The following is a 143,902-nucleotide window of genomic DNA, read 5'->3' on the forward strand; positions in this document are numbered from 1 at the left end:
ACTAAATGCTATCTTGCTAATACAATGCACAAGAGTAGCTAAAGTGCTCAAAATGTGCTGTATTTCTGACACTACTCCACTTTCTTTTATTGAAAACTATGGCATTTATTACAACTTTGCTGCCTAAATTACTGAGCAGTTCTTCTGTGTTTGGGCTTAAATAAGACTGAGATCCACACACAAATTATTCTGCCTGGTTATTTGTCATTTTGACACAATCATTTGAAGATTACTGCATAAAGCTGGTAAATGAAATATTTATGTGCTTGTGACTTGTTTGCTGCTCCGGAAGTGCAATTATATGTGCTGGTTGACATTTTCGTAGCGTCTGGGAATTTCAGGTCAGAAAGTAGAATAACTATAATTATCATTTTAAAGACAATGCAGAAATAATAGCGTTTAATAAATATTAATTCAGTTCAGTTGAAAATTTTATTGATCAGTTTAAGCAGATGCAAGCATAGTAAATTATATGCTCATTTTATGGCGCTCCAAAAAGTGACAGGCACACTGACTGAAGGTTAAAATAATTGCACACGACAATAGACTTACCAGGACAAAAATCCTGCCCATCTATAAGCATTAATTCTGCTGATCATAAGTCCTCCTGTTTTTTGCTTCTTTTTTTTTTTGAGAAGCTATTGGCAAAACCATAGAAAGATCTTGAATTTTAAGTAAAGGTCCACAGATTATGACAAGGTTAAGAAAGCTTTCTACTGCAGAGGTTTTTCCTATGTTGTATTTGAGAGATACTAAAGATTCTGGTGACCCTCATTCTGCTGTGAGGGGGGCTCAAAGAAATTCATCAAACTATTCACATAACTACAATTTTAACCCTTACAAACACCTGACCAAATATTCAAAAAACAGCAACTGAAAAACAAACCAAAATAAAAAATCTTCTACATTAATCCCATAATCAGAATACTTCATGAAACCTTTACCTTCTCTATTTTATCAAATACTACAAACTGTAAATCGTTAAGCAATTTTTTATCTTTTATCAACCTGCTATAAGTGAGCCTTTAAAGTATAAAACCTATCATTAACAGAGGCAGTGCACAAAAATCCAGCCAGCAATAGCTTATTATCATGCAATTATTTAAACCCTTCTCCTTTTCACACCAATTATATCTGTGATATACATAGAATGATGTACTTGGCTCATCTAAAATCTAATTCCACCTTTGCTAAAGCTGTGTAACAAAAATAGAAAAATATGCCCCTGACTTTAGCTGGATGCACCGTGGGCTATGCATTGCAATTCATGCTCAAAAGGGTAAGTCTTCCTGCCATATTTAATTGTTCTGCTGTGACCCTCAGTGTGAAGAGTTTTGATGTCAAGGTAGTGTGCAAATAGAGCAGACACCTTTCTAAATCGAGCAGACACAACCATCTGTGTAATTTCTGAAACCGATTATAGATCTCTTATCTCATGTGAATTGTCCATTAACATCACAGATGTTCTGTGATCGAAATTGCTTCGCACTCGTTCTTCTGACAGCCCAATCTGTTCACAGAAGCTTGAGATCATTTCAAAGAGCAGTGCCAGAGTTATGTGTTTATGTTGATGTCTGCTCATGTTGCGTCACCCTTATTGAGATAGGTTGGGCCGTCAAGCCTTGAAGCCATTAATGTTCTTGAAGACAGCGATGAGTGCAGCATATATGTTTGATGTTCAAATAATTAGAATAGGACTTAACTTAAAGTTTATGATGCTTTTCAGAATTGGCCTGTTGAGAACACTGGATGTAGCGTCCCTTGCATTTCATGAAGGCTGATACTTGGCATTTTGTCAGAGTGGCGTCTTCCAATCTGGAGAGAGTGCAGGTGTTGCATAAAAGTCCCTGGGATGGCAGCCTCAACCCTGTCAACTGATGCAGGAAGCCTGGTGATCTAAATGAGCTTCAGGCTTTGGTTTCTTGGCTGATGTGTTACTGAGAAGAGGAACAAGCTGATGTAAAAAGAACCTTATTCAGAATATCCAAATTTATGTCCTCTGCTTGGATGAAATACAGTCACCATTCTTGTGGGAAATGGAAAAAAAGATTTTGCCTGTAGAAAAGTGGCCAAGTATTGATAAGGCATCCTTAAGAGATCATTTACTGCCAGTTACTGTTTAGAAATGCAATATGAATGTCCAGATGGTAAATACCACTTCAGCTGCAGATTCTAAAAGACTCTCCCTATGATAGCTTAAAGATTAAAGGAAATAAGAAATGTCTTGTTATTATTAATATATGGGTGTGTTTGCTGCATTCTATCATTAAACAGTGAGAAACATAGACATGGTTGAGTAGTTTTCTTAAGCAATAGTTTTTTGTTGTTCCCAATAATACATTTCATCAGATTTTTTGTTGAAGTCTCCTTATCAAAGGTTTATATTATTGTAAACATTTGTTTATTTAATTTCATACACATAAATCATTTCTCCTTTTTAAAATGAAAACTTGCTATATATTCTCAACAATGAATTAAAAAACACTCAAAGCTTCTTCAAGACTGAATGAAAATTGCTAGAAAAATGAATCATGTCAGTGTGCACAAAGTTGAAATGACAAGCTGTAATTACATTAAGCTGTTCTTACATCTGGTAGAATTTACAATTAAATGTTGCATCAGGTTGTTTTGTATTTTACAGAGTGATTTAGAAAATGCACACTTTATATGCTGTTGGTGTTTTCAATCAGTTCTGCTTTCTTCAGTGCATCTGCTACTCTACTTGTTTAGACACAACTTAGTTTGAATTATTTGTGTTCTGAGAAAATACAGAATGGAAGCATTGTTTCCTGATTTATTGTTAACCTTTCACATGTTTAGATATCGAGAACATTAAGAATTTTTTTCTTTCTATATGTATATATCCAAAGAAATATACAGCTGTGGAAAATAAATTAAGACACTATGGCACTGAACCCCATTGAAAACCTCATGGTTATTCCACCAAATATTAATTTCAGAGCTCTTCCTGAGTTAAAACATTTCAAAATGAATACTTACTTGTTTCCTTTGCATTATTTGCGGTCCAAAAGCACTGCATCTTTTTCTTTATTTTGACCGTTTTTAATTTTTTGCTAATAAATACAACATTGTTTCTTGAAATTTCAGAGACATATTATCAATAGTTATTGAATAAAGGTTCTATAAGTTTTAGAAATAATTATAGATGAAGTATTAGTCCTACAGCTACACTTGTATATGGAATAAATACAGACAACCTCTCTCAAATATACAAGAGCTAATAATTTTATTAACAGTTGAATTCAACTTCGGAGTTAAAACATTTTATTCGCTGGTGCTTTTCTGATGTAGCATATAAGCTATTATGGCATCACAGTTTCCTTCTGAATCTCCTCCGCTTCCTGTTTATGGAACCATAGTTAAAGCAGCAAGTATGGTGCTTTAATATACTTGCTACGTTAAAGCAAGGTCATACCAGCGTTAAGTCTGTTTCAGCTCTTCATGGTTTGATGTCCAACAAACCTGACCCTGTTTTCTAATTTGACAAAGCAACAGCTACTCTGAACATTTATGGCTGATAATGTAATTCACAACAACACATCAATAAGTCACAAAAGAAGAGAAGAGCATAGATTTCCAGACATTTAGAACTTTTAACTTCAAAGCTTGTCTTACTGATTTATTTATGAGTGTTTTGAGACCTTGCTGAATGCAACCTTAAAAGAAATCAATCCAAAATTCTTCAGAATTTATAAGGCAAAATATTTTTTACCCTTACATTTGCAAATTGTTTGCTCAACTTTGTGTTCACACCATAAACATTGCATTCTTAGTTTAGTAATCATGTCTATGGGTTGTTAAACAAGCTTAATTATTTTCAAATGGGAAATTTAGGGGTCCAAAGGTCCAAAGTACACATTCAGTCCAAATTATTTATCTGGAAAATGAGCTCCAGTCCTAAAGGCTACCTACCATAGGTGTAGAAAGTCGAATCGACAGCTCTGAACAAATTATTGCGTGCTAGTTCTTTAAAGATTGTTGACTGTTTCTATCTTGACATTGATTAATACATTATCTTTCAGAACAAAATTTCTGCTTTATTTTCATGAGATAGAGGAGGTTCACTTTGTTATTAATGCAAATGAAACAACAACACAATAATGGTGAATGTCTCAATATCACCTTTAAACATATTCCCTTTGGAAGCCTGTGTTGTCTCTCTTTCAGTCCAATAAGAAAGCTTGACAGCACCAGAGCTGACAACAAGAGTAAGTACTGCCACTAAAGCTGTCATTTCAATGTGAAAAATTACTCCAGTGTGACAGGTAGTTAAAACTGCTCTGCAACCACATTTAAACTTAATTCAATTCTAAATGTGCCACACTCATAGACACAAGATTTTAAATTATGGCCAGGTGGTGTGCTCAATTCTCTTAGAGTATCAGGTCTTATGACTCTTAAATGTTTCTTTTTTTTTTATTATTATTACTCCCACCACTCTATTTTAGCTTTTCACACAACAGGAATTGCTGACTTGCTTGTTGCTGTTTTTTTTCTTTAAACAATGCTTTCCAAAACATTTTTATGCATTTATTACTGTAAAATGTTTATGGCAAATATTTAAACTTCAAAATACAATAATATTGCAATTTGCGTTTCTTTTTGTAAAGCTTCGATATGGTTTTTGTTTTGAATTGGTGGTATTTAAATAAACTAGATTGAATTATTTTAACCCATCTTTGCCTTTCACTGTAGCTCTTTGTGGCTGGCCTGTATCACTATACTAACTGTGTTCAGAGAAACTGTCCTTTCTTTATTTATTTGGCAAAATGTTGTAAGCCTAATTTGTCTTTGCATGGTGACGGTTATGTTGAGTCCTGACCTTGCATGCATTCTCAGCAAATCATGTACCTTTTATTTCTTTATTATTTACAAGTTTATCCTAATAGTAGCACACTGCTTCTTTAAAAAAATGATAACCTTAACCAAGGTAAGTGTGCAGAATTTATGTGTGACAATATTAGGGATGGTTGAGAAGTGGAGGTTAGGAAAGCACAGCTATTCATGGCTGAATGGCTATTCTGCTGAGATCATCAGTGAGTCTGATTCTGAGCAATTTTTAGAAATCCTTCTGAAGGCGTTTTGCTGAATGAAGCCATATCTATCTAAAGTTTGAAATTTGGATTTTAAAGACTGACACTAACCTTAGAGTACTTAAAATGTAGACATCCTTTTCAAATGGACATTGGTAGTAAACATCTACAAGCATAATGTTGATTTTAAATAAGTATAATGTGAGCAATAGACATTTTCTCCAGCAATTCTGATACATGTAAGGCATATAATTTGATCCACCTCTGTGATGTTTCTGTAGGCCAGATCCACAGATGTTGGTGCCTTTGCACTGCTTTGCTTTGCATAGCAATAAAACACAATAGGTGAGGCAGACTGAGCCTGTGTGAGATTGGCTCTTCTGCTTGAATCAGAAAATTCTGCTCACATTGTGTGTTGTCTATTTTTTTTCTTTGTAAACATGAGAGGAGCTATTATGCATCTCGTAAAGAAAGTTAAACTTCAATCTCTGTTGATGAGGCACTTTCTCTAGTACTGTTTTCGGTTATACTGATGTTCAAAAGGTTAAAGAGAGCTTGTATACTATCCAAAGCTTTTAAAAACGACCACAACAGCAGCACAAAAGAAAATGAAGAGGACACACTAAATCTGAATATGAAGGGGAAAAAAAAAACATGAGTTGTGCTTTGAATGTACAATTGTACCAGGAGGATAAGAAGAAGGACATTTTTCCTCCCTTCTCTGCTTGTGTGTCTGATGATGTATCAGCACATTTATCTTTTCCATCTACCCCTAAACATAAACATATAAGGTTACAGAGAATGGTCGTTTCTCTTGTCTCTTAGGAGAGCATGGGCAGAGAGGGAAAAGAACTGCTCTACCTTATCATAAATCTGAGCAGGTATTTTTCTTCAACCAATTCCTGCTCACTGCTCATCCACTACTGCCCCCATATATACAGCTATTCCCATCCTGAGCATTTATTGTGGTGGGTGTTAGATTATGGTTTGAGAACACAGGGGAGATGTGGGAAGTTGCCACAAAACACAAGTGAGGAACAAATTCAATAGAACAAGAAAGAGTTATCCTCATTCTACACTGGACTATATTAGAAAAGAGGAAAATAGTACATCAGATTCACAATGCATATTTAAGCTTCAGTGTTTTCCCAACAGAAGTAATATTTTAATATATAATACACAACTTAATTTGATTTTTCAAACTTATTTAGTAAGTCAATCCAATACCATTTCTAGATAGAAGTTCAATTGTTTGACTAAAATGTATTTGTCAAAAAATATACTAAAATAGCAATTTTATTACATCTAAAGTAACTCCACATAACTAAATTGTGACTACAACTAATTACATACTTGTCTAAATAATATGACTGAAACTGTTCTATAATAAAACTTTGTGTTAAAATGACAACTGCTCTGTAGGCTTAAACCTCAGATATTAAATTATATCTGACAATATCTTTATCCTGAAAGAAAAGTGTAAAAGTCAGTACTCTACTTTCAGTGATGCATAGAGGGATAAATCTGCAGTGTCGTATAAAGTACTGAAGTCTCAGAGTCAAGTAAAAGTATGGGTACCTCTCCAAAATATGACTTTGGTAAAAGTCCAAGTCACTGACTGAAAAGTTACTTGAGTTAAAGTCTTAAAGTAAATTAAGTGTCTTGTACTTAAGAACGGAAATTACTGTAAAAATGGATGTACTCAAGTAATGTAATGAAAAGTATAAGTAAAAAGTAAAACAAGGCAAATGCAGTTTGAATTACATTTTTTATATTTTGGTAAACTTGTCAAATACATAATGTACACAACCAAGTGCAGGCAAAATAAAACCTAATAGATAAACCTAATAGATATACCTGCAGGCATCATTTAGGTCAGAAAATTAGGTGCTTTAACTACACCACAAGGTTAACTTAACCTGCTTTACAACTGAACCAGCTTTTTAGTAAACCCTACAGGACAGAAAATACAAAGTTTTTGTAAGCCTTAAGTTTTCCCTTTCAGGAAGGTCAGTGCTGAAAATGCGAAAAATAGTCAGTACAGAAAATGTGGCCAACATGAAGAAAAAACAGTCGTTACAATTACTCTACTTCACAAACTATAGGTGCACACAACTGATCATAATGCAAAAGAAAAAAAAAATTGGGAGAGAAATGCAGCTCATTTGACATCTGAAGAGGGAGACCTTTTTGTTAACTTGGTGTTAACTGAAGCGGGAACACCGTGTGTGCACTCACGATGAACCGCGCCAGTCCAGGCTGCAACAAAACGTAAGTTAGCGATCGTGTATGTTTGTGTGTGTTAACGCAGACTCTTTAATTAGGTCCTAACCCGTGAAGGCTCCTCCATCACAGTAACGAGTAACTATACCACACATTGAAAATGTATCGGTGTAAAAGTATGCAATTAAGTTCGGAAATAGAGTGAAGAAAAAGTGAAAGTTATCAAAAAATTTTCATACTCGAGGAAAGTATGAAGTACTCCAAAATATACTTAAGTAAAGTAGAGGAATATTTTTACTTTGTTACTATACAACACTGTAAATCTGGCTTTTTTATTTAAGTAAATATCTGTTTATTTCTTATGGCAACCACATTTCAAGAATTTGTAAGAGTCGGAAGGTCATTCCAGGACATTGTAACACAGTCCAACTGCAGCTGTTTATTTTGGGGAGGCTGCAGCGATATAGTAAAATGTGAATTTGTGGTGCTGCATAAGGGCTGCAAAGCTGAGTCAAAGCTTCTCAGTAACTGATAGGATGGCCTACGCAATTAATTAGTATTCAATTGGTTTCCATCGTACCGTGTTGTGGACAGTTGACATAAATACAGCTTCACTTTGCTTTGGTGTTGTTAATTAGCACAAATAATTTGATTAGGGTTGTGCTTAAAAATGTCCCTTGTTTTATTGAGGTTGCAGAACATTGTGTGTGGTGCATCTTGTTAAAATGCAGCACTGTGTTTGATCTATAACTCTTCCTAATTGTTTTAGACTTTAGATGTTACTGCTTCTGGGAGAACAGGGTGTCTAGCATTGATTATTCCAAGTGATTACAGTTAAACAAAAATGTGTAAAGTTCTAAATATAACTTTGAACTGTAACTAAAGTCTAATAAAACACAGTTGAGGTTTTGGCCGTGGTCAGGTTGCTGAGTCGAACAACTTGTGTGTTCAAATTCCTTTCCATTCTTTGTAAGATTATACCACAAATGTTTAGATGCTGCTCTTGCTTAAAAAACAACAACAAAAAACCAGAAATATTAATAATTATTAGTAATTTCAATGCACCATTATACTGTTTGTGTGTGCTTGTCTTGAATTTTGGTGCCAGTTTAGAGAAACTTACTATTGTTTGGATCATTTAATAAAGATTAATATGCTCATTTCATCTCAACTCAACTCAACTTAGCATTATTACTGTTTAAAGTACTTAACTAAAAAAGTGTTGTACTATTGTTTCTTATCTTTCCATACAACACAATATCACCTACGGAATAAAAACAGACACAAATCTAAGTTAAACAGTAAATATTGAAATTGTTGTTAATAAGAATGTGAAAGAAAGGTTGGCTTGTAGAATACTATTTCTGTATCTATTAGGTCTAATTTGGTGACCTGATAGCTGGGTTTTAACCAGTGTTATCACACTGTGAGCACAACCAGGGGCAGCAGAATGCAGTATTCACCCAGCTTTGTCTGGCACAGACAAGATTCTAAGCAAAGATGACAAGGTTGTTAAGTATATTCACCGCCAAAAAAAAGATGGATGGGAATCATTTAATATTCTGGGGGGTATCTGCCTTTCCCCAAGAGCTGGAAAAAAATGTGGCTTCAGACCAGTAAAAAGCACAGAGTGGGGTATCGCCCATCAGTCAGCAAAATGTCTATATGAAAGCACTTTGTTTCTCTGTGCAGAAAAGTGTGCCCAGTTGTCATTAGGATGTATCTCCTGTAGATCCAAAAACAATGTGATCATTTTCATCAAGGGTGTAAATTTAGTTTAAATATGCACTGCACCGTTAAACAACATTTGAGTGTGAGATTATGGGATACAGACCAAAATTCTGCTTGTTAGTAATAGTTTCATGACACAGCAAAAATTTTCTCAGCTGGTTTGTTTCATTGTACTGGTTTATACTTGAGAGTCTTTGTTTAAATAGTTAAAGCATAGAGTAACTTCTATCTGGCTTTTACTGCAGCACTGAACTTTATTTTTTGTTAGAAATGAAGTCATATTTTTTCTTCAGCTTGTTTTTATAGCCTGGAACTCTAATTCAGTTGAGCTTTAACGTTAAGTTGGGATATATGAATTGGAAGAATCATTCTGATCTGTACTAATTATATTTGATTAATTCTACTGTAGTCAACATTACATATTTTTAAATTCATGAATCACTATCATCAGGGATGTTTCTATGATATGATTTGCAATTTATAGTCAAAGACAATACATTTACAAAAGCATTATTTCAGAGCTGTTACTACATATGTTTTATACAAATCTAGCTGTTTACATTGATATTCTGAATAATACTGCTAGATTTGTACGTACCTGTCATTATATTATTTGTTAAAAGTTAAGATTAACAGATGAGACCAAACAGCACATAAGAAATGACTAAACATGATTATCATCAGCAGAATGATCATGATTTTCTTTAAAAAACATAGGGGATAGTTTGTTAAGCAACCTTTAATACATTATACATTTTTGCTTCTTTTTTGAACAAATGAAGTCACACTTCTTTAATTGTCCAAGCATAAATTATTTATATCATCATAAAAAAAACTGTCAGAAATTCCTTGTGAGAATCTTCATTATCTAAACCTTTTGAGATTAAAACAAGTGTCTAAGCAAAAAAATCCAAATGTGCCCATTAGATTATGAGAACTCCTGAAAGGATATTCAACAAATTAAAAAAAGTCATTGGTTTTTACGACAGGTATTGATTTTGTATGACAGGCCCGAGTGAAAATCATTGGATTCTCAAAATAAATGAATCTCCAAGCAGGAGAAATATCCCAAGAAACTTTAAAGAAAGAAGAAAAACAATACCCAGAGAGCTAAATAATGTTTGAATCAAGCTTTTTTCTTACATGGACAAAAATCAAATCAATATTAGTAAAGTCAAACAGTACATGTTGTCTGCACATGTTTACATGGTAAGTGGTTCAGAGGACCATAAAGCGCTTCACACCGCATTCAGTCATTCAACCATTCAACCATTCACACACTTACATGTTTATGTGTAGTACTGACAGACCCCTGATGAAAATATCCCACACCAGATGGATGCCTGACCCTCTCAGAAGGAGGGCATGGAGCACATCTATATGAAGAAGCCATCAGGAAAAGAAAGGAGTGATCCTCTTTTCATTTCTTCATTATTCTGATTACATTCCACAGTTTAATTGGAAAACAATCAGGGCAGACAGGTCAGCAAGGAGCAGGTGGACTTTAATAGTCTTAATCATACCCTGTACAGTTGTCAAAATGAGTTTTTGTCTTGCTAAAAAATATGTTCTCTCATAATTACTGTTGATAATTACATTATTAATGACATGATTTAAGAATCTAAATATGCTTGCATGGCAGATCAATCTGGTGCTGCTCTGAAACTCACACTGGTTGATTCTCTTCGATCTCATTAGAAGGCTTTGCTTTCAGGCAACTTTGTTTGATATTTTGAATCATCTGGAAAATCTCTAGCTTAGTGCATTTGTAGTTTAAAGATAACTTTCACAAAAGGTATATTTTGCTAAATAAAGGTAGAAGACAATATGGGTCAAATATCTCCATATTTGAATGCCCAGTTAAGTGTTTTTTTTATATAATTTGAAAATAATTCATGTCAAAAATCTTAATTCGAAAATATAAACAATAGAAGCAAAACTTTGATAACTGAATCTGTCCAGGTGAAAAATGTAGCTTAGTTCAATTGCATCATGGGTAGTGAAGTCCTGGGGGTGTCCTTTGTTACACCAGCTTAGTTGATCCTAAGGGACTTGGGAATTTGGTTATGTTTGATTGAGTCTATGGTAATGGAGTAACATTTTATTGGTGTATGCTTGTCCTGTTCCTTGAAACGGTCCTGGCCAGTTTTTTACAATGTGACAAAGTTCATGGCGCTGCCACTGCTGTTGCCATGGGCAAGAGGAGTTCTGTACCTTTTGTGAAAAGATTCTGTACGTGACAGAACCTTTTCTGTCACGTACAGAAAAGGTTCAAGTACATGGCACATTTCTCTGAAACATTTGTAGAGACTGCAGGCTTCCTAGTACCTTGTGACAAGATGGCCTGTGTTATTTAGTTGAAGTCTCAATGGTTTCTTTCGTCTCATTGTGTTCCTTAACACCACACCAAATATTACCTATAGTTCTCTAAGTCAAACAGGGCCAAAGAGAGGTGAGTTTTGCGTAGGAATAACGTCACAAATAAAACTACCAGTTTTAACAATGAAACTACTTTGAGGTCTTTACAACCATCTGGGCCATAGCAAGAGCCTCAATACAGCTTGGTCTTGTCGTCATGGATTATTCATACCGAACTCCTTTGTTTTTACAGAAGCTTTTTCAGTCCAGCCATAAACACTTACACTGACACAGAATTGCTGAATATCTAAATGTCCGTGTATGACTCATGGATCTTTTTGTAGGCTTGCTTTAACCTACACAATTCCAACTTTGACAATATAGCTGTCAAAGCTGGACTGCAATTTTCATAAATCAATATTTTGAAGTTAATGAAGAATGCATACCTGGCTTTTTTTTCTCAATTTCTTGAAACAAATCCCATTGTCTTCTATTTTATTTTCAACAGTAGCTATTTTTTGACAGTATTATTTAGTTAATTTGCCGTGCTTCCTATGATAATGAACAATTTATTTCACCAAAAAAAAAACATAATAATGAAGAATTCCATATATCTAAGTGAAGAATCAATGCATTGCTACCAAATATGCATACTGAAATACATGTAAATACATTTGTTCAGTGACTGTGAGTCTGAAAAAGAGTATAATGAAGTTTAACTTATATAATCATACCCGTAGTCTCTTTCAAAATGTTTTGTGTTTTTCAAAATAGGTTACTCTTGAAAATTAGATATTTTCAAGAGAAAAGGTGCTTTATCTGTATAAATAAAAATGAAATTAAAGCTAAAATTAAAACAGAACTTTTTTTGAGAAGGATTTTAAAATTATATTCTAATAACCTTCGACAATCAAGGTGGAAACTGTCATTTGCAGTCTTTCAGGTAGTTCTCACCCTCTCTCCAACCCTTTTTCTGTTAACAGCTGCAGTGGCCTATAAGTGTTTGTTGGGAGCTGAGATTTACTGCTGCAGAAGTTGCCAGATCATTATAGAGGTAATACAAAGAGGCACACAAGCATTCTCACACTCACATCTATGCCTACTGGCAATGGGAAGATTCTTTCACCTGAGCTGCATCTCTTTAAACTGTGTGAGGAAACCAAAACATTCTTTGAACATTCTTTGAACACATAAAGCCCAACTATTGGTTAGACTGATTGTACTTCTATAAATCCTCCTTTTGTAATTGCATGTATGTTTTCCCTTATTTGTATATTTTTTAATGTCAGTATTAAATTTGATGTCCCATTTTATATGAAGCATAAAGAGAATTAATGGATCACTGACAACACTTAATGCAAGACAATGATTTTGTTCATAGTCACCTACATGAGCAGTTTCCTTGTAGTTCCAATAGCTGTGCATGCCAAGAAAGTACACTAAGAAACAACTTTTGATTTCACACAAGACCAATATTAATAGTCTCTCCTGGTATGATGCATGTCATTCTTTATTCACAAGAACTGCTGTTTTTAAGAGGAATACTAAAATGGCTGAGTTTAAATTACTACTCTAGGTTTAAAGCTTTTGCGTAGATTAGAATGTAATAAAAAATGTGAAATAATAATCTTTTCAATTTAAAATCATTGTCTATGTGAGTGTCTTATTTTATGGTGATATTTATGGCTATATGTCTTATTTTATGGTAATATTTTGATGTACAAGTTTCGGCTAGATATATATTAAAAGAGCCGTGACTGGATGGATTAAGGAGGTTTGAGGCAGACATAAGGTGCAGACCAACCAGGTGTTTATTCACCAACACTGAACAGGGAGACAAAGAAAAGCCCCTGTTCAGCTGCTCACTTCAAGTCTCAACAGAAGCTCGAGAAAATCTTGACAGGCAGGGAAGCGTTTTATCACCGACTGGTCGCACAGTTTAACAAACCTACCATGAAACAGGCAGAACAAGAATAAACTGTATCTGCACAAAAAAGCATCTACAACACCAGATTAAAATATACATATATTTATGCCAACAAGCATATGTTATCTAGTATTAGAAAATATTTAAAATGCCACTTAAATTCAGAATTTGAATCTACACATTTAAATTTAATCCTCAAGGTACAAAGTTGACCTAAATCTACAAAATTTAAATGCTGCTATGACCCCGGGAAAATATTTCTGACTCATGTCAGAGATTATTAGCTAAAGCATTGGTAGCTTTGCACTATAATACAGTAAATTGTTATATTCATTGAAAAATTAACAGGTGAAATTCAATATATCCCACCAGTCTTCTGTGTTAAATTGTTACAATCTTTGACAACTGTTTGCGCTCCGAAAGCACATCAGCAGAGCATTTAAATCAGTAAATTCATACTTAAATGTTTTTAATGTTGATTTAGTGCACAAATAGTGCATTCTCAAACATAAGAGGATACAACCAAATGAGTATAATTTAATCAGAATCAATCCACATATTTGATGCAAGTGGAAAACAGCCCACAAAACATCTGTGTGCAGATGTTCAATTCAAGTTCATCAGCTATTTTTTAAATTCTGCTTTTATTATCACAATGCAGACACATTACTACGTGGACTGATCTGTTGGTGAAATGAATACGAAAAGAAGTATTATGTTTGTGCAGAATATGTAGCATTTCCTATTGAAAAACAGGACACCTGCTTTGTCTGATTTTTTTTAACTCTTATTATTATGAAAAATCATGCTTTTTGTTGATAATTTGTTCTGGGTTTAGCCAGGATTTGCTTACGACTTATTATTTGGGATATTGTAAGTTAATATAAGTAACTGTATGAGTTGTAATTGTTATTTCATACGTTTAGTTAGTATTTGTCGTATATCATATATGATTTGTTCATTCTTTTTATTCACTAAAGTTCGCCTGAATAATCCATCCGACTCCTTTTCGTCTTTGAATAAGTAGAATATACATCTTTCTAAAATATAATATGAACCACATTCTAAAAATAAAAATGTATTAAAGTATTACTGGCAGTGGGCCATTGAATGCTGTGGATTTTACATCTCAACAGAGGGACCACAATACACTGAAGAAGCACAGTATACTGCTAAAAAGGAACTCAAGGCAACTTAAATGCTAATGCAGCATTATTACAAGCTAAGAAAAAATTTGGCACCTTACAAATTGATTGCACCATTTAAAAACATGTTTGAACCTATAAATGTTTTGTTCACAGGCATTTTGCAGGGCATATGTAAAAATATACAATATGTTTTGGTTTGTGGATTTTAATTTTCTGGCACATTAATAATTGTGAGTTATCCAAATACTGTGAAAAAAGACGAGACAGACGTTATATGCTTTTGCATGTGAATCCTTTTCACTGTATATGAAAATAACCTTCTATTCGGATTCTTACATGGCTGCATAATGAATTTATTATTTGTTTCAAGCTTCTGCTTCTTTCAAGCTTCTGCTTCTCCATTATGAAGTTGACAGATAATACATGCAAAGTGCTTTTTTAAAAACACCCACACATAATCTAAGAGATAATATCTATAATATGAACTCCTGATTTTACATTTTTGCAGATGATTATTCCCAAACAAGGGCCAACTTGTTTTGTATACGTCAGTGCATCAAAATATTTTATTGTTAATTCAAATCTAAAATCAGGAAACATTTTCATTGAGCATGACTAAAATAATCAAATACCTGTGAACTAAATCACTGAAGTTGTTTGAAATAACTTTAGTTAACATGAACACTGTTTGGAGCAGAAGACTAATTTTCAGCTTCTTTTAGGAGGAGGGGCGCATAAAAAGGGTGATTATTGCTTTTCAAACCAGGTTTTTCTTTGCTTTGCTTCTTTTGGCTTCTGAATCACATTGTTGCAAAGTGTACAAACAAGATTAAGATTCTTTCTGCTTACCTTGCACGTAAACTGGATTCTCATTAGGTTGGCAAGATTGGATCAACCTTGACAGGATCAACAATGCCCATTTACAACCAAAATACAAACCTAGCAGAACAATTGTTGTGTGACAGGGCTCATTGTCTTTTTCAAGGGAAGTAATAAAGAGCGCCATTGCCATGGGCAGAGGTACTTGGTCAGCAACACTGAAAGTAATGTCAGAGTAACATCCTCCCTCTAGAAACTTGGATTACAATGGAACAAAGCAATGGAAGTAAAATATATTTTATTATAACACTGATGAAGACTAAATTATTAAAATAAAATGTGTCTTTTCTTCTCGAGCTATGCCTACTATGACACATACTTCACCTTGACCTAATACGTTTCATACTTACTGTACCCAAATTACCAACAAGCACAGTGTAAAAATTAAAGTGCACAAAAATTTATATTAACCATAAATATTTTCCTGCAACTCACAGGTTTGTGTTGTTGTAAATTCATTGCCCAAGATCTTCTAAACCTACTTAATCCAAATCCAGAGTTTTCACTATCTAAGCTGTTAGACATCCTTGCATTATCTTCCTAGTTAGTTGCTGTAAGCCCTTTCTATCCAATTGTCTTGGCTAGTTACTTTAGGCTCAATCTTTTCTTAGCTTGGCTTACCTATTCTTAATCTGTCTTTTCTTGAAATTTTCTGTGTCCCTGGGGGGTGTTAGAGGTTATAAGATCTCAGGAGGTCACGCATCAAGGTACCTTCACAGAATGGCTTCGAGCATTGTCCAGTTATTTACGAATGGCTTCAAAAGCAGCACTGGTGTTTATAAGACTGACTGTTGCAAGTTGCAAAGTGTTAAACGAGAAGATTAAGCCATACTTACCTACAATTTCAGACAATAATTATAAATCACTATATATCATATTTGGAACTTGGCAAAAGTAAAGTCAAAGAATAATTCCCCTATGTTGCACAAATTTAACTCCTGAAATCCTGTTAAAATCAATCAAACCAATATGATATTGAAAACTTCCAAATGCTGATGCAGGAAGGATGAAAAGATTGAGTCCAAAACAAAAAGGACAGAAAATAGTGCCCAATGAATCAACAATTCAGTGAATAATCCTCTCATTGTTTGATCTTTTCACTGGACAACCACATCTCTGTGGGTTGGCAGTTATGCCAGGCACTTTCATTTCAAATGATAGACGCATGGTAACTGGCCTGCACATGTATAGTGCTTTATCAATTCCAGAAGATCCCAAAGTGATTTACACAACATTCAGTTATTCACACATTCACGCACACACTAACACGCTGATGGTGGTAAACTACATTGTATTCACAGTTACCCTGAAATAAAGTAGAGTTCTGTGAATTTTCTGAAGTTTAGAATATTGTTTTATAACTTATTTCCACCTTAAACTTCTCCACAACTTCATACCTCACTTGCCGGGTTGGTACATACAGTCACAGAGTTTGTTTTTCTACTGGAGATTTCAAGTGTCCACGAGCTGAAATGTTTTGGTTTTATATATATATATATTCTTGGAGGAGCAGCTTTACAATAAGCTGTATCTTTTTAACCTGCAAAGGGGGAGCTTGACCTTCAACCAATGTTTATGCTCTGTGCTGGTCTAAGAGGCTTCATCTCCAGAGCTGAAGAAGGTAAGCTCATGTGTGACCTTTGAATCTGTTTAAAAAGTTTATCTATGCCTTCTATAAATGTTTGACTTTAAATTAACAGTGCAGAACTTTCTAGAGCTCTGCTGGTTCTAAAGTGATTTACATTCACTCATTCAGTACTGCACTGAAGGGTTGTTACACTATGTGGTGTTTTATTGATTTCAATCAATGAGCTTATTAAACATAATCATATATAAATAATAATGTCTGATTTAATGAGTACCAAATGTAAAGTGTCGATGACAAAGCATGTCAAAAGTTCCTAACCTCAAAATTTTGAAGATGGTAGAGTGCAGTTATCTAGTCTATTTCATGTTCAAGAGCTTTCTTGCCTTTGAAATGAGCAATAACCAAATTTTACAGTGTCAAGGAGGAACTACTTAAAGCCTAAGAGCTTTTTATCTGTCACATGAATGAAAAGGAATATATATATATATATATATATATATATATATATATATATATATATATATATATATATATATATATATATATATATATATATATATATATATATTTTTTTTTTTTTATTTTTATTTTTTATTTTTTTATTTCAGTCTATTCTAGCATAATCACGAGTCTCTGTTTGGCAGAGTAAGGGAAGGAGAAAAGAACAGAAGACACGGGGAAGAGACAGGTTGTCTCATTAATTGCCAGAAGCAAGAGTTTTATGAACAAAAGTCATGTGACCTGTGTGGGCACATGGCTTCTGTATTTCCTGCTGTATGCAGGCTCTTTGATTTGCACTCAGTCTCGAATAATAACGAGCTGTTCAATCTCTCTGGTTTTACATGTAGTGTGTTCAGCAGTTCCCCATTCCCTTCACTGGCAGCATTGTTGACATGTGGTCTCTGTGACTTGCCTCTGCACATCGGTCATTTGAAGGATCATTCCCTTGGTCTGCTTGGAGATCACCTGGGCTTTACTCTGAATTAATGAGTGGGTTCTGTGTTCCTCCTGGCTCCTGAGTAATCTATCAGCATAAATCTCCTATAACAAGATTGAAGAGTTACAGCCCATCAATGTAGAGGTGCTCATAAATAACAGGCTTCAAACCCTTTGGTAAAAACAAGAAGAAAGCACATGCAATACTCTTCCTTGTGCAATGCCTAATTGCATCAAACAAACTTAATTGCTCGTTTTCTGTAACTACATTTGAATATACATGTGGAAAATAGCTGTGAATGAAATTCACATAAAGCAGATAAATAAAAAATACTCTTGATATTGGTTGTAGTAATTAAACTGTACCACATGCATTAATTGGTCCCGGAAAACTGGTTTAATCGAAAAGTAGGAGAGCAATGAGAGTATTTAGCTCCTCAGAGGGGTAAAAATGTGGAAAGTTGTGGAGCTGCCACAAATAAACTTCTATATATTGTTATTCCTGGGGAGTTGAATGCTGCTGGTTAATCAAAGCCCTGGAGTCTTTTAAATCTGTACAGTTTGCCCCAGGCTTTCAGTTACAGATGTCCTTAAGGTATTAATGTTAGACCTTGAGAACAAAATCTCAGGTTGTCACAGCGGAGTGCTTCAAAGCACATTAGTAATATAGCTTTTTACAATGTTGTTGATGGTAGTAAGTCTGAAAGTGTAGGTCTCATAACAATCATCATAAACATTGTGTTAAAGACTGATTTGGAAGATTTTTTACAAATAACTTAGACTAAATCAGTTTGAAACCTGAAATCAGTAAAATAATTACCTTGAAGTTCCATATATTTTAGGTAACGTGTGACAGACATGATGCATTTGAAAGCTGAAAATTGAAAATAACAAACCCATGTCTTCTTGATTTGAGAATTAATCAGTTATGAAATACAATATTGTTTAGCCCGTAGCAATTTATTTTATGGACAAATGATTTAATGCCCAGAGCAGCATGGTCTGGGGCACGATATGAGCATCCATTTTCATCTATCCATCCATCCTTTACTCTTGTCCATGCAGGGTTGCGGGCGAGCTGATGCCAAACTCTGGGTAACAGGCAGAGTACACTGTGGACAAGGTGGCAGTACATTACAAGGCACTTTATGAACAATTAAGGGAAACATAAAAGACATATGCCAGTTGTACTTAAGATAAGCGTTCATTGATGATTTATGTGTCCCTCCAGTAGGTGCTAATTTCCCTCTGTCATTGTGTCCTGGGGTAAGACGCTTCACCCACCTTGCCTGCTGGTGGTGGTCAGAACAGCCTTGCTTTGCTCAGACTGCCCTGGGCAGCAGTAGCTACGGTCCAGTAGCTTGCCATCATCAGCTTGTGACTGATTTCAAATTAGGGTCATAAAAAGTGTGATGCAAGTCTGATGTAATTTCATTCATTTAATCATTTTCTGTTGCTAGGTAGTTCCAGAGATGTACAGATATATCTCAGTGCCTCCCTGTAAAACAATTCCTAAGTTGAATCTGTCAAATGTTTTAACCTGTAGTTTATTAGCTTGTTCTATCAACTCCAAAGCAGCTTCATTTGAGCTCAGTCTGTTAATTATACTAGTTATTTGAGCTTTGATCTTTAGAGCTGATCTCATTTTAGAGCCAACTGTAGATACGCTGTTCTTCTAAGTCGATCGCCCATATCCAATTAGGCACTAAATTTGACAAGAGCTGAGGAACTTTGGTGTTTGCTGTCTTGGAGTACTTTAAGCTTAGGTTTGCAAGCACTCCAAACATCTGACTTTTTGATCTTCTTTACTGAACTTTGCTGAAAAGATGGCAGGAAAAGTTCTTGCAGGAAAACAGCAATTGATCTTGTACATATTTTACATGCTATTACAAAGGCTGGAGGAAAGATCATTAAAATCCTCAGGGATTAATCATAATTTACTTCTTTCATAAATTATGACTAAGAATTCAGTAAGAAAGTAAATTATTAGTAAATTACTATTATTAAGCTCCTTTTCTGTGTTTAAAAACAAATAAACAAACACAAAAAAGCAATGGTCACAGTAAACATGTGTAGGCATGTATATGATTAAAAATATTGGTTTTACATGTCTTCGTTGCCACTAATTGTTTCCTCTCTTTTTATTTTGTAATATATTTGGCGCTATTTATATATATATATTTTTATTTCTCATAGAAATTCAATTAAACTCATATTAAATGTAATTCATATTAATTCAGGGAGCTTTTGTAGGTGGTGAAAAGATCTTCTGTAGCAGTCTGTATTACAGCAAATTTAAAGAAGCCCCTGACTAAAGAAACTGTTATCCCAAGACAATCTAGAACTGTAAGCTCAATTGGAGTTCAGTATATTAAACTTTCTCTCCTGGATGGAGCCACTGACATCAATGCTCCTTCAATAAATGTTGTGCTCTTTCCTGATTTGTATTTCCCATATACAGTGCTCTTGGTCTGGTGCTTCTTTGCTTAATTGTGTTTTCATAAACAAAGTCAAAAGCAGAACTTTCTAAGCTCTTTATGTTTTTCTGCTCCATACAAAACAATTCTACATTGTTTTTGTATGGGATGCAACACTGATTACTGTTGCATCCTTGTATTTATTTAATTATTTCTTTATCAAATTATACAGTGCTGAGTGATGCTGTTTGTAGCCATGTTTCTTTTTCCTAAATAGATCACTACTACTATGAAGCTTTTGTCATAAGTGACTCAAATGAAGCTGTATTGGCAGTACTTCTGTTTTTTAAAGACTAACTGAAGAATTTTGGTTTGGTGATCCCATCTGTTGTTCAAAAGTCTTCATCAAAGCAACAATCCACTGCATTCAGTTCCTTCCCTTCATTTCCCTACAGACAAGTCATTTGCAAAAGAAAAGAAGCAAGCGTGTCACCGTAAAAAGCATACCAACTGTGATAAGTTCCCAAAAAGTACAAATATATGTGTAAAATGAGTTTGGTGGATTTTACAGAAAAAGTAGTTATGACAGCTTGACAGATGGTGTTCACTATGAAGAGGACACATTTTAGGACCTTTTTTCCATTTACAATAATTCTCAGCAGTTCGTCAACTGCAGAATCTGGCCCCCTAAAAGTCTTTGGATGTAGTCCAGTGCACCTGTTCACTTATCTGTATTTAGCAACTGCTGATTGGACTTCTATTCTTTTACTTTTACAAAGCTTCAAAAAGTAATAAAATATTTAATTTTTTGTGATGTTTCTGCATTTTATGGGTGGAAGTCTAGCTATTTGTGATTAGTTATAGTTGTTACTGGGCATCACATTAATTTAACGTATGCACTGGTTTAAGTAAGATAATTTAATTTCTCCAAAAATGCAATAAAAACCTAGAGACGACACTGAGAAAGTTAATGTCGCTGTTTACTGTGCCTCAGACAAATGCAGAGGGGAAAATTATTATGGAACATTACAATTTTTTCTTAGTCTGAATATTTCTTATGGAGCCATTCGCATAAAATTTCAAAGTGCTGCCAACAATCCAAGTAATCCCCATACGCAAAGTACTAATAATAAAAAGTAGTCTGCAAACGAAGTACTTAGTAAAAAATTGAATTGATGCAGTACACACTTACAGAAATGTATTACGCACTTCATGAAAAAAAAAAATAAATACAAATAAGAAGTTTGACATATCTTGAGAAAAGAAAACCTAGTCTTATGTTTTGGTCAGATGTGAAATGTTTTGAGAACAGGGACAAGAAATTGATTAGTTGGGTGGGGATGCGCTGACAGCTAGAATTAAGTGAACCGGTTGATGAATTAGGAGGAAACTTTGAAAGAACAAAAGGATCAGAAAAATTAATAAAGCACTGACCAATGAAAAATAATGAAAATTGATAAGGGGAAAATTAAAAAAAAAGACAAATGAGGCTTAATGAATGAAATAAGCACTATACGTTTGCCAGGTTATTATAGGATTTAACTTAATTAGTTTGCCAAAACTGGCTGGACGGGGTTTCAGGGATTTGCAGCTTTGCCTCGCAACTAAACAAATCTCCATTCAAATGTTGTCTGGGAGGTCTTGCTGCATAGTTTCTGTTTTTTTCTGGAGTACTGTGGGTTTCTCTCAATAAAAATTATGCATTCACTTGACAACTGTACATTGCTCTTTAGTGTGCATGTATTTATGTGCTGGGGAACTGGAATCTCTAAATGAGAGGTTAGAGACCTGTACATGGTGCATCGCATTCATCTGCTTTTTACTGCTCTTAAATATTGTTCTCCGGGGAAAAAAAACTACTCTAAGGAGAAAGCATCATTATTTTAAGTTTTAAATGAGATCAGTTAATCACTCAGACATTGCTGTCTTTCTGCCTTCACTATATTAAAATTTGTGACCAGGTGTCCATGACGACACATCTGCTGGATGAAGAATTGATATCCAAATTAGTCTGACAGGTGTGACCATCACTAAAGGAGAGGCGGACTAATGGTGAAGCTTCCATTAGTCCACCTTTAACAGCTGTCAGCCTGATGTATATTAAACGACATAACACAATACCTAAAAGACATTATTGTCAATATGATCATATGTATAAGGCATAAAGGGAGCAGTGGTAAATAGGGGGAAAAAAAGACTTGATTCTTGAAATAAATACATCAAACGAGAGATTCAGCTCCCAAGGAAACTATAAATTAGTATTTGATCTGCAGTGTAATTTTCTAATTAGATCTAATTATGTTAAAGCATGAATTTATCCATTAATGATTTAGAAAAGCATGACATGTCTTGGCATATGTTGCAGAACATTTTCAGGTGTGTATTTATTTGTAAATATGGGAATGATGGACACAAAAATTATCTCCTACTCTCTCTGCCATCAGTCTGGCATCGCTACAGCATATTTCAGCTGTAATTTGGCTCTATGATGGATCCACCATGGTGTCAGTTTGTTGGAAAGGCTTCAAAAATGAAGTTTTTAAGTATCCCAAGTAAAGAGCATGTGTTTGAGATGAATTTAAATGTGCAACACAAAGCCTTGAAACATTTTTACCTTTCTCAGTCACACCAAAACATTTTTGCCTACTTATACAAACTGACAGTTGCGGGGCCCATGGACACTTTGAGGGAGGTGCTCAAATCCATAGCACATACAAGCAATCTGTTGCCATAGCAATTAGACATGCACTCAAATTTCTGAGTTCTGGAAAGTATCTGTTTCTTTAGACTTAACAAAGTTCACACAAAACTAGTTATTTTAAATGTTGCTTAAAATATATCCAGAGATATGTGAATTCTGTTGTGAATCAGAACTATGGTAGCAATGATATCGTCATCTTTTGTGCTTTCCTAAATTGTTTAATTGTACAGTAGCCTTAGTATATGGGAATTTTCAATTTGAATGAAAAAAGAAAAATATTTCAACTGAGGACAAGGTCTGATTGGTTGGCCAAACAATGGCCAAAGCTGAAGGCCGTACATTAGACCTATAGTAATTTGCTTTTTATATCTACATTTTTGCAAATCATTCAATGTACACTCAATTTATAATTTCCCACATTCTTGAAACTAAGCTATTATCATAGTAAAAATAATTTTAAAAAGTGTTAATATTATAATAAAGATACTGACTTTGCTGTATGTGCACCCTTAACTTTATTTCACAGTACTTTGTCTGAAAGCAGATAACATAGTTTTAAGAATTAAAAATAATAATAAAAAAACACATCTTTGTGCTCTTGTTTGTTTTGATGCACTCAAATAATTGTTGCACTCTCTATATGTTTTCCTCATCACTTAGAACTCTTATTAGACACAGAAGTGCTACAATATGCAATATAAAAAACATGGTTCTAAGTAGCTAAATAAACTAGAACCCTCACAGCTCTTGGAACATACTGAAATGCTTTTTATAAAAATAATAAATGAAGATTTAACAACAATATAAACATTAGAAATAATACAACGATTTACATTTTTACTTAAATCTCAAAAAATTTAAGGCGGTTGAAATATTAAGTCAGACAACCCATTTAACAGAAAACAAGGTGCTTAAATAAGACATTCACATCAGGCTCATGAATGTTTCATCACAGAGTAAAATAATAATATCATGACACATTTAAATGAGATGGACAGAGTCATGTAAGAGAAAATGTACAAATGAGATTGGAATGATTAACTCTATGGCCAAATAGCAGAGAATGAGCTTAAATTGGATTTTAAACAATAACATTTACATTATGTTTTATTTTAAATGCGAGTTAATAGGTTGCTTTTCAATGTATTTTAATATGCTGAAGCAATGATGAGAAAGACATTTAGCTCCTTTTTATACATGTTGACATTGCAACAATTCATTATGTGACGGAAAATATATTTCTTCCATTTTATTAACTATGTGACGAATCATCATGAGCCTTGTTGGAATAAAATATATAAGCATCTTACAAATAAAAAGATTGAAATAATATATTTACTAAAAAAAAAAATAACATGATTTATAAATTCACAGCCATTAAGTCAGAGGATTCAGTTTCATTTTTGAAAACTATACTTTAGCATGTTGATGTATGCCTGGTACTTTGCTTTCATAATATACAAAATGATTTAACAGCCTAAGCAGATAAAATTCACGTTAAACTTCTCAGCAAGCAACAAGGCCAATCTGAAAAACAAACTATCTTCGTTCATGTATACAATCACATATTACGCAATATAGCAGGCTGGAAGAAATATTGAAGAAAAATAAAAATAAAAGTGAAATCCACAAGAGATAATAGCATGATTTAAAAATCTTTTTGAAAATACATGGAAAAAGCTGCCATAGACAGATCAGAAAATGTATCTGTTACATTCATCTATTGGGCTCCCCTGCAGGGTAGCTTTCTGTCTACCTAAATAATGACAATGTACAGCTGCCTTTCCATTGGAGTCTTAGTGTTTAACAGCAGGCTTTTAAGTAAAATGTTGTTTCTGAATATAACAGTTTCCCAATTTGTAATTTTAAAGAAGGAGCTTATAAAAATAAACAACTAAAATTATATTGCTCTACTACTGTATGCTAATTTGATCCCCAGACTAGGCAGGAAAGCTGTAAACATTTTTAGCTTTTTCTACTTTGGTACAAAAGATACAAATGGCGGTTCATGGAACAGAAACATAGACGTTAAGATCAGCATGGTCTGTACTGCATTTTTGCCAGTTGTGTGTCTTTCATTATCCAACCAGTAAATACTGCACTTTGTGATTCAGGGAACTTAAAAACTGAATCCATCTGAATCATGAAAAAAGCTCAAAACTGAATGAAAGAAAAATAACTAGAATATAACTGGTGGGATTCTTTGAATTTACTTTAACACTAGAACCGCAAAGAGGTCATTTTTACTCCTTATACATTACCAGCTCTTAGTAAGACTTGAATCCACAGTGTCTACTACTTTATGGCTTTTACTTTAATGTCCGTCATTAGCATTGCATCAGTTATGGGTTATGTACGATATGGGAGAATAAAAATTTGACCTTTTAACCAAGGACTGCAAAGTAAGTAATTTCTACTCTACATAAATGGTATCAAATACACAGTGCTCATTATATTTGCCTATGAGACAATAAAACACTCTTACCATATTACCCATGTGTGAGTAATGTCCAGGTCAAATCCCCATTAGCCATATACTACTGGCTCTAGTTTGATACTATTTAAAGGCCTGAAAAAAGAACAAGAATCAGAGGTCCAAAAAAGTGCATCAAGTCATCTTATTGCTCTCCAAATTTTTTATTTAAAATTGGTAACATTTTTGTTAATGGGCAGCTCTCAAATATATATATTTGAGAATTGTAGCAGACCCAGTGGATCTTCTTCTGAGGCTGCTTGCATGCTTGCTATTCCTAATTTTATTTTTGAACTCTGCAGATTACTTGACTGCATTGTGTACATCCTTGGACCATCACAAATTGGCTTCTGTAATTTGCAAATGCAAGAACAAGAACTGTGCAATAACCCAGAAAGTGGGTAGAAAACCAAACCACAAGTCCAGTCGATATAAATGCATTTCTATTTTGGCTTTGTCTTTGTTTCATAAATTATTAAACACTGCAGTTTTGGCATTTAAGATAATATTCGGACAAATATACAACCTTGTAACGACTGGATCGGATATGAAAACTTACATTAGAGTTTAGAGGGTGTATTTTATTTCCTGTTTTTTTCCTTTGACTGCATCTTTAACACAGCATGGGGATGGATATCTGGTGGGATTTTGAATGTTAGAGTCAGTCTTTGTGAACGTGTGAAGATAACATTAATCTGGAAATATTTTTAATCAAAAATATTACTTCTTTCGCGTAGCATTTTTATTCCTGTTTATTTATTTATTCATTTATTTTTGTTTGATTAATTTCTTCATTCCTTTGCTAAATTAACAAAAACACAAAAGAGATGTTAGACGTGATATTAGAAAATTTTTTTGGATGATGTATAAAATGCCTGATAAATTTTACTACTTATCAAGCATGATTGAAAATGTGTGCCTGATGCAATTTTATAGAACAAACTGGTGAAATAGTTTTTCTCTATAGAGTTAATAAAACTATTGAAATGATCACAATACAATCTGTTGAAATTGTATCTTTGTCATTTTTAAGGCTTCTAGAAATGGGGATAAAACCTATGGCAGTTCTGAGGAGTACTGGGATGATTGCGGTTCTAGGGCTAAAGTTAGACGTTAACAAATATTTTCAACAAAGACAGCAGTCAGTTTGATAAACCTGATTCATCTACTAATACTTCACCATTTACACAGCAAACATTTCAAATATAGAAACCCATATCTGTACACATTTTTCAATTAAATATATGCAAGGAGGAAGAAAAAAAGTGTTCTGCTTGTGTGGGTCCCAATAGTTCCTCAAAAAATTTAAAAGTTTCATTTTCTTCATATAGTAGATTCATATTACACAACAGCAAATCCACTGTCACAGGACTTGGCCATGCGATACCCAAAAAACCTAATATCCATTGTAACATATATATAATTAATTTGCAATATGTTTTTTCCAAGCTGAATGCTTTAGATAATAAGAGAAGTTTTAGAATCCTTGTCTCATCTTCTTCACAGTCAAAAGATAGTGTGATATACATGAAAGATTAGTAAATTATGGTAGAGAAGTATCCATTGATTCAAATGTCAAATGATGTTCTTGTGTCATTTTAGCAACAGAAAGTCCATTTTTAAAACACCTAGATGAATTATGATTTATGTTGGGCTGAAACGCCTTTCCAGTAGTCTAATATGTCATGCAGGTCCTCATCCTTAGCAAACTGAACTTTCTTACGCAGCGCATGGCCGGCAGCCATGTATTCCTCATCTTTATGTCGCTTGCGGTGGAGTCTGAATCGCTCCCAGATGCTGTGTGAAGGTTTGCAATAGTATTCAGGGCTGGATGAGTAGCTTAGATTGTGATACTGAGAAGACATCTGGGAGTAGGCTAAGTCTCTGGACCGGGAGTGGGTAAGGGGTTCCAACAGCTTGTGGCTGTCAGGTCCCTCCAGCTCCTCTATCTGAGCATCGGGATATGAATGCCGGTGGTCACTGTACTGGCGAATCTTGTCTGCCTCCGCCCTCAAGATGGCTGCGGCAGGTGTTACTGTAATGATGCTCTCTCCTGTTGGGGAGGTTTTCTCTATGTACTTGGAGTCAGAGCGATAAGGCCTTGGGCTTCGCATGGGCCCGCCTGTGGCAGTGCTGGGCCTCTTTGGCGAGACATCAGAGCTTCTATGCCTCTGAAGAGAGTGATGGTAGCTGTCCTTATACACTGGGGAAAGAAGGCCAGGGTTACTTTGGGGGTGCTCTGATATTAGCACCAGTTGGGGCTCTGCTGTCGACACTGCTCCAGATTTAACTCCTTGAAAAGAAGTTGATTCCGATTTTAGGGCATCTATACAGTTGTTGATTATCTGATTGACTTTATCAACTTCTTTTGCAATTGTGGAAATCTCTGCCACTGATCCTTGACTGTTCCCAGCCATTCCCATATCGCACTCTCTGCGCTCATGATGATCCATGCTCCGGACATCCATGTAGTTCCCCTTCATCATTTTTGGAGTCTCACTTATCTCTTGAAACTTGTACTGCTCCATTTCACTTGCAGATGGGAGGTAGGGCATACGGGCCATGCTCTCTCCAGCCAGCAGCTGCTTCTGTGACATTCGTGAAATAGTCCCTCCTTCTAGTTCTTGTCCGTACTTGAGTTCCATTATATTTTTCTTAAGACTTCCTGATTTTCTTTGCTTTTCATCTTGTTGACGCTTCCTTCGCAAACAATAATACACAATTCCCAGAAAAATCACCATGCTGAAAAGGCAGCCCAAAATAGTCATAATATAATGAGTAGCAGTTGCATTGTTTACAACTCTGTCTTTTCCATTCCAAGGACCAGTGGAGAATGTCAGACATGTGTGATTTTGTTTCAGAGAATTGCGCTCTGAAGTGACACAAACTGTGTAGTTGGAGTGGGGTTGAAGGTTTTTAATCTCAACATCTTCCTGTACTTTATAGAGCCTGTCCAGGTTTGTGAAGAAGTTGTTGTTGTAAAGAACCAGAAAGTACAGCTTTTTGAAGGGATCAGGAAACTGAACTGTAACAGTAGCAACTGTGTTTGTTACTGCCTTTAGATTCATCACAGGGGTTCCCTGCACCTCGTTTTCAGTTGTACCAATGGTTGTGTCTTCTGGTTCTGTGCCTGAGGAACAGTCTTCCGGCCCACAAAGTGTTGAGTCAGGTGGTAGTGTTGTGGACTCCATAGAGACAGTAATAAATGGGGTCACATAGTCATCGGTACACACAGTAGTTAGCATGTGAAGTGCATTTCGATATGTAGGGTTGTTAGGATTCTGGCTCAGTAAGCTGTAACCTGCAACACCACGAGGAGAGTCACAGACCATCCGCTCATTTGTCCGGTTTGGGAAAGTTGAAAGCCATTTCACAAACCCCAGCAACTCACACGAGCAATTGAAAGGATTTGTATACAGCTCGCAAGTGGTGAGCTTACTTAGGCTTGTAAACGTAGACCCATCTAACTGTTGGATTCGGTTCATGGAGAGATCAATATTTTCTATGTTGGGGCATTCCCAAAAGGCATTATGTATCACAGTTTCAATCAGGTTCGCCTGGAGGTAGAGGTACTGCAGCTTTCCTAAACCCCGGAGGATCCCCTCTGTCAGGTTTCGTAACTTGTTGAAGCCCATTTGGAGAACTTGCAAGTTAAACTGAGCAGAAAAGGCTCCGTCTTCTATGTATGAGATCTCATTCTTGGTCAGGTTCAGGTAGGTCAAGTTGGCAAAGCGACTGAGAGAAGAAAAATGGATACTTTTGATTTTGTTTTCATTTAGACGAAGGTCAACAATGGTGTTATTGATATGCTGTGGGATGGCTTCGTAGGGTGGTTGATTTTGGCTGCAAATTGCAAGCCATACAAAGCCCTTTTCTCCCTCAATCAACCAGCAGTCACCACTTACTCTGCCAATGTGAGTCAAACATATAAGAGTTATAGACCAAAACAAGGCACTCATCACCCCGTCTGATCTACTGGCCATTTGTGCTTTTCTTAAAGTCATGTATGGATCCAAAAAACAACAAAGGGGTTTAGTAGTACAGTTGTTTCAGTACCTTGATTTGATTCTGTTGGGGATGCAGCAGGAAGTTCAGCTGTTTTCAGAGCCACAATAATTACAATTTCTTGTTTTGTGTTTATCGATGGGTGTGTGATGATGCATATTGTCCCCATGTACCAATAAAAAAAAAATATATATATATATAGGCTATCCTTTTTCAGTTTCTTTTCAATGAGATATGCTTGTGCCAATTTTGAGGCGATGTTCAAAGGGAGACTCCACTGCCTCGGCTTGTCTTGAGTTTTTGTCCTCAGAGGCTACCATCATTAAACCGTCTCATCTTGGTGATTTTGACAAGTCTCTCCTTTCTTTGTCTCTCTCATGTGCACAGATGAATAACCTGCAATATAAAAACAAGAGCACAAAGTGGATCATAAGCCAAGATTATAAGATATTAAACATTTATGTTGACAGTAAAATGTTACATATAAAGAGATGATTCGTGTTTACTCAAGCCCTTCTTATTTGCTCTTCGCCAATTATTTCGTACACAGTTTAAGAAGTGTTTGCAGTCTCTGTGGCACACTCCTATTAAGGGAAACTGTAGGCCAATTACCACTTGACAGGTTGAGTAAAGCTGGGTCCCTGTTTTCACACCATTAACCTGAAGACTGTCAGGCGGGAGGTTCATGTTAAGAAGCCGTGTTAAATCATATACACAGCACCATGTGAACTGACTGCTTGGATCAAACGTATTTAGCATTTTTACCTTATGCATGAATTAAAATCTCTCAATGTATTGTAAGTAGATAAATCTTGTACATAGATCAAATATTCAATCAAAATTTTATGAAAAGAATACATATAATATTCTCATAAATTTCACCTGTGCAAGAAGAGTTGACAACAAAAATAAGCAGTGAGAAGTAACTGCCCCTAGTTATTTTGTTCTACTTGTACTCATTTGTTATATCGAAATGTTACAAGATGTTACAAAATGACTGAAATACATTTTTCTTTGGAACTGTCTGATGGACACCAGTTTTAGAGGCTCCTGGGAAGGTTTACTCTTCCATGGTTTCTCCAATTGTGGATAATGGCTCAGATTGTGGTTTGCTGCAGAACCAAAGCCCAAGAAATAGGTTTCTTACTGATTCCAGACCAATAAATGAATGAACTTCTTCAGATTATGACATTATGATGGTTTTTTTTTGTTTGTTTTTTTCACCTACTCATGTCAGACAGTTTCTATTGAAGTGTACATTTGATCCTACCAGTTGTTCTACCTGACATTGGTTAGCAGTAAAATGTCTGACTATACTGGAAAGCATGTTTTGTGACTAATATTTGACTGTCAATGCTCAAAAGTATAATTCTGACCTCAACTTTTCTCTGTTACATCACGTCGTTGTTATAATTGCAGACTTCATAACAGCATTTACCAACCCAAAGGTCATTGTGGTGTTTTTTACAGGGGGAAAAAAAACAACAACTTCTTGTTGCACAGATATCTATGAATACAACACTACAATCAACAATAATAACATATAATTCAAAGCAATCCGCTGAAATGATTTTATTATGCAGGAATGAATGTTTGTACTTAACAGAAAACAACATTATCCATGAAAAACCAATGTATCTATTTGCTGCAATGTTAGAAGAATATTTCTTTATTAGATAATGGCAGCAAATGTATTTCTACTGATAAAAACTTAGTGAATTAATAAGATAAAGCAAATGTGTAATAAATACAGTTTTGGGAGAAGTAACATGAATAAATTAAAAAAAGAAGACCCATACTGAGTTTTGTATCCATCATCTCATTTGCTATGTTTCCAGTCAATCATATGCTGAAAATGAAAACATAGCAGTTACTCAGTATGAGGGCAAAATATATATGCTAAACCCTGATATTTTGCTTAGTCCCAGCGTTCACTTGTGTTTAATTTTTTTTCAGCAAACAATTCTTGGTTCACACCTAGTGACGTTGTAAGCAAGGCTTTCTTTTCAACTGTCAATAAGTGGATGCTCCAATTGTTATTCTAAAAGCTTAAAAAGACAAGCAGTCCAATTCTATTGAGTTCACATAGTGCAACAAAATTATCAGTAATGATGCTTAGGTCATCAAGTAAAAGCACCGGTCAGCTATTCAACTACAGTTAAAATGCAGGAATAAATGGTGTCGTGAATACTGCTGTAGACTGCCAACGGCTGCCATTATAAAACCACCTTCATGATGACAAAAGAGCAGTGGCACAGGAGCACTGGAGAAAAAAATACTCTGAAAACCCCTGAGAGGAAAGAGGTTCCAAATCAAATGTTCCATGAAATGAATATGAAAAATACAGCTCTGCAGAATATCTAGCCAAGCAGAAGATATTTTAAGGAAAAAAGGGTGCCTTGTTACAGTTTCTCAGTCTACGACCTTTATTGCTAATACTGCATGGCAGAGATTGAACTCATCTGACCTGGCCTCCTCTTGCTCACAGCATGACAACATGCTTTTAGCCATTAAATGGAAGTTTAAGTTAAACCTGAGAAGTTTCCCACCTCCCCCTCATTTAGAATGCATTGGCTGTGTTTTGTTTGTTGACAGTGACTCACTCTTAAGTGACTCACTGTATTACCACTGAAGCTGCTGCACAAATTAGACATAGGATAGTTCCCCTATGTAAGGGTCAGAGTGAAACACACTGCCATGCTTCCACTGATGGCTTTTGGGTGGCAAAACACAGGATGTGCTGTTAAATATGATAAAATATTTAACTCGCCCAACTCGGGACCAAATGAATAAACAACAAAATGGCAATAAAAACAATGCCTACAGTCCTAAGTTGTTATGGGATATACAAAAGAACTAGCTACATTAAAATTAATTTTCAGAGCTTCAGTTTCATGTAAATTACACCAAAGTCTGCAGTCAGATCACAAAATGAGCCTGAGGCACCTAGTGTGCATGTTGCCTTGTGAAAGCTTAGGTCTATTTGCCACCACAGACCCACTTTCCATAATGGCAGCAATCTGTATGGTCCAGTGTGAGGCCTTAGTGCAGCAGGCCAGAACACCCAAGGCATCAGAGCTGAGTGTATGCCTCTATCACATACAGGCAGCCATTCCACTGACTCTTTTCTATTTAAGTTTTATGTGGTTGGTAATGAAGCCTTTTCTTTTCTTTCCCCCTTCAGTGGATAATCTATTGAAGCCTCTATTGAAGGTTTCTGTTTTACCCATTCAAAGGGCCTTTGTATTGAGCCATACAGTAAATTATTTACTCACGTTGTATGAGAAAAGGTACATGAAATTACAAAATTTTAAGAGTCAAAATTTCACAAACACACTTGCATTGCAGAATTAAAGATTAAAGAAGTGATGTGACTTATTTTGTTTGTGCGGTAGAGAAGTTGATGTCACTGTTGTCTTGTAACAAGAATGTTTTGGAGTTTGAATCCAGGTCACCTTCTTGCATGGAGTTTGGATATTTTCCTGTTCTCACAGGATTCTTTCCACTGTCCTAAAAATGCATGTTAAATGGTGTACAAACAGTTTAAAATGTCTCATCATGAGTAGGAGAGTTCAAAAAAACACATTTGTCGATTTGAAATGTGTGTTTTTTCTCACTGACATCCTGAGCATTGATGATCTAACCAAGTCTTCAAGGTAATTTTGACAGAAAATCAAAAACACCACATTTAGAAAACAGATTGAAAACTTTGCCCACCCTCCCAACAAAGAGCTTTGTGTATGCAAATGAACAACACTTCTCTCCGTAGCTATCTCTGCCTGTCAGTCCCCTCCTATTTTTGTCCAGAAAAGAAACATTCTGCTGCATACCAAGCCACCATTCTTCTTTTCAGCCTCCAAGTGTCTACAAAAACATTATATCAAAGAATCTGTTTTCGCTGTTAAAGGCTCTTCTTTTTCTTGTTTCTCCCTTGGCTTCCTATCTTGCACTTTTGTGTCGGTGAAGGTGCCTCAATCTCCTAGGATCCTCCTCATCCATACCAATGACTGCCCTTTATTTGATGTCATTGACAATGCATGCACTTCTTGCTTGAAATGAAAAAAAAAGTTAGAGATTGGAAACGGGAATAGAGGAATCAATTGAGTTGAAATGGAAGAATTTCTCTTGGGGCAGGAAAACATTGTGCTCATAGAGGTGTTGAATTGCATTGGAGAGCAGAGGAACAGGGTCACATATGTGCAAAGAGATGCCAGACAACTTTTATCTTATGCATTAATTATTCTGGAAATGTATTTAGAAAATGTGTTATTAATTCTCTCTTTGCTGCATAAAATTAGCTGAATGTGATGCTCATGTGATGCTCATGCTCATGGCTTAGGTATTTTTTTGAGGTCATGTATTCCATGCATTTTTTTTACTCTGACTTTGCCATTTTTTTCCCTTATTTTGAAATTGAAACCTATGCCACATTCAGACACAACTTTTGTGTTTTCCTTCTAAAAGCCTTAATTTCTATACAGAAAGATTTGATTACTTTCTTACATGCCTGTGTGGGAATCAAAACAATGTTTGAGAAAAAATTAATCTTTTATAATTTCCTCAGGTTCGCATGAGGGTATTGAGTCCAAATTATGATGCACTTCTTGTTAATATTTGGTGAAGATTTTAAACAATATAGCAAAGAACTGCATGTGAAAGTTGGTTAGGTTATTTAAAAAACATGTATAGACTTCCAACCCTGTGTACCCCTTGAGTACAGAAAAGTTATTCTTTTTGTCCTGCAAATTTCTAGCAGGACATTTGCAGGACAAATGTGCGGCCCAAAGGGTCAGGCACTATCCAAAGGTAAAACATTATCTTTGGATAGTGTAACCATGCAAACAAAAAACTGTTTGCCAAACATAGTTCTTCTCCACACCCTAGTGTGTGGAGAAGTGTGGAGAACTAAAACTAGGTAAACCTTCAAGGATGAAGCATTGCGCTATAAGGATGCTTGTCTTCAGTATGGACAGGAAGTTGGTCAAAATTGATAGGACAATGGACATTGCTAAGTACAATGCAGTCCAATTAAGTTGTTTAGATTGAAATATATCCATATGCATTAATAGCCCAGTCAACAACCCATGTTCACAGAAGCCCTCCTGCAATCAGTTACAGAATGTTGATTCAGGCAGAGCAACTGCCGTTGTTTGACAGGTGTCAGATTTGTATAGTGGTGTTTTGTGTTTTTCACCTAAAACTATAATAAAGCTATTACAAATCAAAACTAAGAAAAGTATGTGTTTAGTTTAAGCAGTCAGAATGTGACACTTCATTGTGAATTGAAGGAAAAAAACAGGAACAGAATAACTGTGCACCACAACACAAAGTAAGACTTGATCTCTGTTGCATACTGTGACTGATGGTCAGTTTTTAATCCTAGCCTTTATTTAGTGTAGCCTTTATTTAGTGTCTTGGTCATGTTGTTTTGCACACCAGAAATGAAGAGAAATCAGCTTGTCAGACATTGTTACTTTTTCTGATGTCTACACTAATGCTCCTCTTGTAAGTCTGCTAGCATGGAGTTATACCTGTGGGTAGTTCAGGGCATCTCACTCTCCCACTCACCAACCTTTGCTTATCCCCCTCTATCAAATTCAAGTCACTATTGTTTGCCATCAGAGTGACATCTGGTCTTGTACCTTGCAATCTAAACTCAATTACACAGGGCTATGCCTCTTTTCAGCTACTCAGATCTTCAAAGTATCATCTGGCTTTGCAACCTCTGTTAGCAACTTAGTTTCAGTTTAAATTCTTTGGGTTCCTGCCTGAAGTGATGAGCCACCAAATGCTGTCAGAAAAAAAGTCTTACTTTTCTACAGTAAGCTTTCTAATTACTTTTGATTTTTTTTTACATCACTTCTAAGATTAAATGTAACCTCTTAGAACTTCTTTGCGTGGTTCAATTGTACTGTCATCCATACTTTTTCCAGCTTGACTTACATCCTCTTTTTTGCCTTTATTTTATGTGTCCTGTTCTACAGATTTACAGATTTCCTTTGACAAGTGGAGCATTAAGGCTTTTGCTATATTGCTCCACTTGATATAAAAGAAATATATAAAAAAAACATAATTATAAATTGCTTTGAGTTTAGCTTAAATGTATTGGACATGGAGATGGAAAAGAAAGGAGAAAAGAAAGGGAGAAAGATGGGAAAAAAGATTTAAGAGGAAAATGGGGGATAATAGGGGAGAAAAACAAGGATTGAGTGAATACAAGTCAATACCCTAGAGGTTTACTTCTTCACCAACCAAATAAGAAATAAACAAAGCCAAGAAGCCACAGCAAAAACAATACATGCATATATATATAAAATATTAACATTTGTAAAGTCACCTTAAGTGTATAGTGCCAAGATGGTGCATCTGAAAAACACCTGAATATAAAAATCTGTGTGCGTGTGTATGTAAGAATATTAAAACAAACAAATAAATAAATCCCTTTTTAAATGCAAGACTAACTTGATTGAAAGTGACATGATAAAGTGCTTGTTTTGCACACTTGCCGATTTCTTATTATATAATCCTTATAGAATTTCTGAGACTTTTATATAGCACAATATGCTCAAAAATAAAATGTCACCTCTTTAATTTTTGTGGTATTTTTGGAAACCATTAAATTAATGTGGGTCATAAAATACTTCTGCTGCCAATTAGTGTCAGTTCCATAGCAATAAGCGTCAAATCAGGATCTAGATAATAAGTACTGCTGAAGAGTTGCTCCATCTCAATTAATGCTGATGATACATTAGTGTTAAATGTCAGATAACCATCTTTTTTTGGATAATTGAGACCTTGAGAGCTTAGGTTTGGCTGATACAAATATATCCTGAGGCAATCTGAATTTGAAATTGTCTCTGGGTCTATTTCAGCTTACTTGGTATTCCATGCAGGTGTCATACTTTGCGAAACTTTAAATGACTTACTGCCCTGCCATCTCTTGTAAAACCCCTATATCTCCCTTTATTGTTCTTCATTGTATCAAGGGTCCTTCAGCAGCCTCACAACCTAGCATGACTTAAGCTTAGACAAGAGCTAGAAAATCTCATTACAAACTAAAGGCTCGACTTTAGGTGGCAGCTTTTATGAAAATGATAAGCTATGGAGAATGGTACTGAATCATGGTGCACTGATTGAAAAAGATGCATAAGTGAAATCCTGGAGGAGAATTAAAGCAGCTGACTGCAATCGTTACTAACCAGAAAGAAGATAAGTCCATCCTGCATGGCCCTCTGCACCACCTTCTTAGCATTTCTGTGGCAATCTCTTTGCTGTTGACTTAAGGAATGACAATCTATAATAAAACCACAACAGTTCAGCTTTACAGGATGCATACTGAACAGGGGAAGCAACTGGAATATAGAGAACATTTATCAAAGGGACAGGAGCAAAGTAGAGTTTAATTTAATTCAGTATATTTGAGAATAAGCTACAACTTAGAATAACACCTGAAGGTTTAAATGCAATTTTCCAGGCCATCAACTGACTATCAAAATGCCACGTTATTTTGCCCTCCAAGCCAAAGCGTCTGCCAGCCATGTCTGCGGCTGCTGACTCATGACATATTGAACAAAAGTGGGAGCTCCTGTGCAGGCCTGACCACGCAGGGAAGTTGTGGAAACATCAATCTGTGAGGATTTAAACCGAACAATGTAAAAGGAGTTCTTCCTCTACAGTTTCAATGACTAATTGTTAGTGAAGTGATAAAGTTCATGCATGCTGACAAAAATTTCAGATAAGACAGCCCTCCTTATCTTTGTCAATTACCTTGCCACATTCAGGCAAAGATTCAACACCAATTAACCTTCAGAGAGAGACTGGAGCTAATTCAATTACACCGGACTGCAGGGCCATGCGTCTGACTGACAGCTCAGCATCCCTCCATGTTCTGATTGAGAGGCTGTGAAGAGGAGCATTAATGTGCAGATTTGTCTGACCCTGCAGGGCTACCTGACACATTTAAGAAGTGCACATTATCCATTATCACTTTGAGATTAGTGTCTCCCCTAAAAAACTGACATAAAGCAAGGTTCATGTTAAATGAATTAGATTTGAAAGAGAAAGTTCAACTTACTGTCTGTTTAGTGGTTTTAACTTTACTCAAATATGGGTTAATCATCTAAACAGATTTGCTTCTTTGTATTGGACTTGTTTAGTAATCCCTCAGTGAATGCAACATTGAGCAGATGGTGGTTCCTGAAAGCAAATAGGAACTTCAGTGACATATTAATTAAACAGATGTCTCTCTCTTAAGCAGGTGTACAGATTTTCTGGAAAATCAGCTGCAGATTAGTTTCTTGGTGGGCAATAAGATCATCATATTGCAACCCGAACTTGCTCTTGTTTTAAAGAAAACGCTATCACAGCTGAGTAAGGTGACAGGAAGAAAAATCATTTTGGATCTACCAAAGAATATTAGGAAAGCCTGCCTTGTATTGCAGTTTGATCCATCTGCACTAAGTTCAGAAGTGAAAGGGAACTCCATGGTGGCAAATGGAAACAACCTCCTTGTGTGATAGTTTCACCTCCACAATGAAACTGTCTGTGATTTGAAAATAAAAGGTGTTTTTCCTGACAGGACATATTTGTCAGAGCCTAATATGGAGCAGGGGATGCAACCAGGGTTTAAGGTTGAGAGTGAAGATTAAACAGGCCCATTGTTAAAAGTCAAAGTGCACCTAAAAGAGAGCTCAGCACATTACAAATCCACTAGTGGTATATTTTCAAGTCAGTTCAGAGGATGCAGTTGCTAAATGTAAAACATTCAAGTAGTAGTAATTTTAATCATGTCAATTTGAAAAAAGCATTTACTTTATGTTTTCCTAATATTTTTTTTCTAATAAGTAACCCTTGTTTTCTGCAAATGACTACTATTGACTTAAAAACTCAGAGCCCAGAACTTAGTTGAGCGTTTCTCCTTGATAAGGCCACTAAAGGAGTTACTACTGCCATTAACTTTTACTTTTGTTCAATAAAGAATTTACTTCTGAGTCAGAGCTTTTGTGTTTCTCTCTTTCTCTCTCTCTCTTTTTTTTAATCTAGGCTCTGTCTTTTCAAACCCCCACTAAGTTATGGCAGATAGAAGCTCACAGTGAGCCAAGTCCTGGTGCACTGTCGCTTTTTATTTTTTCCAAAGTGCCTTGAGATGACATTTGTTGTGACTTGATGCCAATGCATATAAATAAACTGAATTTAATAGAGCTGAATAGTTCTCACATGAACACAATGTGTGTTCATTACACTTTTAATTATAGTATATGTTTTCTTATTTTGGTATTAAAATTTCAATATTGGACCACATAACCTGCAACCAATTATCTTTGATTTTATTTTATAAAACACCTTTTTCCAAGAAAAGAAAAGAAAAATAAGTAGTAGTAAATCTGATAGCAAAACATTACAAAACGATAGAATACAACGTGCAAATGAATTCTTTAGCAGCAGAAAGAAAGCAGCAGAGTGAGGTTGTCTTGAAGCTAACTTGCCTACAGCCTTAGTTTGAAGATGGAAACATCCCCCAGAAAAATATTGGTGAAAAATGGATTTGACACCTCAAAAGTTCAGGATTCATAGATGACTTCATGACATAGGCTCGTAAGACAGAAGCTTACAGCCTTATTAAATAACAACTAATGATTATGAAGGCAAAAGCTCACTTTTATCTACACACCTTCCCAGTCATTACAATATTAAAAACATTACAGTAGTCCATGGATTCTGCCAATGATCAGTCATAAATTAAATATGACTAGTTCACATTCTTTAACTACTGTATAGTAACCTTGACGTGATACAAACTTACATCACTAACATCTTTTTTCACACAATAGATTACTAATGGCTTGAACCACGGTGGATTTTCAAAGCAGTCTGCCAGAATGATTTGTTGTGGAACTTGCGCCACTACGGTGTCAAATTGCAACCCAGTTCAGGAGTCAGAAATTGATACACATCTTTACAGCTCTAAGGTGAAATTACAAGCTTAAGCACTATTTCTCCCCAAAACAAAAAATAAAATCTAAGAGACACAATAAGGTTACAAAATGTGAAAATAATAAAGCCTCTTCATAAATAGGTGACTACCTTTTTCCCAGTTACTGGAGAATGTTGATAAAGAAAGGGAATGAAATAACAGAGAATGAGACCTAATAGGGATTTTGCAAATGGTTTATCTAATGATGTTGTGACAGTTTTCTCATTTCAGTGGCCTGCTGTCTCATATCCTGCAGTCTTGTCATCTTTCACACCAGAAAAAGAGTTATGAAAGAAACTACACACGATTGGGGATACCAAGGGAGGCTTATACACCTGACGTTACATTCATTACAATTTGTTGTCGACAGTGAGTCATTTGCAATTGCAAAAGTTTGATAAGTTCAGAAAAATAAAAAAACACAATCACCTTAATTGTTCCAAAGACTCAATTCTCAACATCTTGGTTTGAAATAATACTTTTATTTGACATTACATAAAATGCATTTTGTAATGTCAAAATGAGCTGGCAAACATCTTTAAAAAATAAATGAATGTGAAACATTAGGGGGAAAACGACATTAACACCAAGGGCAGCTTTTATACGGAGGAAACAAAAGCAGATGGCCACAAATAAAATCTACACTAGGGATGCATAGCGTCTGATTTTTCATTCTACTTTGTAGGCAATGAACCGAAGCCTAAGTGATCTTTGCTTTTCTATGGTGATAATTCTGCCATCTGCAGATGTAGACTTTATATTTTGAGGTGATCCATAAGTGACTAGTATGGACACAGAATCTATTCAGGGAACAAATCAAATTTCTTGTCTTAACATTATTTTTACACTAGAATTAAGTTTTGTTTTCCTTTTTAGATTATTTCCAGATGACTGAGAACATTTAAATAATGCATCCTTATGTCTGATTTGCCATAGATATACTGTGATACACAACTTGCATTGTGAGCAGAAATATAAATCCTCAGTTTGTTTCAAAACAACACATCAAACATGCTGGGTTTTTTTAAGGTCTGATTTCATTTTGATGTCTAACTTTCAGATGAGAGGAGAGACTTTGTCTTGTGCTGCCTCACAAAGTAAATGGCATGTAATAAGAGTGGAGAACTGAGGTGTCATGAGTTGAGAGAAGTATCCTGTCATATAGAAAAAAAGGTGGCACAGCGTTTTATCACCAGTGTGGAAAGAAAGTCATTAGGGAGTCTGAAATAAAACTCTGACAGCTGTCTGTCAAAAGCCTGTTGTCAATATCCTGTTTTTTTTTCTTCTTTTTTTTCTTTTACATACTTGGTCTTTAACTGTGGCACAGAAACATAACAGAAGAAAACAATGTCTAATTTTCGCAAGTAATATTTAATTTTGAAACAGTTGTGCATGTTTTTCTAAATGCATGGGCTTTTCTCAAGAATTATTCTAAACCACAGCTGGAGTAAGTCTGTAAAGATTTTAACTGTACAGTACCAATCCTCGGTTATGGCTGGTGCAGATGTCTAATTACAGACTAGCAAAACACCCTCATAATTACATCATCCATTTCCAGTTCCCACAAACGCTGCCTCTTTTCTGTTACGTTGGTATAAAGGAGCTTTGTTCAATGAAGCCAAATACTGGATGTGTGGCAATAAATAACAAGTGGAAGATGTGAAGCTCTTCTTTCAAAAGGGACATTTGATGATTGAGTCTTTGGTTATGTTTCCAACATTTGCTTTTCTAACATTTAGGTATTTATTTTCTGATCTTGTTTTTTTTTTTTTTTTTTTACATGTTACATCCTGTCTTTCACATTTCTTGCCTTTCAGCTTCCTTTCACTTTCAGCTTCATTGCCTTATCACAAATGAGAGAAGTATCCTGAAATAATGCTTCATTGCCTTATCAAAAAAGATAAGGCAATGAAGTTGAAAGTTTTGTTTGCTTTTTTTGGTTCTTTCTCTGCAGCAAAATTTTACACTTTAGTTTCAGGAAAAAACAAAAACAAACAAAAAAAAAACAACCATCACAAACAAACAAAGCTTGTTTTAGACGTTTTATTCAGTAGGGAGAACAACTCATATTAGAAAATGATTGCTTTAATTAAAATAAACATGGCTGGAGAACCTTTTATTTAAAATATACTTTTCAAAGATATAGTTTTCAAAAGACTTTCTTCTCAGACTTTAATTGCACCATATGTTTTGGTCAGAGCATATTGTTTGGCAACACATTTCGGAGCCCAAAAAATTATAAATATGTTAAAAAGGAGCTTGTGGCCACTCTTAAGTATGTTAGTGGTAATGCTTCTCTTAACAGAGCAATTTAAATAAAATTAGTCACTGGGAATTTACTACAAATGAAAGATTACAATTAAATTACAATTATTCATAAAAATGTATATTTTTTCATGACTGTCACAGTTCCCGTACTCGTGCAAAACCTGTGAAGTAGATTTGTTTTGTCTTGCCAATCTAATCTAGTGTTTGTGCAATGAGAAATAGCCCAGGATTCCTCTCTCTGTATCCAGCAGCCTTGTCGAATGTCTTAGAAGACTGAATGCTACCTTTTTGACTAAACAACAGTGCATTGTCAAAAAACAGTTCTAACATTTGTGCTGTTGTTGACTTTATTTTGCACAATTGTACGTTCCTAGGAATTTTTTCCTAGATTTACTCAAGCCAGAGGTTTAGTTGTTCTATATTTTTTTTGTGAGACAAGATAATTGGATAAAAGTTGCATTAACGCTTCTTACACAGCCTTACCAGGGGCGTCAATAAAGGTGTCTGGCACTGTTAAAAATGGGATGACTTGTGGAGTGTTTGCTAATAAGGCTTCCCCCGATTGCACAGCAAAACCTTTAATCTAAGCCTATAAAATACATTTTTGATAGATGTGCTTCTCACCAAAAACTTTATATAGTGAAGACATGAAATAAATTATAAAAATAATTACTGAGCATTAAAGAAGATGGCAGCTAGCAGAACACATTGATTAGTTAAGCTCTGGGAAATGCAATAAACAAATATTCAGCATTGGAAATTAATGCCTATTCCAAGATGTTTTTGCTCATCAAGAACTAAAACACTTAGTTCTCCGTTATTTGTGAAAATCAAACATTCTTTTCAATCTAAATCATGAATGAGGCAGTTAGGGAAAATAAGGTGTGTTGCATCAGCCTTCAGTAAAAATTTAGCTAGTTAGTTATGTTTACCAACATGGACTGCAGCCAAAATGAGGTTTAACAAGCTGGAGTATTATAAATGCACCAGCAAATCATCAGGCAGGCCGGGATTACTTCGATGAGAACCGAACTGTATAATTGCCGACCATACAGATGTTTTATAATCACTTTATGTGAGCAATTTAAAACTCCCTGTGGGATCCAAGTCTCTCTGAGGCTAATCCATGGTGCTCTTTACGGTAATCCATTCAAATAACTCTTCTCCAGTGTCATCGATTAGAAATTCAGGTTGATGGAGGAGCTGGGACTATACAGCATGATAGGGCTAAAACGCTGGTAACTCAGACCGAGGAACATTCATTCCAATGACTAATGACTTGAAATGAGTTGTAATTTTCACTCTGGTTGTACAATTAGGACACAAAACACAAAATACGTGTAGACATACACGGAGACGTGCATATGCAAAGTTGAAACATCTATGTATTTAATTTCCAATTAATATTTATTATTCTCTTTTTATTTGAAAGACAATACACAACAAATTATGGAAAGTTTTATTGTATAACCAAAAAAGACTTCTTTTCTTACTTTTTACAGTTCAGAGTCATTGGCGAAGCTAATAACACAAGGGAATAAATGATTGGAAAAAAAAAAAAAAACTTTTGATTTCTGTTGAACCATGTGACAAATGTTATAATAAATCCAAAGGGCACCTCCTATTGCTTTTTGTTACATGACATCTGAGTAACATGTGAGTCAGCTGTGCTAAAAGGTTGTACCAGTTAGGAAAACAGATTGCAAGAAAATGAGTCTGTGGTGATTCACAGGGTCAAATCTCTTTAGTGAGGTCCACTTAATTAGCACTAACTCTTAGGAGTGCACATGCATCTCCTGACTCTGTTCCTACTCTAGCCATCGAAAGCCTTCACTTGTTGCCCAGATACAAAAAGGAAAAAAAGCCTAAACTGTTTTCTTTAATTTATTGAAAAACTAAAAGCAGCTTGCTTATAAAATTATTGACTCCTTTATGAAAGATCAATATTTAAGATGACGCAGAGACTAAAATCTATTCCATAAAAAAAATACAAGGTACAACAGAATTTCCGATTTAATAAAACAAACCAAAAACAGGCAGTGTTGGACATGTAGCTTTGGATGACTCATGTCTCTCTTTGGCTCAAATACTGTAATTAGAAACATTTTTAATTAACATTTAATTTGATTAAAGACTAATTAGTTCCAAATTAACAAAAGTAATTACACACTCAGGTCTGTTTCATATATTCATTCACTTTTATAGGCATAACTGATACAAATTTGCATTCAGTCCTTAAAGAGTGAAATGTACAGAAAATGCACCATTAATAAGAGGAAAGTTACATTTTTAAGCTGTCATAAAACAAAGGTAAATTAGGTAAAATTGTTATTTTGCTCACCTTTATGCTAAAACTGTCACTGTGTAACTTACAACCTCAACACAGCATAAATCCCAGAGGGACACTCATGCTGTCCACACTCAGGATGACATGTCCTTTAAATGACTTGGCTTTGGCACAGTACTGTTCTCGTCATATGTATTGACCAGCGGATTAGTAATGTGATCCTCTTAGGAGTACGTTTGCTCATGCAGAACCTTTGCTGAAATAAGTTATGTACACATCTGTGCTAAACACCTGTACAGTACTTACTGCTGGAATCTGGGGTGGACTCCTCAGTTAGAGAACACATCCCTGATACTCTCCAGGAGGGCAGATCTTTCTGGATTTCTCTTGCTGATTTCTGCAAACAAAGATTGATAAAGACGCATGGAAATGCTCTTCCTTCTGCAGATGAAAGAGCATCTGGAGAAGGAAGAGTATTCCTTCTACATTGAACTGATTTTCCCCAATAACTCTGTGTTTAGAGGATAACCTTCTTTCTCTTCGCAGAGTCAAAATTGGTTTCAGGACTAGGTTTTTTTCACCTCATTAACCCTATCTAACAAGCGTAAGCTACTGAAATCCTCTCTTTCAGTTCCTGGTCTTACGAAAGTTAGTTTTACTAATTAATCAAACATGGAACTTCCTCCTACCTCTCCATCATCATAATGACTTCCCTACAAAGCGAGTGAGAATGCATACGCTGCCCCGGGGAAGGCTACTTTGGCACATCTTTTATGCATTTTTATTGGAAACTGAAGTAATGACATCAAAAAAGGTTGCACAAAGGAAATATGGAGACTTTGTATTCCTGAAATAAGCTTAATGGAGATGAAACACAATTCCTTTATTACTTGGTTGTCTTTTATTCTTTTTGGTGTATTTCTGTTTACAGACCAGCTACAGAATGCTGCAATCTAAGTTTGCAATTTTCCTTCCCACATAGACACATCGTAGCGCTCAATTTATACCCTGTCTCTTCCAAGCAAAACAGTTTGATGCTCTCATATCTTTTGATTCATAGTGTGCGGCAGGCTGTACCAGATGAAAAGCATGGGCAAAATCTAATCTTCATCAATCAGCAATGTGAATCTGCAAGTTTTTGCTAAATAAAAAGACAATAGTTAATGCAATTTAATTAGCTACCAATATGCATTTAAGAGAAAGAGGTGATAGTTAAAGTCGCCTATATCAGCTGCATTTCTGCAAAGAACCATGGGAACACAACACAGCTGAACCAAGAGAAAAGGGTAGTTTGGGAGTCTTCAGCTGTATTCTTTTAATTACTCATCATAATGACACCATTTAGCTGTTCAATGACCCATTTCACGGCATTGAACAGACATGGGAAGCTCTCCGTCCTTGGCAGGGTCAGTTCTGCAGCTGCCCCTACTGCCATGTTTTTTTTTTTTCCCATTGGGCTTTGGGAGGCAGGTTCCTCTGTCATTTTCTCTCAAACACATTTACACTTACACGTGAAAGTCAATGCCACAAATTAGGTATGGTTAAAATGTTTCTCCACGAGGGACATTGGTTCAGAAAGGTGCTCATTATGTGGAAGGAATATAATTATGATTGTTTCAGGGCTTCAGATAAGAAAAAGTATGTCATATAATCATCTAGCATGAAAAAATATCTTTATGAACAGTTGAGATATTAGCATATAAGTAAATTTAGGCTTTTACAAAAATATTTTTTTCTTAAAATTCAGTCTTATTTTGACACAAATTTGACATTTCTTGTAAGCATTAACATAGCAGTCTCATGCACTTTTCAACAGAAATACTCAACACAATAACATGATGGAATTTTAACAGGTTACTCTTTATTGTATCCTCTGACCTGGAACACTATTACAGTGTTTATCCTGAAAACATGTTTAGAAAATTATGCTATGAACATGTTCTATAAACATTATTTGTAAAAAAAAAAAAAATATATATATATATATATATATATATATATATATATATATATATATATATATATATATATATATATATATATAAATATATATATATATATATATATATATATATATATATATATATATATATATATATGCAACATAGTTAAAACTGTTTTTTTTTAAATTTTTTTTTATCTTTGTCTTTTAGGATTCAACTCCAATTGTGAAAGAAGAAAAATTATTAAATTCAAAACCTCATGACTTTGGGTTTGAAAAGTTTAATATCTTCCTTTTCCTCCTCCTTCCAGGTTGCTCTACAAAGGTTCAGTTTTCTCATCCAGATGTGCTTTCTGCATGTTGAGAAAGTTTAAAAAAAGCATTTAATGAGGCATTTTGTTGGTAGTGGGGTGTGCCAGGGATGCTTTTATGGGCTTTTGGTTATTCATTTGCAGAACCTGTAGGTCTCATTTTTGCTTTATGCACATAATGTGGTTTTGCTTGTGATTCCATTGGTATTCAGCCATGTGTGGAAGATATGAATCAGTTCAAGTTCTCAACTGACTCCCTCCAAGTACAGGATATATCTCTGTCTCAAGTGGGAGAGATTGGGGTCTCATCTCTAGTAATGCAGACACAGCTCTGCTCTGTTGTGGTGAAGAAAAGAACCAACAAACAGAGATACTGATTTAACGCTTTGTCAATGTTCCAACCCTCAGTTATCATCACGTTGTGCTGTCCTGACTGAAAGCACAAGATCCTGCATACAAGCAGCTGAAATAAGCTTTTCCCTTAGGGTTGCTGGGCATGGTTTAAGATTTAAAGGTAACAAGCTCTGTCACCCAGGGGTTACTTTTGAGTAGAGCCAATGCTCTTCTTCACTGAAAGGAGTCTTATGCTGTGATTTACGTATTTCATTAGGATAGTGACTCTTCAGAGATTTTCTGTTCATGTACTGTTGTGAGGAGACTGGGAATAGACCTACACACTGAAGGAACTATAGACTGTTTTTGGTGTAGGAATGGCTTGAGATCCCCACAATGGATTAATATTTAAAAATCATAATGGTAAATATCAACTAAGCAAGCATTCATTCATTTCCAATAATGTGTGTAGAGATTCTAGCTTAAAATCCATGTCAGTTTATCACACACACCAACATCCAATAGTCTTTATGTTCTTAACATCCACTTATCCCGGCAAGTCTTAACAGAATCCTGTCTGGATGTTGACAGGATTCTGTTTTATTTTACTCTTTATCTTTATCTCTTGTTAATGTGTCCTGTGTGTCTTATTCAACCATAACCAATCCATTTTCCATGTGTAGATTTATTTTTAAAATTTCCAAACATTCTTAGCAACCAACTAACCTGTATAACATATCTAGACTTAATACTCACTGGAGAATGTCGTGGAAGGATTGTCTGTTCATTAACATTTATGACCAAAGGGTGCAAGAAAGCTTTGGTAGGTGATGAAAGGCAAGTGACAATTTCTTGGCAACTGTGAAAAGGATTTTTGCAAATTACATGAGTGCAAATGGATTTTTGTGTTGTGATAAATTGTTTTTGCATCATCTACCCTTGTAATACAGCCTTTTATTATCCCCATGAGGGTACGACAACAAACCACCATTAGTTTAGCAGAAGAGGTTAAGTTTCCACAATTGCTACCTTGTTATTCTGAATTATTATTGATTTTTTCACTGGTTCACACTACTCACAATGCTGCAGATGAAAATGGAGAAATGTTGTACTTCTCTGGGCAGCCATCAGGTGAATAGTCCCTACATAAAGACTTTTTGTGCTCAAATTTTCTCCATTGGCTCTGCAGTCTTTAATTTCTTGAACAATATTGGAATAAAAGCAAAACATCTCTTTTCACATCCAGGTGATGCTTTTAGGAATGTTTTTCTTTGCTGCTTTTGATTAGTCTTTTAAACCTCATAGAGCATTTCTGTATCAAATGTATTTGCCCATAATACAGATCACATTACCTGTATGATATTAATAATAAATAATATTGATTACTCCTTATCTGCCATTTGGTCTAAAATTGTACGGGGCTCCAAGCTGAATTAAACTTAACTCTTCCGGTAAAGAATATTGCCACCATTAACAGTATTTAATACAGAGTTGATCGAATAGGAGAGAAGCCTAGAGTAAGTTTAAGTCTGTTAGCAGATTCACTTTTGGCAGAGTGTTAAATGTGACACATATTAAACACATTTAATGCGCTACACATCCTTTGTTTGAAGGAGAACACCTTTTGTCTCACACAAGTGTGTCAAATTAGACGTCATATTATGTGACACATAATAAACCAATAGAAAACCAAAATAAACAAGTGAGAGAATTAAAAGACAAAAACATCCATAATGGCAACAAATTTCCTGAACTTAAAAACAGTCACATGTAATTGATTATTATTTTGATTATTATTATTTTGATTATGATTATTATTACATATGGTGCAATTAAAGTCTGAGAAGAAAGTCTTTTGAAAACTATAGCTTTGAAAAATATATTTTAAATAAAAGGTTCTCCAGCCATGTTTATTTTAATTATTTTATAACAAACTGAGCTCAAGAACAGTTTAAACTCAACATTTTATCTATGTTAGTACAACAAAGTATGAAGATTACTTTTTCCATTTGAACTTGTAAAATTCTCACTTCTTCAAAATCTTAAATTTTAAGCCATTTAAAATCTTTCAGTATCACGGATCACCGCTTTTATCTGCTTTTGCTTAGAGCCTATTCAATATGAACATGCACATTATTGTTCTCAAAAGACATCTTTATCTTGCTATGTCTTTTTTTTTCTTTTCAGAAATAATTAGAAACATAAGGATGGAGAAATATGTACAGGAGGAGAGATGGTGATTGTGGTGGGGGGTTCAGGGCGGTCAAGGTGGTGAGGAGCAGCAAACCCAATATGGAGTGAAAGAGCAGAGGGTGTCTGGCACACATCCGTGATGCTGACCTAGAGCATTCAAAGGTTGAGCTTTGGCATTGATCTGACTGATTCTGCACAGCTGTTGAGGTGCAGAGGAGTGCGCGTAGATATGAGGACAAAAATAGATTGCTGTGGTCCACAGCTTGATGATGGTGTTCCGAATTCAAATCACTGTCAGGTAATTCTGTCCCATGATAACTTTTAATGAGGTAATTTAGGATGACAATCTACAGCTGTTCTATGAAAGGTAGGAATGCTGCAATGCACAAACATGCACAAAGTTTACATAGAAAACAAGTTTTTATGTTCATTTTGTGAGACTTAAAAATGTTGACGGCAAAAGTTGATGAAGAGACTGAAGTTTCCAAAATTTACTTGTATATTATTACATAATGTGTTCCTGGTGCCAGCATTCTGTTTCAAATGTTGCTCCACAGTCTGTTCAGTAACTTTATAAATGTTGTTTGCAAAGCTGTAAAGAGAAAGAAGATGAAACAATCTTTTAATTAGTATATTTTTCTCCAAGGGGCAATCGATGGGAAAGCCAAAGTTTCTGTGCAGATTAGCCTATTAATAGATTTGATACATAACAAAAATTTTGAAGGAATATTATTACACTAATTACACTTCTTTTTTTTCTCAACTTTCTCTTTCATCATACGCCAATATTGTTCATGGACTTTCCTAACGACCTTTACCTTCCGATTTCACCGCCGATCAAACATGATGTTTGGATGACACCTACTCTCCCTAATGACTCAAACCAGGCTTCAACAAAAGAGAACATTCCAATCTGACTTCAGTTTTACTATCTTACTTTATCTAAATATTCTCAGATAATTCAAAGGATATAGCAAATAAGTCCTGGAAAAATACTTTCATAGTATAAATCAAACTTTCAGAATCTCTTTTTTCCACAAGGCGAACTTATTGTAGACAAACAGGGTTTGATTTCTTCTATATTATCAATATTTTCCACCCTTAAAAAGTAGCAATCAATCTTTGGTTTTTAATGCTTAAAATGGCTTTCATTGGTATAATACTTTGGGAAACATGCCCTTAGACTGATGCTCCAAAGCCACCTGTTATATCTTAATGGTAAATATCAACAAATATCGTTGGTTTTTGCTTTTGACCATATTGTCATGTGACAGTACTTTTAATAAAGCAGCTGCATTTAGAAATAACATTATTTTGGCAAACAGGGTGAAATAGACTGTCTACTGTTTATATGCTGAAAACTCAGACAACTATCCTAGAACTTCCTAACTCAGAGCTACTTTGTTTTGGTCTATAGCATGAAGATGCCTTAAAAATACATTAAAGTTTTTTAAGGCATTCAAATTAAGCGATAACATAGGGCAAAAAATCACAAAATCCCTCGTTATCCCACATTACATCAATTGGAAGTATTGCGCCACTCAAATGGAAGCTATATTGGGAACACTTTATTTTAAGGGGTGTGCATAAGACTGAAACATGAACATGAAGGAGTCTTTATTAATGCTTACTACTGTTGTCATGAAGTGTCATTTATTAAATAATGACGTATTTAGTTAGAAACGTGACATTTTTAATGCAAGTTTTAATGGAATTCTGCATTGAAAGTCAATCAATCAATCCTATTTATTTAGACACAATTATGGGTCATAAAAAAAGCAAGAAACAGACAGAATGAAAAAAAAGAACAATAAAAATAAAATAATCATCCGCTGCCATGTAAACTAAGGTGCCAGTGTCTGTATTTACAGACAAATGCAAAGTTGACACTTCTTTTAATGCAACTTTAGGTGCAACTAAAAAAAGTGTTGCATCAAAACTGTCATTATTTGACAAATTCCACTTCATGACAACAGTCATAAAAAAATTAGGAAAGCTGCCTTATGTTTATGACAGGTATTATGTCATGTTTATGACAGTGTCATGTCAATCTTATGCACATGCCCTCAAATAAAGTGTTATTGCCATATTTTTTTTATGTCTCTGTACAATATACAGAGACTCAATTAATACTATGAGCCAAGTGTGTGTTCAGATAATGTGGCAGTTGCATGAATCACTACCACTTGTGAAATTTGTAATAAATTTGCACATTTTTGATTTTGGCAAAGCTATGATGAGGTTATGCTGGTGAGAATGTTTCCTGTTATTCACTTCAGTGGAGCAGTCAATCAAGAAGTACCTAGCTGTCCTTAAAAGCATGACAGATGGTGTGGAGGAGGGAGCACAAAAGCGCAATGAATCTTTGAAGCCTACTGCAGTTGCAGGCTGGCTAAAAGTGCTTCTCTGAAAGGTCCAGTTGGATGTGAAGCAGCTGGCCGTGTGACTGGATGCGTCTTATGAACGCTGCTAGGTGGGCTCATTGTGTTAGACTTGCTGACTCAACCTGTGCTGGTGTCTGACAAGGATTTAATTGAGGGAAAAAGGAAATGAGGTTGTATTGGAATCCAAACTCAGGCGATTTTCAAACTGCCCATAAAATGTCTGAACTAAAGTAATTAGATTCACATACTGTTTTGCCAATATTTTCCAGGGGAAATTCCTGATTTAATATTTGAATGGCTGCTTTTCAATGCAAAGACAAAGAAACATTGCATCTTCTTTCTCTAATAGAAAACACAAAAACACACAAAAAAGGCTTATATCTGTAAAAACCCAGATATAAGCCTTGAACAAATAAGGCTTAAATGTAGATGAATATAAGTGTTGGTGTCAAACAAATTATGTGTAGATGTATGTATGTGCTCATGAGTGAACATCTAAGAATAAACTATGAAACTGTATTTTCAATAATAGACAAGTGTGCTTACTTTACCTTTAACACAGTGGATGCGATATAAGGTGAAATGAACACATTTACAAACAGAACTGGTTTATTAATAGGTTCTTGAAAGCAAGATACTTGTGTTGTGTTCACTCATTCAATATTAAACTGGGGTAGTATTATGTATAGTCCAGAGTAAACATGTTGATGTCATGGTTTCAAATAAAATAGGACATGTTTTTGCTACTAAAGTTTAGAAAAAATATACACCTGAGCATACATAACAGGATTCCAATCTACAGATCAGTAAGATTAGTCATTATGAATTTTATTCTAATGAGATATTTATGGAATAAACTAGTAGGATAAAATCATGTTTAGAAACAGCAAAAATATTTATGAATTAAACGCAAAGCCAAGATTCAGTGATTGCTGCATTGAATGCTGATGTCGTCATGCCACATAGAAATGAAAGGCAAAACCTTGAGCTGGAGAGGAAATCAGTAAGGATTTATAAGTTAGCAGTTTTTTGGCCTGCATTTACATTCAGAAGAAGAATTTTGAGCAGGAAGAGGATTTGCATAACTTTGCAGTAGTGCACGAGAGATACAGACGTCTAATCAGCATTTCAATATGTAGTTTAAAGCAAGGATTTGACACTTATGTAGTACAACTTTCATTGTTTTAGAATTTAAAAGTTCAATCTTTTGAAAATTTGACAAACTGTTTGCTTAATTTCAGAGATGCATTTGTGTGCATTTGTTAAAGTCATTCAGTGCTGAGAGCAGACTGGACCCTGGGGCAAAAGAGCTAGAAAGCTATTGTTACACACATTCCCAGGCGGTTTTGGTTTGGAATTCATTTAATAGCTGATCTTTGTCTCTTAGTTTCTCCTTTCCATTCAGGACAGCGATGAGCTATGATGAATACTAAAAGTGTGACCACGTGCTAGGAGTGTGTTATAGCACACATATAGGTTACAAAAACGTTATTGCGCACAACTAAAAGACTGACTTCTTGAGTGACACAGGCAGTTATTTGTTATTATCTGGATTAAGTAGGGTGGAATGTCAAGGGTGACTGGTATATCAGAGCCTCTATGCAGTACTAGCTTTTGCCTTTAATATTTTCTGACGACTGTCTTCAGGGTAAGAGCTGCAAAATCATTTTGTCATGCTACTGGAGAACTGTGAGAGACATGTGCATATGAAAAACAGACAAAGAGGTTTCTTTCAGGAAGAGAAAGGATCCCTGCTACTTTGTGCACTGGTAGACTCGAACACATACTGTGTTCTGCTTTTATCACAGATGTTCAGTATCTCTGAACATTGGATTCAGCAGCATTTTAAAGATCTTGTGCCAGCATAACTAAATATAAATTTATGGCACTTGTAACGACTCCACAGTAAATGGTGAAGTCATCTCAGGTAAAACTTGGTGCAATAGATCACTGATTTTGCTGTGAAACTCCTGTGCACTACCTTCTCTACATAAAGCTGTTTCTTGATAAACCTCATATTTTATTGGAAGAAGTCACTTGGATTCACATCAGATCAAATTGACAGCCTCTGCAATAATTAAAGATAAATCAAAAATTTTTTTTCCATCAGTTCATGTTCCTCAGTTCCAGCTGTGAGTCAGAGATTTGCTCATCGAGTCTCCGATGTACACAATGCTTAATTGTGAGCAATTAACTAAAGACCTAATTAAGTTAAAAACTGCAATAAAAATATTTAGGCTTGAAGTGTAGAAAAAGAAATACCCAGACTTTTTATTAAACTGTGTAATTTAGTTCAGCAGAGTTCAGATAATAAAACTAAAATGTTGAATTTCAATTGTATTAGACTTTAGAGAGAATTCATGGCTTAAATCATCATAGAATCCTATTTGAAAGATACCACAGTGTCTTGACTGTCAACTAATGTGTTGATAATTGGAATTAACATCTGAATTGGATTCATTGCACACAGATTTATTTACAAAACCTGAATGAAGCAGAAAAACAAAGACAACATGTCATCAAAATCAGAATAATAACAGCCCACAGCCTGCTTCCCTCTTGTCCAACCATTTGCCACTCAGTGTTTCACATGCTCATCAAAGCACAAAAACCAGCAGTGCCAAATAACTTGTGGCTCCGTCTCACACAAAACCCCAACAGAATAACAAAGTAGGGAGAGGAAAAGTGAGCAGAAAAAGCAAAATCACACACTAAATTCAACACAGAAAAAAGATTGTTTCATTGTTCTTTGAAATCACTTTTCTGTTTAGCATTCCATTTGTTTGCTTATTTCTTGGTTCATGTTTGGTGCTGAAGTCTATGAATTACAATAATTGCAATAAAAATTAAGCAAAACAGCTTTTTGTGGCCGAATAGAAAAACCTGACATCATACATTAACTCTAATTAAAAAATTCCCTGTCAATTAGTATATATGTTTGGATTAATTACTAATATGCCTGCTTATGCAGCAAACAGTTAATTGGCATAGTGCTAAATATAATAAATATATGTTATTAACCATGTCACAGAAAGCTTTTTCAGAATAAATTCTGAATGTTTTCTCTCCTTTTTCTTTGCAGTGCAAGGCACATTTATTACAAACCCTGTTAAAGATGCGTAACAAATCTTAAAATAAATCATTTTTAGTGCAGTACCATTATTTCACACTACTAATTTTAGAAAAACCCTTTCTTTAACCGAATAGGCAAGTAAAGTCAACCAGAGGCCGACTAAAGTTATATGAGCCTTAAGGCAGAATTTTAAGTGCCGGGGCCATCTACAGTCAAACCTCCAAGCCACTTTAGCACCAATGACCCCAATCATGTCTTCCATCCTTGCATTCTGCATTAATACATCTTGTTCTACAGCTACTTGTGAACAAACAATGAATTACGATTACTACATGGCAGGCTCTGTCTTGGTTATTTTTGTTGTCCTGGTCAGAAAATCAAGACTTTTTTTTCTGTTTTTTTTTAATGTTAACATTTTATCCTCCCTGCATGTCAAAACACTCATTCCTGAATGTGGAAGCATTTTAAAAAGTATGTACCGGTAAGCCTTCTGTAAAAAAGAAGATACATTTTAATTGAAGGGATCACAAAACACTTAGCAGAGTGTGAATATTCTCAGTTGGCACCTTTGAGGGTAAACTGTCAAAGTGTGAGAAAGTTCTCATATTTAACTTTATTATTATGCATCAACCAGCCCAGCATGAACGATTTACTGCATTGCTTGAAGTAAGAAAGAAAAAGGAGGACATACTAAACATATTCTGCCAAGGTGATGCATATTGTGGACATGACCTGGCATGACAAATTGCAGAAGGTATCCTGCCCTGCTCCACTCACGTAGCTCAGCATGCAGTTACATGATCCATTGATCAGTAGATCAGTGGATCAGTGGATATGTTAACACAGAAACCTGCAAGCCCGAGTTGCAGGAAGCTACTTTTGGCAGTAATTGTATGCCAGCAGTTTACATATCTGGTCTTTTTAGCTAAGCATATTTTACAAAAAAGAACACATTCCCAACTGATTGTGTTCACTATTGAGAACAAACCATCAGCGCTGCCATTTTTCTAGTTCTTTACTCATTCATATATTCAACACTGATAAATGTTAAAAAGTAAATTGCCTCCAAAGACACAATTCTTGCAACTGTTCATTAATTCACTCATGAATATGGAATCATTCAGACCTCATTGGCTCTTTTTACAGTAATATGAGCAGTGAAACCTAAGGGCAAAAAAAAAAACTCTTCAGACCACAGTCAGCCTTACTTTCCAGGTGAGAGCACTTTATTCTCCCTGCTTCCTGCTGCAGCGGGCCCACTCAATAAATCACAGTGCAAAGCATTGCCTTTACTCTGCAGCTAAGACACCGATGTCACTGGCTGCGAGGATGAATTGTCATGAGTCAGCAAACCCTTGGTTGAGAAAGGTCTGCTTTTGCTTTTTATTTTAAGAATTCAGGCAAAATATGCTAAATTACTCCCACCAAACTCTAAACCAAAGAATACTACAGAGGCCCTCTTGACTTTTACTGCTAAATGAGGGATGATTAGTGTAATTTGCTCCTTTAAATCATATAAATAATTAAAAAGGGAAAATGAACGAAGATCATCTATAATAGAAAGAGTAGAATGCAACCTGAGATACGTACATGCACAGGTATTGTTGTCTGTGAGAGACCTGCTCAGGAGCCGGTGTTGCATTTCATGGTTCCATTTACAATGTGCAATAAGTGGGAAATTATTTCATGAAGCATTTCATGCAGGAGTGTTCCAGCGTTATGTAAGTTTCACCACATCATTAGAACGGTGTCAATATCTCTATGAATAATTAATCAAATTGAGATATTACAAAGACTTCAATTAGGTTGATGCCATGAATGAGTACTGCAGCTATGTAGGGTATACACTCCCCCTATTTCCTCAATCTGCACTGAAAGAATGAATACTGTAACAAGCTAAGCGCCTGCACTAAAGGCATTATTCAGTGCCTTCATATTGATGAGTCTTGCCAGTGTTGATTCATTAAAGAGTTTCAGTGAGACTGGTAATGCACTTTGAAGTCTGATGGTGCTAAAGGCAGTGAGTGAGTCGTTGCTGTGGGATTTTTCTTTCTTTTAACAATCACTGAGGATCACTGAAGAGGAAGAAGTAATAAAACTAAAATGGCCCCAACTCAAATTATCTACAGAATCTGTTTCACCTGGAACTCACTTTGTTGAATTTTGTGCAGCTGCCTGCCACTCACTCTATTGGCCAAAGCACTTTTTTATTTTTTATTTTTATGCTGCATCTTAGATAAATAAATACTGGCAAAAAAAAAAAAAAAAAAAAAAAAAAAAAACTAAAACCCAGTACTACCAAATATAGCTATGTTATGCCTTTCATAGCTCAGTTTACATAACAGAATGTTAAATAAATTGAAATTAAATATTAAGTATAGGAAAAGTAATAAATTTTATCCATTTATTATCTGTTTACATAGTTACAGAATAAAATCTGTTGTTTGCTATTTCAGCCCGATCTCGCTTCAAAATGTCTAACTGCCTCCAAAACCCTGGTTCTGTTACAACTAATGAGGCAGAAATCCATCAGCCAGTGATCAAAATGGACTAATTTTCTCTCTGTCAGTTCTGACCCGTAATCAGCAGGTTAAGTACTGATAATTAGAATTTTGTTTCAGGCCAAAAAATTCTTCAAAACAAAAAAACACCCAATATATTGGTCTATCAACACATTAAAAACTGACATGTTCTTTTGGATGCTTTGCTTTGAGGTAAGGACATGCTTTGACTCATAAATGGGGAATATCTTATAATTTCTTCATTTTTGAGGGATGAAAACAAATTAAGAGGCAACCGCATCTGATTGGAAGTGTTTTTGCAAAATGCTTTTTATTTTTTATCCCCAAATCTATTTCAGTCATGTTAGTTTGGCAATATATCTTCATCAGTTTTTTTATAGTGCTGCTTGCTTTGACCGGGAAATTCTTGCAATAGAATTAGTTTTTTGTGCCACACTTTCTTTTGTACCAACAAGAAAATTGACTCTTGATTGTGTGTACCCTGACAGCAGGTACATTAAATATAAACATGTAAACTTAAGAGCTCACAAAAAATAACAGATATGTAAATATATTTGAATGTACACCCAATTGTCATGTTCTGTGTTTTTCTGTGTGTTTATTTTGAGTTTTCTGTGTCCCTTAGTCTCCTCCTTGTCCTGTCTTCCCCTCAATTACTCCCAGGTGTGTCTCGTCTTTGTGATTACCCTCTGTGTATTCAATCCCTCCTGTGTCCTTTGTTCCTTGTTGGGTCTTTGTCGTCGTATTTTCACGTAAGTCTGTTTACCTGTCGACCTGTCCACCCGTTTGACCAGAGCTACCGGTGTTGAGCCCTGGATTCTGTTCAGCCGTGCTGCCTGGCCGTGGACCTACTTTGACTGTGTCTTTGGATCATTGTTGTCACCACTTTTTACATCTCTACCTGGGTCTCAAGCGTCTGCCTCCCCGCCACCACCACACCAGTTCATGACACCAATATCTTTCTAAAATATTTTTAGTGTGATAGTTGATAGTAATGCGAGAATGTAATGTTTTTAAGAGCACATCTTAAAAGTATTCATGAAATCTTACAATATAAAGATGCAGGACAGTGACAATAAGGAACATTCATTCACAAATTCATTCGGTGAGTATTCATTTACAAATGTAATGTCAGGAAGACATCAGCAAAAGAGAAGATGTTTAAAAATACATTTAACACATCAGGCATGGCAGATTTGAATACACTAATTTAAAAAGTAGATCATGGAAACAAGAAACTTCAGTGATGTCCAATTTGATTTGATGTTTTTTTTTTATGCAAATGTCTATAATGCAGCTAATCGCACTAGTCTAGATTTAACAGACTGTAGCACGTTCTCCCCAGGTTGTTCGTTTCTTTCATGCTGAACAGGACTGTAGTCAAAGTTAATGATGATGAGTGATTAAACTTTTATACTGGTTATAGGATTGATTTGATCATCTACACATGGCTTTCAAATGGATTCACCAAGTGTTTCTACATGTGTAATCATTCTACATCTAATCGACATTGTTTAACTAGAGCATTTATATAAATGATTAAACAGTGTGTACTGCCATTTTTTATTTTCCAGTCATTGTGTGAGCTCAAATATGTCTCATTCAACAACACATCAAAAATTCCAACCATATCCCAGTTCTTTCAGAAACAAAACAGTATAATCAGTTCATAAATGATCCATTGAAATAAATTGCATATTTGTAGTAATACCTATATTTAGACAGATAATAAAACAAGATATTTTAAATAATCTTCTTATCTTAAAAGAAGATTATGAATTCTTTTATGTCTAGAATGCATTAGACCACCAGGATGAGAGCTATCATTATCAATCTATGACTGTTTCTGGCTACCTGACGGCTCCATGCACACTGAAGCTAACATCTCATTAGTAATCCTGAGGCACAAGCAGACCCATCCCCCCCATTGGCTCTTTCTCTCATCTTCTCTTGATCTTCTTTTCTCTCAAGAGGGTTTAATGTCTAATAGAACTTGAGCTGCGATGACAAAAGGGCGGACAGCAGTAAGGTGTTTAGTGAAATGCTATCATCTCAGTTGAGAAATAATAAAACCCAAAAGGTTCTTTGCAGCTGCTTTCTGAGATTACTTTGTGATATCATACAAAGTTGTTGATAAAGATTTTGTCGCCTTGCTGTTCAACAAAATACTCATCTGTTTGGTTTTAGAGCACTGACAGGAAGTAATGCTTTCATTAATCTCCACATGTCTTTAAATTGCTCAATAGGAAAAAGTAGGAACATAACGTCTTGCAGCATCAGTGAAAGAGAGCTCATATTCAATTTTGTTAATGCAGCAGGATTTGGACAGTTCCCAGGGATGAGAGGAGAGCTGCAAATAGCTGGACTTAATGTAAGTCTCCGGGAGGAATACATTGACTGAGTGAAAGTTTTCAATACTGCTGTATACAGGGATGTTATTGTGTTATTATGTGATATAAGTCAGGCTGTGTTTGCATGCATTTCATTTGAGTTAAGCAAGTATGATTCCCTTTCTTTAATATGTTAAGTGGCCACAAACTGGGGTCTGAACTTATCTGAGAAATACATTGACATTTTCAGACACATCATTCCTTTTGTACTAGGTTTTGGTGCCTTTTCTGACATCTGTTGGTTAGCTACATTCCTGGTCTTTATTTCTCTATGTCTCCATAATTTCTTTCAGTAGGTCTTTTAAAAATTTTATAAAATGTATGTACTAACATATGCATTGTTTTTACCCCGTTGATCATTTTCTGGTGTCTTATGCTGTTGGAAATTTTTTTTAATATTAAGTCTCTAAAGATTAGGGTTTGTTTCTGTTTGTTTTTCTGTTTTTATTTTTCAGTAGTTCTTTAATGTACTGATCTACCACACTCTCACCACCTTTGAAGCTATTTGTAACAGGGGTGGTGTGCATTTTCAAAAAGCACTGCATATGTGTGCATCATTCAGGAAAAAGCATTTTTACCTTTTGCACAATGCCAAATAAAATTCTTTGGTGACATTAATTTTCCACTAACATTATGATGTTTTTTACATTCAAGGTTAATCTTATTATATCATGTTTCTAATCTAGAGACATAAAACAGTAAATTGCAAAATTTTTAGATTTGATTTTACAACGACTGGGATTACTCACTCTTATATCCTTTCAGGATAAAACTGTTATTCACTTTAAACCCTTTACAGAGACTATAGAAGCAGTTACCTCGATCTAACAAACTGGTCCAAGGTTTAGAAATCAAGGCTTTTTTGAGAACCTCTCAGTGTTTTTATTTTTGCAGCGTGTGTGCGTGTGTGTTTGTTTTTGTTCTTACAAACTCTTTGATAAAAACCTACTGTCGAAAAACAGGATCATTCTAAAATCCCAGACAATTAAGTAACTCAACAATTAAGCTGAAATGTATATGGTGATAAAAGTTCTTGTGTGATAAAAACAAATCAGAGCTCAGGCTTTTACAGTCGTATGCCGGTAAAACTCAAAGGTTGTCATTTCCAAGGCTTTCTCCTCTGTCCTATATGAGCTGTGACTACACAAAAATATTATGTTTTTTTCTCAGTAATTAAGAAAAGAAGTGGTATCATATATGCGTCACATTTTTGGCTTAAGGTTAGTAAAATTTGTTAAAAAACAAAATACTTTGATCTTCAAGGTCTTCTATGTCTTCAGATTCACTATAGCCTCTGCAGTGAGTTTGAACATATTCTTTGAAAATTGGGCACATATTCCAGGAAGGAATTAATTGATGCTTTTATGCATAGCTTCATATATCAGAAGCAATGTTTTATATCTTGTTTTAGAAGTCATACGTTATGATCTGATTGCCTTTGAGATACAACATGAAATTCAGAAGTTGTGAAAGTCAGATATTTTCTGGATTCTGGCCAGTATGTAAACTGGCCAGAACCCAGTGCTCTTACTGACAATGCTATGCATTGTGCACATTTTCCTGAAACCGAGAGATCTTGATTTATTAGCTTCTGAAATGTGTAGAATGTTGGATGTATATAGTTTACAATAATCTCGCTCAATTTAGCTTAATCTAGTTTATAACATGGATGTCTCTGTACCTTTACACAGCAGCCAAATCTTATCAAAAGCTCATTGTCTCATTGTCTGGAGCTACATTTAATGAGTAACTTGAATAACCATGCAAAAAAATATTATTATTATTATTATTATTATTATTATTATTATTATTATGTAATAATATAACAGAGGGAAACACAGGTGTAATAAGCAGAGGGAAACCTGCCAGGACCAGTGCTGAATTTTCTCATTTGTAATATGATTGATCAAGATTTTAAGATGGACAGTATGTTGCTTTGCCTATGCTGTAATTCTGTACAGTATTCAGATAAATTCAATGAGAGTCATTTTGCATTAGTAATTTAAAATTAAAACTGCTGAAATCCTTGTAAAACTCTACACTAGCGTTTGGAATTGTCATTGGTAAATAATAGATGAAATGTCAAGAGAAGTAAAACTGAAAGACATTGTTAAGCTATAAAAGTAAACAATCCATGTCATGATCAAGGCAGCACAAGAAAAAAAAATGTGGACAAAAACTTGATGATCTGCAAAATTATTCAGTTCTGATTTGAAAATACCAAACAGCTGCTAAAACCAATCTGCCTGTAGAAATCTTTATCACAAGTAGATGCAAACTAAATCTATCTAATGAACTATTTAGGAAGACTTAACTTGAACTAGATAATACTCTCTCTCTCTCTCTCTCTCTCTCTCTCTCTCTCTCTCTCTCTCTCTCTCTCTCTCTCTCTCTATCTATCTATCTATCTCTCTCTCTCTCTCTCTCTCGATATATATATATATATATATATATATATATATATATATATATATATATATATATATATATATATATATATATATACAGTTAGGGCCAGAAATATTTGGACAGTAACACAATTTTCGTGAGTTGGGCTCTGCATGCCACCGCATTGGATTGAAATGAAACCGCTACAACAGAATTCAAGTGCAGATTGTAACGTTTAATTTAAAGGGTTGAACAAAAATATCTGATAGAAAATGTAGGAATTGTACACATTTGTTTACAAACACTCCACATTTTAGGAGCTCAAAAGTAATTGGACATATAAACATAACCCAAACAAAAAAGTTTTTTCTCAATATTTGTTGTGAATCCTTTGGAGGCAATCACTGCCTTAAGTCTGGAACCCAGGGACATCACCAAACGCTGGGTTTCCTCCTTCTTAATGCTTTGCCAGGCCTTTACAGCCGCAGCCTTCAGGTCTTGCTTGTTAGTGGGTCTTTCCGTCTGAAGTCTGGATTTGAGCAAGTGAAATGCATGCTCAATTGGGTTAAGATCTGGTGATTGACTTGGCCATTGCAGAATATTCCACCTTTTGCTCTCATGAACTCCTGGGTAGCTTTGGCTGTATGCTTGGGGTCATTATCCATCTGTACTGTGAAGCGCCGTCCGATCAACTTTGCAGCATTTGGCTGAATCTGGGCTGACAGTATATCCCGGTACACTTCAGAATTCATCCGGCTACTCTTGTCTGCTGTTATGTCATCAATAAACACAAGTGACCCAGTGCCATTGAAAGCCATGCATGCCCATGCCATCAGGTTGCCTCCACCATGTTTTACAGAGGATGTGGTGTGCCTTGGATCATGTGCCGTTCCCTTTCTTCTCCAAACTTTTTTCTTCTCATCATTCTGGTACAGGTTGATCTTTGTCTCATCTGTCCCTAGAATACTTTTCCAGAACTGGGCTGGCTTCTTGAGGTGTTTTTGGGCAAATTTAACTCTGGCCTGTCTACTTTTGGAATTGATGAATGGTTTGCATCTACATGTGAACCCTTTGTATTTGCTTTCATGGAGTCTTCTCTTTACTGTTGACTTAGAGACAGATACATCTACTTCTCTGAGAGTGTTCTGGACCTCAGTTGATGTTGTGAACGGGTTCTTCTTCACCAAAGGAAGTATGCGGCGATCATCCACCACTGTTGTCTTCCGTGGACGCCCAGGCCTTTTTGAGTTCTCAAGCTCACCAGTCAATTCCTTTTTCCTCAGAATGTACCCAACTGTTGATTTTGCTACTCCAAGCATGTCTGCCATCTCTCTGATGGATTTTTTCTTTTTTTTCAGCCTCAGGATGTTCTGCTTCACCTCAATTGAGAGCTCCTTTGACCGCATTTTGTCTGGTCACAGCAACAGCTTCCAAATGCAAAACCACACACCTGGAAACAACCCCAGACCTTTTAACTACTTACTTGATTACAGGTTAACGAGGGAAAGGCCTTCTGAGTTACTTGCAGCCTTTAGAGTCCATTGTCCAATTACTTTTGGTCCTTGAAAAAGAGGAGGCTCTGCATTACAGAGCTATGATTCCTAAACCCTTTCTCTGATTTGGATGTGGAAACTCTCATATTGCAGCTGGGAGTGTGCACTTTCAGCCCATATTATATATAAATTGTATTTCTGAACATATTTTTGTCAACAGCTAAAATAACAAAACCTGTGTCACTGTCCAAATATTTCTGGCCCTAAACTGTATATATATATATATATATATATTATATAATATATATATATATATATATATATATATAATATATATATATATATATATATATATATATAAATTCCCTTCTCACCCACCGCGGGTGGTTCTTATCCTCTGAGCTCGGGTCCTCTACCAGAGGCCTGGGAGCTTGAGGGTTCTGCGCAGTATCTTGGCTGTGTCAAGGACTGCACATTTCTGGACTGAGATGTCTGATGTTGTTCCTGGGATCTGTTGTAGCCACTGCTCCAGTTTGGGGGTTACTGCCCCGAGGCCCCGATGACCACAGGCACCACTGTGGTCTTCACCTTCCAGGCCCTCTCCAGTTCTTCCCTGAGGCCCTGGTATTTCTCCAGTTTCTGTGTCCTTTTTCCTGATGTTGCAATCACTTGGTATTGCTACATCTACCACAACGGCTTTCCTCTGATGTTTATCCACTACGACAATGTCTGGTTGGTTCGCCATTACCATTTTGTCTGTCTGGATCTGGAAGTCCCACAGGATCTTAGCTCTGGTGTTCTCTACCACCTTTGGGGGTGTTTCCCACTTTGATCTCAGGGTTTCCAGTCCATATTCTGCACAGATGTTTCTGTACACAATGCCTGCCACTTGGTTATGTCGCTCCATGTATGCTTTCCCTGCCAGTATCTTGCACCCTGCTGTGATGTGCTGGACTGTCTCAGGGGCCTCCTTGCACAACCTACACCTTGGGTCTTGTCTGGTGTGGTAGATCTGGGCCTCTATTGCTCTGGTGTTTAGGGCCTGTTCCTGGGCGGCCAGGATGAGGGCCTCTGTGCTGTCCTTGAGTCCAGCTTTTTCCAGCATTGGTAGGATTTACTGATATCAGCCACTTGGGTTATTTGCTGGTGGTACATCCCATGTAGGGGCTTGTCCTCCCATGATGGTATCTCTGGCACCTCAACCTCCGTTCCCTGTTGTCTGAGACATTCACTGAGCACATTGTCTGTTGAGGCTTTGTCCCTGATGTATTTATGGATCTTAGTTGTTTCGTCCTGGACAGTGGTTCTCACACTCACTAGTCCTCTGCCTCCGTCCTTGCGGCTCGTGTACAGTCTCAGGGTGCTGGATTTGGGATGGAACCCTCCATGCATGGTTAGTAGCTTTCTAGTCTTAATATCTGTGGCTTTTATCTCCTCCTTTGGCCAGCTAATTATTCCAGCAGGGTATCTGATTATTGGCAGGGCATAGCTGTTTATCGCACTGATTTTGTTCTTGCCATTGAGCTGGCTTCTCAGGACTTGCCTTATTCGTTGGAGGTATTTAGCTGCTCCTTTTCTTGTGGCCTCATCGAGGTTGCCATTTGCTTGTGGTATACCTAGGTACTTGTAACTGTCCTCTATGTCTGCTATTGTTCCTTGTGGGAGTGAGACTCCTTCTGTGCGGATCACCTTCCCCTCTTTGTGATCAGCCGACCACACTTCTTTAGTCCGAATGACATCCCAATGTCAGTGCTGTAGATCCTGGTGGTGTGGATCAGTGAGTCGATGTCTCGCTCACTCTTGGCATACAGCTTGATGTCATCCATGTAGAGGAGGTGACTGATGTTGGCCCCATTTTTGAGTCGGTAGCCGTAGCCAGTCTTGTTGATAATTTGGCTGAGGGGGTTCAGGCCTATGCAGAACAGTAGCGGGGACAGAGCATCTCCTTGGTATATGCCACATCTGATGGACACTTGTGCAAGTGGTTTGCAGTTGGCTTCAAGGGTGGTTTTCCACAGCTTCATCGAGTTTGCAATGAAGGCTCTCAGAATCCTGTTGATGTTATACATCTGTAGGCATTCAATGATCCAAGTATGCGGCATTGAGTCATAGGCTTTCTTGTAATCGATCCAAGCCATGCACAGGTTGGTGTGTCGGGTTTTGCAGTCTCGGGCAACTGTGCGGTCTATGAGGAGTTGGTGTTTGGCTCCTCTGGTATTTACACCGATACCCTTCTGTGCCGTGCTCATGTGTTTATCCATGTGTTTGCTTATCTTGGCCGCTATGATGCCTGACATGAGCTTCCAGGTTGTGGAGAGGCAGGTTATTGGTCGGTAGTTGGGTGGGACTGGACCCTTTGATGGATCCTTCTGGATTAGGATTGTCCGCCCTTCAGTTAACCATTCAGGGTGAGTCCCACTTTGTAGCAGCTGGTTCATTTGGGCTGCCAGTCGCTCATGGAGAGCAGTGAGTTTCTTTAGCCAGTAGGCATGGATCATGTCAGGCCCTGTGCTGTCCAATTTTTCATGCCTGAGAGTCTTTCTTGAACATCTGTCACAGTGATGGTTACCGGGGCTTGCTCAGGGAGGTTGCTGTGGTCCTCTCGTAGAGAGATCAGCCACTGTGCATTGCTGTTGTGGGACGCCTCCCTTTCCCATATGCCTTTCCAGTATTGTTCAGTCTCCAGCCTTGGTGGGTCTGCTCTGTTGTTATTACCCTGCCATTGAGAGTACACCTTAGCTGGTTGAGTGGAGAAGAGCCGGTTAATCCTTCTGGATTCATTCTCCCTTGTGTATCTCTTTAGGCGGCTGGCCAAGGCTTGGAGCCTCTGTTTGGCAGTCTCGAGTGCTTCAGGTATGGGCATCTGGCTGTACTTTCTGGGTACTGGTCTTTTCATTGTACCCTTGTGGAGCTCTGACAGTTGGCTCACTTCCCTCCTTGTTACCTTGATTTTAGCCTCTAACCGTCTTTTCCATGGTGGGTATTGGTTCTCATGGTTGCTCTTATAGCCAAGTATCTCAAGGATCACTGATGCTGAGTTGTAGATCAGCTCATTGGTTTCTGTTATGGTGTTGGTAGGGATCGTTCTCAATGCTGCATTCACATTCTCAATGAGACTTTCTGATGGTACTTCACTCAGCCGTTGTAATTGGCGCCGAGGAGGCCTGGTTGTCATTCGGGTCATGATTCTCTCTCTCAGGTCAGCAGCTGTCTCGTTCAGCTCTGTTTCGCTCATTGGGGCCGTGTATCCCCTCACTGGGTGGGGACTTGTAGTTAAGTCCCCACAGTCCTGACATCCGGGTTCCTCCCTTTTGCCGTAGCATTTGTGTTGTATCTCGTCAATCTCAAGTTGTGATAGCAGTTGCCGTTTGCGGATGTTGGAACACTGAGCTACTAGTTGTTTAGCGCTTAGTGTTGACTGGGGATGTCGAAGTAACCATTTCTTCCCAGTCTTTGCATGTAACCTCTCTCACTAGGGTTACTTGAGTAGTAGCATTCCAACAGATCCACATTTTCATCTCTCGCCCATTTCCGTCTTGTTCCAGTAGCCCATTTGTCATCAAGGTGCTCTGGTTCCCCAACACCTGACGCAGACCTTGTTTGGCCGGGCGACGTCTGAGCCGGCATGTTATGCAACTTAGTATCTCTCATGGTATGAGGTAGGCAGTAGCTTGAAGGGTCTTGCCTAAGGACCCAGACTGGATTCGAACCCTGCCCTCTCGGGTGATATACTGATGCCTTATGTATTGAGCTATATATATATATATATATATATATATATATATATATATATATATATATATATATATAATATAGCTCAATACATAAGGCATCAGTATATCAGTATAGGCATACAATATGTATTGTATTGTATGCCTCAATACAATACATATGTATTGTATTGAGGCATACAATACATATGTATTGTATGCCTCAATACATAAGGCATACTGATGCCTTATGTATTGAGCTATATATATATATATATATATATATATATAGCTCAATACATAAGGCATCAGTATATCATCAGTATATATATATATATATATATATATATATATATATATATATATATATATATGTGTGTGTGTGTTCATAGTAAATAATAAAGTATTTTCAATATCTCATTAATGCGTTTTCAAAGTTCTACAACAGGTTCCCCAGTCTAAAGCTCTCAGGGCTTATATGAATTGTGCCGCCGTTATATTACTCTACAGTCTCATAAGTAATGTATGATAACAAATGAAACATTTTTCTCAGCACCCCATTAGTAAACCTTATCTTTTCGCAGCCACCAGCTATCACACAAAAGCCCAATAGTTGTCAGAGTCAGAAGAACATTAATTTGGTTCCTTTTTTCTATTTTTTTTATCTTCCTCTCTGCTTTTCACTTTGCATCTCATTTAGTCATTTTCCATTGCAGCAGAGTGGGTGGATGCATCACTCTAATTCTCAAAAACTGCACTAATATTCAGTAGAAACCAGATATTTACATGCACTGCATATTTGAATGTAACTTTAAAAAAAAAAATCACATTCAAAGTTACATATTTGAATGTAACTTTTTTTTTATCTGTCCGAGATCAAATCAAACTAAGAATGTTCTAAGTTCACAAATAAGAACTGATCTTTTTTTTTTTTTAACTGTCTTCAAATTTAAAAGTTTACAAAAAATTTTTTACTATGTGGTAGGATTGCTTTTATATAAGTGCATGACTTATAAAAGTTGGTATTATCCTTTCAAAGTTCTCACATTTGTTGGAATTTTGTCCCGTTTTTGTTTTTCTCACCAGCTTCAGTCAACATCATCTTCGACATTTAATTTTTGTTGTGAGGTTGATGGATACATATTTGCATACATTCATGGTGTTTTTTGCATATTTATAAAGTGTTTGGCAAGATGAACATGGTGCATTTGGATCATCAAACCAAGGATGATCTGATATTGTGGAATTTCCACAGTATGTTTGAGAAACTGCCTCAAGTTAACAATCACAAGGATGTTAAATCATGACATCATTACATGGGCTTCCTTCAGACTTCTGAATTTAACTAAGTAGTAAAGAAGTCAAACGTTTCCTCCATTTAACAAATGTTAATCTATTTTCAAAGTTTAGCCTGATTTGGTGTCAGACAGCCAGCTATGTGTATTCGTGCAAGTCTAACATACGTCAGTCTGAGGTGTTCATATAAGACAATTTAATGAAAGTAAAATAGTTAATTTATACTCCTGCAGAAAAGTCAGAGTAGCCATAGTTTTCTTTTAATATGTCTCTTAATTATACAAGTATTGTCGCTTCTAAGTGCTGGCAGACATTTCTAATACACATTTTTACATTGTGCTCTGCAACTGTCAGTCAAGTTTAACTGTAAAAAGGTTTGTAAAAATGTACGGTCTTCTTTGTCCTTAAAGAAATCAAATAAAACCTACAAAAAATTATTTAGTGACAAAGGGACAGTGATATCCTCCACTTTCAATACTCTTAATGTGTCTTTAGCAAAACAAGCAAACAAAAAATTATCTTGTGGAGTATTTTATTATTATTGTTACACCTGAATTTTCCCACTGTAGGACAATAAAGGCCTTTTCTATTCTATTACATTATACTCTTACGGCGGTTGTAAAAAACTTTTTTTTTTGACACTGTAGTAATTCAGGCTATTTCTCACAAGTCTGTGGCACCTTCAATCATAATAAAGATAAGAAGTTATTTTTATTCCAAAATGTTCTACAAATTATTTTCAGCAAATCAGAGTGGAAATAGAGTTGTCACGAGAGAAACCATCACAAATGAGGTTTGCTTCTCCAATCTGAACTCTGACCCCCTGTGCAAACCTGGCTGCTCTATCCCCACACGGCCCTACTAAAGCTGAAGCTTTAGACCTGCTTGTGGTGGTTTTGTGCCCCATTTTAAAATAGATAAGTGTTTTTTTCAGGTCAAAGTTAAACAAGCCAAGAGGTATTTTTGACATACTCTGGTAAATGCTTGGACAAAATCCTTTACTATCTGCACTGCCGGTCAACGAAAATATCCCCATCGTGTTTAAGTGCACTTAAAAGTGATGTATAAAAAGGTATTTGTCTTTGCTTCCAGGGAAGCCAAATGTTTTCCTCTCTGTCTGCTGCATCATTTATGAAAAGCTAAGGCAGATATTGCGTTCACCTAAATGTGATTTGCTCCCCATCACTCATGCTTGCATCCCTGCCATATGTCATTCTACCAGGATACACACCAGCCAGCTGAAAGCCTTACATCAGTGTGCAATGAGGAGGAAATCTCTGCAAAATTTAACACCCATCCAGGAGGAAACGTGTAAAATTACCTGAGTGCAGAATTACTACCGATTTTTAAACCAAGTTATATGACACAGTTTATAAAGAGGTACACAGCCCTAGTGCATATTCAATATTCTCTGCCCTCTAATGTTTCATTGAGGTTTTGTCATGAATAAAACAAGTTCACTGTGAGAGAAGTGAGGGAAAATATCTGAGAATCGTAGTAGGAGTTATACAAATATCAGTAATAAATAGCCAGAATATTCATAGGACCTCTGAAATTTCAGTTTTGTCTTCTAAATTAGTCATGATTAAAATATATTATTGTTGGATTCAATAAAATAAACATTACTGCATGTATTTTAGATTTTTTATTTGCTCTATTTTAATTTTTTTATAAAACTGCCATTGCTGCATTAAGACTTTAATTTGTATAAAAATACATAAGCTCTGCATGTAATATGGACCATATTAAAAAAGGTCCACTCTTCAGCAAACAAAAATACAAACCAGGAAACTGATTTGCTCCTTATGTAGTTTTCTAGTCAAGGTTTAAAGGAAATATGCTTGTGATTCAAGATGCATTGGAACACACCGGCCACAGCTACTGAGCTGTTACTGGAGTTAAACAATGCAAGTTGCCTTGGACCAACTTCAAAACATAATTTTGTTACTGTTTTTATGTCAGGGCAGAGGGCTCTGTAATTGCACTTCACTACACAAACTGTAACAAAGAGGAGTTTTCAATCTCTTCCTGGAGGACCGACTTAGGCTCCTGCCTGACTGAACATGCTGATTTAACTTTGGCGAGACGCAGAAGTTTGAGGCAAAGTTGCCTTTAAGGCCCCGAGTGTGGATTTCAGTCACAGTTATGCTTCTCAACTTTGAACCTCATGGCAATTTCTCATCACTCTGGCTAATTTGTTGAGTTGTACCAAATAAATGGATCTATGAACATGAAAGTCAGCAAGAGTTCACCTTCAAAACAATGACTCAACCCCGCAGTACACATTATGAAACATTTAGTTCAGTGACGATCCATCTGTGTAATTAGAAAATATGTATAAAATGTGCCAGCTAAGAATCAAAGAACACTGGGTCAGTATGAGCTTTTGATAATACATGTAAGTGTTACACATAGATAGACGTCTATGAATCATTCTGTCTGGATGCACTTGTCCGCAATCACATTTCTCCAAGATTATTGTTCTGCTTCTATTTAAAGCAATCCTATTTGAAGTTTATGGTTTTTTTTTTTTTTTGGTTTAATTTTATAGCAATTTTTAGTTAAGTGTTTAATAACAAAAGTTTGTGTTTAATAACAAAAGTTACAGATTGTGTTCAATAACAAAAGTTACAGATTATACTGACCATTATTCTATTTCTATTCAAATTAAGCAACAAAGTGGTGCTTAATTTGTGTTGTGTTGAGTGTTGAGAAAATTTGAAGTAAAATTAGGTCAGTTCTCATCCTTCTATCAAATATACAAAACGTTCCTTCAAAATCCTGAAATTTCTAATTTTTTTTGCAAAAATCTATTAGAATAGAACAGTTATAAAACGGGTTGAGATCTCGAATAATCAAAACATAATGTTACCACTACAAACATTCACAAACCCTGAGATGAGCTTTCAGCCTGTCCATGATATACCCCGACATTTACAAGTCTTACATTTATTGTTGCTATTATCCAGTTATTGCTTGTTTGTCCAATTACTCATGGAATACCTCCCACAAGCACAACAGAAATGATGAGACTGTCTCACAAAAGGTATACTGCTCACTCGTCCAAGATAAATGCTCGCACTCATGTTTGCTGGCACCTTCCAGCCCAACCCTGCCCAAGCTAGAACATCTGCTGTAGAACAGTGTATGATTATATTGAATGGGTGAACAAATTGCCAGAACACTCATGCCTTAAGCTACAAACTATTGGAACACAAAGCATTCTCCAAATATGAAGAGCACCCAGAGGAATATAGTGCAAAAACACTTCATCAAAGATGGAATATTTTCACACATACTAGCTAGGCACACACTGCAGGAAGAGAACTGATTTTCAGTTCAGTGAATTTAACAGCTGATCTGTGGGAAGAGGTCCGTCCTTTCCAAGAAAACCCGAGCAACACTTTACCTCAATATATCCTTCCTTTTACATGAAGCTGCCGAACTGCCAAGATGTCAGGCAGCAAATGATTGGTGTAAGTCACTTGACTTTTTTCTCATCACCTGACACACGTCCATCCCTGTAATGTATTGAAGGAGCACAGGGAAGATAGGACATGCAGAGATGTACTGTGCTTATAGACTTGTGATTGACTCATGCCCCAGCACCCAGGAAGATGCAGCACATTTGTCAAAACCTTGAAAACGCATGCCTAGTTTGCTGCATTTTTATTTTTCACCACACTCCTCAGCTGTGTTAACTCGGAGTGCCGATGTGGACCCAAGCAAGCATCGGAGAGGAAGCATGTTATCGCAACATGCAGGTCGTAGCTTAACATATAGAAGTTCAAAATCCTGTAAAATTACACTGCATCAAGCTAACTGGTCTATGTTCCCCCTGAGCCTGAGGACAGGACTGCTACTTAGTGATAACAAAGTAAGATCCTTGCCAGTGTCACTAAGCAAAAAGATTTGATGAATCCACTTGCACAGTTAGAAACAATAGCTCCTATTTAGCAGAACTGAAAATTAGATACTCCTCTGTGAGGACAGCATTTTTGGCAATACTGCACAGGTAATTAAAAAGTGACTTTAGAGGAACTGGAGCTTACTCCTTATGCCCTTCAGTTCTAATTTTTCCAATATAATATAGTAATTATTTGTCAATGTGAATTATAATCTTACAGAATCATGACAGGTCAAAAATTCTGTAATTTCATAGAGAATAATTGTAATAAGACCAAATCTCATTAACATGGTGACAGAAAAATCCCAATCTTATTACATTACAGACCTTGACTGCCAAGAGACTGATGATACACAGTGGTGTGAAAGTGACAGTTTTTTTTTTTTTTTTTGTGTGACAGATATTAACAGTTGTAAATATCTGTAAATACAAAAGTTCATATCAGACAGAGATAACCAAAGGAAATGATTAATGGAGTTTTTCAATAATCAGTTAGAGATAAATAATCAACACACTTTAAAAAAAAAAGTAATTGCTCCAAACCCAATAGCTGGTTGTGAAACCCTTAGTGGCAGCAACCTGCAAAAAGCTTTAGTTATAATTGGCAATCAGTCTTTCACTCTGGAAGAAGATGTCTTTGTGGAATTATTGTAATTTAGAAATAGTTAAAGGCTTTGGATTTGAACAGCCTATTTAAGCTCACAATACGGCTTCTCAGCCTGATTTAAGTTCAGATTTATGAATTGGGTCACTTCAAAACATTTATTAATTTTTTTTGGTCTATTAAGAAGTGGACTGCTTCTGTTCTATGTTTGTCTTCCCATATTGCCCAAGTTCACTCGAGCCCAAGGTCATGGACTGATTGGCGAGCATCCTCCTTCGAAAGTTTCTGGTAGCATAATTCATGGTTCCATCATGTATTTCATAGATTTCATAGATTTAGTAGATTTTATAGATTTTATAGATTTTATAGGTTTCATAGATTCCGGGGCTTCAATTTCATAGAGGCCCCAAAGGACCAAAACCATCACACTATATAAGGCAGTAAACAATCTTGGGTGTCACTAGTAAAACTGAAACAATATATTTAATTACAGTTATTCATGATTTAGCAAAATAAATACTTATTCCCATATCATTTGACTGAATTGGGAAACAATTTTCTTTTAATAACTACAATCATCATATGGAAACAACATTTTGAATTTACTGAGATTATCTTTATTTTATTCAAAAATCTGTTTCATTTTCTCAGGATTTATGTGATAAAAAAAATACATCACTACTTAAGATTCACTCCAATAAGGTGATTTAATCCATTGGAATATTAAACTATAGAGTAAAATATAACAAAATAAAGTCAAGAAAATGCTTGAGGCTTTTCGTCATTTTGTAGATTTTCTTATAATTCCACTGCAAGGATGTCTAAATGCAAAATGAAACGTCTGCCAGGGAGCAGATAAGTTTATCAGTCTTTCAGTAACACAACTTTGACTAGAATTTTTTTTTTTAGATTATGATTAATAAAAAATATGCAAATGTTTCAAAGCAATGACTTTATACCTCCTCACAAATGGAAAATGTAAAGGGAATAAAAGTCTAATTAAGGTAACAATCTTTATCTTAGTTCCTGATTACCTGGTCCTTTGTTAGATCTGATCAGAATCGGTAATATTTGAGTTTCTGTGTTCTCCTTGGTTTATATCAGTGCTACTGTTTACTTCTCTCAGAGACTGTGTTTCCAGAGCTGCTTAGTTGCTTTATTCAGTCTCTCAGCTTCTCACACCCTGAAGCAGTCTCCCATCTGCTCATTAACTCACCTGTGTAGTCCATTAATCGAACTACCAAGTAGAAGCCTGTTCCCTTAAAGGTCTTATGTGGATTATTTTGAATTCCTCTCTGGACCTTAGTTTTTATCAGTTTTTTTTTTTTTTTTTAAGAAGAAACAAGTTTTTTTTCAACTTCCTTCTTTCTGTATTTAGGTCCTCTTTTTTTATTGTTATGCTAAATCCACACAAATCGGTTAATTTTAGCAACCCTGACAACAAGTGTTAGACGTGTTTTTAGTGGAACCACTAAATACAGTGGACTTGAAAGTACATTTTTCTCAAAAATATGTGTAGGATGACTTCTACAGGCAATTCAGAGCGAAAGCCAGCCCAAGGCACCCCTCTTGCTACCTGGGCATTGTTTTGTCAGTCTGTGCTCCATGTGCTGCTTCTACACTGCACTCTGTTTTGTTTCTTGTCTTGATTCTTCTTGTAGGCAATACAGTTGATGATGCAGATGCTCTCTTTCAGAGCCATCAGAAGTGCATGCAATGTTTTAAAAAAATCAATACTTCTGTGAGTAGTAGCGTCACCCAAATAAAGCTATTTCTTGCAGCAAAACTTTCTATAAAAATACTACAAAATACTGGTAATTTATCTAACAGTGCAACAAAATCAGTGTTTTTGAAGTGTTTTTTTATTTTTCACTTGTAACCCTGGGCATACACTTTAAAGTGTATATGCCTTCTTGGTGACACCAATATTTGTGGTTGTGTGTTGGGTTTTGGGTGCAGAATGCTCAGGGATAGCAAACACGCCATAACATCGTCCCATAAGTCACAACAAAAGTTGTTGTTTCCCCCGCCCCCTTAATTATCCATCTGTTTTTTTTCCGAGAGAAACTGTCTTTCATATTTATTTTTTTTCATCATTATTTCACTGGAAAGTGCCTGTAGCAATTTTACGTTATAGAATTAATTGTGTCAAAAACAAATGTGATTGTGAGTGTACACATTTGACAGTGGTTTGGGGGGGGGATTAAATTGAACCATTTGAATTTCCATTGTTATTTTTTGGGTAGCTTGTTTCCAAATACAAACTTCCACTGCAAACATCCCAGGGAAAGAAATTAAATTTGTCTTTGTAGGTTTCACTGTAATTGTCTCTATGTCAAAAAAGTAAACAGAAATTTAAAGTGAAAGGAAGAGAAAGTGAGAATGAAGGCAGCCATAATAGTTGTCAGCCGGCTGTTGATCAGTTGAAGCATTAGTTATCTTACAATTAAAATATGTTGAAGAGCGCGCTGTGATTTGTGTATCAGTGTTTGAATGTTGTAAATGCAGTTGAGTGAACATGAATGACAACCTTAATATGGTTGATATCACTAGAAAACAACTTATGAGTGAAAAATCTGCCTGTTGAAAGGAGAGAAAAAAAATGAGTGTAAAACAAAAAACAACAGCAGAAGGTTGTTTTTCTACTACAAACATTTTCTGCGTTAGTTCTGTTGCTATTTAGCGTGAGACCAAATCAAGTAAGATGAGACCTAGCTTGTATCAACATTTGCTGACAGCAATATTTTCAAAGTCTCTGTTCTATGTTTACTGGGATATGCCAGATACGGCCTGCAAAACACAATGTGGAAAGGTGGGGCATGAAGATATAGATGCAACTGAATGTACCCACATGTAAAGATGGTGCCATAAACGTGATGAATAAATTAAATGGCACAAGAGGTAGCTGAAAAACAAATCTTAGAATTACATATTTTGTCTTGCGCCTCCGACTTCTGGAGTGAAGATGCCAGTGTTAGCGGTAAGACTGTGAGTAAGACAGACAGCAAAGATGATGGCAGCAGACACCAAACAGAGCAGCCAGAATAAGCCCCTGAGTGAGAGCCAGGCCAGTCCCTCAAAGACCACACAAACCATCAGCGACACGGTAAGGTTTATTATGATGACAAAGCTTATTTGGCTTGCTTGCTTTTTGGCAGTATCAGTCACAGGAGCTAATTGCTACACAGGGATTTATGAAACATTAATAGGATGGGTTCCTGATTCTTTTTTTTACTGACTGAACAAAGCACACTATTAATTTTCTGGATTTTCTGAAGAAAAAGAGAAATTGCGAGGAGGAGGTTAGCTTGCATCAATATATTGAGTAGGTGATGGGACGAGTAATGATAGAAATAGACTCGTAACCTGCTCTCTTGACAAAAACAAAGTCTGCTTGAACAAGGTATTTACTCAATGTTTGTGTTGTACTGTGAATATAAAAATGATTGCTGAATCCTATTTAATATTTGACAAATATGCATTGAGGAAACTGCAATTGACTGGAATTGAGTGATTTTCAACTTCATCAAACCCGATGAGTGACCAGTGAGATTAAAAAATGTTTTTTTTCTTTCAGTGAATGCATCATACCTAACTAACAGGTGGGACAAAAATAGTTAGACTAAATGAGGCAGATAAATTCAAATCAGTTTTTTTGCTTTCTCTCGGTCAGTTTGCTTTTAATATAAATAACCAATGAATGTTCACAGGGGGAAAGTGTTGAGATTTTTACTTTTTCTTTTGTTAAATCTAATTCTTTAAAGAGCATCAGAATCAAAAAGATCTGGTATTGGTAAGTCAAAGCTCCAAGGTGATTGGAAATTGGACACAGATCTCTGATCAGAGGATTTCTTCCCACATTGCATGTAGTCTTACATGTAGTTTTTTTTGTTTTGTTTGAATGATGCAATCTTTTTCGTCTTCTGTCAAACCAATAAAGATGCCTTATAGGGGTTATATAAAGAACATATCTATTGTCTACTCAATGCATTCATATACCAACTACAAAAGAGAAGAAGCAACACTGTCACAATGAGACACGTCGAAAATAGTTGCTCCTAAAAGCATGAACGCACAGCCGTCTCTAAAGACACCCGGTCTCAATGCATGTAACTGGTTACATCAAACATTATCTCTTTGAGTGCTGGTCAGGCCTCTTCTCTCTGCTGTGGGAATCTGTGGAGGCAGGATGGATAAACAAAGAGAGACAGAGAGCCTGTGGAGTTGAGCTGAGCCTGGGCAGCCTGGAGGCAGCAGCAGAAAGGAGACTCGAAGTCTAAACTGCATCCTAAACAACACCTGGGAAGCTCATGCACCCACAGAGCACGTCCTGCCTCTGGCTCCATGAGGAAAGGCTTCTTTACCTCTCCCATGGGACTTGTCAACCGACAGTCTTTGTGGATGTACTTAAGGTTCTTGGCTTTCTTTCAGCATTTGGACAGCGTTTGTGAACATGCTGTATGTAATGAAATCTCAAGCTGTTCAAGATCAGAAGCAAACAATGTTGAGTTTTAGCTCTAGTTTCCTGTAGATTTCCTCTCTAATCCTTCACTCAAACAAGTTGCAGGCATATTTTCCTCAAAATTTCATGCTGCTGGAGGGTATGGAAGTAATACTGAGAAATGTATTTTTGCTACTTTAACCCCACACTGGAAATGCATATTTTTCCTCATCAAAACTATAGAAAATATTAATTTATTCATGTTTACCTAATGTTTCCATCATACATTTGTCATATATATGTAAACAAATTCTTATTGTGCTTTTGTGTCTAACTGCAATGAGCAATACAGCTCAATGCATACTCTGCAAGACCAGAGGAATTTGTTAATTTACCCGAGGCTACTACAAGAACTCCCAAACCAGGACTGCATGAACAAATTGATTTCATTTTCTTTCTTTAGTTTTGGTCTTGTATGCTAATCTGCTTTAAAAATGTATAAAGCAAAAAAACAACAACAACAAAAAAAAACTGAATGCTTTTCACAACAATTTTAATTTATTTTAATATATAAAAATGTTAATTGAGTATTTTATTTCAACATTAACATGATTTTTTGTGTTTACTGCATGCCATTTAAAGTTTAAGAGTTTTGACAATCACTTTTACAGCAGTTGCTTTAGCTTTAGCAGGATTCATCAAAAGTATGCAAGGCTGAGGTAACATCTGAAGTGAAGAGAATCTGCATGGCTGTCTCTAAAAAGACAGAAATTAAAGATAAATGTCAGCTATACTAGGTGTACTGGTGATTTTTCTTCCAATATAAGCTTGCTGATTTTATATTCTTAAAGACTCAGGCAATCATTGTTAATGGTGATGTAAATCAGTATCACATAAATAATCCAAATCTCTTTAATCAGCCATTTTATTCAGGCATGAGTCCCAGTAAAATTTCCCATTCCCATTTCAGAAACTTGTGGATTATATAAGGGCTATCTGGCGATCTGTCCATTAAGGGAAAGTGCAAAACAGCCATTGGTTGGCCAAGTTTATTTAATAAGATAATTAAATGTATCTCCTTTTATAACCAACAGCAGCTCACACTCCAAGTAGTTTAATTTTTGATTCACTAGGAGTTGATCAGTATTTAACTTCCACAAAGATTAAATTGTCTTAGTGTTTTTTTTCTACTTGAAGGCTTTTTAGTTTTTTTTTCTTGTAGCAATTGAATCAAGCATTGACCCTTTTGAAACACATTTATTGTTTTTTTTTTTTGTCTATTTTACTCAATTCTACTAAAGTTCAAATGCAGGGGACAAAATCAAAGCACAAAAAATTATCAGAAGGTTTAGAGGCCAGCAAACATAAAAAATAACTATGTTCTGAATTTTCCCTAACAAAATGAGATGAACAGCGATTTTTATGTGCCTATATTTGATGTGCAACTTGATGTGTTGCAGAAATCAATTTACGGAAGATAATTGTTCATTTCCAAGGGGAAAGCAGGAGGCAATGAGAGGCAATGAAAGATGGAGTCTACATCACTGTACACAAATGGCACTAATGGGTACAATGATCATCTCCATATGAATCCAATTACAGAGCTGCTCTTCTCACACCTCACACATCTTCATAAGGGCACACTTAGTCAGTCAAAGAAAGCTAACAAGAAAAACAATAGATATTACACCTTGCTAATAAACTCATATTTTGTCAGAAACAGTCTGACAGTGAAATGTGAGCAGCTGACAGCTGTTCAGGAAAGCTCAACCAGGGAGTTTATAGTCATAGTGAAGTCGATGGGATTACCAGAGGGGATTAGGAGCTCTAAGTACGATAACAATATGGCTTGACGAGGACGCAATTACATGCCATGTTTGAGACAAGCTGATAAAGGCGGGGAATGAGAAGTTTTTACCTGATTCACTGTTACACTTGAAAATTGGTTTCTGCTGGAAAATGAACATGCAATAGTTACTCAAAATATGTTAAACTTCTTAAAAGTCTTCAGTAAAGCAATATAAATTCCACTATATATAATGTGTATTTGCTGTGTGGACACAGGAACAATTATGTTAACATGAACAAATAGATAAAAAATGTGAGATTACAATTCAAATGGAAAGTAGAACAAATTTTTCCAAACATTCCATATTGCGCTACGTCATAGTTCAGTGAAATGGCTTTCATTAAACTCCAACCACCTTTGTTTTGTGATTCTTTCAAAAGCCTTTCCTCAAAATTCAATTTTATGAAACCCACATTATGAAGTCCTATCTGGTCTCTTCTGGTGCTGCAAAGTCCAATCAGAGGAAGTAAAAATGAAATCCCTCTTGAGAATGCTAAAGATGCAATTTCCCCATGTCTTCTTAACCCAACATATTGAAAAGCCAGCACACCATTGAGAATGTAATCAGCCCTATGCTGAAATTATATCAGATCTCAGACTACCATTCACAAATATCTCATCAACTCAACATTAGACCTGAAGCCTCACAAATTGTGGGAAGCTTTCTTTCAAGGATCAACTTCTTTTCCTTGATGAAACCTTTCCATATGGTTTAGGAACACTACAAAGTCATATATCATTTTTCAGGGGTGTTAGGGGGAATAATCAAACTCTAAGAGCTGACTAACTACCTCTCCACGGCAGAGAAACAATACTTTACTGCAGTGTCAAACTGATACACAGCCTGGAGCTCCCTCATTGGTAATGAATAGGAAATGAACTTGAAAGACTCATAAATTGTTTGTTTGAACCACAGATTAAAGAGCCTTACATTATTCAGATGTTACAAAATTGATCAAAGTGGTGCCAGAGTATAAAAAAAAAATCTAAAAAAAAAAAAAAAAAAGTCTCTGGGCTGCTTCTGTTTCTTATTTCGTCTTTAGATCATTTAATGGATCCGGCATTGTGTTTGTGGAAATAAGAGTTAGTTTAAATTTAAATAGTAGTTTAAACTTATGGTAGTTTAGTAGGTTTCAAGGTCACTTTTACATTGTTTTTTACTTGTGCACTGGTAGTTCAATATGTATTTATAAAAAAGGAGATTATCAGCCCACATAGTGTTTTTTTTTTTTTTTTTTTTTCAAAATAAGAGACAGCAAGTTAGAAGTATTGCCATTTATGTTGTACATGGAGCTTCAAATGCAAAAGGGAGAAACAGAAGCAAGGGCCAAAACAATTGGATTTGGCAAATGCAATTTTTTGCAATCGTGTAAGTTGCTATAAAAGGGATTTATATTTCAAATATGATTTAAAAGAAATGTGTATTATGCTGCTGGGTTGCATTTAGCATCAGAAAGAGTCTTACTTTGGTGTGAGAATCCAAACCAGCTATGTCGTTGGATTTGGCACAACTGGAAATTTTGGACTATGCTGTTTTATCCCATAACCTTCAGGGTTGTCTAAGAAATTCAACATAACAGTTTTACTGCTTCTAATTTATGAAGTGAAGAGGCCTTGCTTGTGCTTCAGGAGAATTTGGCCACATTTGCAGACGGAGTGCCTTTTGCCTTTGGAATCAGAGGATGACTATTCTAATGTCTGTCAAAAAATGATATTAAAGGTGGATTTACATGAACATTTTGACTCTAAGAGTTATAGACTTAGACTCTGATCAGTTTATGAAAATGTTTGTTTTACTTTACACACTGTTTTCAACATTTGGATGGATGTTTTATGTTTGTTTGTTTGTTGTTTGTGCTTCCGTTTCTATCCAAAAAGCACAAAAAGCAAGCATAATTTCCCAGGTTTTAGGTTTTTCGATCTGTCTATTAAAGTTGACATGGAGTCTCAGTGTTGCAACACTTATGTGCTTGAGGTTTTGTTTTTATTTACCGTACTCATTTATTTTATTTTTTTTTTTTGACATACTCAAGAAATCCATGGCAGCCTGCCTTGTCTCATTTAGTACAGAGCCAGGTTTCAGGAGCATTATTCTCTGATGTGTATCTCGATTGCCAGGTAGAAACACATCCAAAGAGTGTAATATATTTTTCACTAACAAAGTTTGCATAATAGTGTCTGTAAAACAGATTTAATGTGATTTAAACCATTGAAAGTATACAGGTTATTTAATAGCTCCATGTATCGCCACATAAAATTTTGATTTAAAAATAAAATAGCTTAAATTTTAAATAATTTTTCTGATCTTAAACAGCTCTCCAGTATATTTTTATGACTTACAAGCTGTAAATTTCAACTTTAGGGCACGAATGAAATCCATCATAATATACATTTTATCACCCCTGAACATTCCCTCCTTAACCCCATCCATTCATCTAATCAAATAGCAGATTAACATCTCAAATGAGCACTTCTGCTAGCTGTTCTGCAGTGGATTCACTCCAAGGACACTGACAACTTTCGGTTCTTGTTTAACCTTGTAAGAACGTGTACAATATCTATCTAAAGAAAAAGAGGAAAGGATCAACAAAGAGGAAGCCAACTGAAGTATTTTGGAAAGCTTAGTAGGATGTAAAAACACCCTGGGGACAATCACTACAATGTACAAGGTGTAAACTGGCAACCTTGAACTACATCGAAAGGAAAAAAAAAAAAAATTAGATGCTTCAGATCTAAGCTGAAATGGCAGATAATATTGTGCACCCCTGCTATCAGTGATATGGCCCATTTAAATTCTTATATATCCAATTTTAAAAAGCAGAATGCATTATTTCTGCATGGATAAGAGCAGAAGAAGAAAATTCTCTTTGAAATTTGCTGTCAACAAAGTGTGGGGAGAGAGATGAGGTTGAATAGGAGCAGACAGATAGCTTAGCAAGAGGGGTTATAGATGAGAGGAGAAAAACAATGGCCTGAAAACAAAAGGTGAGAGGAGGAGACAAGGAACATGGGCGATGAGAAATGAAACAGATGAGGACAGTGAGTGCTGCCAGCTTGGCACAACTGCATGTGTGTGCATTGCTGGAGGATAATATGGCCACAGTGGTGGAACACACATCTCACATCACACTCAACAGGTGGGTCAAGAAGGGGCAACTCAAACAGGCAGGCAGAAGCTTATCTTAATTCTGAGGGAGAGAAAATCCAAGATCCCATCCACACAGTCTCTCTGTAATCGATGCTGACAGGTAATTCAGAGGAGTGCATGGGAGAGCTCACAGCTTGCCGGAGAGGCAGGGCGTTCATGTGGCCTTGGTTTCTACAATCCATGCGATCAAAGCACCCAGCGGTCCTTACATGTGTTCAAATAAATATCTTTTTTTAAATTATTTTTTAAAAAGTGTTTAGTTTTTTTTTTTTTCAAAATGAAAAGATCTTGAAAAAAGTAAGTTTTTCCCTCATGTTCTTTTGTCTTACATAAAAATGTCTAATTACTCATAGTTAGTAAAAGCCATTGGGTTTTTTAGTTCTTTAATAGTCAAACAATTATTATTTTTTTTTTTTTATAATTTAAGATAGTGATATTAGAACTTGGCTTTCTCCATTGTATCATACATTATTTCTTTTTACAGCTTTTCAGATCAGCAATAAAAAAAAAAAATCTGAGACAGTAACGAAACGATAGGTGCTTTAAAAGATCTTGAATGTGCTTCCTTCTCTGCAAAGTGATGATCTTTTGAAAAAAAAAAAAGATGTAGCCAAACACACTGCAAAATATAGTTTGTGTATTAAAAAAAGTTTAAAAAGCGTTTGTGGTCCATCAATCTGTCCATTAATACAACATACATGAATACAATTAATGTTACTTCTCCATCACTGTTTTCAGTGTGTTTACATTTCATCAGATGAGCCCTTTAAATGGAGGATGTCCGAGATGAGATTATTAAAAGCTTTTGGTTATAATGACCCGGTCTAGCCTGGAGCCCATTAATACACAGTGATGCTGATAAAAAATAACCTGCGGATTTTTTTTTTTAGATTTGCAAGATCATTATGTGCAACACACAGCAGGACTAAATGATGCACCATCAACACAACAGAGTTAAGGAGGTTTTATAAACCACAACAACAAAACTCTTAGTGGCAACAACTGCATGAGTTACTTAAATCGAATGCCATGGTAAGAATCTGACAAAAAAATTTAAAAAAATTAAAATGAAATACAATAATAATAATAATAATAATAATAATAATAATAAACTAAATTAAAGTAAATTCTGCCCTAATCTTTACAGGGGTGTTTTAATTTAAATAGAGTATTTTTTTGTTTTGTTTTTTTTAGTATGAACAGACTGACTAATGACCTGACAAACATCTAAATCTGACCTCAGTTTTGACTTGAACTAAGATGATCCAAAACCTTCATCTTGTGTTTTTGGAACCAAAATGGCTGTGTTTTGCTTTATTGTCCTCGTTAACCTGAATGCGTCTGAATCGACGCATTCAGTTTTATGACTGTCACAAAGAAACAAAGTAGCTTCTCACCATCACACTACGACTACAATGTTGAACTGTGTGTGATTGTTATAATCTCCTGGTTTGGATCTAATTAGGTCTGGGTGTGGCTGGTGAAATGAAATTCAGCCATCCGAACAATGCGATTATTTATACTTCCAGGTTCGGTGTTGGATTTAGACATCCTAAAAACACACAGATCCTTCCAGGTTCCACTGAAGTCATTTATTTTTTTGTATGTAATCAGACATGGGACTTCTTTTTAAACATTCTTGTTTGATGTACCGGTAGATAACTAAAGTATTTAAATTATTGTGAGAAAACTAAATACTATAGAAGCCACTGAATTCAAGACAAATGTGTTTTATCTATGTGTAGTGTCAGAGAATTGACAGTGCTCTAAACAGAAACTACCCCCAGCGTATTATCTCACTCCCTTTTCCATCTTCAGGCCTCTCGCAGTACGCTCTTCAACTGTCTGAGTCAATAAAAACAATATACAGGGGAAAGCACTCCACCTGCTTGGCCATTTAAAACCACCATTGGTGTTTTGGGAAAAGTCAAAGACAGTGAGATGTAGATGCAAAGGCCACTTCCAGAGAAACAAATACAAAAAATAAAAAAAGAATGTGTATGTAGGCAAGTGTTGGAAGCATTCATGGCTGAGTATCCAGAGCACATTAAAAAGAAAAGAGAAGATCTGTCTAGCTGCTCCCTTAAAAGCTACCGCTGGCATCCATCCAGTTTTGCAAGAAGACACTTGTGTAATTATACACGAACCTGTTTCCCCATTCTGTGCTGCAAAAACTAACATGATTGTGGTGAAAACAGAATATCTGAACAACATGTATCTTCAAGGTTTCTTGAATTGATTAGCAGTCTAAACCAGACAGTGAAAAATGCCAATAAACATAAAAAAATAAATTAAGTTAATTCTTTTTTTTACTCAACACTAGTCTGTAACTTTAGTTTACTTAGTCCCAGGAGGCTTCTAAGCTCAGCAACAACAAAAATCAATGCTTTGTATTTTCTGAAGGATGTAATTTATTTTTGCTGCAAAACTAAGAGAGCTGTACTGTTGCCTACAGTCTGCCATCACCGAATACTTCAGTGTCAGCCGTACTTGTAAACTGAGTGCAAATTCATGAGGAGCAGCAGTTGAACATTTTGAAGGTCCAGCTTGACAGAATAATTACTGGATACAAGATGACTGCCACACACACTGCAGTGATATGCAAAGTAAATCAATAACAGTAATAATAATTTTAAAAAAATCATATAAATCTATGTAATGTCTAAATCGTCAATCTTTACTCCCACATTTATTAAAATATATACAATTTATTATGGTACTTGAATTCATTATTTAAGATTCAATGATATTTTGCATTAATATGGCATTTCAGAATAATGACATGAGGGGGAGAAAACATGATATGACAACTGACAAAGCCCCCCAGCCAAAATCCTACTGAGGACATTGTGGGTTACATAGGATGTGTGTTGTGACACAGGGTCAGCATTAAGCCCCATGTGGACATGGGTTGCACATGTTCTGATGCATTCAATGCAAATGAATCCAGGTAGTGCAGCTTAGGGTACAACAGGCAGGTAGTCTGATGCACAAAAAATATATGAAAGGATGAATGAGTGGACAAATCTGGAGTCAAAATGAAGATATTAATAAAACCTTTCCAAAGATGATCAATATTCCTCTTTAAATAGATTGATGTTTGATAAGACATACAATTAACTAAATATACATTATATTAGTGTTAAGGGTTTGCTTTAAATGAACTGCAGGGATCACACAAGGCCCTTTTGAATATTGCTGCTCACATTAGAATGAAAAGATTAAGGGTCAAAATATTCCTTTGGCTGCACAACTGCATTAATGCACGAGTACAAAGTTTCTTTCTTTTGCATTTTGCAAAATTGCATTGCCTTAAACGTAATCAATTTTCAACAAAATAAAATGAAAGCACCAGATCAGAGCTGAGAAGCTCCAAATGACTTTACAAGAAGTTAATTTCCACAGTAAGCTTAATTTTGAATCAATAAAAGAGAAAGTTCAAATTTGCCCACTTTATAGGGAGGTCCCTTCAATTTTTTGCAACCACTGACTCATTTGAAACTCTGGCAGCTGTCCGAGCTGCATGGACGACAGCCAAGATAGCTCAAGGGACCTGACTGCTGTCTATTGGCTCATGGTGACTGATGCATTCAGATGCAAAAATCTATAAAAGCTTTCATGTCCAAGTGGCCTTCCTATGTTTCATTTATTTCTGTTTTCTACAGCTTAGTAGATGAATTCTGCATATTTTATACAAAAGTTGCAAAGTAATCACTTTGAAATCTGTTCCTAAAAACACATTTGTAGCACAGTGTACCTTTTTTTCTCTGATGCACTTTCTTGTTGTTGTTGCTTTTTAATCTATGTATTCAGGCAACAACTTTGGGAAAGTTGTTAAATCTGGATTCTTGGCTAAGACACGAAAAACATCAATAGTGACAGTGTTCATTTCCATTTTCTAATTACTAGTCCCTCACGGGAAGTGAGTATCTGAGCAAAACATTATTTTGCTTACATTATTCCATGTCTCACACCAGAGCATGGTGCTCTTCTTAATCAGATCTAACAGAGCCATTAGAAACCCTTAAACACTGGGAATAATCAAAAGTGAAAGATCGAACATTTTAATTAAAGGTACTGTGACACTGAAATACAGACTCAGGCACATGCATTTTGGTCTGTAAATCAGATTAGACAGAAATAGAAGCATTTACTCCATCTTGAAGTGCTAATATCAAGGTACAGAGCCCAACACTTCCTGCTGTGTGCACTTTTCCTTCTGGACATGTCCTCTTTGTCTGATGTGGATTGTACGCTGCTCAAAATGGATTATACTTTTTAATCAGGCTCGTATCTTTAAACACTATCAAGAAAAAGTTAATTGAAATTTCAGCCTCTTATGTTCTGATTGAGGTTCCTTTCACTATTCATGCTGTACTAAAAGGGTTATCTCCCACATACATTCTCCCAATTCAGATACAAATTATGTTTTTTATTATGCTTCTTATATAATGGATGGATTGCTCTGATCATATTTCCTTATAATTATCTGTTTTAACTGTTTAGTGAAGCTAAAGCGACTGAGTTATTAAGATAAATTGCAATAAAGCAAGTTTTCTATCATGTTAAGCCTGACATTGTGGTGACATAACAGATGTACAACTTTGAGAAGCCCCTGAAGGAGGGACTGGAGGCAGGGCACAGAAGAACTGACAGAGGGTGTGTGCCTGAGGCAGACTGAAGCAAGAGCAGATACCCCCGCAGGGCTAATAGGCTCTCATGTCCCCAAGGGAAGCCCTGTCCTCAAATAAAACATACAGTATATATATTGTTATATATATAGCTGTAACAACTGCTCAGACATTCTTCTACTCTACCACCCGATCTTCTGGAAGCGTCCTTAGAATTAGAGTCACAGTTTTAAGGGTAAAGAAATTCATATTTTAGATTTCTAAATGGAAACTATAATTGCATTGTATATGTAAGAGTGAAAAGGTGGTTGTTTGTATTTGTGGGTATTTTGTAAAGATTTTACAGTAAAATAGTAAAACAACAGTTTGACCCAGTCTGTCGGATATCCTCGCTTTATCCCAAATCATGCACAAAGATCGCTTGTGTTTCTTAAGGAAATTCATCAGACTTTATTCCTTATTCTCGACATCTAAATGATTTTAGGTTTTCATACTCAAGTCTATGAAGATTTCATCATTTTATGCGTTTTTGGCAACAAGTTGTCAATGTGAGGACCTGTGTTTTGCCGAAGGCGGCTCTAAATTCAGGCAGGTCATGGAGAGCGTCCAGATTTTTATTTTTGTTTCTATTGTTTTTCCAACATTTCATTCCATAAATTTCAACTGCTTTAAACTGAGGCTGTCTTCATCCTCAATTTTTACAGGTTTTTGCTCAGACCTTAGTTTTTAAGAGGGTTCTTCTGTTTTACTCAGAGTGTAATTTAAATTACTCAATTTTAAAAATAAGAAATTCCAACGCTTAGTAAAACTTAAATACTAGATTTCACAGACATTTATAGTGGTTTTCTTTCAGGTTCAAACAAAATAATGTTACATGTTTAAATAATTAACTTAAAATAAATCAGTATGGAAAAAAACAACAAAAAAAAAACGATTATTTTAGAAGAGAGACAGGAGCTGAGATCAATGAATTTATAAAAGCCTTTTTAAGAACCAAGTGTTGTGGGGATACTTTTGCTTTATTAGTTTTTTCATCATTTTATGTTCTCTTGTTCCCTATGCTGTCATTTTCAAGACTATTTTCCATGACTCCAATCCTTCCATCTGTCTCTTCAAATCTGACCAGCGTGTGGCCAGCAGCATAGTGGTCCAAAGGGGATTGAGCATATTATTTTCTTTACACAGCTTTTGTTTAATGTTTTTCTAAAACATTTTCTTTGTCAAAACTATAAAACAATATATAATCTTTGTCTGGTTGAAAACTGTATTTCAGTGCTAGAAGTAAAGAGGGAGAGATGATGTTCAGTTCAAAAGCTGTAAATTACTGAAATTGATGCGGATCAAAAGAATAGTGGGCATACTCTATGATGACTCAAGATTAATTATGCTCCACTACACTGAGCCTCTCTGTTAGAACGGGCATTAGATGTCATCCATATTCATACAAAGCACTGTATTTCAGCACATAAAGTCTGGCATCATTTTTGCTTTTATAATAAAAACTGGTTCCGATGTTTCATAACACTGATAAAAGATCAGCAAAGTTACCTAAGACTCGTCCTCTCTCTGACTGCCCTTGTCTCTCCGAGCCAAGCTTTGTTCACTGTAGAGCTTTCTCCCGATCACAACATTATTAAATATTTTCATATAAACTTCTGTACTTTCTTATGAAGATTTTATCAATTGCCCTTGATAGAACAGGGAACTTTCTATTTGCCAGGCATATTGGTGCCCAGAAAAGTAATCTAAAGCCACTTTTCTCTTCCCTGCTGTCCTTGCTCACCGAACAAAGAAACTCAAACACACTAAAAACTAAGGCTAGACTTTCAAGGCCTCTCAACTTAAAGATTAAAAATACATAATTTAGGTTTAATTTACACCAGTGGAGCAGATCTACAGTTCATCCAGGTCAATAACTGTGGTAATAGATTGGTTGTAACAGTGCAGGTATTCCATACAGCATCTTAACAGAAAATGTCACTCATGGATACATGTAGTCAAAGCAATAACAAATCTTAGGGGGAGTTGGTACCTCCCATACTGATACATCACAATTTTCAAATTCCTAGTGAAAGTGTAACACAAAACGCTAAACAACTAAAACAAAGTGAGATTACTGCAACTACAAAAAAAAAAAAAACAACAACAACAACAAAAAACATTTTTTAAAAAGTCTGAAACAGTGTATTTCTTTGGTGCAAATACCAGAAATGATAAAAAGGCTTTTTAACAGCAATACAGAAGTTCATTTGTGCAAATCACATTGGTAACTTGAGCATCTTTGACAACATTATTGTAGGCAACATTATCATGCCCATAATAGTTTTACAACCTCATAAGCTGACACTAAAACATTAACATTATTAAAGGTTATAGAAAAGTGTGATGTGAAATTGTAAAACCTGTGTAAAAAGCAGTGGTGTTAAACTCAAGGTCTCAGTGGCTAGCATTTCGATTCAAATGTTTAATGACATTCTCAAGTTTTGCACTGACCAAGAAGGACAAATTTATTTGAAAGACATCAGCCTTTGGGGACTAGACAAACAAAGTAAGAACTACATGTTGGCTTTTTTGGTATAAACCTGTTGTAATTATTTTTTGTTGCACTTCAAAACCTTTTTAAACACTTTTCCACTCCACTGTATGTGCTCTTTGATGATCTCTTTGTGTAGTGTGTTGGATGAAAATGAACTCAAATTGCAGTCTTAAAACATTCTCTGGAAATCACTTTGCTGAAATTGCTATTCAAGAGACACTATCATTATTTAGCAGATGCAAATTACTGACCAAAAGCTGCCTGATAATAATAATTTCGGTGAAGCAGGACAGGCTTTGATTTTTGACCAAATCTCTTGAATTTTATTGCTTGTAACTGAATTTTAGATAAGGAAAAAGTCTGCAGAAGAAATTTTAGAAATAGACAGGTTTACATGAGTGTTAAAAAAGGGTTCAGCAGAGGAACTACCTTAACACCTGATATATTTTACTTCTTAAATAAGATATAGTGAAAAAATAAAACTGCCTGTGTAATCTGCAGACAGGTGTAAGGCTTTTGAATAAAGCTGTGTTCTGTGAGGAGCAGATAATTTTGTATTTAATTCATTATTTACCTTAATGCACATTGCACCTAGTCAAAATAGCATTACAAAATAAATAAAAAAAATCACTTTTATATGAAATTCTATCATGGTTCATAGGTATAAAGAAAATTATTATTCGGTCAATGTCTATAAAGATGAGAAATAAAATTCCCCAAGCAAAATGTGTTTGCTTATTATAGCATTTAACTTCTTCAAAGGCTAACTACTGCCAATCACATCTCTAGACTTGTATTTGCACCTCAGTGACAGGAAACTATAATACCTTTTGAAATTGCAGGTTCCATTTGTTTGTATGTTTTTTCCTATCTTTTCTTAAAAAGAAATTATATATAAAATTATATATATTTCAAACAACCCTTCTGGGAGTTGAACTGAATTCAAAATCAAACTAAATGCAACCTGTAAGACATGCTAGTAAACCAATATTTTAGGTCCTGGGCAGGCTAACACCACTCTAAAGTATAGCAGACCAAGGAGTACACTGGTAACTGCAGTCTTCTGCAAATCTAGATTTTCTAAAGATTAAATCTTTATAAACAGCAAATGTAATTAATCAATGAAAAGGGGTTTATTTTATAATGACTGAATGGGTATGATTGAAAACCCACATACGACCTGAGCTACATTAGCAGGGCTAATTCATAACTCTCATTGTCCCTGAAATTTAGTTTGTTGAGGGTAGAATGTTACTCTATTGACTATTGAATAAACTTTATTTATTCTTTTTCTCAATTTTGTGTGAACTAAATCTCAAAGGACTGTGTCGGCTGTTTTCATTGTACATGACTTTACACAAACTCCAAGGTGCCTCAATAAAGTGAGAAAGCATAATTGGCATGTAGACTTTCCACATCATCTCCATTTTTAGTTAAGGAATAACACCTTATAGGCCTGACAATATGGCACCCCAGATCCCTCCCATCTCTCTGTTCTGGTCTCCCAGTGGGTAATCAGCAGCCTGAGATGATTCGGCCTGCAAGGCAGTGCTGTTTAATGAGCGATGGAGGGCATGAGTGAAGAAACAACAGGTGGGGTGTCAGATTGATGCACTGCAGCTGGGGATGGGCCATTTTTCTTGCCAGCTGTCGGTCTTGAAGATAATAATAATCAAAAAGGGATGTTAGCAGAAGTGCTCGTGCTGTCAAGACTATGGAGAATGAGTCGGGGGTCACAAGATGTTCACATCTCACTGCTGTTCATTCATCCGACACCGACACAACCGTTATCAAGGTAAATAGTCATGTTTCTACAAGCTGTACAAAATCTGGCAAGAAAAGGATTTTCAGATATTCTGAATCACAAACTTTGATATATACCAAAACATTTATCAGAGCAAAACAGATGTTATGGTATACCAAATAGGGAATTTATTTTCAGTATTGTTCAGACAATTTCAACAACTTTACAGCAGAATGTGAATTATTTTTACTTTGTGAGCTGTAAAAATAAATGCTTTTCTACAGTGTAATATGTCTTATAAAAGTTGGTATGCAAAACTAACATTTGAAGGCTTTACTGGGGTGACTGTGTAGAAATACATCTGAATAATTTGCTTCATCATTACTGCTAAAGCCTCAAGATTGTGTCAATGAACACTAAGTCAAGTATTCAGCAGTTCTGTCCAAAAATGAGTGCTATAGTACACCATGGCCTGCAAATGGTGTGAATACTAGCACATTTTTTATAAGTAGTTGCTAGTATGTTTGGTCCAAGTTTGGAAGCAGTTTCTATGGTAACAGTGTTCCATGTTCACTGCTTGCTGATAATTTGCAGATTTAATCACTATTTCTTTTTTGAAATGACCATTAACTCTTAATGCTTATTTCACAGGCTTACATTATTTTTGTAATTAGTTGTACAAGTTATGACTCAAAACCAAATTTGTCCTTCATTTGCACAAATGCATGAGAGGTGTTGTGGCATTTTGCACATTCAGAAGTTTTTGAAACATATTTTCCTCACAGTAATACCCTAAATTACTAATTTCTAAACTGAATATTAGGAGAACCAAGGTGAAATTAAGGCTTAAAAGCTTGATACAGTTGTTAGGATTATTGATGAGTGAGTCACACTGTTTTGTACAAAATGCACTTCTGACCTGATTTTTAATGCTGTTGTTTTAATATTTGGTGCAGATTGACTATGTGAGTTCTCCATATAAGTCTAAAAGTCGCTGATCCCCATTTTAAAAGCTCAGTTAAGGCACAGATCTTATGGGTTTAATCATGTTGGTTCAACAATATCACAAGTGCTAAATGAAAGTTTAAATCTTTTTAGCTGTAATCAAGATGAATGCAGAAAAATAAACTAAAGAAGAAAAACATGTGGTTGGATTGTTATGGGATAAACCACATGCAAGACAGCCAAGAGACTTAACTTTCAAGAAATAAGAATAGTCACTTTTACACATTATTTTTAATTAAAATATGGATTTAAGTGCCAAGCTTTTATAAGTTTAAATTAAGTAGAAATATCAACTTAAAAAGTCATCCATTTAAGTTATATGACTTAAGAAATGGTAACAACTGAATAAATTTACTTAGGCAAATTAGTTGAATTTGTTTTTTTTGTTTTTTTTAATCCTGATACTCTTTAGAGTAATCCGGTTTCTTGTGTTAGATAAATGTTTTTTTAGGAGTCCCCAACAGCTGTTGAGCTCTCAGAAGCATTTCAACAAGGCATTTCAACAAGGCGTTTCAACAAGAAGCGATTGACTTGCCCAGGCCATTCATCAGAAATTTCTACAATGCGCTGGGCTGCTGTGCGGAGGAAGATTAAGCTATGACCTTCACACAGCATCAAAGTGGAGATGAATCCTGGGCTGGTTCATCTGATTGCAACTCGCTTTCTTAGTTTTCACTTTGGATGATTGTGCACTTAAAAAATGTTTGCTCAGCTGTTAAAGGGCAATTAGGTGTGCAAAAATTAAAATAAACAGCCTTATAAATAATATTGTGACAGCTAAGAAGAAGAAAAACACCAGAAGATTCAGTTACTGACATTGTTTTGAAAATACATATATATATATATATATATATATATATATATATATATATATATATATATATATATATATATATATATATATATATAAAATCATCAGAAAATCTGATATGTTTTTTGCTTTTTGTTCTCTGATTCCAAAAGTGTGTATATATGTACTCCTTCTTGTACTGTTCTGTTTTCATTATTATGTATGTTTCCTTAATGAGCATAAATCTTTTGCAGCACTCAGCACAAAAGGGGTGTTTCATTATTGATTTTTTCTGTAAAAGAGCAGCTGGGAGTGAGCTGTCGCATTTTAGTTAAATTCAATTGGACTCCATCTATTAATGTAGCAACAATTTACAACAAACATTATCTCAAGGTACTTGACAGAACAAATGGTTCAATTAACTATTGAGCAATTATCAAAATCCTAAAAATGCACATATATATATATATATATATATATATATATATATATATATATATATATATATATATATATATATATATATATATATATATATATATATATATATATATATATATATATATATATATATATATATATATATATATGGAAAAGAAAAAAAGAGCTAATAGAACACTGGCTATGGCTTTGTTTCTTCAAGCCAGAAACAAAGCTAAACTCTAGGCCACGTGAAATATTTAAGAGATGAAAAATAGAGTACATATAGTAAGTCCTACTAGGTAAGTGAAAGTATGATAATATTCTTCATTTCGTCATCTTTAGAATGTGTTTTTTGAAGTTTTTTATTACAGATATGGTTTCTATCTATACATGTAACAAAGTCAAACATATTTACGAAAATGTCTACTACTGCTGCATTTCTGATATCCACCAAACTTCCTAAATCCTATGGCATTCATAATCCTTACAAATTTCAGAAGCAAGTTCATTTTGTAGTTCAGTCAAATTTGACAAATTTTACCTTTGTATTATTAAATATAATACAAAGGTATTGAGATATTTAACCACAAACTCAAGTTTATTGATATTCACGAGTATTTTAATTTACGCTAACACATTTGCCTCAAAACATAGCATGAATGAGGTAAAATGAGTTGCCTTGAAGTGTGAAATTAAAAACCTTCAAGACAGTTTTATTTGCATTAAAAACTCACTGACTGCAAAGAAATGGTGAAAAAATCCTTAAGAGGCTGAATAGCTGAAAGCAAAGAATACGATTCAACAGATCAGGAAGATATAAACTCTTGTGTGGAGGGTATGAATGAGAAAAGTTATGATTAAGGTTTTATGTTTATTGACGCCATGTAACTGGTTAATTTTCTCAAGCACAGCATTAGATCACCACGAAGCAAAGACTAGAATCTCCCAGCATTTATAGAAAGGAGAAGCCATGTATTGATTACCGTCGAGTAACTCATGGAACCCAGGATGTTCCTGTTAGATGAAAAGCAGTCTTTGTGGCACATGGAAGCTGCTTCATTCATCGAGCATCTGTCATCTTCAATGCCTGATGGTTTAAAATGTTTCTAATTGGTATGAAACTACAAACTGCTTAATCATGCTGCATTACCAATCAGCGATCTAATTATTATTTTATTTTTTTTACACTGTCACTGCTCTTAAGAGATGTCTGCAAAACAAACTGGAAAGTGTCTTTGGTGCAAACAAACTTTATTTTAGGACCAATTAGTTTTGTATTGTTCAGATTTTTACTGATAAAGAGTATGTTTTTCTGCATGGCCATTAAATAGCGCTTGATCATTAAATCTGAGTTGAAAATGTGGCGGAAAGCATGTTTATTGTTCTGAAGATGTCCTTAAACTCTAATCTATATTGGACTATCAAATACTATTTTCTCTCAATTTCTTTAGTTTCACCAAACCAATAGCACACACTTTGCACATTCATGCCTAGTGATGCACTTCACACCCAGACTGTTGAATTTAATTCATGGAAGCCTTTAGGGTTTTCTTCTAGGTTCAGTTTGATTGAGCAGGCGAAATGCGTTGCTTTTCAAGCTCAAGTGTGCTCAAAAAAAGCATCACGACTGCATAGAAAAAAGCCCCTCTGTCCTTGCAAGTATAGCTGATAAAAATTTATGCAGAGTATCCTATCTAAGATGTTCATCCTTTTCCATCATAAAGCTGCAGTAAAGACTGAGTGCCTCTGTAATCCATACCATTCACTCTGTTGTTTCTGAATAACCTGAATTTCTAACATGGTCCCTGTTTCAGACTAAGAAACCTTTTAAAGAGGTCACATTATGACTTTTGTAAAAGGAAAAAAAATAGATATGTAAGTAAACAGCAACGACAATTTGTAATGTCATTTATAACTATTCATATTCCGGTTCACAAGGTAGTGTGACAGGACTGAAGGTCAGTGTTTAAGAGACTTGCCAGTACTCAAAATTGCACTCGAAAGCTGACATGTTATGATCTAGAATATATGAGACCTGTAAAATAATTTTAGTTCAACAAATGTGGAAACAAATACATATTTAATTGTTTTAGAAATGTGAAACCATGGAACACTGTGGTATGATTTAGCTAAAAAAAAAAAAAAAAAGTATTTAGCCATAAATGAAACAAAGTTCACAGCTGGTGAAAAAAAGCTGAAATCCAACAAACCAAAGAATCTCATCAATCCAACTGTGAGAAAAGGAATGAGTAGCATGTTGTTGTGGGTGTTTTTGCTGCAGGAGGTTCTGGTGATCTTCACACAATAAATGGAACCATGAGGAAAGATGTTTTTTTTATTTTTTATATCTATTGAAAAAACATTTGTCAGGGATTAAAAACTTGGTTGGACAATGGACAATGATCATATGCAGTCCCCAAACAAGAGCAAGAAAAAACAGGAGAGTTAATGTTTTGATTTGGCCATCACAAAGTGCTGGTCTCAACTACACAGTGAGGACAGAGCTGAAAAGATGGGCATCAAACCTGATCCAGTTGCATCTTCTCTTTTTGGAGGAATGGACAATTCTTTATGCAAAAAATTGTGAAAAGCGAATCATTTTGTTAGTCCTAACTAACCTAAAGCAGCCATAAAAAATGTCCTATAACGCACATAAATATCTGTTTCAACTATGTGTTTGTTTTATGCCAAATACATGGAGCAAATAGCATGGACCATGGAGCCACAAAGCACTGCGTTTTTTATGTCCTTTCTGTTTCTGGTAAGATTTTTTTTATGCTCATTTTTTAGATTTCTCAGTTGTCTCATTCACTTTTATACTCACAGCGAGTATTAAAGTGAAACGCCATAAAACACAACTCTGTCTCCTATGTTTATTAACACATGCATAATCTGTAGCTAGGAAAATCATTCAATGATAGTGATTATCCCCCAACATTTGAAACAGTGTTCTCAAACTAGGTTTTGACAGGACTTCCACAGGCCAGCTGTTTTGGGCTGTTATCTAAAGGATATTCATCAAGCGATGCAGGTGCCTGAAGATACACTGCTAAGCAACCCAGCTCCTAATTATTCTGCAAAAACATGGCGAATAAGAGCCAGAGCAGCGTTCAATATGCCTCATTCTGCCATTTCATGATGCTTGTTTACTAAAGGGCTTTGTGCATCATAAGGAAACCAGCAGGTGGCTGAGGAAACTACACGTTTCTGGCATTCTGCGGTGGATTCATTTTTGTTCACTTCCAAATGAATGATGACTGATTCACACCCCAGAGTGAATCTGCACATTTCCAACATTTCCCCCCACATTTCATCGCTCTTACAGACTGCTGAGCATTTTTTTTTTCCCCTCAAGTGCACAATATATATTGTCTTAGGTCATTAGTTTTTAAAATATAAACCCTCTGCTACATTACTGTATTTCCTTTAAAAAGAAATAAGAAGAAGTTTGCAGGTAAAGAAATGGACATTTTAAGAGACAAGCTTTGAATTTGTTGCAATACTTCGGCCACTTTCAACAGCTCCGGCTAAATTTATATACATATACATTTGTGTACATATTTTCCCTAAATAGGCTTAAATCCCAGGTCTGAAATTACTCTTTGCAGATATTCAGAAGGTGGTGATTCAAGATGGAGTTTGTTAATGTTTTTCTAAGAGTTGAAGGAGATGTAATCTCAGGAACAGCACATCTTTGTTTTGCATTGTCTAATGGAAAATGTGCCTGAGGGTGGTTGCATTTGAGAGGTAGTTTTTTTTTTTTCCTTTTTTTTGTCTTTTCAGCCTTATCTGCTCATTACAGCCTTCGTTAAACATTGGAAATCCTCAGCAAATAGTTTCTCTACACAGAGCACTAAATTACTTTCCTTAACACTTCAGTTTAATACCAATCGTCCCAAAGCAGAACTCAGAGGGCGTTTCTGGTGGGCCTGTCCTTTACCACAAACATCTCTAAACAGATGGTCCAACAAGAATCACTGCACTAAAGCAGGTGAAAGACTATTCAAATTACAATTTTTCACATGATTGTTTTTCCCCTTATTATATGTTCAGATATTGTCTGTATTATTACTTAGATCAGAGGTCTCCAAAAGGTGGCCCAGGGACCATTTGTTGATCTTGTAGTGATTTTGTGAGGCCTTTAACTGCAGTTTAAGAGTGATGCTAATTTGATCTGTCTATAACAGGTGGTGAATGCAGATGGAGGCTTTTTTTAAAATCAGGGTGAAAATTACCGACACAATTTTCCTACAGTGGAATTAATAAGTACAAGACAAAGTACCCATCATTTTACAATCAAACTCTTATAATAAGAAAAATTTACGTCTATCCAAAGCTTTTACTGAAAAGCCGACTTTGCTGTAACCAAATCAGCCTTTATCCAATTTATTAAACTTGACTAAATATAGCTTGTGTTTTGAAAGAAAGTCATCCAAATCCTGCTCTTAAAACTGAAAATAAACTTGTTCAATCAAGCCGAGACAAATTTTGGAGTTTTGGATTTATGATGGATAACATCCCTTTCCTACAAAACAACAACAATAAAATCTGACTTCTTTATTTGCTTTTAGTTTTCTTATATATTATGTTACTGAGTACTTATGACTCAAAACTATTTTGGCCACAGGACAGAAAGCGTGGACATCCATGATTTGGATAGTAATTAGTTGAGAGGGCTCTTAACACAAGTGAAAAACCCGATAGAAAAGATAGAAATCTACAGTATGAAATTTGCCTACAAAGGATGTGGAAAATGAGCTTTTATAAAGCTGACATGTTATAATACGACTCCAAAAAACATTTAGTCGATGGGTCTTATCAAACTTATTCCTGTCTTTTTTGGACTGTGCTCACTCATACCTTATGTGTCCTCAAAATAGGAATCATCTCACTCATTACTGATACCAGTGAGATAAGATTGAAAGGAACAATAACTGAGTATTGCTTCCAGTGAAGTGTGTTACTCTATAATTTCTGCACATAAAAGGCTAACACTGTCAAAAACAATAAAAACTAACAATTCTTAGATTAGACTTTCAGAAATTGATGGATTGATTAGCAGCCGCTGTCAAAACACACAGCATGAATTGTGACACCATTTTAAAAGTCTGTATATGAAAATTATGTATTACTATAAAGAAACATTGTTAGTCATCCATTTCAGATGATTGGACACCACAGTACTGTATGGCAAATTGGTATATTCAGTTACCAAATATTTACTCCATAATCATGCTTAAAATATTTTGATATTATTTCAGATTTTGTCTGTTGTGTTCCTTTGTCATCATGATGCCAGATGATCACTAATGTTTTCTGATATACAACAGAGAATGGCTGTATTTATTAAGCGATTGAATTTGACACATTCCGACTATTGTTATTAGCTAGGTAGATTCTGAAGGAAAGTGTTTGAAATGTTTTATTTTTTATTATTATTTAAAGATATGGGGAGGTTAATTAAACTGCTGGCTACACTTTTAAGAATTTGATTTTTAAAACATTTAGAACATATTTTATCTTTCTTTTCATGATTATACATCAATGAGTTGGTCAAGCACATACAATCCTAAGATAATGCATTGAAGTTTGCGGTCGTAATACAGAAAAATGTTACAGGGGATCAATGCAAGCACTATATGCTGTTAGGCTTCAATGAAATGTTGCTTCTTTTATTCATTTTCTGCCAAATAAACAGTTTGTCCCTTTCATTCGCGTTCCTCCTGTGGCTAATTCCATGAGCCGTCCTTTCATCATAAACCAAGAAGCGTTGCCTCATTATTCCTTTTAACAAAACAGCTGAGAGTCACATGTGACACTTGCAACTGAGGTGGCAGAACTGCTCTTGTAAAATGGCACACAGTATTCACAGCACAATAAGTATTAATGGTTGTCAAGAACTGTGCCACTGAATTAGACCATGCTGTTGTACCATATGTTTCACAGCTTTGTCTCCAAACCCTGCTTGGTCCCTTTGATTACAGTTTTGCACGCTGTTAACCAAACAACCAGTGCTCCATTGATTTATTTAGCCCCTTCTAACCTTTATATAAAATAACTCTAGTTTGATAAATTGATTAACGGATTAAAAATGTTTATATCAGATCTTCATGGTGTAAGATCAGAACTGATAAGATAGAAGAACAAAATATGCATACCTAAATAAACCATTTTTGTATCGGCACAGCACTTTTAATGCATATGTTTAAGTTACCAAGCCAGATTTTATGCCGAAAACGGTCAACTTGAATTCAATCTGGATTCATCAATCCACGTGAAGATTTGTGGAAAACTGTAATGCACAATGCCATTTCCATTTAGAAAGGTTAGTCATATTTCTAAAACCACTGTCTCCACCCCAGGATATTGGTCTCCCTCAAATAGCAATTTATCGAACAGGGCAGCCTCGTTTTTTCTGCTTCTCATGGTCATGAGCCTCTGTAATTCTCTCTCAGTATCCTCAGCACGATCTCGTTCTCTCTCCTCCACAAAGAGTCGAGCCAAGGCAGCTTGCATACAAAACAGCTGACTCAATCATCCAGCTGTATAATCAAGATAAGGGAGACGGGGACAGGAAAAGGGAGATGTGGAAGGCAAATGCAGGAGACATCTTTAGCAGCAACAGCAAAACGGAGATGTTTTGGAACTGTCACAACTCCCATCATCAAAAGTTGGAAGATTCAATTGCCTGGTATATCCTAATACAGGTGTATCCTTTGCAAAAATAATAAAAAAATATATTGGAAGAAGATTAACACTGACAGCAGCTTAGGATGAGCTTAGGATCTTTAAAGGAAGTCTAGCTTTTTTAATACCACTAATAGATATTTAGAATTAGTCAAGGAAAAAATATATAAAGGAAGATTACATTTTTTAATTATTTTGTTTAACCTGACATTACAGTGAACCTGGCGTTATAGACCCCACTGATGTCCCTTTCAATTTCAATTCTTTATTTGTAGAAAAGACTGTCCAGCAGACTCAACAGCTATAAGATTAATTATGTCCTGACTTACAAAAAGAGAAAACACTCCATATAAAGACTTCCACTGCTAAAATTAAGCGATACGTCCAGGATACAACAATTAGTATGCTTTCTTCAAACAGATGGCACACATGCAGCAAAATCCTCAGCTAATCTGAATGAGACTGCACAACGCAACTCCGAGAACAGGGCACCAATGGTGCATAGCATTGCACCATTGGTGCAAATATTTTGATCACTTAAAGCTGCTCTATTAAACTTGCCTCAGTTTGTATTCCTTTACTTTTCTTGACGGTGTCAAAGTACGTGCAGATTTGTGATGCAGACTCTCATTTTGTATGTGTTGTTAGGAAATGTGAGGCCCCAGGAAAATTGCAGAATTTATGTCTTAAATAAATATCTAAGAAAAATAAAAGTTCGGAAAACAACTCCCATTTTCTGATATTTATTTATTTCTATGAATCTAATAAAGTTAGTGAAGTAAATCAAATTGAGCGATGTGGAGCTGGCCATGGTGCTGAAGAGGCTGAAATATGAGGTTTACAGCTTCCAAGTATACCCGGTATGCTTTGAATGGACTTGAAAAACTAATACACATCGTTTGTTCAAAGAAAATAACAATTTCGGGTGACAAAAAAAAAAAAAAAAAAAGAAGAAACTAAATGTCGATGGTACGACAGGCACGACAAATTGCTCTGCGTGCCTTATTTCCATCCATCTGAAGTCAGGGCGCATGAGCTCTCACTGAAACCAGTGCAAAATCCACCGGCTTGCGCAGACTGGTGCTCAAGTTGAACTATTAATTTTTAAGAGGTAAGCATTACTAACTTGTTCCACACACTGACACAACAGCCAAAGCACTTCAGCCGCGCTGTTATTCAAATCACAACACGGGGCTTAAAGATTTACCGCTAGCAACATGTGAATGCAAAGCATATAGCAGATCGTTATAAATGCTCTTCAAAGTCTGCAACGTTGAAGTTAGGTTGAAAAAAATAAAATAAACAATAAAATTCAGCTTACCTGCTGAGTGATAGCAGAGCAGGAACCTTCGTCCCGATACTAAGCGGAGGGCTTACTGTATCTCACCACGAGCACAACACGTTTTCAAACAGAACTGAGTCATTTACGGCGTTAAAGATTAAAAGCAACGACTTAAAGTAGAATGAATAATCGGAATAATTATAATAATAATAATAACAATAATAAAAAAGATCCAGATTTGCTGCTTTTGGTTTGAGGACGGCTCAGCAGCAACTGCCTGCCTGAAGCGAGACTGAGAGATCCATTAAGCGGAGACTGATTTAATTCAGCACTGAGCTCCTCTCGTCGCTCGCCTTCATGTTATTCTGAAGAGACCCAGAGCCCTGCCTGGGTCTTTCTATTACACCGAGAGCTGACACCGGCGTTTAACCGCTGTCACGGGGAGGCGTGTAGGTAGGCAGATATCACAGTATCAGTTGGGGAAACATCGAGGAATAGGTGCGAGGGGAGGGGAGCGCATGTTGATCCTCCAGACTGGCAGAGGCAAAGTTTAAATCTCATAATAAGATTGTTTGTCACCGCGAGGCTATAAATGGTTGGTGGTTGAAGACGGGTGCCGGGAGGGTTATAGCAGCAGCCCCTCCTGACATCATAGGAAATAAAATAAAATAAAAAAAATAAAACGCTTCATAAAGTTACCTGTTATTTAAAACGGAAGAAAGAAAGAAAGAAAGAAAGAAAGAAAGAAAGAAAGAAAGAAAGAAAGAAAGAAAGAAAGTAAGAAAGACAGAAAGAAAGAAATAATAAAGAAAGAAAGAAAGAAGGAAAAGGCATTTTCTCGTCACAAGGGAAAACATCAGTTAGGTCTTATTGATATGGAGCTCGAATAATTTACTGTTATCAATGAACAAACTTTTTCTCCATACTTGAAACAGTTTCAAACTATCCAATTTTACAGACTGGTCGAGGGTGTGTTTCATTTGGTACAGTGAGCCAGTGATTAGTTTCTTCCTCAAGGAAAAATAAGCCCACTGATGCAACTAGTGTCAAAAATCAAAAGCCACTTTAATATGGTCGTTTATCACTTTTTGGGAACTGTGTTTTGAAAAATGATCCTGTTGAGAGCACATCTGTCTGAGAATATGGGCTCCACACTCAGAGGCCACACTCAGTTCCAACCCCCGATTGGCTTTTGAAATGTCTTATTTTCTTGTAGGATAGACTTGGCAAAATAGCAATCTTCCTCTGAAACTGAATTGGTTCTTGGACATGACAGCATCACACAGATGCTCCAGAGTTCACAGTTGCATTGTATTCACACTTCCATTCTACCTCATTGCTGAACTATTGGATTCAAATCTGGTGACTGTCGATCCCACTGGAATACACTGAACTCCTTACCATATTCTAGAAACCACTCCGAGAAGATTTTAGCTTTGCAATCTGGTGAATTATTCTGAAAGCCTGGTCCATCAAAAGATGGATAAATCTGGATGAATCTGGTCAACAACATTACCCAAGTAGGCTTTTGCATCTAAATAATGTTCATCCAGTACTAAAGGGCCCAACTTGTGTCAAGAAAATGTTCCGTACATCACAATACTACTATTACTAGCTTTAACTTTTGGTGTGAGACAGGAGAATATAGCCATGTTGTCTGTGCTAAATTCTGACCCTGATAATGAGATCAATTCAACCAAAAAAGTTGTGTGAGTTATAACCACATTTTACTGTTTTACTGCAAATGGTCTGTTCTTCTGATTCTGTGAGAATTTATGGACTATTCTGATGGTCAGTTTATATAAGTAATCTGTATCACATCTAGATACTTAAATGAGTAAAATTTCCTTGTACTGCAAGTATGGAGTTCAAATGCTGCACCTAATAAAGTGGTAGGTAAATGTCAGTTTCCAATGACAACAACAAACTGTGCTGTGTATTTATTGAACTTCTCTTACTGACCTCAGCTCTAACCTTCAAGAAAAGAGAATAAAGAGTTGAACCAAGCTGTAAGCAGGAACACAAAAACAAACCTTTAGATTGACAAAAAACACTCAAAATAAAAGTTTGTGGTTTATGGAGTTAAGGGTTGAAATGTTAGAGAATCACAGAATGCAATGAAAAAGCCCTCACTTCAAAGAGAGGTCATGCCGTCACCCCGAGATACAAAGTCAATAGAGATCTTTGATAAATTATTTAACACAATAATGCAGAATTCATGTTCCAACCTACGTGAAATTGTATGAACAAAATATGATACAAAATATTGCTTAGAAAAAAGTTAAAGTTCATAATACTGCACACGTTATTTATTGAAATAGTTTTTCTACATTCAGATGTGTGCAAACAAGAAACAACACAAAAAGACATGATCAAACTGACAGCACATGTTCATGGGCTTCATAAGTAAAAAAAAAAAAAACAGAAAAGCTTTTTGAAGTACACCTCAAGGGTTAAACTTGGACTGTGTCCCTGTGCAAATGCAGTTTCAGATTTAATTTATGGAGAATGCAGCCTGATGTCCTCTGTAATGACGTAGTCTGGGGGATGACCCAAGCAAGCCAGGAAGTGGCAAACAGGATGCAGATGCTCCTCTCTGAGAGGAAGCAAGTGGCTGCACGGGGGGACTTGGCAAGGACAAGGCAAATTTCTCATCTCCCTGCTGCAGTCACGTTGGAGCTGTGAAATGTGGAGATGGACGGCCTGGCCAAGAAAGTCACAGCAATGCAGCTGCAGCTCAGAGAATGACAGACACAATGTATCATCCCCCCTAATGTCTTCACAACCCATGATACATGGCCTCATACTAACACTGCAGCCTCAAAGCCCTGCACTGTCACTGAACAACACTCTAAATGAAAAAAGCAAAGCTTAATGATATCAGGACAAACAGGTGGAAGACTGAAGAGGACTGAATCATATTCAGAAGTAATTTTTTTCTTGCTAGGAGGCACAACCACAGAAAATAAGTACAACTTTAACACTTTCAATCACATCTGGTCCCCTAAATGTAAATATTAAAACATTTACATTAAAAAGATGATTAGTTAACTGTCCCTATTACAAAAATATAATTTCAATTATTGTAATTGTTCAGCCTTTAGTAGCGCAAAGATTGAAGCACGTTGAGAAGAACATTTATAATGATTAATCCAGTTAAATTTACCTTGAGGACACAATTGCTCACATGATATTTATCTATAAAGTTTGATTCCCTTTATGTATATAAGTCAAAGTCATGATACACTCATAGTTCATAATGCACAGGCCAATATAGAAACATGTAGGAGACATTTCCAAATAAGTTAAAAGAACCATAGCTTCTCTGTTCACTGTTTAATCTATACTACCCCAAAACCTGTCAACATTTTCACATGTTATGGCTACAAATCATTGCATTTAATTGGGATTCATGTGATAGACCAAAACAAAAGTGGTGCTTATTAGAAAACATTTGAAAAACCATATAGGGTTTTCAAGATTGTAAATAAATGAAAACCCAAGAAATGTGACCTAATTTGTTTTCAGATCCCTTAAATCATTGATTGCATTACTGTAACTACAGCTAGAAGAAATTTGAAGTAAGTTTTCCTATTGTTATTCGCAAAATAGCTCAAGTTCAGTCTGGATGGTGGGCGTCTCTGAAAATGAATTTCCATGTATTGCCAGATATTCTTGCTAATGTATTAGCAGATATGAAATTTATGTGGATGATTAAAATGTGTGAACATGCATTCATCTTAACCATTCCATTGTTGGCTGTATGTTTTGTACAATCCCAGATTTGGCTGTCTCCTTCTTGTTTTCCCTCTGGTCTTTACAGTGTTTAGCTCCACCCACTTTATCAACTAGTGCTAGTGTTTTTTTGACCTGCTAAAACGATATTCCCACACAATGATGCTGTCACAATATTTCACCATGGGTGTCGAAGTGCAATGTGATCTGCAGTGTTAGTTTTGCACCACAACAGATGTTTCCCATATATTTCAAAAAAGTCTCTTCCACATTTGTTGTACCCCCTACATTGCATGTCAAAAACCCAGAATGAGACTTCTTATGGCTTTTTTCAGCTATTCACAGTTGTCCTGTCAACAGATTCTCACACCTTAACTGTGGATCTTTGCAGCTCCTTCATAGTTACCATGGGCCTTTTAGAGACTAATAAAACAACATTTTCCCATCTGTTGAATATGGCAAGACAACAATGGATTTGATTTGAAAAATAACATAAAAACCACACATTATTTGCTTAAACATAGACACAATCACTTATAAAGTTTTCTATGAGAAGATGCTTAGTTGAGCTGGAGAGGCAGACTCTAAAATATTTTTTGTGGTTTTGTGAGGACGTCTACCTGTCATTTAAATGGATTTAATAGAGAGTAGTCCTGATTTCACCTTGAGGTAGGTTGAATTGTATTGTACTGGAGAGGACTGATGAAGCTCAGAAATGAAAGAAGCATTACAGTGTCACTGAATGGAGTTGACTCAGTTTAGGTGGAGATGAAAAAGGTGGGAAACATTATTCAAATCCTAAATTTGGCTAAGCCAATTTGGTGCTGAGACAAGTGACAGGGCAAGCAATATTTCAGTTTTCAGAGGAGGAGGCAGTGACTGCTGGTTTGCATAATGGGATATTTGATGTTTGTGAAGTGCAGGGGAGCCCATTTTAGAGGCTAAAGAGTGGAACATATTGTTTAGCCACTGTTACGTGTTTTCTATACTTACTGGCACCCCTGATGAAGATGGGTCAAAAAACACTCCATAAAATAAATTACTCTTTTACCGCAGCAGTATGATCATAAAGAGAAACAAAAACAACTTCAAGTTGAATACTCCGTCCAATGGGGGGAAAAATTCATCTTAGGAAAATATACCATGTGCTTCAATTGCTGGAACACCAAACGATGCTTTGAAAACTAATGTAACTGATATACATTTTAATTTGCACTTTACATTTAAAACTTAAACAGAGTTCAATGAACCTTTCATCACTAATGCTTGACTTTCTTTCTTGTATAACACAATTAAGATGCCCTTTTTTAGCCACCGGCCATCAGGCTAGATAAGGATCCAGGGTTTTCTTATCAGGGAAGTTAAAAGCTGAGAAATAGAAAATTGCAGCAAATAATGTCATCCTGGGGATATTATGGTCTCCATCAGGAATGTTGGCTGAGGCCAAAATGAAGCTTTTTCTGTCCAATTAGCACAATTATACACAAGTGGATTTGACAAAAAAACAAAAAATGAATCTGCAGAAATAAAACATATCATGTCTATTGTTTAAACAGTGGAGGATCTGTGATGCTTTAGTCCAATTATTCTTTCAAAACACAACATTATACAGATGTGAATTTTTCCTAGACACCCTTCAAAATGGGTAAGGCAAGAGAGCATGTCATGAAGTGTTTTGGCCTTCAAGAAATAATCCGCAATTAATATTTTTATTGTCTATTCAGAGCGAAATTTTAAGTGAAACTTAAAAAAGCTCAACATGTGACAAACCACATATTACTGTTTGAAAATATTTAAAGATTTTCAGACATATTTAAGTGAGTCAATAATTGTGGAGAGCACACAATATAAGATATCTAAGTTGAAGTTAACATGCATCTTATTCTTGTTCATTATGAGTCACATAATGATACAAGAAAACATCAAAACAACAAAGGGAAGTCTGATCATAATATATTCTGACAACTTTATTAAACCAAATGCAGTGAACTGCTGAAGTCTTACTAATCCTTGGCGTAACCTTTACTTTGAGTAGCCCACTGAGTGAGACAGAATGACATTGATCTGAAGCCATGAGTAATTGTGCAAGTGCCATTTAAATTCATTTAAATACTTAGTCAGCACAAACATCAAGACTCAAGAAGCCTTTCCATTTCTGATCTACAAAGTGGCCTGCAGTGAACAACCAATAAACTTATTTTCATGTCACGCATCTCCACAGGTCTGAAATGCTGTTTGTGCTGCTGAAATATCAATCGGCTGTCGACAAAGACAAGTGGAAAAATTCAAGATTTTATCATCTTATCAGTGGCTCTGCAGGGAAAGTGAAATGTCACTTAAACCAAAGTATTATCCTCCGTGATGTTTATTGTCTCCCTGCGTCTTCACTTACCATCCAGCAGTCAAGGTGTCAAGCTTACACCATAATTTCCTAAACAGCTTGGGAGGAAAAACAGCATAACTTGCTATGTTGTGTTGTAAAATTATGTCCACTCCTGGCACCCTTAATCCTACATGTTCCCTGTGTAGATAGTTGACAGTTTGGGTGCTGGAAGAGACAGACAGCACAAGTGGAGAGGGGAGCGTGGGCAAACTCAGCCAACACTCAGGGAGGAAGGCCGAGCTCCTATGGTGGCTGCCTCAGCATGACCGCTGGTATAAACACACCTCCTACACTAAAAGCCTTGCAAAGAAGACAAGGCTATTTTAACAGCTGTGACATGCAGACTGCACCCTGTGACTATGAAATGAACGAGGATTATTTACAGGTTTGATGGAAGAAAGGGTGAAAATACCCGATGGTGGCACTCTCAGCTCTCCCAGCTGAGACGCTCTAGTTTAGGTTTAGGGTTGGCTGCCCTCCCCCATTAGCAGGGGAACGGAGCTCTAAATAGTGTCCAGCTCAAATGTGCTTACTGAGATGACTATGAGAGGCTATTTTGACAGGGGGACTCAAAACAAATATAATTAAAACTGCCTCTGTCCCTCCTTAAGTCTGTTTTTACCCTCCTATCCTTCCATATCCATTAAATTAGAAAGAAAAATGTGTATATTAGACAGTATAAGAAAATGCTAGTGTTTGCTAGAGTTAACCTTTTGACTATAAAAGCTATCTCTTCTTCACAAAAGAGATATTGTGACTTTTTTAATCTTTAAACTTTACAGAAAGCAGATACACTCTATTAGATGCCTCCTCTGTGTTTTAATGGCTTTATTTACAAGAACAGCATTGCAGTTTGTCGCATAAACTCACAATACATTTGCATTTGAATTATTCAAACTTGAAACTCTGAATTCAGCACAAGCCGCTCTTGGAGCCTTTTATTAACAAGCTTGGCTGCACGCCCATGAAACCATGAGATCCTCTGACTCAATGCCATCGTTTATACAGTCAGCAATCCTCTCACCTGTCTGCACACATACTGGCAGCCTCTTCATACCCCCAAAAGGGTAAAAATAACCAGTTAATTATTCATCCAGTGGAACCGATGCCTTCTTTCATCATACAAAATGTCTTTAGAAACATCTCAACCAGACAGTGCAGACACACACCAACAGAGATGTGGAAGAAAGGGAAATGTCTCAGTTGTGAAGGATGTACTTCCTATTAAGTTTATTCAGAACTTATTATGGATAATATAAAAAGAAACCAGGAATTATTAGGTGATACTTCATGTCAAACCCACATCTGCAGAATGAAGACAATGCTGACTCTTCCACATTTACTTTCTGAGTTTAAAAATACACCCAGAACACATGACTTTTACACCTGAGAAACTATATGGGGCAACCATTACTCAGCATTTACACTGAGCAAAATTTGATCCAGTAATGATTGTGCTGTAGAATTGGAACACCACTAAAGATCCATCCATCCATCCTTGCCAATCCTAGCTTGAACCAAGCATGAGTCAGAGTTACAACATGGCCAGGTCACAGTAGACTAAATTTCACAGAGAGACAGATTACACAGATACCCTCCTTAACCCCAATGGCCTGAATAAGACTCTCAAATGTCCCTAACATTCTGAAACGTTAGCCTTGAGTCAAGGCAAGAACATAACTGTACATAAAGCACTTTTGGTGTTCTGGTTTTGTTTGCATTATGCCAACTTAATCAATCTAGTTTTTAATTTTCAACTTTAAAAATGCTCCACCTTTCATTTTTTGATGACTTCCTCCATGTGTGGTTCCATCTTTGGACATAAAAGGTGGATACAAAGTATTGACCCTGACAAAGATTTCTTTTTTTCAAAATGTCATTTTAAAAACATTATTTATTAATTCAGTAAGGTTAAAAAAGTGACCCAAAAGATCCTGGCCCTACATGTGAAAAGTGTTTTTCCACCTTTTTAAATTATGAATTAACTGTAATTAATCACATTTTTGGACACCTGAGTTAAACTTCACTAGCTTTACTGTCATGGTCACAATATTCCACCTGAAACTCTCCTTAGGTCTCTGTTCTGAATTTACAAACTACTCTCTGGTTCAGACCACTTGAATATTGCTCTCGCAGACGAGATGATCCTACCTTCATTCATTTATTCATTATTAATTTCTTCACTGCAAAACCTAAATACTTGATTAACCATCTGACATTCTCCTTCTTATTCATCCACCACAAAAACACCATCAGTAAACCTGCAAAGAAAAACACAGCTTACTTGTCCACCATCAGGTTAAGCCTCCACGGGATCCTCAACCTATGCCCTGTGCCAGAAACCTACCTGTGGGAAGTAAAGCTAATTCTGATAATCACACGTTCTCTGAAATCCAACACTAGCATCTCTATCTACCCATGTCTTTGTCTATAGCTACTTCATTAAATGTAGTACACTCAAAACCTTGTTAGTATTCAAATTATACAAATAACCTTCCTAAACTTTCTGTGAGAGCAAATAATGCATTCATGCATTTTGGTTTCATAAAAAAAAGCCTACAAACCACTAACACAAAACAACATACATGCAATGCTTTATTTGCTCTATTTAAAGGAAGGGTATACTAAATGAATGCCAAAACAGAACAGATCCAAACTGATGCAATTTTAAGTTCTGGCTTTATGCTTTAAGTAATTCATGATTAAAAGTAACAAGTATAGACAATGCAATCCAAGATTGGTTCACTGTAGCTTATCACTAAAGGGATGACATTATTTTAATTACCTAACAAAAGGCATATTTTTCTTTTCATGTAAATTCTGAGACCAACAAATAAAGTAATTATATAATTTACATATGCATCAAAACTGAAGACACAGTCCTCATCCTACACAATATATTTTTTTCATTCATAACATATGACTCACTATATAAACAAAGTGCTGTGTCATGAGCAGTACTTTGCTCCCTTTCCCCTCAAGGTTAAAGGTCAAAGAGGACTCAGGCACGCATGTGTGGTGTACCTTCCCCACTGTGGACATGATTTCACACCCAGAGTTTGTTCACTGCAGCCACTGTTTGTGCGTCTGTCTGCGGGCTGTTAGCAATCAGGCGCCCACCAGTCTGCATCTGTCAGACTGCAGCCAGGGAGCCTGTGCCTTCCAGTGCCCCATCCATAAGAGAGCTGAGGCCAGCAGGCAGCCCACACAGATGCTGCGCATACTGACAAAAGGACATCCACCTACACTGTTTTGTCTAAATGATTCCCCAGCTCACGTAATCATGAAAAAAGCTCAGTAGATTGTGAAATCACTGGAGGTTGAAAATAAGTTTAGAGAAACAGAAGCCTGAAGTTCCTCTGAAACTTTTCATTGCTGCACCTCAGAGCTGCTTGAATAGAAAAGAATGAGGTTGAAAGGTTGTGAGTTGGTCTGTGATTCCTGACTGATGGTGAACAGAAAAGGAACTGTTTGATGAACCCGGGCCAAAAGAGCGTGATTCTTTTAGAACACTGTTTCTTCTGTGAAGGTGAGGCCAGGGTAAGTGAAGTGCACTCGCACACAGCAGGCACATGTTCAGCTATTATTGCAAGTGCTGTTATAGGAGTTATAAAGCAATAAAAGTGTGACACTTGCTCACACTGACATGCGAGAGTATATACAAAGCTGAACTATTACACTGACACTGACAGAGGACATTCTCTTGCTGACGTTTTCCATGGTTTTGATGCCACATAAAATAAACCAAACTTCAAATGACAATCAATGGTCATCAACATGGAAATTTAATCTAAAAAAAAAAGAAAATGGCTAATAACTAAATGATGAGTTATGAAACTAGAATATTGTAGTGATATGGCTCTCAGACTGTAACTCCTGGCTAAACATGATATGACTGCAAGTGAAGTATTTTGTGGATCAAATATATTTTATCTGGAGACAAAAAAAATGGACAAATATTCAGATTATGCTGAAATCACAGCAGGGTTTTCAGATAGTTCCGGTTTCTGATCTGTTTACAATGGACATCAAACAACACTCTGAAAATGTGTTTGTCCGGGCACAGACTTTCTTGTATTTTGTCGCACCAAAACACATGGAGATAGTTTGACAAGATAAGACAAGTTTATTTGTACAGTACATTTCAGCAACAAGACAGATCTACATGTTTTATATCACCAATCAAACACATCAAATATGTTGATCAATGTTCGAGCTCGTAGCTCCTCCTAATCAACCCATTCTGGTGGGTTTTAAGCCTTGATATAAAGGAACTGTGTTTCTGCTATTTTGGAGTTTTATGGAAGCTAACCTAAGTAAATACAGAACATAGTTTTCAAAAAAGTATTTCATCATTCAAATGATGAATTGGTTTAAGATTTAATGACTTCCATTGATACACTCCAGTTATTTTTTTTCCTTGGACGGTCACGATATTCTGTATTTTCCAGGCGTATAGTGCCATTTGATAACACAGTCAAGTAACTGTGTTTACGTTCAGTTATAAAAATATGGGCTGTATCAAACATGGCATAGAAGAAAATGTACACTTTGTCTCTTTGTGAAGGAGGAGCCGTCATGACTTTGGCCGCAGTGTTACAGCAAAGTCTGTGCCGACATGTAAGCACACACACACACAAATGCTTGAATGCATCGGCACACCAAACAAAACTTACTTTTTTTCAACTGGGTGCACACACGGTGTTCTTGCCTCAGGCGTCATATTCGTCCAGCTTGTAATTTCCAGTGTCAAACATTTTCCCAGTTCAGATATTCAAATAAAGCTATTTCTGGATCAAAGCGCGCCAGGAGGGAGTCATGCAATGATGTAATAATTACGTTATCAATACGTTGCATTAAGTTTGTGTTTTCTGAGTGTTGTTTTTCCATTGAAAGTTTCTTATTTTCTATGTGTATTTTATTTATTTCATATATTTTGATAAGAGTTTGCTTGAGTTAGAAATAACTGTTTTGTAGTTTGTTTGTTTTTTGGTTTTGTTTTGTGTTTTTGTCATCTTGTGGGTGGAGTGTGTGACCAGTTTTCCCAGTGCAGGGAGTCAGACTGAGTTTAGAGTCCAATCAAGTAACACTTAAGGTGATGGATTTTTGAACAGTTATGAAGGTTTTTTTCTTTTGGTTTTGTTGTTTGTTTATTTTGGTCTGTTTTTCTTAACCTGCCAGGACATCCATTGTAAATATTCTGCAAAGCTTCTTTACCTGAGGATGAGTCCATTCTAAACACAATCTGAAATTAACTAATTATGTCCAAGTTATTACCAGGTTTGATATTTCTGCAGGAAATCCACAAAATGTAATTGCAAATGGTAATTGTTTCTTACCATCTTATGTTCTCCTTTGGTTGTCATGCCTGTCTTCTCTGTCTTTTATTACAGTTCATATAATCAGAATCTGAAACTTCTAAGTCTGACAAAAAGACCCAAATAGCCATTTATGTTGTATTGCTTTATTGGCTAATCCTAATGATGCTACTTCTTGTAGTTATGATTTGACTTGAGCTCCACTGTCAATAAAATGTGAAAGCATTTTCTTGACTGTCAATAAAATGTGACAGTCGATAATGGCTTTATTTACAAGAACAGCATTGCAGTTTGTCGCATAAAATGTGTCAATAAAATGTGAAAGTATTTTATTGACAGTACCATTCAACATGGATCATTCCTCAGGTTCTACCTGTAACTTCGAATTGTCTTATGAGGTTTTAACTACTTGACAGCCTATGCTACAAACATGTATGCGGTAATGTCCCTCATAGTCAGCTAAATTATGTATTTCTTCTAAAATTTTAAATGAATACTTGGAGAAGCACTCTCAGACCCCAAACCTCAAATAAATGTTAAATGTCATATTGGAGTCTTGTTTCTATTAAACTGCATAATTTTTTTATGGAAGTAAGAACATCATTAATACTGTAAAACCTTTTATGTTTCTTGTGTGCACCTCATAATGCTGGCAACCCATTACATCCAAACTTAATTTTAAAGCAGTGGAAATAATCACAAGTCACATTTTTCTTTAAAGAAGCCACTCTTAGAGGAACCCACTTTGAATCAAGAGGCTACATCAGTGCTGACTCTCTTTACGAAGAGCATGCTTTAGTTCTCTGATACTATTCGGTGTGCCAGGAAGAGCGGCAAATGCTTCCACATTCAGTATTTACTAAAGCATCAAAAGTACAGATTAGCTAAGGGCAGCAGCTGGTGTTGCTGTTCGATATAATGGCTGGAAGCTGTTAGCTTAAAGAAAATAGTAGAATACTTAATGTTTCCTTTCCAGCGCACTTCAGAAAGTCTAACTCAGGAAAAGCTAGAAAATTAGAATCATATTCTTTAGGGCTACATGTGTTCTGATTCTCAGAAATGAGGGTGTCTCCAAATCTGTTTAAATTCTGCCTGTGCGCTTGGTCTCACACATGCAAACCCAAGAGCCTTACAGACAGAGTAGCATGTGTGAAGCGTGCTGAGTTCTGCTCCAAGCTTGTTTCAGGCCTGCAGCACTTATGTGTGAAGCATGCAGCATATGGGGATATTCATCTGAAAAGAGCCTTACTATATATTTATATATATAGCCTTCTGTAACCTCACAATCACCTTTAATCTTTATGATATTGGGAATGTGTTTATTCAATTTTCCTAGTCAAAGGGCATTACTAATACCTGCCTTTTGTTTAGCCGTTTTCCAAATGAGGCCATGGTTTACGTGAATAGCACAGACAGCTGAAATAAGGAAACAGATTGCCTTACTTTGTCCAAGGGCTCCAAGACCATTAATTAAGGCATCATATATTACACAAAACTGCAACTGCACTCACACATCACGTTTATTGACTTTCACTGCCTTTCACTGAAGGCAGAGATTCCACAAGGATACGTCAAAAGCTTCATTATCCTTATTTAACTCATTACAGATAATTTAGTTAACAAGAAACAAGGGAGGACTGCAAACTGAAGGAAGCAAAACATTGTTTTTGCCTTTCTACATCCCATATTTAGCTATTGAAATAAGGTTGTTCCATAACTCTGAAAGATCTAAGGACAAGACAAAAATCACATTATCTTGTGATGTGGGGAGAAAATATACATATTTTTATGCTTAAGCTTTTAGAAAAGTTGCTGTTGTAAATCAAACAAGTCTCTACCACATCTAAGGACTTCCTCGGGCATTTGGTCATGTTAGCAATAGATCCTTGGGGTCTTATGGATTGTATTGTGGGCTCTTTGTAGATTGAGCTTTCTCTCTCCTGATGAGATCTCAAAGGACTAATATGTAAAAGCCAGATGAACCTCAGCTCCTTTTCTATGTGCTTGAAGCACATCCTTTGCAATTTTGGTAGATTCTACTGCTGTCGTTTATGTGGAGAAGCTATCTGGTTAAAGTTATATGTCAACAATTTTTCTTTACATTACATTTTTTGTTCTATCAAGATAAGTAATTTTAACCTGCCAGTTTTAGTAATGTGTTCAGATTGTATCATCAGTTGCTGTTTGACCAATCTATTAAATACATTTGAATATTATTGAAAATCCCATTTATTTCAATTGCTTTATTCAAAGAAAATCATTTTTCATAAATTAATTACAAACAGATTGCTGTGTGAAAGCCTTTATTTCTGTTGGGTATTTTTACCTACAACTAATAAAAACATAACATTTAAAATTAGAATGAATACCAGACCAATATATATACATATATATTTTTTTAAAACAGAAATTTGGGCTTCATGAAAAATATGTTTAATACATTTTTATGTTTAAGGTTAATATGTTCAGTTCAGTTCAGTTTTATTTAGTGCCACTTCACAACAAATGACATCTCAAGGCACTTTACAAAAAAATTCAATTGATACTAGTTATCAAAGAGCACAATAAATTCAATTCATTAATCAAAGTAGTTTAAAATGTTTATCTAAGGAAACCCAACAGACTGCATATATGCATTGACTTGCAGCATTCACTCTTTCGACAGTTTCGACAGCAGAAAATTTCTTGTATTGTGTCATTGACTTTGAAAAGTACTTTCTATCTGACAAACATGACAAATCAAGATGTTTCAGAAGATATTGTTTTCATTGTGCTGTAAGAAGATTTTTGTTGGTCAGTTCACTTCTGACACCCAGTTCCAAAAGACCAAAAAATATTATTGAATATTTATCCCGTGAATCCCTGTTTTGAATATTTTTTTTCATTACCAACATGAAAATGTGTTTCAACAATGGAGCACAGAAACAAAAAAACAACTGTGTATGTACAATGACTTTGAAAAGGTCAGATTCCTTTCAGTCTCCAGACTCTGGCTTTGTTGCAGCTTTGTCAAACCGAACTGCAGCTCCCTCAGCCACAGACCTCTTTGACCCTTCACTGGCCTGACACAGACAGACATCACTGGAGTGAGGCAGATGCAATCTCGGTGATCTTTCCTTGTACGTCTGCAGCGCCACAAGATGAAACTATTAAAATGATTCAGGCGTCAAGTAGCCCAGAGCAGGTCAGAGAGGAGCAATGACAACCCTGATGACTGACTGCTAGTGATGAAGACGTCTACTCACTTCCCACCTCAAGCTAACACCTGCACGTGTTTCACAAACTCAGCGTGTGTGTGTTTTCTATCCAGGTCAAGGGCAAAAAACACTCGCTCGCCAACACAATGAGGAGCAGACTGCTAATGACAGGCATATGGCCCTTGCAAAGCATGTTCTTTTAATTGATAAATTAGATAGCCACTTTATATTCAACATTTTGGGACAATTTCATTTTATTTATCATTCAGTCGGCCCTTGAGGAGAGAAAGCTGGCTGAGTACATAAATAGGCCCATTTTATTTCTAAATAAATGGGGGCTGATGGGTAATGTTAGCCATTTGTGCTCTTATCCATTAAGAGATGATGCTTTCACATTTCACAGCTGCATCACTTGATGACACTCCAGGGGAACAGATGTGTTCAAATGAATTTACAGAGAACTTGGATGTGAGCGACATGGTTTTTCATTATTTCCCTGTCATTTTGCTGAGAGCAAAGTCATCAGCTCTGCAGCAAGAGGTTCAAAGCCCGGGAACAGACCATTTCAAAGTCTTCATGTTGTTAAACAGCATGTACCAGACTATACAATAACACATGCTTATTCATTATTATGTAAATTACTGAGTCTCCTCAGGGGCTTCTTGATTTAATTTTCAATTATACAGTTTCCTCTGACACCTACAAGTTTTCTTTCCTTTTTCAATTGTTTTTTGAACGTCAAATCCATAAATGTCTTGGTATTAAATTAAAGTCCAAATGAAATTTGCGGAGGCTCCCTTCGAGTGTTTGGTTTTGCTCTGTCACACCAAATTAAAGAATTCTCATTAAAGGCTTTGCAGAAGTTTGTAATAAATTTGTGAATCAGCAAGTTACTTGTTAATAAACCTCAGCAACAAAGCTCCCAGGCAGATAATTTTGTTTCAATCTCCATTGTTTTAAACTGCATTATGATGCTATTTTTGTTCCATACGTGAATATTCAAAAGAAAAACATCAAGCAACTAGTGCAAACATCATTTATGTCCTCACAGCAGTTGATTGTCTTTTGCAGGGGCAACGAGCTGTTGTCATGCAGAGACTGTCGCTGTTACTGACATTATCTGGAAATTATGCCTAACACAGAATAGATACAAACATTTTGTTAGGTGACAATAAAGTACAGACATTACAAAATTATTCCAAATAGATTATTGGCAACATTGTCTTGAGAATGGAGTTGGAGCTTTCATTGTTACGTATTTAAACTGCTCTGTGTCAATCTGAACAGGCATGTTGGAGATTCTGGGTTTCACTGAGACAAAGCAGAGAGAAATTACAAATGCTCTCCTTCTGATAATAGCCATTTTCTGACTTAGTTTGAAACCAGACCCGTCAACATGACAGGAGCAAGATTGTGACTCTCTTCCCACTAAAGCAGAAATAAACAGTGCTTGCCATCATAACGAGATGGCAAGTTTTAAACTTGCCAACAGTCAGTGAAGTACATTTTATTTTTTGTTCTACACATGAAAGTATTCAGTTGCTTTGCCAATGTTGAGGTCACCTTATGGTCAGCATGCAGTATTGAGATTTATGACTCCCACAACAACCTGACAGGAAGTGCCACACAGGTCTAATCAAGAGATTCTTTGTGTGTTTTTACCTATGCTACCACCAATGACTTTTTCTCCATCCATGTATTTTCTAACACCCTTGTCCTGAGTGGGATTGGGAGGAGTGCTGGTGCCTATCTCCAGCTGACATTCTGGGCGAGAGACTGAGTACATCCCAGACAGGTTGCCAGTTTGTCGCAGGGCAACACAGAGACAGAAAGAACAAACTGACTTTTTCTCAAGTTTCATAAACATATAAAGTTAATAATAATAATGTTCTTATTAATTTCCACATGTGATTGCATAAAATAGACTTATAAAAGTTTCTTTTACATTATGGAGTATATTCTTTCATTTTTTTGGAGTTACTCTGTACTAATAACAGTAAAAGCAATAACTCCAAACAGCAACAGAAGTGTCAATAAAAGAAAGTTTTGGTAATCAGCATCACATTAATACAAATCTGATTTTTGATTTTATATCACAAAATTGTGAACCTCTATCAGTATTCCAAATACCTGAAGTTGCTCCAACAGTAGGAAGTCTTACCAGCATCTTGAATAATTCACCAAGACTATTTGACTTGAAAAACTTCTTAGAAAGATTGTAGAGCACCGAACCTTCAGCTCAGTTTATCATTAAACATGGAACAGAAAATAAAATTCTGATCATAGCAAAAAGAAAAAAAAAGCAGCAATACGGAGCTCTTCCAATCTAAAGTACTTGAAGTGCAACAACAAAAATAAACCCCCAGAGAAAAATTCTGGTCGGGAATATTATGACAGGCTTAATTAGTATAATTCCAATAAAGACCTTTCATTTGGTTATTGAGAGGGTTTAAATAGTTCTCAAATTGCCATTTTAGAGTAAAATGTAAATTAAAACATTTTTGTATAGATTATTTGGCATTGTTTTGTTAGATTTTGAGGGATAATTCTAATTTTCCATAAAGCAACACCATTAACTATCAAATTGCTAGTTATGTAGTTGTATGTATTTTTCATTTACATATCTATTTGTAATTAAAAAGATATTTGTATTTTTATTCCATTAAATATACATTTGCATTACAAGTGACCTTTTTGAAACAGTTTGGAATGTAAACTAAACACTTTTGGTTTTGATGTTATAACTCAGATTAAATAGTGAAATATTGAAAACAGCAGGTGTTCAGGTACTCTCCTTTGTCCAAATGTAATGAACTTGTATGATTTTATTCCAACATAACATACATTGTTCTTCTTTTATTTGACCTTCTTCTCCTTTATATTACAATGGTGTGAAAAGTAGTACATGTTGTACCTCATTCAGGGGATGAGTTTTCCTTTCTTCTAGGAGAAAAAATAAAGAACAAACCGCAACAGCATAATGTTTGGCAGTTTATTGCAATACATGTGAGTCTACTTCTCCCAGCCAATAAAAGTGCATGCACTCCTGAAAGTGTATTTCTTGTGCTGGGGATGGCAATCACTAATAAGAGCTTACAGTGGTATCCAGAATATGCTTTACATCATCCTGCATAAGAATCTGTTGCATTTTGCCGTTCAGTCCTTGCAGTGTTATGCTGGTAAATGTCAAAACAATCAGGTGTAAAATTTGCCTGCCACTGGCTTTCACAAATATTGGGAGAGAAGATGCACTCAAACAAGTAAAAATGCTTTAAGCTGGTTTATAAATATAGCGTTCAGACATGGCAAATGTTTCTTCAGCTTGTTCTACTTCATACTTTTAAGCATGATTATATTACCCTTTAACTAAAATCAACCCCTCAGAGAGATGCTAACATGGCTGTAGGATGTTCTTGTTTGGTTGATGTTGAAATTAGGACAAAAAAAAAACACTTCAAGTACCATGGAGAGGAATTAGATCACTAATCAGATATTGTGCAGTGATTTATTCTTTGATTTGATTGTATTTTATTTCTCAAATGTGGGGCAGTAATTTGACCAAATGTGAGTAGAAAGCACATATTGATAAGTCTCTTCAGGTATATGTTCATTAAAAGGGCAAGGAGAAAGAATCGAGTTAAAGATTATATATGTTCCATTTCCTGATTCAGTGCAAGCAGATGCATTACATTAAATCTGCTATTCAATATGGCTACTAAATAGCTATTATTCACAATCATGAACTATGCCGGAAGGCTCTTTCATTTAGAAAGAAGTTTGATTTGACCAAGAGTGCCAGCCATCATTCAGCAAGAGAAAATAAAATACCTATTAACCTTTTATATTTCTTATTGCATATGTAAGAGTTGGAGTCCCAGAAATCATTAATAGGTTGCACTCAAGTGGCAGATCTAAGACCCTGCAGTTATGCATGTGCACAAAAACTGACCTCATCAGGTTCTTTCATCTGCAAAGAATCAAAGAGTGCAATGAGCCATTAAGAGAAACCGAGATGAGTTGGGACACTTACGAAGTAGTCCCCTGTGTTCTGACCAACAAAGACAGGCTTGCCACAGCTCAGATCTAACTGAGAGCAACCTGTCATGTTAAAACCTTCCTTTTTTCTCTTTCTTGGCAGATGGCAATCTGACACACATTCAGGCCAGATCTGGGTACCTCAGGCTACAATGATGCCATTAGAAAGATGGAAAACTGAACCTGAGCATTCTGCATTCAAATAAAAATCCCATTCTTATCTTTAAAGGAAAACAGACTCATTATTCTGATGGGAAACAGCTGGTGTGCACCCAATTATATTCTGAATTTACACATGAGTTAAATTTGTTGCAAGTGGGGATTTTTCTAATTTCTGAAAGAGGGTTGACTCTCAACAGGCAGTCTTCCTCATCTATTCTGAATCAAAGACAGACATTACTCTGGCAAAAGTTTGAATTTGAAGCATAATGTGTTTGGAAAAATAACAAATTAGTGTATAAAAGCTGGCAACTCAGCATGGCAGATGGCTGAAAAATACAGGATGCGATTACGCTCTTCAAAGACTCAGGAATGTTTAATTTTCTTTTCTTTTTAATCAATAAATCATTAAATTCTAGTTGCACAGATGGCATTTTTATTCTATTACCAAAAAAGATCATAGATTCCAGTGAACATTTGAAGTGACACTCAGAAAGTGAATGTCATCATATACATCAAGGCAGAGCGAGCTGGACTGAGAGTTAGTTTGCTAATGATACTGTAATTCAGTAGACAGAGATGGTCTCAAAGGCTAAACGAAAAATGGGACCCTGTGACCTTTCAACAGTCGGGATCTTTATATTCCTTATTTAATATTCAATGGGACATCTTCACTCAGGGAGGAGGTCATGAGGGTGAAAAGGGTGCAGAATAGAAAGACATTTAAAATTATAATTTTATCTGCCAAACAGGGTTGTTGTCATTCAGACTCATCATTGTGATAAACTTTGATCAATTAGCATTCACATTGTGCTACAGACTGGCAAGTGTATTCTTCAACCTGCTTCATAGGTCTAAATGGAATTGTCAGAACTCATTGTGCAAATCTTTTATCAGATCCTCATTGAGGGGGAAAAAAAGTTTGCCTTTGACATAAAATTGAGATAAAATATTGTTCCATTTGGTCCACTCCAAAATTGAAGTGGTAAAAAGAAGCACTGGGATATATTGAGGACTTTATTGATAAACAAACATCTTTTTTGACATGTGCAACATCTCAATTTGTGAAAATGACCAGTGTTTATGAACTTTTATGAGTTTATGTTTTGTGGGTACAATTAAAATGTGACATTGGGGTCCAATTCTCCTAGCCATTCTTTGAAATTGAAAAAAAAAAATATTTTCACTAACAACACAAATCTTACCTGTATCTCATAAGGACGGCTGAATTCCAAGACACAATTGTTAATTGTGAGTTTGGTGCAGTGCCAAAATGCAAACAAGAGCTCCGAAGCAAAAGGACTAAAACTTATAGGCACTGCATAGGGAGAACAGAATATGGAACCTGGTCAATAACTGAAAAAAAATAGCAAATGAAACCTGAAAACCAGAGGAATATAGAGGAAAGACTGGAGAATGATGGGTGCAGAAGAGCAAAATGAGGGAAAAGTTCTGTACAGCTTGCAGAGGAGAGCAATTAAGACCAATTAACATAGGTAGTACACAGTGAAGGAAACCAAAGGATTCACAAATTAAAGGGGGTTTGTTCCCAGGTCTGTGAAGACTTTCAACATCCCTGAGTGACTTGAAGCGTGTTACCAAGTGTCTTTGAATCTAAACCGAGGAGCTTCCAAATATACCAAAAATCTCCTTGCCTTTTTAGGAGTGACTTCCAGGAAGATAGATATTGTTAGATCCACAGCTGACTGTTCTTCCAAGAAAACCAGGAAACCCATGGAGCAGAAACAAGGGATTTGGAGAAAATAAACTGCCTGGTTTGACACACTGTGGCTACTGTTTTCCTTTTCTGTCTCTATTGTTTTGGTTCAGTTTGCAAGATGTCCTGGCCATTGGAGTTCCTTCTATTTTTTTTTTCCTGTTTTCAAGAAAGCCAAGATGCAACCCCAGTCAGATAAATGTTAGATGAAGATGAATCTATATTGAAAATTTATATCCATCCTACAATTCCCTGTGGAAGCAGTTAATCCTATTGGTATTAGTATTTTTGGTCTTTGTTCAATGAGTTGCTAAATCATTTGAAAATAAACCGTAGTGTGAAATAGCAACAGATTATGTATACCTTATTATATGATATATTCCAAAAGTTATTGAGACTGATTATGTATCCACATTAACATTTCTTAAAGTACACTGTGAAATTGAAACTAAATAAATTTCCTTTAAGTAAGGCAAATAGCTTCTAATGCTCATAGGCCAGGAAATGGAAACAAGGAAATAGAGCATTATAAGACCTGCCCATATATGTAACTTAAGCAATAAAAAATGTAAATTAAACTGTGACAAATATGGCTGGATTGGGACCCGGGTTTGTTTTGGTGCCATGCACAGCAAGCATAACTTCAAGGTAGCTAAAAAATGGCCAAAGTTAATTTTTATTAAATCTGCCAGTGTGGGATTATGCTACGCAAATAAAAACTGAATGTATTTTAAGGCTGTTTAGGCAGCTTAATCGACTTTACATATAATGGTAGCATAACAATATAACACTAATTAAATACTGTAACACTAGCAACACTAGCAAGAAATCCCCATTGTGCTGTTTATTTGTAGGTGTAACTTTTTATTTAAACAAATAACTGGAGAGGGTTTAAAATGAGCAAAATTAGGAATATCTAATGAGATTTAAATGTTATTTTTGCTGAACCATGACATAATGGTAAGGTTCCTTACTCCATCTGTAAAGCAGTCCTTGATTTTTCTTTCTACGATGAGAAGCTGTGGGGCGTATTTCTAAATGTGTTTTGATTTGCAGTTTTATTTTCTTTCTGCTTATAATGTACTATTATTTGGATTGCAGGTATGACTGATTATTACAGTTGCTAATACTTTAAACAAATTATCTCCTGCTGTGTCAACAGCATGCAGTGGGCCATATGTTTTACATTTTAAACTTTAATTAAGGATATCACTGGGTGGTAGGTGTTTCTCAATATTTCATTGTTTGCGTAGAAAATAAACAGAGACAATATGTGTGTTCAGTAAAGAGACGCAGGATGGATATCAAGCAGCAGAGGACTTGTGTGAGGAATATAAGGAACAAACTTTCAATCTTGCTTCCTAAATTTATATTCCCTTAAAAAAATCACATTTAAAAAAAATTTTCTTAGATGTTTCCTCAGAACTGCATCTAGCTTTTTTGAATATCATTTTACATGTCGATAAACTATATGTATAAAAAAAACCTGTAAAAAGCTCACAAAACAAATTTATCACAATATAGTCTTCAGTGCAATGAGAATGGAAATAAAATCATACCTGCATTACCGTCCCATTCAATAAATTTAAATAAAACTTCATTTAGTTCAGTAATTCAGTTCACTAACTGAAACACATTATCAAGATTATAATGTAATTTCAAGCCTATATTTCTGTTAATTATGATGATTTTCTTTTTACAGCCATTGAAAATACAGCATTTAAAATTAAAATATGACATCAGACCAATAAAAATCAAACATTTTAACACAGTTTAACACAGGGTTTAAGGTCATTTTAGTTTGTGCTCATTGTAATTCTCCATTAATATTTTTTGCAACATTATGACTTTCATTCCATTACTACAATCATGTGCTTTGACTATCCCACCACCATTCTGTAACAGAGCTCATCTTTAATGTGCAGAAAAGAGCAGGACTTGTATTTTTTTTAAAATCCATCTGAGAGTTACCAAATTCACTGACCTCATTCAAACCTTACATACTTCACTTCTTTCACTCCCATTTTCTCCTTGCCATCTTGGATCAACTTTGCTCCCTACTGGTCAAGAAGGACTTCTGGTCATTTGACCCTTGGTGGTTCATGATGTTCAAAGAATATTTTGAACTCTTCCTTTATTAGACATCTGTTGAACCTTTTAAATTTCTTCCCACTTGTGTCTATTTCTAAGATTGATTTTGCAAAAAAATATTCTCATTCCAAGAGCACACTATATTTTCTATATTTTTTAAGTCCTTGTCCCAGAGGGGTTTGGTATGTTTTGGTGTCATCATATCTGTCTCTTAGAAAATACACTTTGACAATGGTTTGGGTTTGATTAAAAATAATCATACTCACAAAAGATAATATATCAACAGTTTGAGAGATCAATGGAGCAAATATGTGGCAGTTTTTCTTATTATTGTAGGTGTTCAATGGAAAGAAAAATATTTAACATGTATAAATTTCTTTAATTTCAGTTTTGTGACGGTGTCTCATATGCGAGGGTGTTTGTCTCTTCAACCACAGTAATAGCGAGGAAACCCTTGAAAATCTTTGCTCTGTGTAAAAAAAATAAATAAATAAAACAATCAGAGTGAATGATTTTCCACTTTGAAAAATGTCATTTTGTTCTCTGAGCTGCAACAAGAGCACTGCCATTCTACAAGTAGGAGCAGCATTACAGCTTTTGTTTCATGAAATGAGTGCTCTCTATCAAATGTGGCGGCACAGATGGTGCCACAGCGTTTGAATATTTATGCTCAGGTGCTGTCCATCAGCTCAGACCAGAATCTCATAATAGGTCAAACAGGGCATCAACAGTGGAAAAGTGGCAGAGAAAAACCTTTGATATATAAAAATTTAACTTTCTCGCACAGTACTTGACGTAAGTTTACATCCAATGCTCGATGGACAAAAAGATAGAAGGTTTGGTAAATGAAAGTCAGTGGGCTTGAGGGTATCCTTTACTTGAGGTAGCTGTACAGCTGAGATAAGAAGCTGTTTTTTTAGTTTGCTTCTTTTATACAGAATAAATTTTTAAATGTTTATCAAAACTCGCACTTATGTCCTTTGATAAGGCTAATCAGTCTCAAGCATGATGTTGTGCTAGAGTGAAAGCTAAAGCAGCCCCCAACTGACTTCCTGTTCAATTGCTTAACTGCGATATTTCAAGATTTTTAAAATGTGAGTTATTTTTGATAAACCTTCAAGATTTTTTAGGGAGTTTGTTACAATTATAAATCAGTAACAATAATAAGATTCCATGAAGCAGAAGAGATCATTTCCTCCACACGCAACTTCTGCCTGAGCCGTGCCTGCAGCTGTAGCACAGCTCACATAAAAACAGTGCAGGCATTTACCATTGATTAAACACGAGTCTTGGTCAAAGTCTTTTTTTTTCTTTTTGTTTTTGTTTCAAGAGAAGTTCACAAGATGCAATTTTGTGTGTACTTTGCTTTGTGGTGGAAACACAAGACTTTTTTTTGTTTCGAAAAACAAACATTTGCTTGATTATGTACTTATTTGATTATTAAAAATGGATACACTGTACAAAAGATACTTCCAGAATGTTTGTAAATTAAGTATATGGTTTTAAATTAAATTGGATCACTTTATTTTATACTTATTAGAAACATTTACAGATTAGCAGATGTTTGACTTACTGAAAAAGGCCTTTAGATGATTACAGGATGGTTTTGTTGGTTTGGAACAACAACACTAACAGGATGAAAGACAAATGATTTAATTGAGACATAAAAACAACTACTAACTACTTTTGTTTGATTTTGTCAATCATTTTGACCAACAGTGACTTCAATTTTACAATTAATAAACAAAATCATAAAAAAAACAAATGCTTACAGGTCATTTGGTGATTTTGAAGCCAATTATTTGTGCTGTCTCTTGAAGCATTACAGTTAATGGTGGTGAAAGTGCAGAGGATGCACAAAATAACATTAGAGATTCTTCTCACCTCTTTCAAAACACAAATAATTGAGCTCTTTAAAGGTACTGAAATGAAATCAGGGGACTGCTGCTATTATGTAACTATGGATTTCTGTGCATCAGCCCACACAGACAAACCCACTAGTCATTTGTCACATGTAAAAGAGAATCACACAATATGAAGCACCAATGGTCGTTTGAAGTGGGGTGTTATGCACACAATGGTCGTTTAGCCACTGAATTGTAGCTTAAAGGTAATTCAGGATATGCCTGAATGCTAATTAGAAAAGGCCATAGGAGAGGGGTATATTTTCTGAGGTAGCAAAATGTTTTTTGCTGCCTTTCATTGATGGAATGGTATCTTGACAACTTGTTTGCCTCCAGTAATTCCCTTAAATTGTCCTTTTGGAACATAGCCCAAGCCCAGTTTAGTCTGTACTACATTAAAACCGTGCTTCGACCCTGGCAATGGTTCAGGTTGGCCAATAGCTAATCATTTTGAGTGCTTAAGAGAGCTTCAAGAAACATGACAAGGCCACACTGCCTAGTACTGGTAGTTTACCACAGCACTGCTTTCAGCTGTCATTTATTTTCCACACAAATTTAATACAGGCCTTTGTTAATGAAATAATCTGACTGATAAAGTGAAGCTCATGGCAAGAAACCAGGAAATTGAAACAAAAAATGGAAAGATTTAATTTAGTATTTGAACGTTAGTCACGCAGAACTTACAGTTCATTCTGAAGTGTCTGATTCGAGCAATACCTCTGAGACAAGTAGAGATACTATCAATATAAACCTTGTAAAGATTAATTCTGGCTATCAAAAAGATTTTTATTGAAAAAACTCTTGTAAGCTGCAGTTGGTGAAGTTAGAAAAAAAAAACTTAAATGGGCTGCATTATCCCATTAATCTAATATTATTGGATACACACTCAATGCTTGGATTCTATATGAATACACAAAGAAGTGTTCTCAAATATATGATCCAATGTTGAACTAATTCTTCCTTCAACTCACAAAAATCAGGAAAATAAGACACCAAAAAGTTTGACTACTAAAGAAAAGAGGTTTGAATTCAACTCTTTGAGAAAAGAAAGCTCCATTAAACCTCTCTAAATAAATGTACTTTCTACAGTCAAATTCAATTAATGTAAACTGTCTTTCGTTATATAGTTTTGCTTACAGTTCAGATGCTTTCTGGGTCTACTCTCCTGTTCTGGTTCTTAGGCATGCTATTTGTAAGCACACAGAGTTTTGAAAGAAAGAGGGCAAACAATTTGTGAACTCAGCTGAAACACTGTTTGTGCATATGGGACTTTTTGTGCTGTGTTTATGAGCCAGAGTGTTCAGCTCAACTGAGCTGCTGGTTTAAAGAAAACAAGGAAAGATGAACTCTGCCTAGAGTTCTGCTTTTGAGTGTGTTTGCGTGTCTGCCAGAGCCTAACAATTGGGGGCAGAGGGGTTGTGTTGTTTTTTGCTCAGTTCATGGGTGATAGTGTCAACAGAGGTTGCAAGAATTGAAGAATGTTTTTTTCAACACAAATATTATTTCTGAATTCATCATTAATGTATTTGTTATGCCAATTTCCACCAATCAGCACAGACTGTTCTGTGCTGATTGTTCTTTATCTCTATAATCTCTCCAATAAGGATGTCCAAAACTATTGGACAGTCTGGCAGAGGTGTTTTAAAATCCTTCAAATGAATTGAACTTTTACTCAAAAAGATGTAGAAATCCAACTTTTAATTCTTAACCTTTAATCAGTGGAGTTTATTTACATATGAATAAGTTGTGTCACAGCCAGTGGCAACCCTGCTGTTAATAAATTTAACCTTTCTCTTTAGCTCACATCACTGGTTTTCAATAGGAGCCATGTATTTAGACTGACATGTTTAAACACTGTCTTGTGTGCCAGTATTGTGTTAATTTGGCAATATGTTGATTTTTCAGCAAAATCAACATATCGATGTGCTGAAAAAAACATTTTTGATTTTTCAGATAAAAATCTAATTTTTTTTTTTCAGCATAATTTTGCACCTGGCTCCCTACTAGGGAAAGTCTGTATCAGGACTTGGGGCCAGTCGGTAGAGTGTGTTGGGACCAACATATGCTAGAGTGAAACAGGGTGTGAGGGGAACTGACCTGACCTCCACTGTGGGTCAGGATTGGTTTCTGTTGGTATGCTGCTGACAACAACTGTTTCTTTTTGTTAAACCACATTGCTGGCTAGATTGCAGCAAAGAAAAGCAATCTCCTTTCTCTGCAGTAAGACATTGATTATTAATATTCATTGGTGCCATACAAATAAATTAATGTAATACACTGTGACATTGCGGCTTAAAAGAGAATTGCTGATTATGACTCATTTTTGCTCCATCACTGAAGCTCGTTTTTTGCGCTTTATCTCTAGACATTTTATGGAAGATCAAATAAAACAGAGGGAAAAAAGCAGCTTGAGCTGGGAGGTCGGAAGGATGACAACTGCACAGACTTTGCCCACGCAAGTCTGATATCTTGAAACATAAAGAGTACTTTCAAAACCAACACCATAGCAACACTCCTGCTTCTGCTTACCTGTTCTTCCCACACATGCCTCAGTCTCTCTAATCCAAAACATTAATCTTTCATGCAATGTTAATATAGAAATACATTTAAGGACAACATGGGGACACTACAGAGGAGAGTGTCAAATGGGTTTTTATTTGTTGATTCGTCTTGTAACCTAAAGCCTTCAATCAGTCCTGACATCACTGTGGCAAACTGATTTTACAAATAAAAAAATAAATGTAAACATTACTAATGCAATGGTCCTTCTTTCTAACCTCCATTACAGCTATGTACATCTCCTGTGGCTTGAGATATGATTATTCATAGAAATTGCCATCACTGTAAAACTCTCATTAATTACTGAGCAGCTCAGGAACCTGAAGCCACTTTCAGCAGGAGCAACTGAGACATATTTTCCCGCAGCTCTGTTTGAATGGGAAGTGTTTATATCTGTTGCATAAATATTGCCATTTACCTGCTGGCAATTACATATAGTTGGTCTTAAACCTTACCAGTGGTACAAAGACTTTTAAACGATAAGACATCAGCAATAACATTGCCAGAACACATTCAAACCCAGGGCTTTATTGTAGCAATGGTCATTAGCTCTCTGGATAAATCTCATTAAATGGTGAGTCATCCAATGCCTTCATTTACATGCTGATTTTATGTTTTTACCTATAAATCCAAAAGTTTTTGTTTCTCTGAAATCCGAGCTCCATTTATGTACAGTATGAAAAAGTAAACCTTTTTTTTATATTTACATAAAAATTCTCTCAAGAATAAAAGAATCATTATCAATATACCACACTTCTTTAAAATCAGGATGTGACTGGTTGTATGATAATGAACAGGTTGGGTCAAAGTTATCTTTTGAAGAACAGAATAGACTTACAATCATCAGTCTGCTAACATCCCCATTTCCCCCCCTTGTCCTTTGATGTCCCAGATGTTGCAATAACCTGTCAAAAGGTCTGCTTTGTTGCTGTGCTTTTATGTTTTTTGAACCTGCAACATCGCGGAACTTCACAGATCCAAATGACAGCAGGCTCCAATTTATAAAGCTCAACTGTACCTCCACATGATGAGCTGGCCGTTCCTGTCATTTTCCACAAAGGAAATTAAGTTCTCCTGGCTGGTCCTAGCCGGGAGCTTGTATTTGGCAAGCTATAAACTCAGTATATTTGTCTTACTCCAAAATTTGTGAAGAAAATGTAGGAAACTAAAACGTAATATTAGGTTTGACATTTTATGCTTTTTATGAGACTGTGATATCCAAGTCTGAATGTACTCTTGAGGAAAGAGTGGCTAAGGTTAAACAGATTTTTTCTTGGTTTTTCAGTTGTTAATGCAACAAGTATTAAAAACTTTACATCAAATATATTATATATGTGGATTGTGAATCTGTCCTGCGAGTACCTTGCCTCTCACAAATTGACCACTGGAGATAGATCCCAGCCCCGTAGAAACTCTGCAAGAATAAAACTGGCATAAAAACAGAACATAACACAAAACATTGCAGTGCTTGTCACATCTATTGTCTCATGCAGATATACAAAAACCCTTAAAATCCTAAATGTAGTACTTTAATATTTCATAATATATGTTTTAAAAATTCAAGCATTATTCAGGCAGAATACATTTTCCACTGTAATAAATAATGGCTTCATCCTCATAAATTTCTATAAATAAATGCTAATCTATTAATTTTGTTATCTTCGCATTTTTAGGCAAAATCATCTAAAAATGATGTATAAATAAAATAAATAGTTCAACAGACACAGTATTGACCGTCTGTGATGGTCATCTTAGTTTCTCAACTTAAAGTGCGAAGAAAACTAGTGAGGGGATCCAACATTGTGAAAGTATGTCACAATGTTAGCAGTGCATGTTAGCAAGAAAAGAATTGCACAAAGTACTGAAAGCTTTTATGATTATAGTTTAAAATTTTCCTAAACTGTATCTTTTATAAAGCTGAATGATTTTACATTTTATACAAATGTTGCTACTGCAATAAAAGTTCATTTCCTTTGTCAAAAACAAAGATCAGGGCTCCATGGACGATTTTATGGAAGCATAACGTATTTTTGACAAGGAGGACAATGGCACAGTAATGGGAGCAGAACTATGTCATGCACGGGGGGAACGGTGCAGCGGGCTGGATACCGGCATGTTAGGTGAGAAAATGGCAGAAGAGGAAGAGGAGACGCTCCTGGCTGGACATGAAGATGCAAATGGATGCATCAATTATTTGTCACAGTTTTTGTGTAGATACATATCACAGTTTTTTGTGTAGATATCCCCAGGGATGTTTTCTATGTTCTTGGTTAAGTATTTTTTGGAAACACACAAGATTGTCATTATACCCTAATTTGAATATTAAATTAAAATTCTTTAAGACTATTCCATATACTGTCACCCTATATTGGAATAATGTAGAAGTAAAAGTCCCTTTCAGTATGAAGTAAATTAGGATGTGAGAAGGCTACCACCCAGGGGCAGATAAGAACAGCCACAGCCAAACACAATGTTCCTGCTCAGTGAGCACATTAAACTGGCAGATTTTTGCAGTCTGCCTGATGAGCCCTGGACACTGCAAACACTCAAAGAAGCACAGCCTTGAACCTCTGAGCTTTCACAGCAAAGTCTCTTTGAAGCAGATTGTAAATGGAAGCAGACACCACAGAGACCCACAGAGGTACACATGAACCTCTTTAACCTAATCAGCCATTATACTCACATTCCTTACACAGATACTGACACTGACACACATTTTCCCACTGATTATCTGTTTAGCAGCATAAAGGGAATCCAGTATTTATGTTTGCAGTTGGATTTGTGTTTGGATTTATTTTTGGCAAAAAGAAAAGGTCTGCAGCATTCAGTTCAGCTCTATTTGATGTGAGAGAAACGGCCGAGTGGAAGAAAAAGGAAGTTTTAAATTGTTTTAAGATAAGTTATACATAGATCATCAGTTTTGTTGTCTCCATCTCTGATTAGGGGATTGTGCTGTTTTACATGAAAACTGCTGCAGTTTGCAGAAAGTTAAATAAAATAATTTGTCTCAGGTGTAGCACTAGTCAACCATAAGATGTGATATTTTTAGTTTGCTGACTGTCATTTTACAATTACAGCTTTTTATTGCTTTGTTATAAGCCTCGCTGTTGAACTGGAAAAAGAGCTGCGAGTCTTTGTTTTCTAAACAGAGAAAATGCTGTGCTCCCTTTCCATCTCTTTGTAACTGTTTGAAATATAAATTGTGTTTTTATTAAATGGTTAAAGATTAAATGTTAAATAGTGATATTGCTGCACTTTCAGTTCTCATTTTTAAGCCATTTGAATGTGTTTCTGAGGATCTTTCCTAAGATTCTTTAGTAAGAAGACAACGTTAGTTGACGCTTCACACAGAAGGATTTGAGAAATCAACATTTGAAGTGTCTCCTAACATTCACAACATGAACTATAGATGTAAGTTGTCAGAGAAGGAGAAAGACAATGCATAACTATGTGAGTTGTGTGAACTCCACTCACTGAGATCAAACCCGTCAGTTTGCCAGCCTGATCAATTGTGCAAGACTGACAGGGGGAGTTCTTTTGCTGTGTTCGTCGTCAACATCACGTGCTGCTTGTCTGCATAATTTCTGAAACTTTATCCATGCTGCAATCTGGAAAACTATTGTTTTCCCTCACACCTTCTGAGAAGATTATTCTGTGCGACTCCTAAAAACACTGTGTCCTCTCATGAACTATGGAGCCCCCTGTCACCACTTCTGGGAAAGTAACATTTTACTTATTAACTCTTATTCTAAGACTGAATACCGTCTGGGATTCGCAATACATCCAAACATCCACATCTGTCAGGCAGACACCTGTCGCCCACTCTACTCCCTCAGACACAACCCAGGCCAGTTGTGAAGAACCCATTTGTCAGAGAGAGAGAAAGTTGGACAGCTTGCCTTGCGACTCTGAGACCTGCATAGACAGAGATGATGGTTCTATAGATGTGAGGTGGAAATGTTCTTTGTTACTCTGCTTTTTGAGAACTGGACAAAAATATATCTGGGAGAGAAAGACTTTCAAACCCAGACCTTTCCCTTGCTCTAAGAGAAGATAGAAATCAGAAAAACTGAGGTACGTTTATGCTAGGTGAAAATCAAACAAAATGTCATAACAGACAGACAGACAGACAGTCAGACAGACAGACAGATAGACAGACAGATAGATAGATAGATAGATAGATAGATAGATAGATAGATAGATAGATAGATAGATAGATAGATAGATAGATAGATAGATAGATAGATAGATAGATAGATAGATAGATAGATAGATAGATAGATAGATAGATAGATAGATAGATAGATAGATAGATAGATATAGATAGATAGATAGATAGATATAGATAGATAGATAGATAGATAGATATAGATAGATAGATAGATAGATAGATAGATAGATAGATAGATAGATAGATAGATAGATAGATAGATAGATAGATTGCATCATGGATTTACAGTCAATAAATCTGATGTGACTCTTTCATGCTGTCATGTCCAGTTGATCCTTGTAGGAATGTTTCACAACACCTTGATGAACCTATAGCATAAAGAATGAAAGTAATTCTGAAGGCCCAACCCAGCAAGCTGCGCCTGGTGGTCGGTGGGTGTGCTTAACTCAAATTCAGATATACTTAGTTTTTTCTCAGAAGTATTATGGAGGATCACAACATTTGTTAATGAATGAAAAAGGAGAACAAAGCGAAACATAGCCTGGGCAAACACATCTAATCACAGCCTCAAGGCGTCTGGAACAAAGTTCAAGTCTCTAGATTTCATTTACATTCCTAAATATCACACTGAACATTTTAGACCTTGAATCAATGTTACAACCTACTGTTTGGTTGAAGCATTATCAAAAATTAAACATCTGGTATAAATAATTTCAGTAGTCTCCTACTGTTACTCACAGATTTGAGGAGAGTAAATTAAAAATGTCTACAATCTTCAGATCAAACTGGATTCAAACTGCAAAAGTTTGCTTCCAAAGAAAGAGCTCATAGTTCACATGTTGCGACAAGAACCAGTAATGGGGTGCAGAGGTAATGTGCTACTGTTATCCATCTTTGTGATTGACCTTTTCTCAGGTGTGTGCAATGTATGTATCTGTGAGCCTCATGCTGCTGTAAATAATGCCAATGAAGAATCACAGCCTCTCCACTAAATGCCAGCCAGTCATTGAACACAGGGACCCGGGTTGATGAATGAATTTAGGCTGTCCCACCTACAAAGATGATGCCATGTCACTGTAAAATATTGTCCTCGTTATTATAAAAAATAGACCCAATAGTCTCATGGATCCATCACAGAACAATGCCAGCCAAACTCGACACTTATCCTGCCAATGAAAAAGAGATGGTAGGTAAAATGTATATATATATATATATATATATATATATATATATATATATATATATATATATATATATATATATATATATATATATATATATATATATATATATATATAGATTGCATATATATATATATATATATATATATATATATAAATTCCCTTCTCACCCACCGCGGATGGTTCTTATCCTCTGAGCTCGGGTCCTCTACCAGAGGCCTGGGAGCTTGAGGGTTCTGCGCAGTATCTTGGCTGTGCCAAGGACTGCACATTTCTGGACTGAGATGTCTGATGTTGTTCCTGGGATCTGTTGTAGCCACTGCTCCAGTTTGGGGGTTACTGCCCCAAGGGCCCCGATGACCACAGGCACCACTGTGGTCTTCACCTTCCAGGCCCTCTCCAGTTCTTCCCTGAGGCCCTGGTATTTCTCCAGTTTCTCGTGCTCCTTTTTCCTGATGTTGCAATCACTTGGTATTGCTACATCTACCACAACGGCTTTCCTCTGATGTTTATCCACTACGACAATGTCTGGTTGGTTCGCCATTACCATTTTGTCTGTCTGGATCTGGAAGTCCCACAGGATCTTAGCTCTGGTGTTCTCTACCACCTTTGGGGGTATTTCCCACTTTGATCTCGGGGTTTCCAGTCCATATTCTGGACTGGAAACCCCGAGATCAAAGTGGGAAAATATATATATATATTAATTAAAATTCCCTTCTCACCCACCTCGGGTGGTTCTTATCCTCTGAGCTCGGGTCCTCTACCAGAGGCCTGGGAGCTTAAGGGTTCTGCGCAGTATCTTGGCTGTGCCAAGGACTGCACATTTCTGGACTGAGATGTCTGATGTTGTTCCTGGGATCTGTTGTAGCCACTGCTCCAGTTTGGGGGTTACTGCCCCGAGGGCCCCGATGACCACAGGCACCACTGTGGTCTTCACCTTCCAGGTCCTCTCCAGTTCCTCCCTGAGGCCCTGGTATTTCTCCAGTTTCTCGTGCTCCTTTTTCCTGATGTTGCAATCACTTGATATTGCTACATCTACCACTTTTTCATATATATATATATATATATATATATAAAAAAATTCCCTTCTCACCCACCGCGGGTGGTTCTTATCCTCTGAGCTCGGGTCCTCTACCAGAGGCCTGGGAGCTTGAGGGTTCTGCGCAGTATCTTGGCTGTGCCAAGGACTGCACATTTCTGGACTGAGATGTCTGATGTTGTTCCTGGGATCTGTTGTAGCCACTGCTCCAGTTTGGGGGTTACTGCCCCGAGGGCCCGATGACCACAGGCACCACTGTGGTCTTCACCTTCCAGGCCCTCTCCAGTTCTTCCCTGAGGCCCTGGTATTTCTCTAGTTTCTCGTGCTCCTTTTTCCTGATGTTGCAATCACTTGGTATTGCTACATCTACCACAACGGCTTTCCTCTGATGTTTATCCACTACGACAATGTCTGGTTGGTTCGCCATTACCATTTTGTCTGTCTGGATCTGGAAGTCCCACAGGATCTTAGCTCTGGTGTTCTCCACCACCTTTGGGGGTGTTTCCCACTTTGATCTTGGGGTTTCCAGTCCATATTCTGCACAGATGTTTCTGTACACTATGCCTGCCACTTGGTTATGTCGCTCCATGTACGCTTTCCCTGCCAGTATCTTGCACCCTGCTGTGATGTGCTGGACTGTCTCAGGGGCCTCCTTGCACAACCTACACCTTGGGTCTTGTCTGGTGTGGTAGATCTGGGCCTCTATTGCTCTGGTGTTTAGGGCCTGTTCCTGGGCTGCCAGGATGAGGGCCTCTGTGCTGTCCTTGAGTCCAGCTTTTTCCAGCCATTGGTAGGATTTACTGATATCAGCCACTTGGGTTATTTGCTGGTGGTACATCCCGTGTAGGGGTTTGTCCTCCCATGATGGTATCTCTGGCACCTCAACCTCCGTTCCCTGTTGTCTGAGACATTCACTGAGCACATTGTCTGTTGAGGCTTTGTCCCTGATGTATTTATGGATCTTAGTTGTTTCGTCCTGGACAGTGGTTCTCACACTCACTAGTCCTCTGCCTCCTTCCTTGCGGCTCGTGTACAGTCTCAGGGTGCTGGATTTGGGATGGAACCCTCCATGCATTGTTAGTAGCTTTCTGGTCTTAATATCTGTGGCTTTTATCTCCTCCTTTGGCCAGCTAATTATTCCAGCAGGGTATCTGATTACTGGCAAGGCATAGCTGTTTATCGCACGGATTTTGTTCTTGCCATTGAGCTGGCTTCTCAGGACTTGCCTTATTCGTTGGAGGTATTTAGCTGTGGCTCCTTTCCTTGTGACCTCATCGAGGTTGCCATTTGCTTGTGGAATACCTAGGTACTTGTAACTGTCCTCTATGTCTGCTATTGTTCCTTCTGGGAGTGAGACCCCTTCTGTGTGGATGACCTTCCCCCTCTTTGTGACCAGCCGACCACATTTCTCTAGTCCGAATGACATCCCAATGTCAGTGCTGTAGATCCTGGTGGTGTGGATCAGTGAGTCGATGTCTCGCTCACACTTGGCGTACAGCTTGATGTCATCCATGTAGAGTAGGTGACTGATATTGGCCCCAATTTTGAGTCTGTATCCGTAGCCAGTCTTGTTGATAACTTGGCTGAGGGGGTTCAGACCTATGCAGAACAGTAGCGGGGACAGAGCATCTCCTTGGTATATGCCACATTTGATGGACACTTGTGCAAGTGGTTTGCAGTTGGCTTCAAGGGTGGTTTTCCACAGCCTCATCGAGTTTGCAATGAAGGCTCTCAGAGTCCTGTTGATGTTATACATCTCTAAGCATTCAATGATCCAAGTATGCGGCATTGAGTCATAGGCTTTCTTGTAATCGATCCAAGCCATGCACAGGTTGGTGTGTCGGGTTTTGCAGTCTCGGGCAACTGTGCGGTCTACGAGGAGTTGGTGTTTGGCTCCTCTGCTATTTACACCGATACCCTTCTGTGCCGTGCTCATGTGTTTATCCATGTGTTTGCTTATCTTGGCCGCTATGATGCCTGACATGAGCTTCCAGGTTGTGGAGAGGCAGGTTATTGGTCGGTAGTTGGGTGGGACTGGACCCTTTGATGGATCCTTCTGGATTAGGATTGTCCGCCCTTCAGTTAACCATTCAGGGTGAGTCCCACTTTGTAGCAGCTGGTTCATTTGGGCTGCCATTCGCTCATGGAGAGCAGTGAGTTTCTTTAGCCAGTAGGCATGGATCATGTCAGGCCCTGGTGCTGTCCAGTTTTTCATACCTGAGACTCTTTCTTGGACATCTGTCACAGTGATGGCTTGCTCAGGGAGGTTGCTGTGGTCCTCTCTAGAGAGATCAGCCACTGTGCATTGCTGTTGTGGGACGCCTCCCTTTCCCATATGCCTTTCCAGTATTGTTCCGTCTCCAGCCTTGGTGGGTCTGCTCTGTTGTTATTGTTACCCTGCCATTGAGAGTACACCTTAGCTGGTTGAGTGGAGAAGAGCCGGTTAATCCTTCTGGATTCATTCTCCCTTGTGTATCTCTTTAGGCGGCTGGACAAGGCTTGGAGCCTCTGTTTGGCAGTCTCGAGTGCTTCAGGTATGGGCATCTGCCTGTACTTTCTGGGTACTGGTCTTTTCATTGCACCCTTGTGGAGCTCTGACAGTTGGCTCACTTCCCTCCTTGTTACCTTGATTTTAGCCTCTAACCGTCTTTTCCATGGTGGGTATTGGTCTCATGGTTGCTCTTATAGCCAAGTATCTCAAGGATCACTGATGCTGAGTTGTAGATCAGCTCATTGGTTTCTGTTATGGTGTTGGTAGGGATCGTTCTCAATGCTGCATTCACATTCTCAATGAGACTTTCAGATGGTACTTCACTCAGCCGTTGTAATTGGCGCCGGGGAGGCCTGGTTGTCATTCGGGTCATATTTCTCTCTCTCAGGTCAGCAGCTGTCTCGTTCAGCTCTGTTTCGCTCATTGGGGCCGTGTATCCCCTCACTGGGTGGGGACTTGTAGTTAAGTCCCCACAGTCCTGACATCCGGGTTCCTCCCTTTTGCCGTAGCATTTGTGTTGTATCTCGTCAATCTCAAGTTGTGATAGCAGTTGCCGTTTGCGGATGTTGGAACACTGAGCTACTAGTTGTTTAGCGCTTAGTGTTGACTGGGGATGTCGAAGTAACCATTCCTTCCCCAGTCTTTGCATGTAACCTCTCTCACTAGGATTACTTGAGTAGTAGCATTCCAACAGATCCACATTTTCATCTCTCGCCCATTTCCGTCTTGTTCCAGTAGCCCATTTGTCATCAAGGTGCTCTGGTTCCCCAACACCTGACGCAGACCTTGTTTGGCCGGCGACGTCTGAGCCGGCATGTTATGCAACTTAGTATCTCTCATGGTATGAGGTAGGCAGTAGCTTGAAGGGTCTTGCCTAAGGACCCAGACTGGATTCGAACCCTGCCCTCTCGGGTGATATACTGATGCCTTATGTATTGAGCTATCCAGTCAGCTATATATATATATATATACATATATATATATATATATATATATATATATATATATATATATATATAAGAATAAATGTCACGCTGAAAATGCCCATTTTGTTATTTTTTCTGTCAGTTATTTTCCTTCCATCCGAGACACAGCTTACGATACGTTTGAACAGCTAATGGTGATAAATTATACAAAAACATCCCACAGCGCAGCACAGCAGCATAATAGATCTCAAAAGAGGGTGTGTGTTATAATAAATAATGCCTGCTCTGAGTCTTAAAAGATAAGATTTTATTTCCCTGGCTCAGCCCAAAATCTGTCTACTAGGTTTTCCACCTTTACGAATATTAGATGAGGATCTAAGCATTCCCAATGGTACGAACCTGCTTCCATGGCTGCTCTCTGAGAACGGGTTGGTGATTAAAAGGCTTTCTTGTCTGCTGATAAAGCCTCTCTCAGCTGCTCTGCGTACTAACACAAGGACAGGGGACAGACAACAGAGGACCCTGTGATAAGATTCCTTTCAGACAGCAATACAGAGGACTGAAAATTTGAGTGCTCTGCACAGGCTGAAAATTATTAGCACTGAAAGGGCATAGGAGCCACTTGTGTTGCTTTATTCAACAACCTTAGAGGTTTTGCTCATGCAAGCTGAATGTGATGATGTGCCAGTTCATGTGCAATCATTCTGTCACATCATATATGTTTCAGCTTTACATGTGAAACATGGATGGAAAATCTCATTTCTTTACTCACATAACCTTTGTTCTAAAGGAGTTCTTCAAGGAACTCCATTATAAAAATGTACATCATTAACCAGTGTAATTATGCCTGTGTTTATTTGCATGCTATTAGGCAAATTAATCATAGCAAATTATACATGCAAAGGAAGTTTCACTCCCCTACATTTTAAAGTTCCCTCTTACCTCTCAGGGGATTTGAAAATACTTTAACACAATCAATTAAATAATTAGTCATTGTTACAGACATTCTGCTTTGCCAAAAGAGGCTCATTTCTTGATGAGTCTAAGCTTTCAATCTAGAAAACAATTTCATAATTTAATAGCATAACACATAAGTATTGTATTTACTGATCTTACATATGTAATGAAAAGCATGTGTTAAAACGTATAGCAATACCTGACACCTGGCTGTTTTATTCATCACAGAATAAGTGTTTATGTATGTTTGGAATCACTGCCTGGTTAGAAAACCAAATGAGTTTCGACCATCTAGCCGTTGATCTGAGGTGAAGTTAAATTATTTTAGGTAGTCCTCCTTCTTTGTTACTCTATACTCTGTGCAATGCACCAGTACCACTGGCAAAACAGAACAACATGATGCTACTGTCACCATGCATTTTTCTTTAGCTTGAAAGCTTCACCTTAACTCTTCCAAATTAACCAACTAGCCCAGTCATTGTCTTATCTTGTTATCTTGTGTCTTGTCTTGACAGTTTCTTAGCCAGCATATAAACTGTGTGTTGTATAATCATTACAACATCTTCAAATTCAAATTCATCATTAATAGCCTAAAATTAATGTGACAGATGTAAACACCTGACCAGAGCCGCATAAATCAGCTCCACAAAGACCGAGTGAATTAAATACAATCCAGGAAAGGAGCCTGGAATAGCTGCTGCTCACATTGCTGGCAGGTTATGTTTTTATAATTTGATGAATAAAGAGATAACTATATAAACTTTAACTATTAAGCAGTTTTCAGGAAAGCTAAAAAAAACTGAGCTACACTAGAAGGTAGACATTGATTTTTAGTTAATGGTACAGTGTGTGTGTGTGGATATTAGAGATTTCTTTCATTAACTTCTCAAAAAGAATTGTGTGTGATTTTGTGATGTTTTCTTTCTTGTTTCTTTTTTCTTTGTATTACTTTTTTTTCAGAAGTATTTCAAACCTATCGGAAATAAATTTAGTCCTTCATAAGGAAAGTGGTTTTCTGCAACATTCAATTCAGCACAATCTGGGGTTTTCTTAGAAAACTTCTTCACTGTATTGCTTTTTGCTGCTGAAAGTGGACGGCAGACAAAAACCGTTGATGTTTTTGTTTGCCGTTTGCTTTTTCACCTGAAGATTTTTATAGTGGCATTTTTTTAGTTTTGAGGCACAAGCACTAATGTGTCTGTCTTTGTGACATTTTATTTCATGTCTCTGAAATTGAAGTTTCCAATGAATTTTTTACTGTTCTGTCTTTAAAAATCAAACTCTGGATGCAGACTTTCAGATTTTCTTTTCACCCTTCCTAAAGGTAACCTTCGGGGAACCATAAACTTTGTATTCATTCTTGGAAGCAGATATTTTTTCACCTCAAACTACACTGTCTGTCAATAATGATAAACTCCTTGTGTAGATCTACCTACTGTTTTTCCAGGAGGTGGCTGGTTTTAAGGTATCTCTGTGGGTTTGAAGGTGTGAGGTGATCGCTCTGTGGGACAGCTGAGCAATAGCATAGAAAACTAATGGATGCCATTTGAGATCTGCTCCTGAGGCTCTGAGGAAAAAAATATCTCTTTTCTTATACTAGGTGAAAAATAGGAGTATGTGTTTTTAAACTTTCTTCTGTGTAATTCATTTTCCCCACCTTGGTAAAAAATAAAATAAAAATAAACCAATGTCGAATGTGAAATATCACTAATTTTAGAAATGCATAGCAAATTTATAACTGCATATCATGCCTCTGAAAATTATCATTAATTGTTCGGAATATTCTGTTTCTTAGTGAAGCTGTTATGAATTCCTTCTGGCTATTCAAATCTAATGAGGTGCTGCATCAAAGCCTGGGCAGATAATCAGTAGCAGAAATTAACACAATTATTTGAATGAATCAGTTGATGCATTTGAGTGAGAATTTAAACAACACTATAGGGCACAGTACTTATGTTTCATTCTGATACACGTGTCAAAAGCCAATGGAAACTGATTACCAATAATGAAATCATCAACCAAGCGTGCTCAACTATTTATATGGCCTTAGTGCGACCCATCAATATCTCTAGACTTCAAGGACGTTAATTCCATCTTCTATTAAGCATTGCGTTTTCTTAATTAGTCATGGCTCGCTCTCATTTGGTATAATCAACATGCACAGACAAAGATAAACTCCATTAAGACCTAATGAAGGTCATTAGCAATAATTAATGATCACAAACAAATAAAATACTGTGAGAATGAAGAAAACATGAAGAGTCTAATGTGTCAAGTACCTCAGAGATGAGAGCAATTAGTTGCAGGTAGAGTATCTAAGCAACCAAAAATACTCAAAAGTGAGCGAGGGGCTTCCTATTTAAATGTAACGAGACATCTGATAAGAATAAGCATAGATGGTGAAGTCTCCCTAGTTGTGTAACCTTATAGATCTTACAAAATAATTAGGTTTCATTTTCAAGAAGGGAAAATATATTAGAGGCCTCAGAATTTGCAGCTCCACTTCAATTTATAACTTTCTTTCTTTTTTATATGGATAACATTTGTAGAACAGTGTTGAAAATTAAATTATTTACCGCTTTGGTTCTCTTTCACACTAACATTTCAGATTATCAAGCTATTTTTTAAAGGAAGTTATTCAAACCAAAAAATATGTTCCCCTAACCCTCCCTGGACCTTTATCAGATTTGCAAACAGACTTTGACTTTGTACAATTTTTTGAAACATTCAGAGGTGGATGAGTAATTTGAATCATTGTCCTGCTGTGTAACCACAATATACCTGACATTAAGATCCTGAATTCTCCTTTGAGATTTCTTTGCCCGACAGAAAAAAATCATGTTTCCATCAATTACAGCAAGTCATCCCAGTGCAGAAAAGGTAGTGTCAGAGTGTCACTACTTGACATCAGGATAGATGCAACAAAATGCACAACTTCTAAAAGTTGTGCAATGTTTCATTAGTCCAACAGAATATTAGTTTTAGGGATCATCAAGATGTTGTTTAGCAAATCGGAGTCAGGTGTTTCAAGCCTTTTTGTCACCAGTGATTAACAGTGATTAGAACTGAGGTTCATGTGTCTGTAAGTGCTTTTGATGTTGCTGTGGTTCTTGTGTGACTTCCTGGATGAGCTGCTGATGACCTCTTTGAGTAACTTTAGCAAAATAAACACTTCCAGAAAGATTCACCACTGTTCCATGTTTTTTTTAAATATTTTCAGATATGTCTCTGATATTTTTTCTCTTCCTAATCTTGAATGTCTTAAGATCAGGCATGTGTTGCTTTTTGAGGTATTTTGACTTTTTTCATCTTGGCCAGTGAAACTGAACTCAATATTTGGTTAATTAAAACTAATTCATCATTCAGTAAGGGAGATAATTATTTATTCAAATATGACTAACAGTTGGTTGATTCAAACTGGGTTTTTTTCTTGATGAATTCAATCACTATTTGAAAAACATGTTTTGCATTTACTCAGATTTCTCTGTCTTCTTTGAAAATTTGTTGATCTGGAACAATAAGGTATAAAAAATAAAAGTCTTTAATTAGGCAATTTTCTTATTTTACAGCACTCTGTACCAATTCTTCTCCAACATATTCTAATTAGACTCCTGCTTATTTTTGCCAAGACATTGACAGAATACACTGAAGTTTAAACATTGAGGCTATTATGCAAGAAGAGATTATGCAAACTCCACCTTGAAACGGCTTTTCTCACAGACGTTTCTGCTGTGAGGCAACTGTGATGACAAACAGTGTCTAGCTTTCTGATAGGTGAGAACAAAAAGCCTAAGGACAACATAAGGTTGGAAAAAGATCATGGTTGTGACAGCTCACAGAAAAGATGAGCTTGACAAACAAAGTGAAAGAGATAGTCCAGATTAGCATCAAAACAGTAAACATCCAGTAAAAAGACTTTGAAAAGTCACCCTAACACTAGGAGTAAGCTTCTTCACAACAATCTCTCAACACGGGGCACCAACAAAAGTGCAAGTGATGAAATGTGTGCAAAGTAAATTGAAAAACACAAACTAATTATTCTTCTGTCACCACTGGACTTCTTTTTTTTTTTTTAATTCTTCACCCTTCTTGCAAATCACTGAGATTGAAAAAAATGCTGTAAATATTAAATAAATATGAGGAACCATTACCAGTCTAATGAGGAGTAATTTGACAAATACAACTTTCTTACTCCGAAGAATCGTTACTTCAATGCATTTCAGATTTCTTCTAACATCTTTTCCTTTTGGCCAGGATCACTCTAGGAATTTCCCAGCTCTTTTGAGACTAAACCTGCACAATTAGTACTATTTCTTTTCTTAGATATTTGCTCCTAAAAATTGTTCTAAGCATATAAAAATTATAGCATTATTGAGTCTGGTTGGAATGGCATCTAAATTTTTAAAATAAATAAGATAGGCTACATTTTACAATTTCACTCAGTTTGATTTTATTGCATTCAGTCCCAAACAAATGATGCTCAAACTTTATCTCAGAATTAAGTCACAGAAGTTCTGAAAGCTTTTGTGTTTCCTTTCCGATTTTGACTCTTGGCTCAAAAATGACATCCATTTGCAATTCAGTGATTCTGTAATTGTTTGCCTCATCCCTTGTGTGCACAGATTTTTGAGAATTAAATGACTAAATTATTGAAATATTTACTCATGAAGTCTTTCATTCTGAGGTTTCCAATGAACTACATAGGTTTCTTAAATCTAAATCACTCTGACGTTTCCCCAGATTTGTATTTTCACAAAATATTTAAAAGTAGAATTTTGAAATTCTGTCTTGTGATCTAAACCAGGAGCTTCTGTGTTGTTGATGAAGGCTTAGATTAACCATCAAATTGGCTGCGGTGCTGTTTTGGGAGATATGTGTTTCTGTGTCACCTCTGCTGCTGCGCGATATGATTTGACGTGCATGTAGTTATTTAAGAGCATTCCAAGTTTAAGCTGAAAACGTTTACTGACTGAAGGATGTTCCAGTCAG

The 143,902-nt window shown here is 36.1% G+C and overlaps 1 protein-coding gene across 2 annotated transcripts; it reads right to left on the bottom strand.

Annotated features, from left to right (window-relative positions):
• Window positions 1–23,339: 23,339 nt before the first annotated feature.
• Window positions 23,340–101,461, bottom strand: elfn1a (extracellular leucine-rich repeat and fibronectin type III domain containing 1a). Of its 2 annotated transcripts, XM_055021576.1 has the most exons (3): window positions 101,090–101,461; window positions 44,275–44,365; window positions 23,340–29,836 (listed from the first exon to the last, which is right to left on the bottom strand). In XM_055021576.1, the coding sequence occupies exon 3, from the start codon at window positions 29,437–29,439 to the stop codon at window positions 27,073–27,075; it is 2,367 nt and encodes a 788-aa protein (XP_054877551.1). In that variant the 5' UTR covers window positions 29,440–29,836; window positions 44,275–44,365; window positions 101,090–101,461; the 3' UTR covers window positions 23,340–27,072. The 2 variants fall into 2 exon arrangements, with proteins under 2 accessions (XP_054877551.1, XP_054877552.1); XM_055021577.1 differs by lacking the exon at window positions 44,275–44,365.
• Between the last annotated feature and the right edge of the window lie 42,441 nt (window positions 101,462–143,902).

Source organism: Poeciliopsis prolifica, unplaced genomic scaffold (genome assembly GCF_027474105.1).
Source record: "Poeciliopsis prolifica strain line A6 unplaced genomic scaffold, Auburn_PproV2 SCAFFOLD077, whole genome shotgun sequence".
Classification (NCBI taxonomy): Eukaryota; Metazoa; Chordata; class Actinopteri; order Cyprinodontiformes; family Poeciliidae; genus Poeciliopsis; species Poeciliopsis prolifica.

What these genes read in the sequence shown, in the direction of transcription:
- elfn1a (XM_055021577.1), bottom strand. Translation starts at nt 29,439, where the DNA reads ATGACTTTAAGAAAAGCACAAATGGCCAGTAGATCAGACGGGGTGATG.